The sequence below is a fragment of the Elephas maximus genome, chromosome 1 (genome assembly GCF_024166365.1).
Source record: "Elephas maximus indicus isolate mEleMax1 chromosome 1, mEleMax1 primary haplotype, whole genome shotgun sequence".
Classification (NCBI taxonomy): domain Eukaryota; kingdom Metazoa; phylum Chordata; class Mammalia; order Proboscidea; family Elephantidae; genus Elephas; species Elephas maximus.
Window position 1 is genome coordinate 171544338 of NC_064819.1, and position 144179 is coordinate 171688516.

The following is a 144179-nucleotide window of genomic DNA, read 5'->3' on the forward strand; positions in this document are numbered from 1 at the left end:
TCACCATGTGTGAAACTAAACTGTATCTGGGATTTATGTCAAAATAATGTGGGAAGTTGGTGGGTGGTGGTGAAATAAGTGGGGTGGAGGGGTGGGACAGGAAAACCAAGATGGGCCATGTGTTCACAATTGTTGAAGCTGGAAGAAAGGTAAGCCCAGGAGCTCAGTATGGTATCCTCTCTATTTTTGCATATGTTTGAAATAATAATACAAAACAAAATTTGTAAAAATATACTGTGTGAATAGTCAAGTTAACACACCATTCCCCTGGCCTTACTGGTCACCAAACAGACGCTCTTTGATTTTGTGCTTAATTTTGATTGTAAAACTGAACTTTTTATTTAACAAAGAACTTTCGCACTTTCCTAGGAATTTGCTACCGTGTTGGGTAAACACACACATTAGGCATAGGTCCATCAAAGAGAAATTTTTCAGGAACTTCTTGTTACTTGAAAACAAGAAACTTAATCTTTTTTCATTTAACATGAAGTGAAAAAAGCAGGATATAAAACCATGTATAAATCATAAAATCAATTTTACTTAATGATAGCTATTATAGCTATCAGAGTCCTGGTGGTGCAGTCGTTAAGAGCCCAGCTGCTAACCAAAAGGTTTGCAGTTCGAATCCTACCAGCCACTCCTTGGAAACTCTATGGGGCAGCTCTACTCTGCCCTTTAGGGTTGCTGTGTATCAGAATTGACTCTATGGGTTTTTTTATTACAGCTATCAGGAGCCATGTATTGTGCATAGTTATTTCTAATCTTTACAACTCTGCAAATTAGTTGTTTTTAATTCCCATTTTACAGATGAAAAACTAAGACACAAGGAGTTAGAAAACTTGATCAGGGTAGACACTGAATTTGAACTCAGATCATAGCATGCCTCCTGCCTCTTATACTCTTAAGTGCAGAAAGCAAAGGAGATGCAGATCCCTGGAAGACAATGACTAGAGGTTTATAATACCCTACTGTGGGTTGGGATTCCTCTGTCCTGTCCTGGCTATATTGCCCTGTTGCCTGAGTCTGGCCAGGACTGGGCTGATTAACCACCATCTGGCCAAGGAGACAGACTAGCCTGTTCTTTCCTCCAAGCTGATAAACTGTAAATCCCAGCACACTGCTCCATGAATTGATCACTTCTAATTTATACTGTAGAGTCCTTGGGTGGTACAAACGGTTAGTGCTTGGCTGCTAACTAAAATATTGAGGGTTCAAGTCTACCCAGAGGCACTTGGAAGAAAGGCCTGGAGACCTACTTCCAAAAAATCAGCCATTGACAACACTATGCAACAGTTCTACTCTGCACACATGGGATCATCATGAGTCAAAATTGACTTGTTGGCAACTGGTTATTTTGTTTTGTTTAATTTACACTGTAATATTACCATTCTGTCAAAATAAAACTCACACAATTTACCTATGATCGAGTAATGAACCGGAACGAAAGAACTCTTCCCATAAAATACTGTTTAATTAAGGCAGGAATAGGACAGGATCACTTTTCCCTTCCTCCTTCTGGCAGCAGAAGCCACTACAGTCAGCCTGGTAACCCTGATGAAGCACAAAGTGCCAGGGGTGGGACGAGGGGTGTCCAAGGAGCCTAAAGACAGACAATGAAGCCAGAGAAAAGTCTGAAATCTGAGTCCAGATGATAAGAAGAGGTTCTGGACCCTCACCTAAATGGGCTACTGGTGTTGGCCACCCCTGTACAATCTCTTTAGTTAAGTGGGCAGGTTGGCTAGTTTATAACCAGCCACAAAGATGATCCAGGGAGTAAGCCAGGTCTAGAAGGCACAAACTCTTTTGGTCATGGAGCCATGCCTTCTTCCTAGACACCACCACTCTATGAACAACTGTGAGGTGTAAAGCAAACTTCACTTATTTTCCTCCTGGTGAAATATGAAGACACCTGCTACTTGACAGGATGGTTTCTGGTTCTATGAAGTGTGTTGAACAACTCAATAAATGGTATTATATACATAGCTCTATTTTACAGCAAATTCCCCTAGAAATGGCCATGTCATTTCCCCTGGTAACTAATGCTGCCCACCACACACCAATTCCCCTGAGGTAGGTTAACCACTGCGGTGGCACAGCTGTGTACAAGTCCTGTGGCCTCCAACACCTCGACGTCAGCTGGGGTGCTCAGCTCAATCTGTTTTCCAGGCAGTGGGAGATCTGGGTGTTAACAAGTAATGAATGCTACCTATTCTTGGCCCCTTCTTATTTCTCCTCAAATTAAAACCACCGAAAGTACCGCTATCCTGGGCGGGGGGTGGGGCGGGAATCTCACAGCCCTCTACCCTGTAACAAGAGAGGGTAAGAATCAAACTTGGGAAAAAGAAGCACAAGAAAGTGTTTGGGATTCACTTTTTTTAAAAGAACTGGAAACCTAAGAGTTGGTGCATCTCATAGAAATAAACCATCTACTTTGCCATATGCATGTGAAAGCTGGACAATGAAGAAGGAAGACCAAAGAAGAACCGACACCTTTGAATTGTGGTGTCAGCGAAGAATATTGAATATACCAGGGACTGCCAAAAGAACAAACAAATCTGTCTTGGAAGAAGTACAACAAGAATGCTCTTTAAAAGCAAGGATGTGGGACTACATCTCACATACTTTGGATATATTATCAGGAGGGATCAGTCCCTAGAGAAGGACATCATGCCTGGTAAAGCAGACAGTCAGCGAAAAAGAGGAAGACCCTCAACGAGATGGATTGACATGGTAGCTGCAACAATGGGCTCAAGCATAGCGACAATTATGAGGATGGTGCAGGCCCAGGCAGTGTTTCGTTCTGTTGTGCATCGGGTCACTCTGAGTTGGAGCCAACTCGGTGGCATCTAACAACAACAATCTTTGCAAGGCAAGAGCAATCCAGGCCTGAGTTGGGTAGAAGTTAATTCCAAAAACAGATTCTGCTGAAGAGACTGGGCAAGTGTCTCTGTAGGTGGGCAAGAAATGAAACCTCAGGAAAAGGATTAAAGTAATTCATTGCTATTGTCCACCCCGTGCACAATGGAACAAAATGCTGCCCCATCGTATACCATCCCCATGATTGGTTGCAGATCAGACCATTGTGATCCACAGGGTTTTTACTGGCTGATTTTTAGAAGTAGATTGTCAGGCCTTTCTTCCTATTCTATTTCAGTCTGGAAGCTCTGCTGAAAACTGGTCGTCATGATAGCAATACACAAGCCTCCACTGACAGACAGGTGGTGGCTGCACACGCAATGCATTGTCCAATAATCCAAACCACGTCTCCCACATGGAAGGCAAGAGCTCTACCACTCAACCACCACTGCCTCCATAAAATAACTCATTGGTCATTGCTAAATAATATTAAAATAAATAAATAATATAAGCTGCTTTAATTGTCTGCTTACTGACTTTAGTTAGCCAGAGCAGCTGTTTACTCTTTACAGGTTTTCCAGGTAGCTAATTGACTTCTGATTCACTTTCCAATCAGTTGCCACGGAGTCGACTCTGACTCACAGTGATCCCATGTGTATCAGAGTAGAACTGTGCTCCATAGGGTTTTCAACAACCGATTTTTCAGAAGTAGATCACCAGGCCTTTCTTCCGAGGGGCCTCTGGGTGGACTTGAACCACTAACATTTTGGTTAGCAGCTGAGCATGTTAACCGGTTTTATCACCTAGGGTCACTACGAGTCGGAACTGACTCGTTGGCAACGGGTTTTGGTGAAGGATTTCCCAATTCATTTTGGGTCACATGGATTTAACCATCTTACCTCAGATTTGGCTGCAATTCCAAACACTAATCCTGAAATCTACAATGCCTTTAAAAAACCCCAAAACCAAACCCACTGTGGTCAAGTCAATTCCAACTCATAGTGACCCCATACAGTTTCCAACGCTGTGAATCTTTACAGAAGCAGATTGCCACATCTCTCTTCCGCGGAGTGGCTGGTGGTTTCAAACTGCCGATCTTTTGGTTAACAGTCAATCACTTTAACCACTATGCCACCAGGGCTCCCTACAGTACCTTAAAGATAATTAAAATAAGGAAGAAGAAGGCACTTGAAGCTTGGTTAGGAATTGTTAACTAAAGTGTTGCTTGCTCTATTTTTAAGGGTCAGGGCATTTATAAAACAACTTAAAATAACTCAAAGGACTACGCATTGGCTCTTGGTTCAATGCTATACATTAATAATTCAAAATTTAGTAGTCATGAAAAAAATCAGCAGCTATCTACCAATTTAACTCACCTTAAGAAGCACCTAGGCTGGTGCGTACGTGGTTTTGGTTTATGTGGCTTTTTTGTTTTTGTTTTTTTTTTTTTTTGGTCTATTTTTTAGCATAAAGGGAAAATGGTGGGGGAAATACGTATTTTATCAAACCCCAGATGTGAAAAATAGTATAAGACTCTGCTGACCCAGTCACAGCTGGGTTCATTGAAGCCTAATTAAAAAGCCAGTAACACATGATCCTGCCCAGAAATGCTGACGACCACTGGGCAGAAACCATGGCCACTTTGCTTTACAGTATTAATAACAACAATAGGGAGAACATTATCATAAATGCTTTTGAGTGAAGCCCCAAGCTCTATTTCAAGGTTTATGAAAATTTATCATTTTCCAGGCAGTAGTAACCACAGAGAAGCCAGGCTGAATTACAGAAGAAATAAGAAACCAGCAACTGAATACATGGCTTAGATGGCTGGACTCCTCAATCACTGTGGTTCAGCCCTTCATTCATTATTCTGGTAATGCACTAGAAGCTGGGCACACAAAGTTAGATAGATAAGGTCATGATCCATGACCTCAAGGAGGCCAAAGTCTAGCAGTTTAATGTGTTTAAAATCTTGGACTTAGGTCATAGAATGTTTTCTGAATCATAAGACGCTGGTGGAGAAATGAATGATAGATTAACCCCAGACAGAAAGGTAACATAAATGGCTGAATAGAAGAAAACATAGAAAAGAAGTTGTATATAAATTCCTTCACCAAAGTGATATACGAAGATAATTAAGTAAAAAGAGGTAAGGCTGCTATTCAAAAGTAAATGGTACCCCAATATACCTGGTACTGTTCTGGTAGCAATTAAAATAGATGTTATTTCTGCCCTGTAACAATAATAGTACATCTCTCAGTGGCCCAAATGGTTAAGAGTTCAACTACTAGACAAAAGGTTGGTACTTCGAACCCACCCAGAGGTCCCTCTGAAAACAGGCCTGGTGGTCTGCTTCTGAAAGGTCACAGCCTTGAAAACCCAATGAAGCAGTTCTACTGCGCACACATGGGGTCGCCATGAGTCAGAACTGACTCAACAACAACTAACAACAATAACAAACAAGAGTAGCTAAGACTTAGATAGTGCTTACTGTATGCCAGGCAATATTTATTCTACGCACTTGATATTCATTAAACCCATTTAGCTCTCAAACACTCCTATGAATTAATGCCATTACTATTCCCATTTTATACATAAGGAAAGTGAGAGGTTATTCAGCTAGTAAATGGTGGAGACAGAATTTGAACCCAGGCAATTTGGCTTTAGAGACTGTGTTCTCAATTACATTATAACCCTTTTTTTATAAAAAATGATTACAGTAAAGACAAAAGATATCATACATAAACACAGCACTCTAGTTGGTTAATTTCTTTCTCACAAGGGAATGGCTTAACAATTCTGAAACTGCTTTACATTTACACTAGGGTTGAACAAATAATGAAATGGCTGGTGGATGGTGGGAGCTAGGTTTTTCACTGTGGGTGACAGAATTACAGATAAGCAAGAAAGGAAGGCTCAAATGAATCCTGTGGCACTGGGTTAAAGTCAGAGACAGTAAAAACTCATGTTTACAGATAGGTAGATACAGAAACAATTATAGAAATGTGTGTATATGGCCAATATACACACATAGTATTTCCTAGCTCCATCTGCTGAGGGACTAGAATCCATGAGACTCCAATAGCAATAAGCAGACCCAACACCAAGATCTTGATTTTTAAATGTTATTTTCCAATAAAAGGAACCAGGACTCCTTGGAGAAATGGCTGATTCTAGGGCTAAGCCATAGAAATACTAGATGAGCCTGGAGCATCTTGTAGTTCCAGAAAATAAGGAAGTGCTCAAAAAAACAAAACAATGGGAGCATGTCAAAGGGACCCAAGAACTAACCTGAAAGTACTCCCAATGGCCAAAGCCGTAACCATTTAATCAACAAAATAAACAACATGCTGTAAAATTATAACTCAAAGTATAAAATAAACATACTTGAGTCCATACTGGTATAAGGGAAAATTCCAAATAAAGCGTGTAGACTTTCTCCACTCCAGGATGTGGAGCTTCTCCCTTCCCTCATCTCTGTTGGGGATGGGCTAAACTTAGTGACTCACTACCAAAGAATACAGTAGGAAATTGGAAAAATAATACCTTTACCATGTAGAAACCTGGTCAATGATACTTTAACCAAGTGATGTAGGATAACATCGTCAGTGATGTCATGTGGGCTCATGCACCCCTCATATGATGTGATGAGAAGGGCACTTCACTTCTTCGGTTTTCTTTCCAAAAACTAATAACCCGACTCTAATCATGAGAAAAACATCAGTCAAACCCAGAGTGGTGACATTTTACAGGATATCTCAAGACTGCCTAAGTCATGAAAAACAAGGATTAAGTGAGAAGCTGTCACAGACCAAAGGAGACTGGGAAGACAAGACAGCTAAATGCAATGTGACACCCTGAATTGGAACCTGGAACAGAAAGAGGACGTTAATGGACAAACTGGTGAGAGCCAAACAGTCTAGTGTCTGGTTAATAATAATGTACGAATGTCAGTTTCTTTGTTTTGACAAAGGTACCATTGTAGTATAAGATGTTAGCTAACATTCAGGGAAACTGGGTGAACCGTGTACAGGAACTCTCTGTTCTACCTTCACAACTTTTCTGTAAATCTAAAATTATTCCAATAATAAGTTTGTCTAAAAAATTATTATATTCTAAAATAACCTATGCAAAGTAAGTAAAAGAACACTATATGTCCTGTCAATGAAAGCAAGCTAGAAATAAGAGCATAACAATCTTCATGTTAATTTTAGTTTTGTGCTACCCAGAACTACCAATGGGACTCTTAGTCCCTAATTCTTCATAAGGTGCTTCGGGGGGACACTAAACCCATTCAGACTCATTCATTCACAAATGCTTATCGTGTACATACAATGTGACAGGCAACATGCAAGGCACGGGGATACACTTGTAAATAAGACATGGCCACTGCCTCCAAAGAACTTCTAGTCTAGTTGGACAGAGAAAGACAAGTCAACACAAAAGAAAAGACAGCATGATACGTGCTGCCTAAGAGTTAATTTCGAGATGGTAGTAGGACACCCAAGAGGGACATCGGACCAAACTCTTTCCAGAGCACAATGTAGGACAGAAATTAATATCCTGTAGGAGTTTGTGAATGTTCTAATATGTCTTTGGACCATAGCAAGAATATCTGGTCATCATATACACCAAATTTTTGATAGCATAAAGTGCACTTGGGAAATGCAAATCTAAACATGAGCCCTTCAAGGGCTTTCCATTACTCTTAGAATAAAGACAAAACTTACCATGATCTGGCTCTTACTCTCCTCTCTTGCCTCACCTTCCACTGGGATCCTCCTCACTCTGTCCCCTCCACTCACACTGACCTTCTCTCATTCTTTCCTTATCCTGAGTCCTGTCTACTCATCCTGTCCCTCTTTCTACAGGTCGTTCTCTCTGCCCTGGATCACTATTCCTTCTTAACCTGATTACTACTCATGCCTCAGCTCTAAGCTCAACTGTGGCTTTTTCAGGGGAGCCTTCCCTGACCTCCCAATATCAAACTCAGTATAAGCTCTCAAAGCATCTCACACCTCTTCTGCATAGCTGGACGGGTTGCAATTTCATGTTTGTTTATGCGACTATTTGATTAGTGTCCATTTTCCCCACCTGTAAGCACCATGAAAGCAGGGATCATGTCTGTTTTTTGCTCATTTTTGTTATTATATTTTCTGGCACAGTGCTTGGCACCTAAAAGCTCTCAAATGATATTTGTTCAATGAGTGTCAACACAGATATCATCAGAGAAAAAACTGCATCTCTCTACAGCTACCATCTTTGGAGTTCTTCACAGGTAGAATCCAATGGCCCAGTCCTCTTGATAACACATCAAGTTGAAACTCAAGGTTAAAAAAGGGGAACTCAGGAGAGGCAGTCAAAGCAGGCAGGGGGAGGGGGCTTTACTTGCCAGAGACAGAAATGTCTCTGCAGCTGGGCTGGGGGCGGTCGGACAGTGTAGCTACAGCCTCGCGTTGACACCGACTTCTCCAAAAATACCACCTGGGGTTTATGTAATGACATTTCTCACTTATTACCAGCTGCCAAATGTCGAAACTCTCAGAAGCACCTTTTTTAAGACTGAAAAGAAATTTCAAGTCTAGTCTATTAACAAAGAGAAATAGAAAACAAAGACGATGTTCTTACCAGATTTATTTTTATAAGAAAAGCCTCAAACCAAAAAAAAAAAAAAAAAACTAGCCCTGACTGAATTTTGATAAGTATAAGTAAGTGATTATTACATTTCTTCTTTAGGTTCTTTTTCTCCTGAGTTACCTAAATCAAATAAGCTGGGAAAATTACCAAAATACTAGGCTTCTGGATCAAGTTTCCAAAGATGGTAGCTACCTCTGATTCCTCAATTCATATACGTGACAATTTAAAAATACACCTGCAAACTCTTTGACATTCCTTCCAGTTGGTGTCTATAAGCCCTTCTCTGGAATCCTGGCAGCTTGTGACTCACTTGTATCCAGTACAATGCATTGGAAGTGTGCTGTGTAACTTCCAAGGCTTGGTCATAAAAAACGATACAGTTCTGTATTGTCCACAGAAACACTCACATTTGGAGCCCTGAGCAAACAGGTAGGAAATCTGACTCTCCTGAGGGTGCCATGCTGAGAGGAAGCTAAGCCACATGGAGAGGCCATGTGATGGTGCTCCAGTTGGTAGTCCTAGTTTAGTCTTCAAATCCTCCCGCCCAGGTATCAGACATGTGAATGAACAAAATCTCTGATGATTCCAGCATCCCAGCTGTTGAGTTACCCCCAGTCTTTGAGTCTTCTCAGTTGAATCTCCAGATGTAGAGGGTGGGGGAGCAAGATGGTGCTGAAACAAGTCATCTGTCCTGTGCCCTTTATGAATTCCTGACCCAAAAGCATACTAAAAGTTATTGCTTTATAGCAATGTGTTTATGGTGGTTTTTGTTATGCAGCAATAGTAACCAGAAGAACATAGTAAAATGGGAGTTAATCAGCCTGAGACCGGAAGAAGTAGATGGTACCCGGCTACAACTGATGACTGCCATGACAGGGAGCACAAAACAGAATCCCTGAAGTAGCAGGAGAGCAGTGGGATGCAGACCCCAAAATCTAGTAAAAAGACCAGGCTTAATGGTCTGACTGAGACTAGAGGGACCCCGGACATCACGATCCCCAGATCTTCTGTCAGCCCAAGATAGGAACCATTCTGGAAGTCAACTCTTCAGACAGGGACTGGACTGGACTATAAGACAGCAAATGATGCTGCTGAGGAATGGACTTCTTGGATCAAGTAGGCACATGAGGCTTTGTGGGCAGCTCCTGTCTGGAGGGGAGATGTGAAGGCCGAAGGGGACAGAAGCTGGCTGAATGGACGCAGAAACACAGGGCGGAGAGAAGGAATGTGCTGTCTCATTAAGGGGAGAGCAACTAGGAGTATATAAAAAATAAAAAAAAAAAAACAGTGTCATAGTGACCCTATAGGACAGGGTAGAACTGCCCCGTAGAGTTTCTAAGGAGTACCTGGTGGATTCAAACTGCCAACCCTTTGGTTAGCAGCCGTAGCACTTATCCACTACACCACCAGGGTTTCCTTAGCAAGGTGTATATAAGGTTTTATATGAGAGACTGACTTGATTTGTAAACTTTCACTTAAAACACAATTTCAGAAAAAAAGAGAATTAATTCTTAGGTGTGAAAGCAGATGCCCAAAGATCCATCTCAACAGAGGTCAGGTTTTACCTCCAACAAGCCCCTCAATCGTAAACAAACAAATAGGAGCTGGCCTCAAGTTTTCAGGAGAGGAGTGGGTTCCAAGCAGCTTTACCTACTCAGAAAGAGAAAAGAATTATGTGTGGAGGAGGAGATGCTCAATAAATATTTGATAAATTAATAAAGAAATAACCCAAAGAGCTATAAAATGTTTAGACAAGAATGCATTTTCTGTGATCTTGCCTGAAGGAGATGGAAAAGAATCATTTCCTGTGACCCAATGGCAACTTTTTCCCCCTGTTCAAAAAATTCAGGTATCTCTAGGGTATGTCATCGTGTTTTTATTCCATCATATTTCATGGTATTTATCAACAAGAAAATCAAATGCAAAATATACTTACATATGCAACTGACACAAAACTGGGCTAGATAACAAGCACATTCAATGGCAGAAAGACTCAAAATTATTTTGATAGCCTAGAGTAATGAAGCAAGATAAAAATGTGTGGCTGCAGTTACCTTATCCCAGAGGGCACTGAAGAGAGTGTCAAGTCTTCTTTTGGGGGGAGATTTTGGGCTAATCCAGAGGATAATAGGAAGATTTGGAACACTTAAGAGTCTTTGGATAGGGCAAACAGCCAAGTGCTTGACTACTAGCAGAAAGGTTCTTGGTTCAAATCCACCCAGAGGCACCTCAGAATACAGGCCCAGCAATCTACTTTCGAAAGGTCACAGCCTTGAACACCCTATGCAGCAGTTCTACTCTGCACACATGGGGTCATCATGAGTTGGAATCGACTCAACAACAAATAACAACAACAAAGGAACACTTTAAAATAGGGAAGTAGAGGTAGTCCCCAACTTACAATGCGTTTGAGTTACAATGATCCACATTTACGACCTTCCATTTTTTTTTACACCTTATCATTAGTAATACGTACTACATACACTGTTGCAGCACATAATTTACTTATGTTATCATTCTCATGCCAACCCTTAACGACAAATAAAGATTTGATTTTTAGAGACACTGATGATAAAAGGAAATAACAATGAAAACTAAAAAAAATTAAAAATAAGATATTTGACTTAGAACCGACTTATGGAATCATCAGAATGGAACCCTGGGTCCCCTTATGCTGGGTTCTGTAGAGAAACAAAAACAGTAAAGCTTATAAATATCTGTATAAAGAGATTTATATCAAGGAAATGGCTCACGTAGTTGTAGAGGCTGGAGCGTCCAAAATCCATAGGTCAGGCTGGAGGGGTCTCCTGGTTCACGTAGCTGCAGGGGCTAGCGAACCCAAGATCGGCAGGTCAGATGGATGAATCCCATGATCGCCAGACAAGACAGCAAGTAAGCTGCTAGGTCGAGTCTAAGAACCAGAGGTCAGACAAACAGGTGCTAGTTGCAGGATCCAGAGCAAGCAAAAACCCAACAGCCTTGCCAGAATGTCCACTTATATTCAATGCCGGCCGCATGCCCAAGGAAATTCCCTTTCAACTGATTGACTCCTTAAAGCAGATCCCATCATGGAGGTGATCACATTATATCAAATCTCATCACAGAAGTGATCACGTCATCATACGACTGCCAAACAACATAATAACTGCCAAGCCACTGAGAATCGTGGCCCAGCCAAGCTGACACACACTCTTAATTATCACAAACACCATGATAAGTCAGGGAGTACCCACATGATAATGAAACATAGTGTTTTATTTATTTGAGATCTCTTTAAGTAATGATAGATTCAAAGGAGAACAAATAGAAGGAAGAAAGGCCTCTGAGGAAATGTTTGCAGTCCCACAACAATGGAAGTATAGGGACCTGGGCTGGGCTAGCCACAGTGGGAGGAGAAGGGGGCAGAGATGATTGGTATGTGCAGAAGGACTTGGGCAACAAATACACTGGTTATGAAGATATGGATGGAGGAAGAGTAGCAGAAGACTCAGAGGCCTTGAGTGACAGATTTGTAGGTTTGATGGGAACAGAAAAAGTGGGAGAGGTAGGGTGTTTGGAGAGGTGGAAAATGAGCTCAGTAGGAAATCTATAGACTTTGAGGTAGTGCTTGCAAGACATTTAGGTAAAAAAAGAGCCCATGGATAACTGGAGACCTTGAATTCAGGTTTAGAGAAGAAGGTTGACCTACAGAAGTGGATTTGGGAATCAGCACCCTGAAGGTGATATCTCAAGCCAGGAATGAATTTCCATCATTTTGCCATAATAGATTCTATGTTAGATCTGAGGCCTTCATGGCATGTTATTGTTCAAAATAAAAATTCTATAACAATATACTGCATCTTTTTCATGTACTTGGCTGCATTAACAGGCCTAGCAGCACACCACAGCCACTTTATGGATAATTTAATAATTAAGAAACAAAATAAGAATTGCAAGAGTATCTACATTCATTTTGGTTTCCAGTATATTTTCTAATTATTCCTCCTACTCACTTCAACTGACAGGATTGGCCACAGACATTATAAAACCGTTATTAATGCTTTTAAAGAATAGCTGGGTGGGCCACCATCCCTACTGCTCTCCACTTGATTAATCTGTAAGAACACCAAGAGCTTTTGTGGAGCCAAAAAGAAAGAACTAAAGAATGTGCAGCTGGAGGCATCAGCTGTGCACATCTAATTCTAGCCAAAATAACTCCCCAGAGTGTCCAGCTGTTGAGAGAGAAAGAAAGAAAAAAAAGAAGAAGAAGAAGACAGTAATTCAGTCGGGGAAGTCAACAGTGGCTACAGAGCACTTCTGGGTACCAGAAGAGGCGCTGCTGCCACCACAACATTTGGGTAACTTGCAATTGCAAAGTGCACATCTGTCTGTGACCATCTGTCTGAAAGTCTGCTGGGTGTCAGAGGACACTGAAGTACAGTGAGCTGAGAATGACTGAGATAAGATAAGGAAGAGAGGGAAATACGTAGGGAATTTCATTGATTTCACTTAGGAAGAGACAGTGAGTTGAAAGCAAGCATGGGATGGGGTCTCCTGAAGTAAATTATGACTTGGCAAGTGCCATTTTATCTGTATAAGAAAATAATTACAGGAAAGCAATGTTTCCTGAAAAGTGTCTCTCTGTAAACGAGCCTGTTTGGAATAGTGACAAGGGTTTCCGGCAGATGAAGCGTAGCACTATGTGACTTCCCTGGAGATGAGTTGGTTTCATCTCAATCAGGTACGGAACTGAGACTGTTACAATCATGCACTTCCAGAAAGCATTGAAACCTTCTTTCCTTGCCTTCCATGACATCTCCCTGTGCTGATTTTCCTCCTACCTCTCCTGGCCATCCTTCAGTGGCTTTCATAGGTTTATCTCTTCCTTTGCCTGTTTCTTAATACTAGAGTTCCTCTGAGCTCTAAGTCCTCCTTTCTCCCAGCTCAAACACTCTCCCTAGGTGATCTCATTTGTTTCTCTGGCTTCTGTTTCATCCATGTGTTGATGACTCTCAAATATTTACTCTCACTCAGACCTCTTGTCTGAGCTCAGACCTGGATAGCAATTGCATGCTGAGTATTCCTTCTTGGACATTTTACAAACTCATCTTGTCCAAAATTAAACTCATGGCTTTCTTCTAAAGACTTCTGCCTACTCTAATGTTTTCTGTCTCAGTGAATGGCACTTCCATTCATATGTTGCCCAAGCTATAAACCTGGGTCCTCTTTGAATGCCCTTTCCCTTGGTTCACACATTCAACCACTCATCAGCATCCCAAATTCATCCAATGTTTTCCAACCCTATTTCCATTATCCTAGGTCAAGGGACCACCATCTTTCATTTCATTACCACAACAAATTTCTACGTCATCTTCATTTCATTATCACAACAGCCTTCCAACTTGTCTTCCTGTCTGCGATCTTGACTCTCTGCCCTACTTCATGCCCAATTCTGTCTGAATCACTCATTCTAAAACAAACCAAATCATCTCACTTCCTCTGACTAAAATTATTCAGTGGATTACTATTGCTCTTAGGATAAGGTTCAAATTCATTAATATGATTTGCATAATTTGGCCTATCTCACCTTTTTACCTCTCCTCTTCCCCTCCATTTAAGCTCTACAGTTCAGTCATACTGAGTTTTTTCTAGTTCTTTTAACCTACCAAGTTCTCCTACAACTATAGGCTTTTGTATATGCTGCCTATCGCTCTCTTTTCCTTTTCTTTGCCAGATAACTCCTATCCATCCTTCATGTCCCAGCTTAGACAGACTTCCTCTGACAAGCCTTCTTTGACCAGTTATCTAGTGCTGCTATAACAGAAATACCACAAGCGGTTAGCTTTAACAAACAGAAATTTATTCTCTCACAGTCTAGAAGGCTATAAGTCTGAATTCAGGGCACCAGCTCTCTCTGTTGGCTTTCTCTCTCTGTTGGCTCTGGGGGAAGATCCCTGTGATCAATTTTCCCCTGGTCTAGGAGCTTCTCAGCATATGGACCCCAGGTCCAAAGAATGCCCTCTGTTCCCGTCTCTTCTTTCTTGGTGGCATGAAGTCCCACCCCTCTCTGCTCATTTCTCTGTTTTATATCTCAAAAGTGATTGACTCAAGATACAACATAATTCTTTAGATTGAGCCCTACCTCATTAACATCATAGAGGTTAGGATTTACTACACATAGGATAAATATATCAGCTCACAAAATAGAGGACAACCACAAAAATACTGAGACTCATGGCCTAGCCAAGGTGACAAACATTTTGGGGGAACACAATTCAATCCATACACTGACCAACCCAGTCTGGGTGGGTTGCCCCTGCTGTGAGCTCCCCCAAATATCCTGTATTTCCCTCATCATAGCACACTCTACTATTAGTGCTTATTTACATGTCTTTATCTACCACTGGAAACCCTGGTGGTGTAGTGGTTAAGTGCTATGGCTGCTAACCAAAAGGTCAGCAGTTTAAATCCACCAGGTGCTCCTTGGAAACTCTTTGGGGGCAGTTCTACCCCGTCCTATACAGTTGCTATGAGTCGGTATCGACTCAATGACAATGGATTTGGTTTTTTGTTTGTTTTTATCTGCCACTAGGCCTTAAGCTTCAGGATGACAGAAAGTATGCTCTTTTTATGGGTGATCGTATCCCCAGAACCCAGTCCAGTGTTGTTATATGTTGAATGATTAAAGGAATTTATGAATATATGATTTGCATACTCTCAGATCAGCAGAAGAACTCTACCAGGTCTATGTCAAACAACGTCCCTTCTGAAAAAGTGAAGGTTTCCCAAAGCTCCTCAGTCTAGGATGTACCTGGTAGCTGCAGTTCCTCCAGAGATATTCATTTTCTGAGGCAGGTCAATAGGAGCCTACCAGGGGATTCTCAGCTGCAGGCCACTACAAAGTATCTACTCCAAGCACAAAGTAAGCTCCTCTTCACTTCTAGCAAGGGGCATCAAGAATTAATGAGTCTTTTGTTCGTATCAAATGCCTCAAAGAATATAAAACAGAAAAGTCTAGATAGACTAAAAAGTCTTCCTAGAGTAGATTGTATTGGACTAATTCCTTATATCAGTGGTTTCAAAACTTTGTGCATCAGAATCACCCAGAAGACTTATTGAAGCACAGATTTTTGGGCCCCATCCTCAGAGTCTCTGATCAGTAGGTCTGTGGTGGTGCCCAAGATTTTGTATTTCTAACCGGTTTTCAGGTGATACTGATACTCCTGGTCCAAGGACCACAACTTTGAGAACCACGGCGCTAAACATTTGAGTCACCCCTCTTAGTCATATAAAGATAAAATAAGTAGGCCCTCAACACCCTGGAGGGGTGGTGTCACTCCTTCCTAAACATCAGAAGAGGAAGATCTAATGGCTGGACAGGAAGTAGTGAAACTTGCCTAAAGATTAAAGAACCCCCTGAGAAACAAGAAATCAGAAATCCAGCCCCTTCTGTTTTGAGGCTGAAGGCTACTAGAACCACTCTGATGGCTTGTTGTTGTTGTTGGGTGCCATCAAGTTGATTCTGACTCATAGCAGCCCCATGTGACAGAGTGCAACCCCATGGGGTTTTCTAGGCTATAATCTTTACAGAAGCAGATTTCCAAATCTTTCTGCTGTAGAGTTCCAGCCACCAACCTTTTGGTTAGCAGCCGAGTACTTAACCTGTAGCACCACCAGAGAAGTCAAACTAACGTAACTCTGCAAGAAAAAGGTATCAGGAGCCTTGTGATGAAAATGCCTACCCAGTACTCATTCTTCTTCTGGGAACAGCTACTCATTCTCCCTTGGGGAACTACCTCTCTCTAGTTCTCAGTCCTTATGAATCAGGTAAGACTGACTTCATCCCTGGGCATGGGGAGAGCCCAATACTCAGATCTAGCCAATAAACGTGAGCCTTACTCAGCCTGCAGTGATTGGTTCAGAGCTGGCATATGACCCAAGTTGGTCTGATGAAAGTCAGCTCTGGACTACCATTGAATCTGTTGGGACAGGAGCCCTCTCTTTCGTGTGGGGTTGTCAAACTAATAGAGCGGGGCTTCTGATGGCCATTGACCACCAGAGAAAGAGCATGCCAGAGAATGACACCAACACAGAGGAAAATCCAGTGAAGAGATGAGAAAGATATATTCCTGATAATATCATCTGGATCCAGCAGGATCTGGAATTAGAATACCCCTGAATTTGAGCTGTGTTTCAGTCACTTGCAACTGAGAGTCTTGACTAACGTAAAAGGGAATTCTACTAGCAAATTCATGCGTTGTTCTGGTCTAGGACAGTTAAGTAACAAATAGCTCTAATTTTTTCCCTCAAGATGGGCAGACCTGTCAGGTCTACTGCTCTGCCAGCCCCTCTGTAATTCTAGTGAATAAAATTTTCACTAATGCATCACTTATTTAATGTAGCACTTAGAACCTTGCCTCACCACTGTTAACTTGTCTTCTTTCCTTCTTGGGTGAGCTCCATAAATATGAAAACTACGGCTCTTATGCATGCGAAAGCTGGACGATGAATAAGGAAGACCAAAGAATTGACGCCTTTGAATTGCGGTGTTGGTGAAGAATATTGAATATACCATGGACTGCCTAAATGAGGGTACAAATCCATCTTGAAAGAAGTACAGCCAGAATGCTCCTTAGAAGCAAGGATGGCAAGATTACGTGTCGCATACTTTGGACATGTTATCAGGGGGAATCAATCCCTGGATAAGGACATCATGCTTGGTAAAGTGGAGGATCAGTGAAAAAGAAGAAGACCCTCAATGAGATAGACTGACACAGTGGCTGCAACAGTGGGCTCAAGCATAACAATGATTGTGAGGATGGCACATGACCAGGTAGTGTGTCGTTCTGTTGTATGCAGGATCGCTAGGAATTGGAACCAACTCAGCGGCACCTAACAACAACAACATGGCTCTTAACAGTTTTCTTGGTTGCCATGCAAAGCAGCTGGCTCACAGTAAGTGTTCAATAAGTGACTGCAAACAACCTTTAAAAGAAAAATGACAAAATTGAACCCCGTTGCGCTGCATCCAAATAGAACGGAAGGAAAAAAGGGGTGGAGAACAAAGCACACTGGAAGAATTATTAAACTAAAACACACTGTTGTTTTTGTTCCAATCACTAGAAAAGGACATCGTGTTTAGTAAAGTAAAAGGTCAGTGAAAACAAGGCAAACTCTTAATGAGATGGATTGGCACAACAGCTACCACAATGAACTCAAACATACTAAAGATCATGAATATAGCGCAAGACTAAAGCAGGTAGCAGCCCTAAAAGGTGAGCTTGTGAAGTCAGAGTGAAGTCAGAAAACCTTCACCCATCTCTAGAAAACTTCTAAGTAAATTCCAACAGCTCCTAGAAGATTCACCATCTTTCTTTTCTTTGAAAAAGCCATTATGGGGGAAGGGGTGCCAGAGAATGACAATGGAGATGGTGACTCCCACATAAGTCAGCTTCCTCTTCCCCAAATCAGTTTCCAGAAACTCTGCCACATCATGCAATGAGAACCCTCTGGCTTCTAACTCAAAGGAAAGTCTCAGAGGTCTTGGGCAAAGACAACAGCAGCCCTCCTTTGGTGGCTTTCAATGATAAATAGCTTCCTGCCAGATCACCCACAAAACCTGAAAACCAGAACTCATGAAAAAGACTTAACTACATGGGAAACAGTACGTAGGAAGGATTTGTAAGCGGCATGCGGCGCTGGGTTCGTCACTCACATCTTCATAGTTAAATGTGCCTGTTGCCTTCTGAGGAGCCGAAAGAATTGCTGGGTATGGCTGTGGTCATGGACTCTCCAGCCAACAACCAGACCTGTGGATTCGGTCCATCTTTCTGGCATCAAGAGACCTGCCTTGGAAGAAAAACAGAAACAGCACAGATGGAACTGTACTTTCAAATCCTGGTAGATGTCATGAGATTAGCAGCTTTCCTCTGAGTCTGCCTCAAAGACTTCCTTTACAATTGTTCGTAAGCTAGCTCAAGGGATAGGCAGCAAAGTTCGCTAAAACAAAAACATAACCTCAAACATCCAAAACAGCTGGTGGAAACTGTGACTGTGTTAGAGGAGCTGACTTATCTAGCTGAGTCAAAACAAGTGTGAGTGCTTCAAACAGGCACGAGATCAGAAACAAAATGAGGTGTTTACTGAGTGCTGTCCCTCTTGATTTTTTTTTCTCCTTCACTGGACATGAAATCTTGGCTTCATCCTGACAAGAAAAAAATCCTTTATGATATAAAAATGGATACTTGGAAAATAAGGATTTTTTTCCTAATTATAAAAGTAATATATGTTCTTTAGAGAAAATTTAGAAAAATGCAGAAAAACACAAATAATAAAACAAAAATCGTCTGTAATCCCACCACCACTGTTTCCATTCTGTTCATTTTCTTTTTACTGTGATTTTAGACACAAACACACATTTTTAAATATATATACATATGCACACACACATATCTTTATTAAACTTGATTCATTTTAAGCTTGATTTTTTACCTAACATGTTGTCATTTCCCACGTCATTTAAATATTCTTCTACAACATTTTAGATGTCGGCATAATATTATATTATATGATCACCACACACTATTTAGCCAATGCCTATTTTAAACATTTAGGATGTTTCCAATTTTACAAACTATGCTGTGAGGAGCATGGTCATGGACAAACTTTTACACACGTACGTAGTTCAGAAATTTAGGGCAATGCAATTCAGGAAATAAAATGGATAGCAACTGACGTTGAAGGAGTCTAGCCCCTTTTTCCCTGCGAGTCTCTGACAATTGCCTCCTACTGCATATTTTCAGACCCACTGAGCAGCTACTGTTAGACCTTCAAGGCTTTCCTGGCTTATGTAGGGCTTCAAATCAGTTATTCCCAGTTTAGACATGGCCAAGGAAGCGAAACCAGAACAAACCCAAGTTAATAAAAATTGGTGAACAAAAAGAATTACAGGCCAAAATCCTGCTAGAAATTTAATCTCCCTCTCAGGAAACAAGGGCAGCATACACACTGCATAGCAACCAAGTCTCTGCCCCTCAAATTTTGAGCAGAGATGGAAACAGCAGTGCCCTGCTCACAAATGGAGGTTGACTGTGCTGCGTTGAACATGTGTTGCTCTCTAAGTCCCACCAATAATTCAGTCTTATGCATCAGATTCCTCAAAGGGTTCACTATGCCTCTTTCGAGTCTCTCTTTCCAGGGCCTTGACCCATTATTTTTCCCATTCCAGTTACCCTTCTGGGACACCCAAATTGCAAAAATTCAAGTCTGCTCCAGTTTTACTTTGTCAGTCATGACTGAACCAGCTTGAAACCCTGAGTCTATGGAAGCCTTGCTTTCAGTCAGGTTAATGGGTTCTTCAGCTTGTAATGCAGAAACATTAAAATAAATGTTTTTTAAATGCATGGCAAAAAATAAATGCAAGATAAATTAAAAATGAATATTAAAAAGATTACTAAACATTATGCTCTTTTGAGAACCTTCTGTGTGGGATCAGGTTGACAACAGCAAATCAAAAGATTAGAGATGAGCCTCAGGAGACAGTGAGTTTGTGTTGATGGGGGAGGAGCGGCTCGGAGAAGGAGGGTGAGAATGGTTGCACAACTAAAAGAATGTAGTCAATGTCATCAGACTGTACATGTAGAAAATGTTGAGTTGGTGTATATTTTGTGGTGTATATTCTCAACAACAACAAAATTAATGGAATTTGGAGAAAAAAAGATTATCGATACTGTTAGGAAAACAAAAATACAGAAGTGAAGAGTAATTACATCAAAAGAGGTATCAGACTGATTATACTCAGCAACCCAAAACTTTATCTTCCAGAAAATTCTCACATTTAGATAATTTGTAGCAGATTTTATAACAGAAAATTAGCTAAAAATTTTCCATTTTTGCATATTTTCAAATTAAAAAATTAAAATGAAACATTTCTGAGGAGAACACTCTGAAATGGCATTATTATCTCTCAATCTAGATTTATCGCCCCTATTGAAGAAAAAAATTGCTTCTGCCTTGGCACTAGCCATCCAGTTGCTCGTTATTGGGAATGAATCACTCCCCAAAATCATTCCAGAATTTGTATGAAGAGAGATGTTAACCTCCTGCCAAAAGCACAGTAAATGCCGGTAAATTTCAGGAAAATCATTATCACGAAATCCTGCAATGGTTTCAAAGAGTATCTCTTAGTAGTCAGTTGCACTCTATGACCTGTCAAAAAAGTGTAAGCAACATTCTTGCACACACACAGACCAAACCAGTTTCCCTTAAAAGTCTCATTCTCTTCATCACCACAGAGTGGAATTAAAAACAGTCGAACTCCACTAATCGACAGCTGCTTGCAATTAGATGAAGCATTTAGAGCCGTTCTCTTAACTACCTTCCCAACTGCCTAACTATTCAGCATGAGCAATACACCGTGACAATTTGCCAGAATGTTTAACGTATCTCCATCTCTAGTGGTTTCTATACCTTCCTTTTCTTCAGTCTTCCCACACACTGTCTGACTCTTCCAGTTCCTCTTGTTAAATTAGGGGTATACAGAGAAGAGATTAGTTGAAACCAAGTCTAGCTGCTTTTTGCTAAGATGGAAAATTCTACCCAGGCAACTATTAGAGGGTAGAGTAGGTCTTGATATTTTCAAAAAGGATGCCTTTTTTTTTTTTTTAGATAAACAATTAATTAGAAATTTCACTGTAATTTTTCTCCCTTAGAGTGATGAGAAAAAGCAAAAGCTACTGGGATGTTGAATAAACTCTTTCCGATACTCATAACTTACATTATTTGAGAACAGGGAGAAAATGCACAGAGGAAAACTTTATCCAATTTTTTCCTTTACAAATAAGGAAACTGGGCACCAAGAGTGTACATGCTCTCCCCAAAGTCACACAAAAAGTGGCAGAGCATGAACTAAATCCAATGCTCCTGATTCTCAGTCCAAATTGCTTTCTGCAACTCCAGCTTGCTTCTCTAAGGAGAAAATCTTCCCATTTGTAGAAGGAGGCAGAGTCCGGGATGGCTACACCGGTTGCCATACTCAAGTGATAGAACTGCAGTCCTCCCATGCTTCTCCCTCTTATCAAGAAACTCCCATAGGACGGTTTTCTTGGTTCAAATGTTTAGGGTCATGGTTTTGGGAGTCTATCCAGTCAATCGGCCTAATACGTCTTTAGAGTCTCTGTTCTACCTTCTGATGGCACAGTGGTTAAAGGTCTAGGCTGCTAGCCAAAAGGTCAGCAGTTCAAATTCACCAAACACTCCTTGGAAACTCTATGGGGCAGTTCTACTCTGTCCTATAGGGTCACTGTGAGTCAGGGTTTACTCAATGGCAACGGGTCTGGTTTTTTGGTTTGTTTCCACCTCCTAGTTCAGTGAGTAGCGCCTGGGATCTTAAAAGCTTGCCAGTGGCCACCCAAGACACAATAATTGGTCTCAATTCTCCAGGAGCAACAGTAGAAGGACATCCAGGAATCAGAGAAGGAAGTGGATTGCAGGTCTAATTAAATCCATGAACTACCGTCTCCTTTGCCACAAGACAAGAAGAAATGGATGGTACCCGGCTTCCATTACTGAACATTTTGATCAAGGGCCCAATAGGTGAATCCTGATCAAAATGTGGAAAAACATGGAGCATAACTTCAAATTCCCACGGAAACCAGACTTACTGGATCATTGAGACTGGGTAAACACCTGAACCTATTGCCTGGAAAAACTTCTAAACCTTAAACCAAAATTATCCTGTGAAATCATTTTGAAACTAAACAACCATTTATCTCAATTAATAAAAAATATTAGTCTTGAGTATTTTGTTCTTTTAAAGAAACATCTATGTGAGATCAAATTGACAACAGTAACCCTAAAGCACAGATGAGAACTTTAAGGGAAAAAGAGTCTTAAGTTAATGATGATAAAACAATATGGATAGAGATGGTGAGAATTATGACATGGTGTGAAGTATATAACCTTTGCCACTGAACTGCACATGTAAAAACTGTTGAACAGGTGTATGTTTTGTTGCATAAATTTTCGCCAAAAATAAAAAGGGCTAGAAAAATAAACACCTATATTATTTAAGGGGCACTGAGTTTCTGGTGTTGTTGTTAGGTGCCATCGAGTTGCTTCTGACTCATGGAGACCCTATCTACAACAGAACAAAACACTGCCTGGTCCTGCGCCATTCTCAAAATCGTTGCTATGTTTGAGCCTATTGTTGTAGCCACTGTGTCAATACATCTCACTGAGGGTCTTCCTAGTTTTCCCTGACTCTCTACTTCACCAAGCATGATGTCCTCCTCCAGGAACTAGTCCTTCCCAATAACATGTCCAAAGTAAGTGAGATAAAGTCTCTCCATCCTCCCTTCTAAGGAGCTTTCTGGTTGTACTTTTAATCATTCTTTGGCACTCTGCTGTACATTCAATATTCTTCACCATCACCATAATTCAAAGGCATGGATACTCTTTTCATTTTCTTATTCATTGTCCAGCTTTCTCCTGTATGAGAGGTGATTGGGTCAGGCATACGTTAGTCCTCAGAGTGACGTCTTTGCTTTTTAACACTTTAAAGAGGCCTTTTGCAGCAGATTTGCCAAATGCAATATGTCATTTGATTTCTCCACTACTGCTTCCATAGACATTGATTGCAGATCCAAGTAAAATGAAATCTGACAACTTCAATGTTTTTTCCATTTATCGTGATGTTGCTTATTGGTCTAGTTGTGAAATTTTTGTTTTCTCTGTGTTAAGGTGTCATCCATACTGAAGCCTGTAGTCTTTGATTTTCATCAGGAAGTTCTTCAAGTCCTCTTCACTTTCAGCAAGGAAGGTTGTGTCATCTGCGTATTGCAGGTTGTTAATGAGACTTCTTCCAATCCTGCTGCCACATTCTTCTTCCTAGGGTCCAGCTTCTCGGATTATTTGCTCAGCATAAGTATGGTGAAAGGATACAACCCTGAAGCACGCGCTTCCTGATTTTAAACCGAGCATTATCCCCTTGTTCTGTTCAAATGACTGCCTCTTGCCTTTGTACAGGTTCCACATGAGCACAATTAGGGGCTCTGGAATTCCCATTTTTCACAATGTTATCCATAATTTGTTACGATCTGCACACTGAAATGCCTCGGCATAGTCAATAAAGCACAGGTAAACGTCTTTCTGGTATTCTCTGCTTTCAGCCAGGATCTATCTGATACCAACAATGAAATTCCTCATTCCACATCCTCTCCTGAATCTGGCTTGAATTTCTGGCAATTCCCTGTTGATGTACTGTTGCAGCTGTTTTTTAATTATCTTTAGCAAAAATTTTACTTGCTTGTGATACTGATACTGTTATATAACTTCCACATTCCATTGGATCACCTTTCTTTGGAATAGGCACAAATATGGATCTCTTCCAGTTTGCTGGCCAGGTAGCTATCTTCCAAATTTCTTGGCATGGACAAGTGAACGCTTCCAGTGTTGCATCTGTTTGTTCTCAATTGGTATTCCATCAATTCCTGCAGCCTTGTTTTTCACCAATGCCTTCAATGCAGCTTGGACCTCTTCCTTCAATACTAGCAGTTCTTGATCATATGCTACCTCCTGAAATGGTTGAGTATCAACCAATTCTTTTTGGTACAGTGACTCTCTGTGTTCTTTCAATCTTCTTTTGATGCTTCCTGTGTCATTCGATATTTTGCTTATAGAATCCTTCACTACTGTAACTTGAGGCTTGAATTATTTCTTCAGTTCTTTCATCTTGAGAAATGCCGAAAGCATTCTTCCCTTTTGCTTTTCTATCTTCAGGTCTTTGCGCATGTCATTATGATACTTTACTTTGTTTTCTCTAGGAGACCCTGGTGGTGTAGTGGTTAAGAGCTATGGCTGCTAACCAAAAGGTCAGCAGTTCAAATCCACCAGGCGCTCCTTGGAACCTACGAGGCAATTCTACTCTGTCCTATAGGGTTGCTATGAGTCGGAATCGACTCGACGGCAACCGGATTTTTTGGTTTTGTCTTCTCTAACCACCCTTTGAAATCTTTTGTACAGATCTTTTACTTCATCATTTCCTGGGTTCACTTTAGCTACTCAACGATCAAGGGCAAGTGTCAGCATCTCTTCTGGGATCCATTTTGGCCTTTTCCTTCTTTCTTGTCTTTATAACGACCTTTTGCTTTCTTCATGAATGATGTCCTTGATGTCATCCCACAACTCTTCCGGTCTTCGGTCATTAGTGTTCAATGGGTCAAATCTATTCTTGAGATGGTCTCTAAATTTAGGTGGGATATACTCAAGTTTGTACTTCAGCTCTTGTAGACTTGTTTTAATTTTCTTCAGCTTCAACTTGAACTTGCATTTGCTGATCTGTTCAATTTGAACTTTAATGAACAATTGAACTGTCCCACAGTTGGCCTTGGACTTATTCTACTGATGATACTGGGCTTCTTCAAAGTCTCTTTCTACAGATGTAGTCGGTTTGATTCCTGTGTATTCCATCTGATAAAGTCCATGTGTACAGTCACCATTTATGTTGTTGAAAAAGGTATTTCCAAGGAATAGGTCATTGGTCTTGCAAAAGTCTGTCATGTGATCTCCAGTGTCATTTCTATCGCCAAGGCCATATTTTTCAACTACCGATCCTTCTTCTTTGCTTCCAGCTTTCGAATTCCAATCACCAGGAATTATCAATGCATCTTGAGTGCATGTTTGATCAATTTCAAACTGCAGAAGTTGGTAAAAATCTTCAATTTCTTCATTTTTGGCACTAGTGGTTAGTGGGTAAACCTGAATAACAGTCATATTAACTGGTCTTCCTTGTAGGCAAAAGAATATTATCCTATCACTGACAGAAATATACTTCAGAATAGATCTTGAAATGTTCTTTTTGAAGATGAATGTGATGCCATTCCTCTTCAATTTGTCATTCCCAGTGGAATAGACCATATGATTGTCTAATTCAAAATGGCCAATACCAGCCCATTTCAGCTCATTAATGACTAAGAGATTGATCTTTAGGCATTCTATTTCATTTTTGACAACTTCCAATCTTCCTATATTTGTACTTCATACATTCCACATTTGCAGCCATTTCTTCTCATTTTGAGTCATGCCACATCAGCAAATGAAGGTCCTAAAAGCTTTACTCCAACCTGTCATTAAGATCAACTGTACCTTGTGGCGTTTGGGGTCTTAAATGCTAACAAGCAGCCATCTAAGATGCATCAATTGGTCTCAACCCACCTGGATCAAAGGAGAATGAAGAACACCAAGGTCACATGATAACTATGAGCCCAAGAGACAGAAAGGGCCACATGAACCAGAGACTTACATCATCCTGAGACCAGAAGAACTAGATGGTGCCCGGCCACAACCAATGACTGCCCTGACAGGGAGCACAACTGAGAACTCCTGAGGGAGCAGGAGATCAGTGGGATGCAGACCCCAAATTCTCATAAAAAGACCAGACTTAATGGTCTGACTGAGACTAGAGGAATCCCGGTGGTCATGGTCCCCAAACCTTCTGTTGGCCCAGGACAGGAACCATTCCCGAAGACAACTCATCAGACATGGAAGGGACTGGACAATGGGTAGGAGAGAGATGATGATGAATAGTGGCTACTAGTATCAGGTGGACACTTGAGACTGTGTTGGCATCTCCTGTCTGGAGGGGAGATAGGAGGGTAGAAAGGATTAGAAACTGGCAAAATTGTCATGAAAGGAGAGACTGGAAAGGCTGACTCATTAGGGGGAGAGTAAGTGGGAGTAAGGAGTAAGGTGTATATAAGCTTATATGTGACAGACTGACTTGATTTGTAAACGTTCACTTAAAGCTCAATAAAAATTATCATTAAAAAAAAAAAAGATCAACTGTACCTTGAAGAGGTAGCCCTTCCCCAGTCATATTTTCAGTTCCTTCCAACCTGAGGGGCTCATCTTCTGACACTATATCAGACAATGTTCTGCTGCTATTCATAAGGTTTTCACTGGCCAATTTTTTTCATAAGTAGATCGATAGGTCCTCTTCCTAGTCTGTATTAGTCTGGAAGCTCTGCTGAAACCTGTCTACCACGGGTGACCCTGCTGGAATTTGAAATACCGGTGGCATGGCTTCCAGTATCACAGCAACACACAAGCCACCACAGTAGGACAAACTGACAGACAAGTGGTGGGAATTTCCATTAAGGGTGATGAAAAAAATTGAAAATGGATAATGCTAATGGTAGCACAACATGATAAACATAATTGATGTTACTGAATTGTACAGGTAAAAATGACTGAAATGAAAAATATTTTCTCATATATATTTTGCATGATAAAAAATAAATTAAATTAAAAGAAATATCCAGATCTCTAGCCAGTAATCTGTTTTAGGACCTAAAGTGCAGGGGGAAAAGACATGATATGGCTTTCTCCTTTTGCAATCATTTTTCTCACTACCTCACCTAAAAAAGCCCTCTACACACACTTAAGCACATCCAAATTTTATTCTCCATCCCACCCTCCTTGGTGTTTATCCCCATCTTCCACTCATTTGGCCTATTTTGTTGTAGAGGGGACAGGGGGAGAATAAAATGGATATTGTAGGAAGGAAATAGAATGAGAGGCAGAAAGGGGGAAATAATTTTTTTCCAAATTTTTAGTCTGTAGATTTAAGTACTGAGAAAGTTTATTTATCAAAAAAAAAAAAAAAACAGAGGAAATGAAAGGAGTTTTTGTTATAATGATGACAATAAACTATAGTTACATACTGTCTTAGTCATGTAGTGCTGCTGTAACAGAAACGTCACGAGTGGATGGCTTTAACAAAGAGAAGTTTATTCTTTCACAGTCTAGTAGGCTACAAGTCCAAATTCAGGGCATCAGCTCCAGGGTAAGTCTTTCTACTCTCTGTCAGCTCTGGAGGAAGTTCCTTCTCATCAATTTTCCCCAGTCGAGAAACATCTTAGCATAGGAACCCTGGGTTCAAAGGATAAGCTGTGCTCCCAGTGCTTCTATCTTAGTGGTATGAGGTCCCCCTTTCTCTCTGCTCACTTCTCTCTTTTATATCTCAAAAGAGATTGGCTGAAGACACAATCCAATCTTGTAGATTGAGTCCTCTCTCATTAACATACCTGCCGCCTATCCCACCTCATTAACATCACAGAGGTAGGATTTACAACACACAATACTGGGAATCATGGCCTAGCCGAATTGTTAGACATATTTTCGGAGGACACAATTCAATCCATTACACGTACCAAAATCCAAAGTGATCCATCGTCAGAATTATTTTTAATGCCCTACCTGCTGACCGCTGAGTTAGGGCTTCTTCGATGTTGTTGATAGCCAAGATTTTGTTTTTACTCACTGATTAGAGTAATTCACTTTTTCAATATTGAGGTTAAGATTTTGAGTTATTCCTTTGTTTTGCCCCTTAAAAAATTATTTTACACCCTAAGAGAGTACACTCTAGTGACATTCACTTTGGGTGGTAAGTTTGCCTTTCTTTCATAAAGAGGTAAAGTAAGTCAGAACCACGAAAGTACTGACCTTTGTGCAGGTTCATTTTAGAAGAGCACATAAGGAAGATGATTCCCTTAAAACTATACTTGCTTATGCACCCTTGGAAAGTCTTCATGCATACCAGGATATTCCAATTAGAATAGTAAAGCCTCTGTACAACCTAGCCCCTACCTACTTTCTAATCTCATTTCAAGCTCCTCTATTCCCCCAATGCTTCCAGTTCCCCTGGGCCATTGAGTGTGCTTTTCCTACTACCTAAACATCAGTTCCTTGGAGACATCTTCCCTGACCATCCAACAAAAAATAGGTTTCCCAGTTATTCCCTCTCATAGTACTCTGTACTTCTTCTTTGTAACATTTATCACAGTTTGCCATCATATATTTATTTGCGTTTATTTATGTAATCCACCAGACCACTGCCTGGTGTGGTCCCTAGCCAGCATCTTTGGCATTATCTGGGAACTTATTAGAAATGCAAATTCTCAGGCCCCACCCCAGACCTACTGAATCACAAACTCAGAGAGTGAGGTCCAGCAATCTTAATTTTAGTAAGTCTTCTAGGTGAGTCTGATGCTACTTAAGTTTCAGAGCTAATGTACTAGATCATAATTTCCATGAGAGTAGAGACTATGTCAGTTTTCTTCATCACTGTATACCAGGACTGTACATGGTGGCTGACATATAAAGATGCTCCATAATTATATATTGTTGTTGAAAAAAACTAAAATAAGCTACAATCTTGCCCCACAGCAATAAATACATTCACGTAGTGACCCATTATATATATATATATATATATATATATATATATATATATATATATATGCCTAATATAGGCTACATATATTGTGTAGAGGAAACCCTGGTGGCGTAGTGGGTAAGTGCTACAGCTGCTAATCAAAAGGTTAGCAGTTCAAATCCACCAGGTGCTCCTTGGAAACTCTATGGGGCAGTTCTACTCTGTCACATAGGGTTGCTATGAGTCGGAATCGACTTGACGGCAACGGGTTTCTTTTTTTTTTATATTGTGTAGAATATAATTTATATATTTATATTATATATATTAATATATATAAAACAAGCTTTTCAAAGTAATACCCTTATTATATCCTATACATTCAAAACATTCTCCACCCTATTCTATTTGCTCTACTTCATATTTTCAGTGCGATAAGAGAACCACTAATTTATTTCACACTCCACTAATGGGTCTTATGTGCAACTTGAAAATTCCTAGTCACTGAGGCTGTTCTAAAGAAATTCAGGCCTGTGCCCTGTTATTCTTGTCATCTGGAATACCCTTCACCCTTACCCCCTCATGCCCAAATCCTTCTGATTCTTTCATCCTCTCAGAGTGGACTTTTCTGGTATGGAGGTATTTTTCTCTCTTCTGAATTCTCACCACATTTTCTCAGGTTATGACTTTTCTTCCTTTCTTCTTTTAATATAGTGTTTATGGGGTATCACTTCTCCTAGAGTCCCTCAAAGCAGAATCCATATCTGACCCATCTTAGTTTTTTTTTTTTTTTTAACATTTAGCGTATAACTTCAAATAATGTTTCCTAAATAAATTTGAGTTTCAAGGAGAGAGCTGTTAATTTCATTTAAGGTTCTGTGGAGAAATATTTTAAAAGGAAGTAGGATTCCAATCAGCGACTTAGAGAGGGAGGTTATGTGAGGAAAGGGGAACCATATGGGCAAAGTGCCCAAGACAGAAAAGTTCAGGGCACATTCGGGCAATGTGATGTTTGTGGTAGGGGAAAAGAGGGGTGTGGCAGAGCGCCTTAAATGACCTGGTTTTTTATTCTGCAAGGAAAGGGGAACCATCAGTGGTCTGTAGGAAAAATGATGTGGTTGGTCTTCTGTTTCTTTTTTTTTTTTTTAAAGGTAACTTTGGTGGGAAGATGTAAGACATGCAAGAGTGTGGTGGCTATGAACATGGCTGCTCAGACCTCTGGCTGAGGGCAGCATGTTGACTGATCACCCCAGCTGCCACTCCCATGGATCCACCACCACTTTTGTGCCAAGGACACACTTCCCAGCAGCTCCCAACCAATGACTGGCCATATGGAGATACTAGTACTAATCCATTCCTTCGGGACACAGGACTCTAACAACTTTTGCTCAAGGACTCCCCAGCGACCTGGCCAAAACTTGGTTAGAACTGCGCTGCAGTCTGGGACTTCCAGTGCAATCTTCTTTCTTTCTTCCAATCAGACCTTCTTCTGGTGTGAAGTTTCTCCCAACCACCCCTGCCTCCTCAACTGTATCTTCACAGGCATTTCCCCTGTAAATCCTTTGCATTTCTAATCTTGTCTGGCCTATGCTTCTCTGGGGACCTGAACCAATCCAGTTGGGCAGATAACATCAGAAAGCAGGTAAGAAGCCAAAGTGGTAAGATGAGCATACCTGATTACAATACAAATATGCCCGGAAATATACATTTGTGTTTATTAATGTATACATACAGATTTCGGGTACATAACAGGTATTTACTGAAATGATCAAAACTTAAAGAAGGAAGAGCTCACCAGGAAGCCACGGGGTAGGAAGGAATGCAGACATTTTATAAAAATGTGTTTATTCACAGGCATAAATCCAACTGAGATTAGAAAGCACCAGACAATCTACCACAAAACGTGAGATGCCAAGCTGACCAGAACACTCTCACCATATCACATGGTGCCAGAGACACTCCAGCCACAAAATACAAGCAGATGTCAACACTTTCACCTTCCACTTTCTAAATTTTGCTGATCGGGCCAAGTTTCATTTCACTTATTGGGCCACTTTCCATGTTGGGGAGAAGGGTTGAGGAAGGGCGGAAGAAAGTGTTAGGATCCAAGTTTCATATCTGCTAAAGTAAACTGATGTTGCCTGCTGCTGGGTTTCAAGAGAAAAGCTTCCTTAAATCAGCCTAGAGTTGCTCCGAAGGGCATGGAGACAGGATCGATAAATATTTTCTGTAAAGGGCCAAATAGTAAGCTTTTTAAGCTTTGTAGGTCATACAGTCTCTGTTGCTACTACTCAACTTTGCTGTTGTACCACAAAAGCAGCCATAGACAACATGAAACCAAATGTGTTTGTCTCTGTTATAATAAAACTTTATTTAGAAAAACAGTCAGTGGGCCAGATTTAGCCCATGAACCATACTTTGCCCACCCCTGCCACAGAGCCTTGAGGATTCTCACGAAAATACCCTCTTCTTTTTTAGATGTGTATACTCTACCTGGAAACCCTGGTGGCATAGTGGTTAAGTGCTACGCCTGCTAACCAAAGGGTCAGCAGTTTGAATCCGCCAGGTACTCCTTGGAAGCTCTATGGGGCAGTTCTACTCTGTCCTATAGGGTCACTAGGAGTCGGAATCGACTCAACGGCACTGGGTTTTGGGTTTGTTTATACTCCACCTGCTTTCTAATTTTTACCTACTTAATACAAAAAGTGCACCATAGTACCCAACTACCATTACTGAATGTCTTGATCAAAGACTCTACAGAAGAATCCTAATCAAAAGAGGTGAAAATGTGGGATAGAATTTCAAATTCTTGTAGAATCCAGACTTTCTAGAGCCACTGAGGCTGGATGAGCCTTCAAAACTATTGCCCTGAGATAAGCTTTAAATCTTAAACCAAAAACAGCCCCTGAACTCTTCTTTAAACTAATAGTTTAGCTTAATTAGTAAAGAATCTCTGCCTTGAGCATTGTGCTCTTTTAGAGAACTATCTATAGGAATCAAATGGCCAACAGCAAGTTGAAAGGTTAGAAACCTTAGGGGGCAGTGAGTTTATGATAATGGGGGAGGAACAATTTGGAAAAGAAGGGTGAGAATTATTAAACAACTTGAAGAATATAATCAATATCACTCAATTTGTACATGTAGAAATTGAATCAGTATATGTTCTGTTGTATACACTTTCAACAACAAAAAAATAAAAAAAACATGTTTAAAACATCAAGTTGAAAATGATCAGTTACATTAAATACTATTTTTAATAGGGGAAAAGCCCATGAAACAACCTTTGGGCTGGAAAAAGAAAACGAAAATGATCAGCAGAATTCAGCCTAAAATTATCTTCATCTACTAAACAACTGATTCTTAAAGTGTGGTCCCTGGACCAGCAGCATCAGCATACCAGTGAACTTGACAGATACAAATGCAAATTTTCTGGCCCTACCCTAAACATAAGTCAATCAGAACATGTAGGAGTGGGACCCAGTCACTGGTGGTTTAACAAGCCCTCCAGGTGATTCTGATGCACAATCAAGCTTGAGAACCACTGAGCTAGGCTATGTCTGAAGCAGACAGTGCCTCAAATTCTCCATCAGAAAGTAGGACTATTGAAGACTTGTTATTTTCCCCTACACTAAGATCACAAAGAGATTGCCAAGACTAGGCTGATACCCACCCAAGGTGTTCCAACTAGCTTACACCTACTGGAGCTAAAATACATGGTTTTTTTTGTTTGTTTCTTTGAATACGGATCATCTGCATTAGAAGAGGTTATCTAGTTCTAAATCAAACATATAGTCATAAAAATTTTCTTTAATCTGTAAGATGATCAATAGAGCCCTTAGGGCTGTAGATGGGGGTCAGATACCAGCTGGGCCACTGCCAAGGTTTGTGTATCTCTGGTGTGCAGAATTAGGCAACATCCAAACCTCACCCAAGTATCTATGTGCATCCCTAATTCATATGGGGACCAAGAATAACCGTGGGAGAAAATTGCAAGCTCATGACTGGGAATCAGATATTGGAGACACATCTGAGAGACTTGGTGAGGGAGGGAGGATTGCAAATAAACAAGAATAAGAGGGGAACAGAAGTCAGATTTCAAGTCCTTTCCACCCCCAACACACAAATCAAAATAAAATTAACTTTGCTGCTGTGTGCCATCTAGTCGATTCTGACTCACAGTGACCTCATGTGACAGAATAGAACTGCCCCATAGAGTTTTCTTAACTGTGATTTTTATGGAAGCAGATTGCCAGGTTTTCCTCTCACGAAACTGCTGGGTGGGTGAGTTTGAACTGCCAACTTTCAGTTAGCAGCTGAATGCTTAACCATTGCACCACCTGGGCTTCTTAAAGGGAAAGTAATCTGACAAACCAGACATGACCGGCCAGAATGGACTTCAGAGCCTGAGCATCTGAAGAGAGTCATGGTTCTGGTTACAGCATAGCAGCTGGTACATGGGCCATTTCCTCCACCCCCATTCCCCAGCTCTGCTACATGCCCATGAGCAACCCATGGACACAGGGGCTGGACCCTCCAGGTTTGCACATGGATAGAGTAGGCTTGCTGTGTTCTATAAGGTTCTGTGGACCCAAGCAGTTTTCAAGAGGTGTGAAATTCTTCCCACTTTGCAGGAGACTACAGAACTAGTGTGAGGATTGACAGCTCTGAAGCCAGATCAAATTGGCAGCGCAGTAAATGCCAGTTGTTGTGCAGTCAGGAGCATCACAAGAGCTTTTATGAGACACCCTCGCAGACTTCCTCAACACTTGGGGAAGTCTATGTAAAGTCCTGAAGATCCCAAGTGAGTCAGCTGAAACTTGGAGGTAGCAAGATTCTAGAAAGTATGTTAAGTGTTGGCATAATTTTGTACAGTAAGATAGTGAGGTAGGGGTTGCCCAGTTGCTTCACCTCTCATTAATTCCAGCCACTTCAACAGAGATTGGTTCTATTAGACTCCAATCAACCTCACACAAGTGCAACCTGAAGGGCCTCTCCTCAGGTAAACCTCTTGCTTCCTACCCCAGGGTTTCTCTTTTGAGACTGGGGAGAGGGGTAATCAAGGCTAGTGGAATGAAGTTTTGACCATCAGGGGTTAGGAACTGATGAGCAAATGCTTCCATCATCACCACTACCAAATGGACCATTCTGAAGCCCATTTCATTTGTGTCTCAGCAGGCCTAGTAGATCAAGTAACCAGTCGCCCACAGTGGTGGTTGACTCAACATTGCACACTAGTTTTGGCTCTCTTTCCCCTGCTTTGAAACTCTGTCAATCATTTGTGTCTCCAAACCATGCTCCCCCAGGAATAGTTGTATTTAAACTTTTGTTTCAGGCTCTGCTTTCTGAGGAACTCAGGCTAAGACAGAAGTGTTTCAGTTTCACAGGACTTAGAAGCAATGGTACGTCTGTGTCAGTATAGGAATTGTACATCTCTCATGGCAAACAAATGGTATTACTTCCTATTTTATCGGACTTACATATAGTGTGATAATTCTATTACATGCTGTCTTATTTATCTAGTGCTGCTTTAACAGAAATACCTCAAGTGAATGGTTTTAACAAAGAGAAGTTTATTCTCTCACCATCTAAAAGGATAGAAGTCCAAATTCAAGGTGCCACCTCCAGGGCTAGGCTTTCTCTCTCTGTCGGCTCTGGGTAGGGGAAGGTCCTTGTCATCAATCCTCCCCTGGTCTAGGAGCTTCTCAGTAATCCTCTCCTGGTTCTTCATTCTTGGTGCTAGGAGGTCCCCCTGTCTCTCTGCTTGTGTCTCTCTTTTATATCTTAGAAGAGACTGCCTTAAAACACAACGTAATCTTGTAGATTAATTCCAGCCTCATTAACATAATTGCCTCTCCTCCTGCCTCATTGACATCATAGAGATAGGATTTACAACACATAGGAAAATTGCATCAGACGACAAAATGGACAATCACACAATACTGGGAATCACGGCCTAGCCAAGGTAACACATATTTTGGGGGGACACAATTCAATCCATGACACACGCCTCAAGCAAAGACATAATTCATGACCACTTCCCTAGATTCCTAATCTTGTATTTCCAAAGTATGAAGAACTTTAGCTCTTTTTTAAAAATAAATATAATCACATGCAAACACTCTAAGAGTTCATTCACCAATACTCTAGTGATCTGAAACAGCAGTATCTAACAAGTTGTGAAGCAGGCTCAAGAGAGATGGCAAGCAGAACACAAACAGAAGGAAAGCACTAATGGCAGTCTTTTCATTTTGAGAAAGACAGAGAGCAACTAAAGACCTACTTTCTACAGCTGTAATGATAAGATGAATCATCATTTTCTAAAACCTGAAAAAAATACCTTAGTTTGTATTTAATTCTCCAGACTTTTCTACCTCTCTCCCCACCACCCCATCTTTCCACCGAGGACTTTTGTTTCTCTGAACTGGTAGTTTTTGCTTTATTTTGTTTTCTGTTTCAAGCTTTATTACCAAACTCTGAGGATCATATAGACATAACAATTGCAGACAGTATTCAAGGAGAATTTTTTTTTTAATCTTTTTGTTTTTGTTGAGAATACACACAGTAAAACATACATCAACTCAACATTTCTACGTGTACAATTCAGTGACACTGATTACATTCTTCAAGTTGTACAACCATTCTCGCCCTCCTTTTCTGTGTTGTTGCTCCTCCATTAAAATAAACTCACTGACCCCAAATTTCCTATCTAATCTTTCGAGTTGATGTTGTAGCTTTGATCCCATATTTGATAGTTCTTAAAAGAGTATAATGCTGAAGGCAGGCATTTTTTATTAGTTAAGCTAAACTATTGTTTGGTTTTAAGAAGACTTCAGGGGATATTTTTGGTTTAAGGTTTAAAGATAACCTCAGGGCAATAGTTTGGGGGGGCTCATCCAGCCTCTGTGGCTCCAGAAAGTCTGAAGTTCATGAAAATTTGAAATTCTGTTCTGCATTTCTCCCCTTTTGATCAGGATTCTTCCATATTCTTTATCAAAATGTTCAGTTAATGGTACCCAGGCACCATCCAGCTCTTCTGGTTTCATGGTAAAGGAGGCAGTTGTTTATGAGACAATTAACCACACATTCCATATCCCCTCAAGGAGACAATTTTTATTAAGGGGGAGAAAATATAGTAACTGCAGTTAAGAATTTCAAAATAATGATTAACTAAAACACTTTAATTCTTGATATTAAAACAAATTCTTGGTGTATGGGAGATTGAGGATAGGGAGAGATCCCCATTTTAGACACTTTTTAAACAGAAAAGGATGTTGGCATGCATCTATTTTCCTACCTATGGTAGCCATTTTAATTTTTTGGACAAGAAAGCAAAATTTACTTTCCCTCTTTGTCTTACATGGACCACCTCACAGACCTCAAACATACCCTTAATGACGCTGAGCATCGTCTATCACAGGCCTTTAACCATCTTCTACCTCTGTCTCAAGGAGCCCTGGTGGCATAATGGTTAAGGGCTCAGCTGCTAACCAAAAGGTCGGCAGTTCAAACCCGCTCAGCAGCTCCACAGGGGAAAAGATCTGGTGATCTGCTCCCGTAAAGATTTCAGCCTAGGAAACCCTACAGGGCAGTTCTACTTTGTCATATAGGGTCACTATGTGTCAGAATAAACTCAATGGCACACTACAACACCTCTGCGTAAGACTTCCCAAGTGGGAATCACATTTAATTCTAGAAAATGAAGCTGCCTGTCCAATGACAAGGCTTTCTGAACTATTAAAAATTTTCCTCTGGTGTTTGTCATCATGTAGCTCTAGGAGGCTCTGTCCCTATATACAACAGAATGAAACACTGCCTGGTCCTGCACCATCTTCACAATGGTTTTATGCTTGAGCCCATTGTTACAGCCACTGTGTCAATCCATCTTGTTGAGGGTATTCCTCTTTTTCACTGACCCTCTACTTTACCAAGCATGATGTCCTTCTCCAGGGACTGATTCCTCTTGATAATATGTTGAAGTATGTAAGATGCAGTCTTGCCACCCTTGCTTCTAAGGAGGTCCTGGTTGTACTTCTTCTAAGACAGATTTGTTCGTTCTTTTGGCAGCCAATAGTATATTCAATATTCTTCACCAACACCACAATAAAGGCATCAATTCTTCTTCAGTCTTTCTTACTCATCATTCAACTTTCACATGAATATAAGATGACTGAAAACACCATGGCTTGGGTTAGGTGCACCTTAGTCTTCAAGATGACGTCTCTGCTTTTCAACACTTTAAAGAGGCCTTTTGCAGCAGATCTGCCTGATGCAATACGTTGTTTGATTTCTTGACTGCTGCTTCCATGGCTGTTGATTGTGGATTGAAATAAAATGAAATCCTTGGCAACATCAATCTATTCTCCATTTATCTGCTGTTGCTTATTGGTCCATTTGTGAGAATTTTTGTTTTCTTTGTGTTAAGGTGTAGTCCATACTGAAGGCTGAGGTCTTTGATCTTCATGAGTAAAGGCTTCAAGTCCTCTTCACTTTCAGCAAGCAAGGTTGTATCATTGCATAATGCAAGTTGTTAATGAGTCTTCCTCCCATTCTGATGCCCTGTTCTTCTTTAGAGTCCAGCTTCTCAGGTTATTTGCTCAACATACAGAGTGAATAGGTATGGTGAAAGGATACAACCCTGACACACACCTTTCTTGACTTTAAACCACGCAGTATTCCCTTGATGTGTTCGAATGACTGCCTCTTTGTCAAGTACAGGTTGCTCACAAGCACAATAAATTATTCTGGAATTTCCATTCTTCACAATGTTATCCATAACTTGTTATGATCCACACAGTTGAATACCTTTGCATAGTCAATAAAACACAAGTTAACATCAACCTGATATTCTCTGCTTTCAGCCAGGATCTACCTAACATCAGCAATGATATCCCTGGTTCCATGTCCTCTTCTGAATCCAGCTTGAATTTTTGGCAGTTCCTTGTCAACGTACTACTATAAAAACTATAAAAAACTATAGCCGCTTCTAAATGATCTTCAGCAAAATTTTACTTACGTGTGATATTAATGATATTGTTTGATAATTTCCATATTCAGTTGGGTCATCTTTCTTTGGAATAGGTATAAATATGAATCTTTTCCAGTTGGTTGGCCAGGTAGCTGTCTTCCAAATTTCTTGGCATAGATAAAGGAGTACTTCCAGCGCTGCATCAGTTTGTTTAAACATCTCAATTAGTATTCCATCAATTCCTGGAACCTTGTTTTTTGCCAATGCCTTCAGTGCAGCTTGGACTTCTTCCTTCACTACCACTGGTTCCTGATCATATGCTACCTTCTGAAATGGTTGAATGTTGACCAATTCTTTTTGGTATAGTGAGTCTGTATATTCCTTTCATCTTCTTTGGATGCTTCTTGTGTCATTTAATATTTTCCCCGTAGAATCCTTCAATATTGCAACTTGAGGCTTGAATTTTTTCTTCAGTTCTTGAGGCTTGAGAAATGCCAAGTGTATTCTTCCCTTTTAGTTTTCTATCTCTGGGTCTTTGCCTTGTCATTATAATACTTTACTGTCTTCTCAAGCTGCCCTTTGAAATCTTCTGTTCAGCTCAGCTTCTGTATAGTGCTTGACAAACCACAGTAGCTTGGTGAGCTGATGCAGCTTTCTATTTGTTTTTCATGAGAGACCTTACACATGAATGCCACATGCTAGGATGGTAGACCAGAAAGACAGTAAGAGCCTACAACACTGATAATGTAGACCCATCATGTCAGCCTTGGGCTTCTATCTTCCGTCATGCTTTTACCTGAGAAAACAAATTATTTTGTGTTTAAACCACTACATTTGTTTTTGTTTTGTTAACTGCAGCTGAACCTAACCCTACCTGGCACAGTGTACCATTGGCCATATAGCCAGATGGTATCATCCATGATTCAAAAGAATCCCAATGCTTTTGATGTCTGCAACCAACTTTGAAATGTGTCCAAAAAATAAGATGGATTGATAAATGGATACAGGAATTAGCTGAGTGGATAGATAAGTTATAAAGAAAATATTGATTGTAGCATATAGATGGTGGGTATATGGACATTCATTGTACAATTCCTTCAACTTTTCAAAATAAAATGCTGAAAAATTCTATTGGCAAGCCATCAGTACAATTTATTACACTTTTGAAAAATATTCCTAGTAATGAGGAATTTTGTAGCTTTCTTTCTCTCACTGAAAGGGTTACTTTTCTTCCTGTTCTATAAACACTATTGTGGGCCTAGAGTCTTAAAAAATAGAACTGGAAGTACTGCCAATGAGACAAACTGGGTGCAAATAAAAATTTTAAAGACCATATAAACAGAAATCCATCTGGAAAGATGTTTTCTTCATTAGCACAGTAAAAGCTAGAATAGAATTTCCTGATATAGATGTACTTTTTGACTCTCTGCAAATCCCACTGGGCACAAGAGAGAGGTGTCTCACTCTTTAATTTAAAATTAGCCTTCACCCCTAAAATGAGGCTAGAAATAGTAGAATCTCAAATAAACTGAACTCAGCATTGGACATTTTCTTTCCCTGTTAAGGTCCTTTCTCCCTCCTTATGGATACAGGGATGCTTCTAAAGGAGATAAAACCTTTATCAACTTGAAGCATTTCTGTTGAGAGAGTAACAATTGTGGTGTTGGATCTTTTCCCATAGGTCTTTATTCTAAGCAAAAAATTGGACCACTGAACAATTACTGGCAGGAATACTAAAGTTTGCAGAAGCTTTGGCTGCAAGGTATTTTTGTAAGCACACTACACTAATTTTTTTACAGTCACATGTAAAAAAAAAAAATTTTCCATAGCCGCATTTACAAAAATGCCTCATGAGGGGAAGGCCCAGTTGGCAAACAAATGTAGAAGGTGTGCACTATTTGCGTAGAAATACGGTAACAGTGGGAACTAACATGCCTTCAGAAAATAATGCAAATTTAATTCTAGAGAATTTAGCTCTGAACTCACGCAGCAGTATTTATTATATTTATTGACGGGATTTGGGAGCAGACACTAATTGAAGAACATGGATTCACTTTATAATCCTGTACAGTCACTTGCTTATGACTTGCTGGAAAGTTCTGCTTCGAAACATTTTCCAAATTTGATCTCATCTCAGAAAGAATGTTCTTGCAAATCCAGGGAGAAATAGCCTCGGTTCTGTTTGACTTATTCAAGGATAAAAAAAAAAAAAGAATGAAAAAGAATACAATTTAGATAGATACGCACATACATATGTAATTTATATAATTTGTATTTTATATGTTTACATATATTTAAACCAGGTGGCCCAAGGTTTAAGCAATCAGCTACTAACACAGAGGTTGGTGGTTTGAATCCACCCATTGGCATGTTTGAAGAAAGCCCTGGTGATCTACTTCCAAAAGATCACAGCTATTGAAAATCCTATGGAATGCACATGCAGCCACCATGACTTGGAATTGACTCAGCTGCAAGTGGTGTTTTATACATATAAATATGTGTACAAGTATATTTGTATGTATATTTTTAAAATATTGTCTGCTTGTTTATTTGATTTTGGTAGGCAACTGCTTACTGTATACAGTGCTCTATAGCATAGTCTTCTGGCAGAGGAGCAAAAGATGGAGAAGACCAGACATTACAGACATTATCATTATTGGGCAAAGCGTTAAGCATTTTGCATTATCACCTCACCCCTCATCCTCACAAAACCCTATAAGACAGGGATTGTTATTATTCCCAATTTATAGATGAAGAAATATAAAAAGCCCATTGCCATCAAGTAGATGCTGACTCATAGTGACCCTATAGGACAGAGCAGAATTGCCCCACAGTGTTTCTGAGGCTGTAATCTTTTATAGAAGCAGACTGACACATCTTTCTCCCGTGGGGTGGCTGGTGGGTTCAAACTGCCAACCTTTCAGTTAGCAGCTGAGCACGTTAACAGTTCACACTAGTGTAATAGTACCAAATAAAAACATGAAGAAAGCTGCACAGATGGATAGGAGAGAGAGAAAGGCAGAGAGGCAAACTAAATCTACTGTCAGAGTAGTCTGAACTTAGGTGATGAGCGCCTTTTCTAGAGCTGTGGCCACAGAAAAATCAAGTAAGGACCAGAAAAAAGACTCAGTAGACTTCATCTCCTCAGTGCCTTGCATTTTCCTGGCACAACAATTCACAACAGTTTTTTTTTTTACTAAAAAAAAAAAAGTGACAGGCTAGGTAGCTGATAGAATGGCACTAAGTATACCCAAAGGATGAGGAAAGGAGAGGCATCAATCACAAGTTGGAGAAACTTAGCATCTGGCCAAGTTGGTGGGACCTCCACTTGGATTTGTCCTGCGGGCTATCAGCAATATGAAGGTATGGTCCAGGACAGAACTGGGACTGGTGTGGGCTAATGGCAGACAAGTTAGTGAGGTCACCAAGAAAGAAAGGCTGAGGACAGAGAGAAGAGCTTTAGATGCACTAGGAAAGGGAACCGGCAAAGGGGACTGAGAAGAAAAAGTCAAAAAAGGAGAAGAAGAACTAAGAAAATGCAGTTCCATGACTTCGGTGGAGAAAGTTTCAAGGAGTTGTTTGTGGTATAATGAGAACAAATCAGGCGTGAGAGTCAAGGAAGTTGGACCTGAGCCCGGGGCCTGCCACCAGCCAGGCTTGTGACCTGGGGCAAGTGTCTGAACTTCTTTAGGCCTCTGTTTCATCATCTGTGAGTGATCTCTGAGGTCTACCCCACCTCTCAGGATCTCTGAGATTCTGTGAGGTATGAAGACTTCAGAGATCAAGAAGGAAAAGAAAAGGGCCATGGTAACTAATCTCAAAGTAAAAATGCCATGCTTAAGGGCAGAAACCAGCAGTCAAGGACTGAGAAGAAAAGGGTAAGTAGGAAGTTCTAAACAGCAGGAGAATCGATGGAAGGTTTTGTTTTGATGATAGGAGAGACTAGGGCTTGTTGAAGCCAAGGAGAGTAGAGATTAAAGATGTAAATTTGAGACAAGATCTTAGAGGTGATGCCTAAAAATGGGGTCTGAAGTATAAGCAGATAAAATGAGAAACATTCTTTATCTGAGGTGTTAAGGAGAGGGGTGTCAGAAAATTCAGAGAACTCTGCTACATAAATACTGTGAAGGAAAAGTGAAAGAATATAGTTCATCTAGAACTGAGTCTCCTTCCAAAAGCCTCAGAACCTTCTTTAAAAGGAGGCAAATCTTTTTATAAATTATGCCTTGCGGTATTACTAATTACCCCAAAACTTAGTAGTATAAAATAACAAATATTTACTGTCTCACACATTTGATGAGGTTCAGGAGCCTGAAAACAGCTTAGCCCAGTGATTCTGGTGCAGGATCTCTCATGAAGTTGCCGTCAAGATGTCAGCCTGAGCTGCAGTCATCTAAAGGTTTGACTGGAGCTGGAGGATCTGCTTCTAAGATGGCTCACTCATCTGATTGTTGGCTGGAGGCCTCAGTTCCTTGCCACACGTACCTTTCCTCATGACATGGCAGCAGGCTTCCCCCCAGATTGAGTGATCCAAGACAGCAACCAAAACGGATGCCGTAATGTCCTTATGACGTAGTCTCAGAAGTGACACTCCGTCATTTCCACTATATTCTACTTGCTAGAAAGGAGTTACTATGTCTATCACGCTCTCAAGAGGAGGGGAATTAGGCTTCACCTTTTTAAGGGAAGTATATAATTTGTGGACATATTTGAACCCACCACAGACTTCAAGGACAGCGTGGATTAGAAGGATGATTGACAGTTTAGAAAAAATAGTAGCTGTAGAATATCGACAGTGGGAGGTATCCTAGAGGTCACTGACAGTAAATTAAAAAATTCCCGAAGAGATTATACTAATGCTTTAACAAAAAATTAATCTTTCATAAAGAGTGAAAATGATGATGTGGATTTATGCCAGTCAGATCAGAAGTTTGGAAACCCTGGTGGTGTAGTGGTTAAGAGCTACTGCTGCTAACCAAAAGGCCAGCAGCTGGAATCCCCCAGATGCTCCTTGGACATCCTATGGGGCAGCTCTACTCTGTCCTATAAGGTCGCTATCAGTCAGAATTGAATTGATGGCAGTGGGTTTGGTTTTGGTTTGGATTAGAAGTTTACAAAAGGGAGAAGATTCATGTTATCAGAGTACAAGTTTAAAAAGAACCCATTAAAGATTATAAAAGGTAGAAGGCTAACACCACATCCAGACTCATCAGATACACCTGACCTCTATAGAGTCAAAGAGGAAAGGCTGATGCACACAGGAGAGCTGGTATACGGCCATGCTCACTCTAGGTGCCACTGAACTCCCATACTAACTTGAGCCCATACTAATCAAACACCCAGTTGGGAAGGAAGCTGCTGTGTTATTTACTAAGTGCTCTCAGCTCCACTGAATTAATTACCCCCTGAAAGCAATTTAGAGCCAAAACCATGTTGTTGTTGCTGTTGTTCTTGTTTTCATTTTAGCACCCTTGGTGTTAGGACAATATCGGGGTGGAGGAGGACTTTAAGGCTTACATAAGTATCTACTGGATGGGAAGATGGATGGATAAAACTAGTTCAAATGGAGAAGCTAGTATGTGTTCTTTCCCTTTAAGCACTTTGAACGTTTATACTCTAATGAGATAGGAAGATACGGAATTCATTTCTTCCTAACCTTGAAAATACTGGTAGTTTGCACAGGATCCTATAGCATACAACGAGATATCCACATGAGCATTGTGAAATAGGAAACAACTAGCAAATTTATTAACGAGGATGCTAATTGGTTAACTAATTAACAACATTGTTAGGTAGTTTTTAGATATATTTTACAAGTAAATTATTTGTTCAGCTTTATTTTCTTTGGCCTGTCACTACTATTTAATAATAAATGTGTACAAGTATGCTTGAACTTAACACATTTTCAAAAAGGAGAAACCCAGACTCGACAACTTTCTTAACCTAATTATTTATAGTCAAGGCCTAACTTTAGCTAAAATCTATGCTGCTCAAAAAATAAATAGACAAGAAAGCCAGTTATGAAATTAGCTAAATTCTTTCCAATTACAGATGGCCCAGATGTGCCTTATAAAAACATAATAAAACTATATCATCATAACCATATATTTAATGATGTGGAGTATCTGTTGTAAATAAATTGGATATTATACTGAAAATAAATAGCACATGAGTGTACTTATTTGGATAAAAGAAAATGGAAGTAACTGGTGGATAGCTACTTACACAGAAAGCTGTCCAGATCCATTTTCAACATGGCTATAACTTTTCTTCACATTTTAGTATATAATGTTGAACAACCTTAAAATTGGGTAAGATTAAAAACAAATGGGATATCTGTTGCTTATTTTAGTATTAACTTTATTGTAATCTTATTCTAATTTAATATTATACTCATGTTTGATATTTATTATACACATGGAAACTTATACTGTATCACATAACGAAATATGAAATGTATTTAAAACAGGAACTATATAGGAAGATATAAATATCCACATGTCAGATGCTCTTAAGAAAGAAATGTATATTCCGCTCTTGTTTTTTATAGAGAAAGGTTTAAAATGATTTTCTACATTTACACAAGTTAACTTCAGTTATTTTTAAATGAAAATGAAATGTTTCATTCTTGATAATGGAAAGGGTAAAGGGTAAAATTTTCAAGAAACAAATAAAAATCATCTTCTAGATACTTCTACGGTGATTCCTCAAGTCATCAAAGTGGCTTTGTTGGTTGTTAGGTGCTGTCGAGTCCATTTTCAACTCTGAGGGACCCATGTGACAGAGTAGAATAGCCCCCTAGGGTTTTCTTGGCTGTAATCTTTACAGAAGCAGATCCCCAGGTCTTCCTCCTGCTGAGCCGCCGGATGGGCTTGGACCCAAAAACCTTTTGGTTAGCAGCCAAGTGCTTAACCATTGCGCCACCAGGGCTCCTTATCAAAGCAGCAAATGGTAAAAATAAAAAAGAAAGAAAGGAAAGGAGGGAGACAAGGAGGAACAATGTAACATGCTCACCTATGAATAAGAGTGAGCTGACATCTATGACTGTCTCCGTAAGCGGTTAAGGATTTAACTGGACTTCTCTTGTGGAAACCCTGGTGGTGTAGTGGTTAAAAGCCACGGCTGCTAACCAAAAGGCTGGCAGTTCGAATCCACCAGGTACTCCTTGGAAACTCTATGGAGCAGTTCTACTCTGTCTTATAAGGTCACTATGAGTTGGAATCGACTTGATGGCAATGGGTTTGGTTTCTGGCTTTTGGTTCTCTTGTAAATAGCAGAGATCCAAACAAAAAACGATATAGCGTGTCCCATGCCCAATTGCGGAATGTCGTTACTGTATGCCATTGAGTCGATTCCAACTCCTAGCAACCCCGTGTGACAGAGTAGAACTGCCTCATAGGGTTTCCTGGGCTGTAATCTTCATGGGAGCAGATCACCAGGTCTTTCTTCCACAGAACTACTGGGTGGGTTTGAAGTGCTGACCTTTCAGTTAGCAGCCTAATGCTTAACAATTATGTTACCAGGGCTCCTCAACTGCAGAATAAATGACTCTGAAGCCATTCCCAAGGCCTAGAATGTTATGAATGATCAGAGTCTTCAAGTTCTACTTCTACATGGGAAATGGCACACATCCACAGTCGTATGCTGGAGTCAGCTCCTACCAGCTCTTAAGAGCCTATTGTATACATCTTTCCAACTCCATGCTCAGTGATGTCATGTTCTTGTTGTTAGGTCCCTTCGAGTCCGCTCCGACTCACAGTGGTCTTATGCATAACAGAACAAAATGTTGCCCGGTCCTGTACCATTCTCACAATCATTGCTGTTTGAGCCCATTGTTGGAGCCACTATATCAGTTCATCTCATTGAGGGTCTCCCTCTCAAGGACTCGAAGCATTCACTGATGAAGATCAAAGGCTACAGCCTTCAGTATAGATTACAACTTAACATAAAGAAAATGAAAATCCTCACAACTGGACCAATAAGCAACAAAATGATACAAAAACAAAATAACCAAACCCATTGCCATCGAGTCAATTCAGACTCACAGTAACCCTATAAGACAGAATAGAACTACCCCCCAGGGTTTCTAAGGAACAGCTGGTAGATTCGAACTGCCAACCTTTTGGTTAGCAGCCAAACTCTTAACCACTGCACTACCAGGGCTCCAACATCATGATAAACAAACAAAAAAAAAATATTGAAGTTGTCAAGGATTTCCATTTTACTTGGACCCACAATCAATGCCCATGGAAGCACCAGTCAAGAAATCAAATCACACATTGCATTGGAAAAATCTGCTGCAAAAGACCTCTTTCAAGTGTTGAAAAGCAAAGATGTCACCTCGAGGACTAAGGTGCATCTGACCCAAGCGATGGTATTTTCAATCGCCTCATATGCATATGAAAGCTGGACAATGAATAAGGAAGACAAAAGGAGAGTTGATGTCTTTGAATTATCGTATTGGTGAAGAATATTGAATATACCAGGGACTGCCAGAAGAACAAACAAATCTGTCTTGGAAGAAGTATAACCAGAATGCTCCTTAGAAGCAAGGATGGTGAGACTTTAATTCATGTACGTTGGACATGTTATCAGGAGTGGCCAGTCCCCAGAGAAGGACACCATTCTTAGTAGAGGGTGAGGGAAAAAGCAGAAGACCCTCAACGAAAATGACTGACACAGTGTCTACAACAATGGGCTCAAACACAGCAACAATTGTGAGGATGGCACAGGACCAGGCAGTGTTTCTTTCTGTTGTACACAGGGTCGCTATGAGTCAGACCCAACTTGATGGCACCTAACAATGACAACAACTCTTTTTCACTGACCCTGTACCAAGCATGATGCCTTTCTCCAGTGACTGGTTCCTCTGATCAAGTGTCCAGCGAAAGCAAGATGAAGTCTCACCATTCTTACTTCTAAGGAGCATCTGGTTGTACTTCCTCCAAGACAGAATCGTTCATTCTTCCGACATACGGTATATCCGATATTCTTCACCAACACCACAATTTAAATGCATCAGTTCTTCATGTTGGAGGCTTAAAATTGATCATAACCAGTTGCTGTGGAGTTGACTCCAGCTCAGGGCAATCCCATGTGTGTCAAAGTAGAACTGTGCTCCGTGAGGTTTTCAGTGGCTGATTTTTCAGAAGTAGACCACCACCAGACCACCAGGTCTTTCTTCTAGGGTGCCTCTGATTGGTTTCCAAATACCAGCCAACCTTTCAGTTAGCAGCAGAGCACAGAAACCATTTGTACCACTCAGGGACTCTGCACTATATTAGTATTCCCATTTTATAGAGGATGATACTGAGGCTTACAGGTTACATTCCTGGTCCAAGCTCACACAGGTAGTAACAAGCTGGGATTCAAATGCAGGCAGTCTGCTTCTAGAAGCCTGGCTTCTAAAAACTGCACTGGAATCCAAGCAGGGGTCAAGAGAGTTTGGGGATTAGAATATCTGATGTTTGAGAATACAGTTTTAAAGAAGAAGAAATAAATTTAAGTTCTCATGTAAAATATTCCCTCTTCCCTTTTAAATCTTCAAGGTTATCCACCTGGAGATGGGAGTTGGATGGAGTATTGTTCTATATATTACTTTTATTATGCTCTGGACGGAACGTCTTCTTGGCCTCTTGCTTTGCTCCCCGCCCCCCGCAATCTGCAGGGTTCTCAAGTTCATGCACTTCCAGACGCCTGTATTGTCTTAGCTTGATAAAGGCTTTGTAGTGCTCAAGGCCATAAAGCATTCATTCCTGTAAAAAACCTGTAGTTCCTTATAATTGACAAAGACAAAAACAATGATTTCAAGGATTTTTTTTTTTTAACCTACAGCTTCACTCTCTTTTGTGATATTTCAGGTATGCAACAATTAATAGCAGAAGTTCCCCTAGGATGTTCTAATAATAAACGTCTTCCCACGGATGTAGAAGGAAATGGTCCATTTCACATGAGCGTACTTGGTAAAACTCAAATTTCAAATTGAGCTGAGAATGAACTCAATTATTTCATCTAGGCCTTTCCCGGCCTTTATAACACTGGTATATCAAACTAGAACCTCAAGTAATGGCCATCAGCCACTACATTTAGTGGCCAATTTTTGGTTTAAGATTATAAATTAATTGGAACTAGCAACCTTAGACTTTTGGGTTTCTAGGAACATTACTACATCTATTCCCATTCATTATATTTTAACTCTCTAAGAGGCTGAGTGTCCTGTTTTATTTCTCCCCGACCCATTGTGGATGAGTCAATTCCAACTCATTGTGACCCTCCAGGACAGAGTAGAACTGCCTCATAGGATTTCTAAGACTATAATCTTCATGGAAGCAGGCTTCCCTATCTTTTCTCCTGAGGAGGAGCTGGTGGGTTCGAACCACTGACTGACTTTTGGGTTAGCAGCCAAGCACTGTACCACCAGATCTCTTATTTTCATCTCAATTTCCCCAAAAGGTTGAACTATTATTAGTGTTTGAGCTACAGTCAATATACTGTCGTTTTCATATCAACCTATTGATACTTAGAGCAGAAAAATCAAAATAACACATCTGTTTCTGATACATAAGGCCCTTGACATTTCAAAAACTGTAGTTACGCCCACTCCAAAATGTACTGACTGAAGCCTTTTTTAAATTATTTTGTTTTGTTTTCAAAAAGAAAACAAGTTGGGGAGGGTGGGAAATCCATTAAAATTCATTGTCATTGAGTTGATTCCAGCTCATAGTGACAATATTAAACAGAGCAGAATTGCCCCATAGGGTTTCCAAGGTTGTAATCTTTACAGACACAGACTGCCACACTTTTCTCCCATGGGGCCGCTGGTGTGTTCGAACTACCGACCTTTCAGCTGACAGTCAAGCTCTTAACCACTGTGCCACCAGGTTCCTTATTAAAAAAGCTTAGACTATAAAGTCAGACCACCTGATGGAGCCTTAGGGTCTAATCCTTAGAAACACCTATCTGGTCATCTTAATTCTACCTTTGTGAGTCTCGGTGCCTGCCTCTGTGTTTTTTGTTTTGTTTTTGTTTTTAATTATTGTTTTTACTCTTTAGAACATTTATTGTTGTGGTCTTCTTTTTATATATTCTCCAGGGTGAATTTCCCAGTTGGGTTTCCCTTCCTATATTTAGCTTTCCCATGGCTTTGGACGATGTCCATGTGGGCAGGTATACTTGGAAAGAACAAGGAAACGGTAATGTATTCACCACAAACCAGCAATGTCAAATGACCTTTATTTCATAACATGTCTCCTTGAGTACTATTTCTTGCTTAAAAAAGAAACAGAGAGAGAGAGAGAGAGATTCTACTAACACATGAAACAATTTATCACTGTCCTATCCGATTCCTCATCCCCTCCAATCCCAACCACTACAAAATGCATATTACAAAAGTTGGCCAAAATGGAGCTCAGTGTGCACACAAGTTGAAAACAGTGTCTTTATCTATGTATTGTCCATGTTTAACTAGTTGGCTAGCAATTTAAAAGCGATTCTACCACTAACTAGTTTAGGTAACCTTACAGAAAGAAGTCAGTTAGTATCAATGCCTCAGGCTCCTCATCAATAAAATGAGTTATATCACCCAAGCTACTTATTTCACAGACTTTTGTGAGAGAAAAAAAAAAGAGACAGAGAGAGAGGAAGGTAATATATGTTTTAGAAAAAGAACAAGCTGTTTTCAACTTACAAATGGGCTCTATTCCAAAAGTTCACTGACAAGTCAATTGCTGGGAACTTGGAACACATTTTCCCAAAGAAACAATATGACAAAGGGTGGTTTGGTTTGTAGGCACCCCCAAGAGAGCCTGTATAACCCATATGCAGGTGAACTGCAAAGCTAATGGTATCCTAGAATACAATCAATGCACATGTGTTGTCTATGGGAAAGCGCAGCCACGGTCAGTAGGTGGTTACCAGGAGTCCCCCTTCACAGGGCCAATAGGCACCGCTAGCACACAGATATCTGTAGCAGAAGTGTTGCTGTACCGCCTACTCACTTCAACTCTCCAAGAAAATGCGTGAAGGGCAGAAGAGGGGGGTCTATGGGCCAATGGGTGAGAACTTCTTGCAAGTAGTGAGAAGGAGGAACTCAGCAGCCTCAGGTGGGGGCAGAAAAAGAAAGAATTGGAATAAAAGCATTCAGAATGGGAGAGGTACAGGGAGAGGGGTATTGTAACTGCTTGCTCAGGTGATCCAATTAAGGTTAGAGGGCAGTAGCTTCTGGGGTGCAGAGCTGCCAGTGTGCAAAGTACTTTAAATCACGTTAATGGCCAAGTTTGTAAACAACCAGCCAGCCTTGGTGTCATTGATTGAATTATGTTCCCCAGAAAATGCGTGTATGAACTGGGCTGGGCCATGATTCCAGGTATTGAGTGATTTTCCTATATGTTGTAAATCCGGCCTCTATGATGTTAATGAGGGAGGATGGGTGGCAGTTGTATTAGTGAGGCAGGACTCAACCTACAAGGCTAGATTGTGTCTTGAGGCAATCTCTGGAGACAGAAAAGAGAGAAGCGAGCAGAGAGACAGGGGACCTCGTACCACCAAGAAACCAGTGCCAGAAGCAGAGCGCTTCCTTTGGACCCAGGGACCCTGCGTGCACAAGCTCCTAGTCTGGGGGAAGATTGATGAGAAGGCTAACAGAGAGAGAAAGCCTTCCCCTGGAGCTGACGCCCTAACTTCTCTTTGTTAAAGCCATCCACTTGTGGTATCTCTGTTACAGCAGCACGAGATAACTAAGACACTTGGGTTGTTTTTTTCTTCCTAATTTAACATCTACCTTGCATGCTCAGAGTCGGTGAGCCCACAGTGAGGGTATGAGGTAGTTAACAAGATGAAGGATGGCTCCTTATGGCATGGCAGGACAAGAATCTGCTTAGGAATGTCCAGGGCATAATATAACCCACACTGGAATCCATCAGATCCTATTAGAATGAATGGATACAAGAAACAACGCTGCAGACAGATAAGGAAGTCAGACATCAGAAAAAAGAACAAAGGATATCTATTTTAACTGAGAGACAATTGTGTCAGTTTTAAAGGAAGCTAAACGACAGCACTGGGTTAAACATTCATCAGTAGGAGAAATACCATGCAGTTTTTTTTTTTAAATGAAGAGGCTCTTTTTTTTTTTTTATAGGTGTTTACAGGTGCTGATGGAAACCCTGGTGGTACAGTGGTTAAGTGCTACAGCTGCTAACCAAAAGGGCAGTTCGAATCCACCAGGTGCTCTTTGGAAGCTCTATGGGGCAGTTCTACTCTGTCCTACAAGGCCACTATGACTCAGAATCAACTCCATGGCAATGGGTTTGGTTTGGTTTGGTTTATAGGTGTTGATATGACAAAAATACATATATTCAAGATGTATTCTTAAGTAATACTGTCAAAGACTGAAAGTAAGTGTTGTTTTTAAACGCTGACATAAAATAATAACCAGTTACTACCAACTCAGTTGTGATTCATGGTGACTCCACGTGTATCAGAGTAGAACTGTCCTCCATAGGGTTTTCGAAGGCTGATTTTTTAGAAGTAGATCACCAGGCCTTTCTTCTGAGATGCCTCTGTGTGGACTCAAGCCTCCAACCTTTCAGTTAGAAGCCAAGCACATTAACCATTTGCACCACTCAGGGTCCTATGTTAATATTCTTGTTCTTGTTGTTAGGTGTCGTCGAGTCAGTTCCGACTCATAGCGAACCTAAGCACAACAGAATGAAACACTGCCCGGTCCTGTGCCATCCTTACAATTGTTGTTATGCTTGAGCCCATTGTTGTGGCCGCTGTGTCAATCCACCTCATTGAGGGTCCTCCTCTTTTCCATTGACCCTGTACTTTGCCAAGCATGATATCCTTCTCCAGAGGCAGGTCCCTCCTGACAACATGTCTAAAGTATGTAAGATGCAGTCTCGCCATCCTTGCCTCTAAGGAGCATTCTGGTTGTACTTCTTCCATGACAGATTTGTTCGTTCTTCTGACAGTCCATGGTATATTCAATATTCTTCGCCAACACCACAACTCAAAGGCATCAATTCTACTTTGGTCTTCCTTATTCATTATCCAACTTGCACAAGTATATGATGTGATTGAAAATACGATGGCTTGGGTCAGGCACACCTTAGTCTTCAAGGTGACATCTTTGCTCTTCAACACTTTAAAGAGGTCCTTTGCAGCAGATTTACCCAATACAATGCGTCTTTTGATTTCTTGACTGCTGCTTCCAAGGCTGTTGATTGTGGATCCAAATAAAATGAAATCCTGGACAACTTCAATCTTTTCTCCATTTATCATGATGTTGCTCATTGGTCCGGTTGTGAGGATTTTTGTTTTCTTTAGAAGGCTGTGGTCTTTGATCTTCACTAGTAAGTGCTTCAAGTCCTCTTCACTTTCAGCAAGCAAGGCTGTGTCATCTGCATAATGCAGGTTATTACTGAGTCTTCCTCCAATCCTTGATGCCCCGTTCTTCTTCATATAGTCCAGCTTCTCGGATTATTTGCTCAGCATACAGATTAAATAGGTATGGTGAAAGAATACAACCCTGCCTTGCACCTTTCCTGACTTTAAACCAATCAGTATCCCCTTGTTCTGTCCGAACAACTGCCTCTTTATCTATGTAAAGGTTCTTCATGAGCACAATTAAGTGTTTTGGAATTCCCATTCTTCGCAATGTTATCCATAATTTGTTATGATCTACAGAGTCCAATGCCTTTGCATAGTCAATAAAACACAGGTAAACATCCTTCTGGTATTCTCTGCTTTCAGCCAGGATCCATCTGACGTCAGCAATGATATCCCTGGTTCCACATCCTCTTCTGAAACCAGCCTGAATTTCTGGCAGTTCCCTGTCGATATACTGCTGCAGCCGTTTTTGGATGATCTTCAGCAAAATTTTGCTTGTGTGTGATATTAATGATATTGTTCTATAATTACCACATTTGGTTGGATCACCTTTCTTGGGAATAGGCATAAATATGGATCTTCCAGTCAGTTGGCCAGGAAGCTGTCTTCCATATTTCTTGGCACAGACGAGTGAGCACCTCCAGCGATGCATCCGTTTGTTGAAACATCTCAACTGATATTCCATCAATTCCTGGAGCCTTGTTTTTCGCCAATGCCTTCAGAGCAGCTTGGACTTCTTCCTTCAGTACCGTCAGTTCCTGATCATATGCTACCTCTTGAAATGGTTGAACATTGACTAATTCTTTTTGGTATGATGAATCTATGTATTCCTTCCATCTTCTTTTGATGCTTCCTGCGTCATTTAATATTTTCCCCATAGAATCCTTCACTATTGCAACTCGAGGCTTGAATTTTTTCTTCAGTTCTTTCAGCTTGAGAAACGCTGAGTGTGTTCTTCCCTTTTGGTTTTCCATTTCCAGCTCTTTGCACGTGTCATTATAATACTTTACTTTGTCTTCTCGAGCCGCCCTTTGAAATCTTCTGTTCTTTTCTTTTACTTCATCAATTCTTCCTTTTGCTTTAGCTGCTCGACATTCGAGAGCAAGTTTCAGAGTCTCCTCTGACATCCATTTTGGTCTTTTCTTTCTTTCCTGACTTTTCAATGACCTCTTGCTTTCTTCACGTATGATGTCCTTGGTGTCATTCCACAACTCATCTGGTCTTCGGTCACCAGTGTTCAATGCGTCAAATCTATTCTTCAGATAGTCTCTAAATTCAGCTGGGATATACTCAAGTTCATATTTTGGCTCTCGTGGACTTGTTCTGATTTTCTTCAGTTTCAGCTTGAACTTGCATATGAACAACTGATGGTCTGTTCCACAGTTGGCCCCTGGCCTTGTTCTGACTGATGATATTGAGCTTTCCATCGTCTCTTTCCACAGACGTAGTCAATTTGATTTCTGTGTGTTCCATCTGGCGAGGTCCATGTATATAGTCGTCATTTATGTTGGTGAAAGAAGGTATTTGCAATGAAGAAGTCGTTGGTCTTGCAAAATTCTATCATTCTATCTCCGGCATTGTTTCTATCACTAAGGCCATATTTTCCAACTACTGATCCTTCTTCGTTTCCAACTTTCACATTAAAATCGCCAGTAATTATCAATGCATCTTGACTGCACGTTCGATCAATTTCAGACTGCAGCAGCTGATAAAAATCTTCTATTTCTTCATCTTTAGCCCCAGTGGTTGGTGTGTAAATTTGAATAACAGTCATATTAACTGGCCTTCCTTGTAGGCATATGGATATTATCCTATCACCGACAGCATTGTACTTTAGGATAGATCTTGAAATGTTCTTTTTGACGATGAATGCAACACCATTCCTCTTCAAGTTGTCATTCCCAGCGTAGTAGACTATATGATTGTCCCATTCAAAATGGCCAATACCAGTCCATTTCAGTTCACTAATGCCTAGGATATCGATGTTTAGGCATTCCATTTCATTTTTGATGATTTCTAATTTTCCTAGATTCATACTTGGTACATTCCAGGTTCTGATTATTAATGGATGTTTGTAGCTGTTTCTTCTCATTTTGAGTCATGCCACATCAGCAAATGAAGGTCCCGGAAGCTTTACTCCAACCACGTCATTAAGGTCGACTCTACCTTGAGGAGGCAACTCTTCCCCAGTCATCTTTTGAGTGCCTTCCAACCTGGGGGGCTCATCTTCCAGCACTATATCAGACATTGTTCCGTTGCTATTCATAAGGTTTTCACCGGCTAATACTTTTCAGAAGTAGACTGCCGGGTCCTTCTTCCTATGCTGTCTTAGTCTGGAAGCTCAGCTGAAACCTGTCCTCCATGGGTGACCCTGCTGGTATCTGAATACTGGTGGCATAGCTTCCAGCATCAGAGGAAGACGCAAGCCCCCACAGTACAACAAACTGACAGGCCTACGTTAATATATGTACTCGATATATAACAAATTTCTAAAAGGATATCAGCTGTGGTTACCTTTGAGGAATGGGAATATAAATTGATGGTGAAAGGGAGAGAGACAAACTTTACTGTTTTATCTTTCTATACTATTGAAATTTCCATCATAAGCAAGAATGACTTTTGTAACTTAAAAAACTAACAAACTCTTTTCACACAAAGCACTCATATTAAATTAAAGGAGTACAGTGCTACCTTTAGAAGTGATAAGCATACTTAATCATTTATTGATTTAAAAAAATTTTTTAAATCATTTATTGATAGATATAATTTGCTGTGAAATCAGACTAGCCAGCAGGTTTTGTAGGTTCTGTTGAAATAATAGACTATTTCTGAAAGAGGAAATTCTGTAACACAATATCACAGTGAGTGTTCATTTGTATACCATTAACATATGTAAATTATTAGTCATCCTTGATGGAATTATTTCTACCTCCTAATTGTCCTGACTCTTGATCATTGCTACATCTATACATTAGGAACCTGAAAAACACCTCGAAACTGAAGTATCAGTATGCTGATAAATCCTAAAGTGCTTCATTTACCCTTCCCAGATCATTTTTCCCGTTTTCCCTTTCTAGTTTACATGCCACCAAAGAGTCCATTAAGAGGGAAATGCTATTGGCTCTACAAAGAGTGCCACATACAACACACACTACATGTGTTCAGGTACATGAAGGGGAAGAACAAGCCAGAGGAAGAGCTAGGGCAAGTTGGGTGACCGTGGGATGTTGTTGTTGTTGTTAGGTGCTGTAGAGTAGGTTCCAACTCATAGCAACCCTACGTACAACAGAACGAAACACTGCCCAGTCCTGCGCCATTCTCACAATTGTTGGTATGTTTTTTTGTGTCATGGATTGAATTTATTCCCCAAAAATATTTGTCAACTTGGCTAGGTCATGATTCCCTCGTATGACTGTCTACCGTTTTTCATCTGATGTGATTTCCCCATGTGTTGTAAATCCTATCACTATGATGTAATAAAATGGATTAGCAGCAGTTATATTGATGAGATCTACAAGATTAGATACTATCTTCATTCAATCTCTTCTGAGATATAAAAGAGAGAAGTGAGCAGAGAGAGATGGGGACCTCATACCACCAAGAAAGCAGCACTGAGAGCAGAGTGCATCCTTTGGACCTACGGTTCCTGCACTGAGATGCTCCCAGACCAAGAGAAGGCTGATGACAAGGACCTTCCTCCAGAGCCAACAGAGGGAGAAAGCCTTCCCCTGTAGCTGACGTCCTGAATTTGGACTTGTAGCCTACTAGATGGTAAAAGAACAAATTTCTCTTTGTTAAAGCCATCCACTTGTGGTATTTCTGTTTCAGCAGCACTAGATGACTAAAACAGTATGCTTTGATTGACACTGCATCAATCCATCTCATTGAGGGTCTGCCTCTGTTTCGTTGATCCTCTACTTTACCAAGCATGATGTCCTTCTCCAGGGACTGATCCCTCCTGATAGTATGTCCAAAGTATGTGAGACGTAGTCTCGCCATTCTTGCTTCTAAGGAGCATTCTGGTTGTACCTCTTCCAAGACAAGTTTGTTCATTCTTTTGGTGGTCCACCATATATTCAATATTCTTTGTCAACACCACAATTCAAGGCATCAATTCTTCTTCAGTCTTCCTTATTCATCATCCAGCTTTCACATGTATATGAGGCAATTAAAAGCACCATGGCTTGGGTCAGGCACACCTTAGTCTTCAAGGTGACATCTTGCTTTTCAAAACTTTAAAGAGGGCTTTTGCAGCAGATTTGCCTAATGCAATGCATCTTCTGACTTCTTGACTGCTGCTTCCATGGGTGTTGATTGTGGATCTAATTAAAATGGCATCCTTGACAATCTTTTCTCTATTTATCATGATGTTGCTTATTGGTCCATTTGTGAGGATTTTTGTTTTCTTTATGTTGAGGTGTAATCCATACTGAAGACTGTGGTCTTTGATCTTCATCAGTAAGTGCTTCAAGTCCTCTTCACTTTCAGTGAGCTAGGTTGTGTCATCTGCATGATGCAGGTTATTAATGAGTCTTCCTCCAGTCATGATGCCCCATCCTTCTTCACAGAGTCCAGCTTCTCAGATTATCTGTTTAGAGTACAGGTTGAATAGGTATGGTGAAAGGATACAACGATGACATACACCTTTCCTGACTTTAAACCACACAATATCCCTTTGTTCTGTCAGAACAACTGCCTCTTGATCTATGTACAGGTTCCTCATGAACACAATTAAGTGTTCTGGAATTCCCAGTCTTTGCCATGTTATCCATAATTTGGTATGTTCCACACAGTCGAATGCCTTTGTATAGTCAATAAAACACAGGTAAACATCTTTACCTGTGGGATGAGCAGGAGATAAAAGGGGAGCCAGGACCTGGTGGCATGGTGGTAAAGAGTTCTGCTAACCAAAACATCAGCAGTTCATATCCACTTGGAAACCCTGTGGGGCAGTTCTACTTTGCCCTGTAGAGTCTCTGTGAGTCAGAATCAACTTGACGACAACAGGTTTGATTTTTTTTGTTTTGGGTTTTTTTTTTTTTTTAAGGTATTTTGAGACACCCAAATCAATCAAGGTGACAAGGGTGAGGGCTCAGAGAGGCATGTCCAGGTGAGATTACAGTTAAGAGAGCTGAATCTTAAACACGTATATTGAGAAAGTCTCCAGAAAGATTACCACAGCAGAAGGGAAATTGTCTGTGTAGAGTTAGAAAACTAATAACAACAATAATAATATCTAACCATCTGAGTGTTTACTAAGCACTTAAACATATATTAACTCACTAATCTAATCCCTGGTGAGGAGCCCTGGTGGCACATTGGTTAAATCACTCGGCTGCTAGCCAAAAGATCACTGTTTCAAACCCACAAGCCGCTCCGTGGAAGAAAGACGTGGCAGTCTGATTCCATAAAGATTACCGAAACCAAACGCATTGCTCTAAAGATTATAGCCTTGGAAACCCTATAGAGCACAGTTCTACTCTGACACACATGGGGTCACCATAAATTTAACTCAATTCTATGGTAAAAAAAAATTTTTTTTAATTCATCACATTTATGGATGAGAAAACTAGGGCAAACATCAGAGTATATCCTGGTGTTTCTAGTACTGCAGAGAAGAGAAAAACACTAGATTGTTGAGCACATACTTTTTGGCTCATTGAAAAGGTCCATCTGCTGTTGGGCAGGGATGGTCCATGGGATTTACGGCAGCCAACATGACATGTCCCAGAGACCATTCATCTTCCTTTGCTTTGATTTCATTTTTTTTCACAGAAATTATCTTAGTAATTCTGCTTCCCTGGGCCCCTGATGCATGGGCAGAGTACCTTGGGCACCAGAAAAGAATGTTCACCAACCTTACTTGATAAATTAACATTCTGCCTTATACATCAGTCTCTTATGAGTTTGATTAAGTGAAGTAGGCCCCAGAAAACCTTCAGAGATGAAACTATTTCAAAACTTAAAAACTGAGGAACTGACTCACGGATGTGATCATAGTGCCAAGGTGGCCTTTTCTCAGAAGGCATTGTCTAGGATGTCATTATCTCTGTTTGATCTATAGCAGTGAAACATTAAGACTAATTTGCCACATTTGGTATTGGTTCAGTTCTATTCACTCCTTTTGAAACAAGTTGTGCTCTGCCCAAACCTGTTCTTTCTCTCATCTTTACAAAAACAATCCTGCTTCTTTGCAGACACATGTCTATTCACTACCAATGATGAAAAAGTGACCCCTGGTCCCAGAATAGGAGACAAATCATAAAGGGCTGGGTTCAACAGAGGCAAACAAGCACCCAAAGGAAGTTGATAGTAATTTAAGGGACAGCGAATGGAGGAGCATATCCTGCAAACTTTTGTTTTGAATGTCTAAAACCTAGACTTATAAACCAGGTTTTAAGAGCTTATTTATACTGAAGATACATTCAACAAGTATGCAGAGAATATTTACCATGCCCCAAACTATGCCAAGATCTGTGAACACAAAGGCAAATTAGATCTCAAAGCCTCACATTCTACAGACCTCAAGAAGCTCACATCCTACAGTTTATTTCTAATCTTTGCCCCACAAGACTAGGAACATAGTCATATATAATCCATAAGCTCTTCTTGCTGAGTTGACTTAATTTTAGTGATTTCAGTTCAGTGAAATAACCAAAAAAAGTTCACAGACATTCTCAACCTCCTCATTGTCTAATGCATTCTTCCTAAGCATTTTTTTTTTTCCCACCAAGCTCTAATTAAAAACAGTTTAGTAAGGGAATAAAAATCAAAGAAAAAAGAAGACATTAACTTTAATCTTAAGAATTTACAAATATTCCATAGACCTGTGTTCCGCCACATAAATGTCTCTTGCCTTAGTCTTTTACATATGAAAACTAGATATGCAGCTACCAGCTAATAGAAAGCCCAAAGCAAGTCAGATAAGCGCTGGTGAATGCTTTCCATCTCACTACCTTTCCCTCCTATTTCCATTGGCACAACCCTGGAAATTATTTTTTCTAAGGCTACTGTTCTATTAACTTTATGAATTTTCTAGTAGGAGCCAGACATCCTTTGCCCCATTAATAATGCTAATGCCTATCAAGGTAAGGATTCCCTGGCTCCTTAACATGCTCAGCTGCTAACTGAAAGGTTGGAGGCTTGACTCTACCCAGAAATGCCTGGTGAAGGCCTGGTGATCTACTTTGGAAAAATCAGCCAGTGAAAACCTACAGAGCACAGTTCTACTCTGACACACATCCAGATGCCATGAGTCGGAATCAACTTGTCAGTACTGGCTTTATAATGTTAAGAGTATACATTTTGGAGTCAGAAGATCTCAACTCAAGTCCCAGTTCCACCAATTTCTAGCTCTGTGAGTTTCTCACCTCAGTTTCCTCATTTGTGAAAGAGATATGATCATAATGATACCTACCTTGACTACCCTCATGTGAATACCATAAGGATTGTTTTTTATGTAAACTATTTATATCTGAAGATAAAGTTGTTAACAGTCTTAATAAAAAAATAATAATAACAGATAAATCACAGGCAGCATTCCACATTCCTGTTCAGCAACAAGGCAAAGTACGGGATGTCCTCTGGTTTAACAGGAGCTAATGTTTTTTTAATGTTTATAGGAGTGGTTGCTACATACGCCCCTAGTTCTTCGCTGTGTTCTGGTCCTGAAAAGTCTTTGTTAGAAAGAAATATGTATGCTATGGCTGCCAGGGTATAAATTATGTATTATGACTATGCTGGCATAAAGATAAATATAATTCATGTGGGCTTCAGTACAATATATTTGTATTATTTTGTGTGTGTGTATGATTTTAAAAGAAATGAAAACATTTTTATGGGCCAGAATAGCATTGTGGGTTCTAGGCCCTGTGCCTGCTGTGCCTAGTGGACAAGTCAGTCCTGCTCAGTGATGTAGACATCTATCTTTAGACCCCTGCTACCTCTCCGGCCACATTCCCCACTGTTCTGCCCTCCATTCATGCCATTCCAGCCTGCCCTTTAACACACCTGGCATAGTCCCATCCCAGAGCCTAAGCCCTGGCATTGGAATGCTCTTCCTCAAATCTCTGCAAGTCATTCAGCTCTCAGCACAAATGTCACCTCCTCAGAGAGGGCTTCCTTGACCTCCCAAACCATCCCAGTCATTCTCCATCCCATTACCAAGTTGCATTTTCTTTGTGGCACTTAAAACAATCTGAAAAGGTCTCATTTCTTTATTGTTGGCCTCTTGTGCAGGGGTTTAAGTTACATGAGGGCAGGGTTCTGATCTGCCTTATTCACTGCCATCTCCCCAGCGCCTGCTCCACGGTAGACTCTTAATAAACATTTGGGGGAAAAGTGAAGGAATAAATAGGCTGCAGATATTTCTCAGTTCACTCTACCTTTAGGCTCCTTGTCACGTGCGATGATAAACAGGGAAACAAAATAAAGTGCTCCTGCCATTTTGTTCATTTATCTTTATAAACAGCAGGTCTCCACCAGAGTAGAACAGGCCTTCCTTGAGAAGTGAGTGTCCTGCACTGTAGGGAGGTGAGGGAGGAGAAGAAAGTAAGCAGCTCTGCACATATAGCCAAACCAGGCTCAAACTGTTGTTATTGTTGTTGGCTGCTCTCAAGTTGGCCCTCAGCTTGTGGCAACCTCATGCACAATGGAAGAAAACAATGTCCAGTCCTGCACCATCCCCAGGATAGGCTGCAGATCAGACTGTTGTGTTCCATAGGTTTTCATTGGCTGGTTTTCAGAAATAGATAGCCAAGCCTTTCTTCCTAGTTCATCTCAATCTGGAGGATCTTCAATTCTCATGCCTGAGCTTTCTGGGTTCCTTTAACAAAGCTCACTCAGCAACTATCTGCTAAATGCCTGCTACGGGGAAGCCACCATCTAAGAATTCACTGGTTTTTACCTTCAAAGAATACAATGAAAAGGCAACCAAATCAAAAGTTAAAGATTGGAAAGCACCCTGAAAGGACATATACTCCACCCCCTTCCTTCAAGCGGGACCTGGGACATTGTTGAGACTCAGAGAAGAGTGGTTTTAGAGACTGTGGGGGACGTTTGTCGTTTGCCAACATCCACTTCTTTCTTTTGGTCATAGCACTTCAATTTCCTTTTGAGGGATCCTTTTTCTTCTATCCTCCCTTATATGTAGTTTTGGTGAAACTCTCGCTCAAGGTCACCAGCCCTCCACACTGAAAGAAGGGGAGGCATGTGATGGAAACAGAGCCAATCAGACTTTCTCTAGTGACTTGAATCTTAACAGAGTGACACAGAGTGGGGGAAAAAAACTTGAAGCATCCATTCCTTCCATTAGTGTCACCCTCACAAAACCAGAGCTTATTTCCTGATTCCAGAAATATCTTAGTACCTCTCTTTTCTGAGCCTGGCTTTTCAACTTTCCCTAAATTTTGTGAACTCTTATTAATCCCCTTTCTGTTTAAGGAAGCCAGAGTCATTTCTGCAGCTTGCTGGTGAAGCAGTCTGACTAATATTGTGGGAAGGGCACTGGACTGGATTCACTGGACTGGGTCTCTAAATGAAGGTAAGCCAAATGGCTGATTCCTTTGTACCTCAGCTTCCTCAGATTTCAAGTAGAGATAATGCCTATCAATAAACGTCCAAGTTATTGGGAGGCTACAGTAAACTAGTGTGTGTCTAAGTTAGTTCTCCCAGGAAGCGAAGCTGGAGTTAAGAGTGCAAATGGCTTATTTGGGGATGATATCTGTGCAACATAAAAGGAGGAAGAAGCGGAATCAGATAGAGGAACCTCAAGACCATCATACAGGCAACCCTGCAAAATCCAAAGCCCATGTAAGGCTGAAATCTGTCAGAGAAGAAAAACTCAAATATTTTCCACTGAAACATGTGATGGAAAAGTTGTAAGACTACACCCTGTCAAAGGCAGAAAGCTTCTGAGAGCTGGAAAAACAAAGCAGTTCTGTCGAGTTCCAGCTCTCACAGTTTCCACTGTACTTGTAATCTTTTGAAAGCTTATAACTTGATGATGAGAGGAACGTACACAGGCATAAATGCCGAGGAATCTCCTGAGAAAAAGGGACACAGACTCCAACACTTTCCCTTTTGAGGTTCAATATTATTAGTATTTGTCTGGTGGATTGTTATGGTCTCAATTGGCCCCCAAAGCGGAACTCACCATGAGGAAGGCGAAGTGTAGACTGGACACTCAGGCTCACCACTAGATCTAGAGGTGTTTGAGAACAGGGTTGTTCTAGCAGGACTTATAGAAGCCCCTCCTAAGCCAGCCACCCTAGTTCACAGTCCTACTTTCCAAAGCCTTTACTCAATAAACAGTTTTAGTCACTCAATAACTGAGTTTTTGTTTTGTTTTTTTAATTTTAATATTTTCAGCACTGGCTCCCTTCTAGTTCTGTCCTCAGATACAGGCATAGATCACTGGTTGACATGAAAGGAAGAGACACACACACACATACACAGACAAAAAAAAACAAACATTTTAACCTAAGTGAAGAACATTTTCAAAGGTTAAAATTACTTTAAACCATATTTAAGGTTAATTTGCACATGAGCTGCCAGAAAGATTATTGCACTAGTCTCTAAAAAAAGCAACAGTCCAGGCCAAGGAGATTGGAAAGCAATACAAAGGATTTCCCCTGCCCCATCTAAACGAGGCATCAAGAGTAAAACCACTCACAGATAAGAGAGCACACTTCTTCAAATACAACTTAGGGAATAACAAAATGAGGGAGAAGGGTTTGAAGGAGGGGATTCTCTTGCTTTCCCAAAGTGCCCTAGCACTGACATCAGGAAGATTAACATTTGATGCTAAGTGACCTTAGAATCCACTTGTTATCTTGGAAACAATAGGTTAACAGTTTTCAAAATAACTGACCAATATAAACAAACAGTTGCTTTGACTAATCTGGGACCTACTGCTGCCATCAAGTCACCTCCAGGACATTTTCAAAAAGGCTTTTTTATCTCCTGACAGCATGAAAAGCCATGCCTGAAAATTGACTGGTGTGTAAAAAGGAGCCACTATTCACACAAATAGCGTTCATCACGTTGCTCTCCCTGTATTCCCAGCTGCCCTACAGCTGAAATGTGAGGCTTCTTAAACCCAGGGATAGCTGAAAGAATTTCATTATCCTACCTATGCATTCAATGAAGGCGTCTTTCCTAGTACATTTTCTTAAGGTTTTCACCCATAGACTACTATAATCACTAAAATAATTCCACTATCTTGCCTATGCATTCAATGAAGGCTTCTTTACTAGTACATTTTCTTAAGGTTTTCATTTACAGACTACTGCAATCACTAAAATAAAGCACTCAATTTCTAATCACTAAAAAGTACTTAGAAAACCTCAAATAAACAGGGTTTTTAATCCTCTACATTTCTGCCCCTACCCTCAGCAACAGACATGTGTGGGTGTATTAATACAATCCATCTTTTATTCGAAATGCTGTTCTGAGTTTGTTTCTGTTCCCACCCACCCCCCACCACCAGTACTGGTATATGAACAAAATTTGAATCACATACAAAAAACTGAACCAATAGGCTGAGATGCTCAGAGTTTTTTATTCATCTATGATGAATATTCAAATCTGTAAAATTTTGAGTTTTCATGAATTTACCCTACAGAAGAAAATTTCTCCATAACCACAAACAAGTTTCATAATCACTCCAAGGAAATGACAAGTTCTTCTTGGGAATAATGCCTTTTGCTTTCTGAAATTTTAGGTGAGATATTTCATTTGTTTTCCACCAAACCACAAAAAATGGATGATATCATTCCTATACCACAGGAACTGATCCTATAAGCTCCACCAAGAGAAGTATGTTCTCATTTCCAACACAGATTATCAAATCATGTGTAATGGTAGTGAGAAAAGGGAGAGCGAGGGTGAAAGCCATATTACCATCATGGAGTATGCAGAAACATATGTAATCATGCATTTCTCCCTTCCAGTATTTTCTTCTTAAAATTGTTAAGGGAATATTTGGGGCTTTTTTTTTCCTTTTTACCACTTCCCCTCAGTGGGGAGCTGCTAACTAGTCATCCAGATTGGTCCTAAGAGCAATCTGCTTACTGAAAATAAGGTCTCACCTCCTAAACTGGTCTTGCTAGCATGAAACAAGGATTGAGACCACAGAGATATTGTGGAAAACTATCCCACACTATCCCTTGTGTGGTAAAGTATCTACTTAAAAGTTCTTTTGATACCTCTTCTGAGAAACTGGAGACCCAAAATGTTGAGCTGATTTTCTTAAGATCACACAGCTAATTAGAGGCGCATTTGAAACTGGAACCCATAACCTCTGACATCTATCCCAACAACAATAATCGGAATCGATAAGAAATTTATATGTATAAAGTTGAATTTAACCTAGATCCAGATATTGAAGTTATCTGTCATGGACTTTAACATAAAAAACAAAAAACCAAACCAGCTGCCACTGAATCAATTCTGACTCACAGAAACACTATAGGACAGAGAAGAGCTGCCCCACACAGTTTCCAAAGCTGCAAATCTTTATAGAAACAGACTGCCACATCTTTCTCCTGTGGAGAGGTTAGTGAGTTTGAACTTGCAACCTTTCAGTTAGCAGCTGAGCACTTACCCACTGTACCATGAGGGCTCCTTTGAGTTTAACATAAATGTAGTTAATATGTTCAAAAAAACAATTTTCAAAAGATAAATCTAATCTATTTTTTGAAATAATTAAATGGAAATTCTAAGAATAGAAAATAAAATAACTAAAATTAGGAAGTCAATAGACGGCTTTAATAGCTGATTAGGCCCAGGTAAAGAGAGGATTAGTGAATTGGAAGATAGGTCACTAGAAAATATTGAGACTGAAGCACAAAGAAGAAAAAAAAAAATAGAAAAGGCAGGGAAGTAAAGAAAGGAGTTTAAGATATATGGAACATTGTTAAAACATCTAACATACATGTAAATGAATTTTCAGAATGTAAAGTATTCTTAGAAATAGATAATGGGGCAACAGTAAAAATCAGAAGATTTAATAGCCAAGAATGATCCAAAATGCATTAAGCAATAGATTCAAGAAGTACTAGAAGTTCTAAGCAGAATAAATATGAAGAAAACAAAACATAGGTGCATCATAGTAAAACAGCTGAAAATTAAGATAGAGTTATCAAAAACTCAGCCAGCCAACAAGACACATTACCCTCAAAGGAGAAACTGTAAGATTAATGACTAACTTCCCAACACAAAGGAAGACATTCAAAAGGCAATGGAATGACATCTTTATAAAGCAAAAAATAATTACTAACCTAGAATTCTATACCCAGTGAAAAATCCTTAAAAAATAAAGATGAAATAAATGCATTTTTAGCCAAAACCAGAGAGAATACATCACCCATAGGTCTGCAATAATGAAAATACTAAAAAGAATTCTTAGAACAGGAGGAACATGACACCAAAGGGGAGAAAGAAATGAAGGGATAAACAAAAAGCAACAGATTTACACAAGTAAATCTAAATTAAATTATTCTGTCTTCAACAATAATAATAATGTCTTCTTCTTGTTGTTATTGTCAGGTGCCTTCAAGACAGTTCTGCGCAGATCCACTCTGTGTGCAATAGAATGAAACACTGCCCGGTCTTGCATCATCTTCACAACCATTGCTATGTTTGAGCCGACTATTGAAGCCATTGTGCCAGTTCATCTCATTGAGGGTCTTCCTCTTCTTCACTGACCCTCCACCTTACCCAGCATGATGCACTTCTCCAGGTACTGGTCCCAGTGATAACACGTCCAAAGCATCTGACATGAAATCTTGCCATCCTCGCTTCCAAGGAGCACTCTGACTGTGCTTCCTCGAAGACAGTCTTGTGCATTCTTCTGGCAGTCCATGGTATATTCAATATTCTTTGCCCACACATAATTCAAATCCATCAATTCTTCTTTGGACTTCCTTATTCACTACCCAGATTCCACACGCATATGAAGCAATTGAAAATATCATGGCTTGGACCACCAGACTGAGTCCAGCACAACTAGATGGTGCCCAGCTATCACCACCCACTGCTCTGACAGGGATCACAATAGAGGGTCCTGGACAGAGCTGGAGAAAAATGTAGAATAAAGTTCTAACTCACAAAAAAAAAAAAAAAAAAAAGACCAGACTTACTGGTCTGACATAGGCTGGAGAAACCCCGAGAATATGGCCCCCATATGCCCTTTTACCTCAGTAAGGAAGTCACTGCTGAGGTTAACCCCTCAGCCAAAGATTAGACAGGCCCATAAAACAAAAGCAGACTAAAGTGGCACACTAGCCCAGGGGCAAAGACTAGAAGGCAGGTGGAGACAGGAAAGCTGGTAATAGGGAACCCAAGGTCGAGAAGGAGAGAGTGTTAACATAACATGGAGTTGGCTACCAATGTCAGACACAGCATGTGTACTAATTGTTTAATGAGAAGCTATTTCATTCTGTGAACCCTCATCTAAAGTACAATTTTAAAAAATACTATAAAACTGCAGTAATAAAGAAAGTTTAATAAAAAAGAGCTATACAAGAATGCTAATTGCATAATGGAGTACAACACAGCAATGAAAAAAAACAGCAGGGATGAAAATGCCAAAAACAAAATCATTGTTTGATTCTGTTATAGGAAGTTCATGTAAAATTGGCCTGTGGTGATAGAGATCACAACGGTAAATAGTTCAGTGGTGGAAGTAGGGTTTGTATGACTGGGACGGGCCATTTCAGAATGTTGTGGAGTGATGGATATAGTCTATATCTAGATCTGGATGGTATAATAAAAAAAAAAAAAAAAAGGATGGTATACATATGCAAAATTCCTACATCTGTACTCAAGATTTGTGTACTTTACTGTTACTATGGATTGAATTTTGTCCCTCCCCCTGCAACTCCAAAATTTGTTTTGGAATCTTAAACCCCTATACCTGTGGATATAATGTTATGTAATCATCTTCCACAATGCAATCTAATGTGATGTAATCGATCATAACAGCAATCAGTCACGCAGTGTAGGATGGATCCTAAACATAATCACTTCGAGTTATAAAAAAAAAAAAAAACAGTGGACAGAAAGACAGGCATGCATGAGGGAAGACAGATGCCATGTGAGAATTTTCTACAAGGCAAAGAATCAAGGAATTCCCAGAACTATCTATGGAGGAGGAATCGACATGCCAAGACCCTAATCTGGACTCTTAGCCTCCAAAATTGTGAGAAAATAAATTTATGTTTTTAAAGCCAAAAAGAAAATATCATCATTTGCGTCAGGGACACCTTAGTCCTCAAAGTGATATCTTTGCTTTTCAACACATTAAACTGGCCTTTTACAGCAGATTTGCCCAAAAGAATATGTCGTTGATTTCTTGACTGCTCTTTCCGTGGACATTGATTGTGTATTCAAATAAAATGAAATCCTTGACAACTTTAATCATTTCTCCATTTATCATGATGTTACTTATTGGTCCAGTTGTGAGGATTTTTGTTTTCTTTATGTTGAGGCATAATCCATACTAAAGGGTGTAGTCTTTGATCATCATCAGTACGTGTTTCAAGTGCTCTTAGTTTTCAGCTAGCAAGGTTGTGTAATCTGCATATCACAGGCTGTTAATAAGTCTTCCTCTAAACTTGATACCACCTTCTTCTTCATATAGTCCAGCTTCTCAGATTATTTGCTCAGCATACAGATTGAATAAGTATGGTGAAAGAATACAACTCTGACGCACACCTTTCCTGATTTTCAACCACATGGAATCCCCTTGTTCTGTTTGAACAACTGCCTTTTGGTCTATGTACAGGTTCCTCATGAGCACAATTAAGTGTTCTGGAATTCCCATTGTTCCCAGTGTTATTCATAATTTGTTATGATCCACACAGTTGAATGTCTTTTAGTAGTCGATAAAGCGCAGGTAAACATCTTTCAGGTATTCCATGCTTTCAGCCAAGATCCATCTGCATCAGCAATGATATCCCTCATTCCATGCCCTCTTCTGAATCTGGCTTGAATTTTGGGCAGTTTCTTGTCAATGTACTGCTTCAATTGTTTTTAAATTATCTTCAGCAAAATTTTCTTCCATGTGATATTAACGATATTGTTCAATAATTTCCACATTCTGTTGAATCACCTTTCTTTGGAATGGGCACAGATATGGATATCTTCCAGTCAGTTGGCCAAGTAGCTGTCTTCCAAATTTCTTGGCATAGACAAGTGAGCACATGCAGCACTGTATGTTGAAACATCTCAGTTAGTATTCCTTCCATTTCCAGAGCCTTGTTTTTCACCAATGCTTTCAGTGCATCTTGGACTTCTTCCTTCGATACCATCAGCTCTTGATCAGATGTTGCCTCCTGAAATGGTTGAACATCAGCCAATTCTTCTTGGTACAGTGACTCTGTATATTCCTTCCATCTTCTTTTGCCCATAGAATCCTTCAATATTGCAACCCGAGGCTTGAATTTTTTCTTTAGTTCTTTCAGCATGAGAAATGGCAAGTGTGCTATTCCCTTTTGGTTTTCTAACTCCAGGTCTTTGCACATGTCATTATAATACTTTATTTTGTCTTCTTCAGCCACCCCTTCAAATATTCTGTTCAGCTCTTTTACTTCATCATTTCTTGTGTTCACTTTAGCTACTCTAAGTTCAAGACCAAGTTTCAGAGTCTTTTCTCACATCCATTTTGGCCTTTTCTTTCTTTCCTGTCTTCTTAATTACCTTTTACTTTCTTGATGTATGATGTCCTTGATGTCATTCCACAACTCATCTGCTCTTCATCTACTAGAGTTCAATACATCAAATCTGTTCTTCAGGTGATCTCCAAATTCAGGTGGGATATACTCAAGGTTGTATTTTGGCTCTCACCGGCTTGTATTAATTTTCTTCAGCTTCAACTTGAACTTGCATAGGAGAAATTGATGGTCTGTTCCACAGTTGACCTCTGGCCTTGTTCTGACTGATGATATTGAGATTTTCCATTATCTCTTTCCACCGATGTAGTTGATTTGATTCTGGTGAGGTTCACGTACATAGTCATTATTTACGTTGTTGAAAAAAGGTATTTGCAATGAATAAGTCATCGGTCTTGCAAAATTCTGTCATTCAATCGCTGGTGTCATTTCACTAAGATCATATTTTCTAACTACCAATCCCTTTTTTTTTCCAACTTTCACATTCCAATCACCAGTAATTATCAGCACGTCTTGATTGCATGCTTGATCAATTTCAGACTGCAGAAGTTGGTAAAAATCTTCAATTTCCTCATCTTTGGCATTAGTGGTTGGTGCATAAATTTGAATAATAGTCATACTAGTTGGTCTTCCTTGTAGGCATATGAATATTATCCTATCACTGACAGCGTTATACTTCAGGATAGATCTTGAAATGTTCTTTTTGATGATGAACACAATGCCATTCCTCTTCAATTTGTCATTCTGGGCACTGTAGACCATATGATTGTCTGATTCAGAGTGGTCAATACCAGTCCATTTCAGCTCACGAATGCCTAGGATATCCATCTTTAAGTATTCTATTTCATTTTTGACAATTTCCAAATTTCCTAGATTCATACATTGTACTTTCCATGATCTGATTATTAATGGATATTTACAGCTGTGTCTTCTTGTTTTGAGTTGTGCCACATCAGCTAATGAAGATCCATCCACATTATTAAGTTCAACTCTACTTTGAGAAGGCAGCTGTTCCCCACTCATATTTTGTGCCTTCTAACCTGAGGGGTCATCTTCCGGCACTATATCATACAATGTTCCACTGCTATTCATAAGGTGTTCACTAGTCAATTTTTTCATAAGTAGATCGGCAGGTCCTTCTCCCTAATCTGTCTTAGTCTGGTAGCTCCACTGAAACCTGGTCATCGTGGGTGACCATGCTGGTATTTGAAATACCAGTGGCATAGCTTCCAGCATCACAGCAACATGCAAGCCACCACGGTATGACAAACTGGCAGGTATGTTAATAATATCCTGCAGGGTTTAAACATAGGTAAAATTTAAAATATATGAAAACAATAGCATAATATTTGGGAGGGATGAATTAAAGTTTGGTAAATTCTTTGTGGGTCCTGGTGGTGCAGTGGTTAAGAACTTGGCTGCTAACCAAAAGGTCAACAGTTCAAATCCATCAGCTACTCCTTGGAAACACTATGGGCAGTTATACTCTGTCCTGTAGGGTCACTATGAGTCAGAATAGATTCAATGGCAATTGGTTTGGTTTTTTATTTTCTTTTTTTGGAAGTTCTTTGCATTGTCTTAGAAGTGGAAAAACTATTTATTTGTTTATTTATTTATTATGTTATAATAATTTATAGATGTATTTGTGAACTCTGGAGTAACCACTAAAAGAGTATATAATTGACAAGCTAATATTGAGGGGAAATAGAATAATAAAAATAAATAGTACAAAAGAAGCAAAGAAAAGAGAGATGAGAAAATAAATAGGGGCAACAAATAAAAAAACATAATAAGTTGGCAAACTGAAGCCTAAATATACCAGTAATTACAATAACTAGTAATTACCTTAAATAAAAACAAATTAAATACTGCTATTAAAGGACAAAGTTGGTTAGACAAGATTTTAAAAATTAATTATATGCTGCTTACAAGAAATACACCTTAAATATAAGGATAAGGCAAATTTTAAAATAAAGGGAAAAGAAAAGATATACTATGAAAATGCCAACCAATACAGAAAGCTGGTATGACTACAATAGTATCAAGGAAAGTAGCTTTTAAGACAAATACCATTTCTAGAAATAAGAAGAATATGATAAAAGAGTCAATCCCAAGAAGATACAATTCCAAATTTGTATGCCCCCTTAAAGTGCTAAAAAGCAAAGATGTCACCTTGAGGATTAAGGTGCACCTGACCCAAGCCATGGTATTTTCAATTGCCTCATATGCATGTGAAAGCTGGATAAGTGAATAAGGAAGATCAAAGAAGAACTGGCGCCTTCAAATTATGGTGTTGGCAAAGAACATCAAATATAGCGTGGACTGCCAGAAGAATGAACAAATTTGTTTCGGAACAAGTACAGCCAGGATGCTCCTTAGAAGCGAGGATGGCAAGACTTGGTCTCACGTTCTTCACACATGTTATCAGGAAGGATCAGTCCCTGGAAAAGGACATCATGCTTACTAAAGTAGAGGGTCAGAGAAAAAGAGGAAGGCCCTCAACGAGATGGATTGCCACAGCGGCTCCAAGGATGGCCTCAAGCATAGTAACGAGTGTGAGGGTGGAACAGGGCCAGGCAGTATTTCATTCTGTTGTACACAGGGTTGCTATGAGTTGGAACCAATTCAATGGCACCTAATAACAACAACAATAATAAAGGCACAAAATGTAAAAAAAAAAAAAAAGACATAACTAAAAGGAAAAATAGGTAAATCATAATCATAAAGGGAGGCTTTAACAAAACTTAGTAAGTAAATGTACAAGTAGACAAAAAAGACAGTCAGTAGACATATGGATTTGAATATCATGATTAAGAAACCTGTCCTAAGATACATTTACAGAACATTGCACCCTACTACCACAAAGGTCTAATCAACTTGAAATTCTTAATGAATTAACTTTCTAGAGAAAAACAACTTACTAAGACTGGCACAAGACGAAGTAGAAAACCAAGCAATCCTTTTACTAAAGGAGTTGAACCTGTAATCTACAATCTTCTGCCTTCATATACTCTTCCAAGCATTTAAGGAGGAAATGGTAATTCTTTCATAAAATCTCCCAAAGAATAGGAAGGGAGAGAATACTTTCCAACCAATTTTCTGAGGATAGCATAACCTTGGTACAAAATGTGACAACACATTTCAAGGGGGAAAAAAAAAACCACAGTCAAATCTCCCATAAACATAAAGGCAAAGGGCCTAAACAAAACACTACCGAACTGAATCCGGCAGTAGATTAAGGAACAATGAAGTGAGATGTATTCCAGGAATGTAAGGCTGTTTTAAATACTCAAAAATCAATGTAATTCACCAAATTAGTAAAACAAAGGAAAAAAAAATATTATCTCAATAGATGAAATTCAATACCCATGCAAATTTTTTAAAAAATAAAATAAAAACCCAGAACATTAGGAATAAAAAGGAATGTCCTTTACCTGATAAAAACATTATCTATAAAAATTCTACAGCAAATTTCCACTAATGGTGAAATGTTAAAAAATTTCCCCCTGAAACTGGTAATGAGACTTCTACTTAACACTGTACTGGAGGTCCTAGAAATACAATTGATTTTTGTAAATTGAGGTTGTATGTTGCAACCTTGCTGAACTTGTTTATTAGCTCTGATAGTTTTTGTGCATTGCTTAGGGTCCTTAGGGTTTGTCACCTGCAAATAGATACAGTTTTACTTCCTCCTTTAAAATACAGATGCCTTTTATTTCTTTTTCTTGCTTAATTGCCCTGGCTAGAACCTCCAGTGCAAAGTTTAAATAGAAGTGGTGAAAGAAGACATCCTTGTCTTGCTCCTGATCTTAGGAGGAAAGCTTTCAGTCTGTCACCATTAACTATAATGTTCACTATAGGTTTTTTGTAGACACCTTTCATCAGTTTGAGGAAGTTTTCTTCTATACCTAGTTTGTTGAATGTTTCTATTGTGAAAGGGTGCTGAATTTTGTCAAATGCTTTTTCTGTATCTACTGAGATAATCGTGTGGTTTTCATCTTTAATTCTAGTAATATGGTATATTACTTAATTGAGTTGGTAATCAAAAACTTCCCATAAAGAAAAGCCCAGAACCAGGTGGTTTCACTGGTTAATTCTACTAAATGTTTAAAGAAGAATTAATACCAATCCTTCACAAATTCTCCCCAAAAATAGAAGAGGAAGGAACACTTTTCAAATCATTCCATCAGGCCAGCATTACCTGATACTAAAATTAGACAATGACAACACAAGAAAAGAAAAATCACTTGTGAACATAGATGCAAAAATCCTCAACAAAACACTAGCAAAAAAATCTAGCAACATATAAAAATGATTATACACCATGACCAAATGGGGCTTATCCAAGAAAGCAAAGTTGGTTCAACATGTGAAAATCAATCAGTTTACCTACGGACAAAAGATTTCTTCCAATCAAATTTATCTCATGGGTCATGAAATAATTGCTGGCAGCAGGCTGTGAATCCCAGCAAAACTGAAAACAAGAACAATTTTTTCCACTGACTCTCTGTCATGGCCTTTGGCAAAACTAGTAACTGAGTTCTGAAAATATCATTTTGCTTAAAATAAATGTCCTAGTGCTGAGGATCTGCTTGTTTTATAAATTTTGTGGGTGTTGACTATTGCTGTGATATTCTTATATGTCTTAGTTCTTTGGACTCCAAAAGTGGGGGGACACCCCTCTGATTTGGAGCTACAGCCATTCCTGGAAACCACCTTCCAGCCAAGCAACAGACAGGCCTATATTAATAACAAACTAAAAGAACATGCTCAGTGGAACAGTTATACAAGACCAAAAGGGCAACATTTGCCCAAGAGTAAAGAAGAGAAGGCAGAAAAGGGTAGAAAAGTCACACAAAAGGAAATGGGGAACCCAGGGTGGAAATGGAGAGATTATTGACACAACATGGGCATTGCAGCCAATGTCATGGAACACTTTGGGTACAATTGTTAAATGGGAAACTAATTTGCTCTGTAAACTTGCACCTAACACAACAAAATATTTTAAAAAGGGGATAAGGGGGTATATGAGAGCCTTGGTGGTGTATTAAAACAAGCTCTGAGGCCATGAGGGTTTTGTTTTCTGAAGGAGAGAAACACTTGGGTTGAGGCTAAGCAGAATAAGAAACTAGGGAAGATAAATTTTAGATTTGATTCCTTTGTTCTTTAACCCAGTGAAACTCTGATTTATAAGATAATTTAGTCTTTGGACTTGAACTTCTTCCTTATGGGTTGATATTAACAGTGATTTCTATTCAAACTTGGGCCATCTCTATGTTAGTAACACTTTATTATTGAAATATTCTTGTGCAGGCATTTAATCTTATCGGAGAACCTCTATATTGGATAGAAGTACCTTGACATAATTTGGGACAAGAAATAGAATAAAGGATGTATCAGTTTCTTAGGGATGTTGAAACAAATTACCACAAAGTGGGTGGTGCTAAACAATAAATAAATAAATATTTATTCTCTCACAGTTCTGGAGACTACAAGTGTGAATTCAGGGTGTCAGCCGGGCCATCCTGCCTCTGAAGGCTGTAGAGGAAAATCTTTCCTTGCCCCTTTAGCTTCTGGTAAGGAGCCTTGGTGGCACAGTTGTTAAGCACTCAGCTGCTAACCCAAAGGTTGGGGGTTTGAACCTATCAGCCATTCCATGGGAGAAAGATGTGGCAATTGCTTCCATAAAGATTTAAACAAACCCGTCGATTTACAGCCTTGGAAACCCTATGGAGCAGCTCTACTCTGTCCTATATGGTCGCTATGAATCAAAATTGACTTGATGGTAATGGGGTTTGGGTTTTAGCTTCTGGTAGCCTCAGACATTCTTTAGATTGTGGCAGCATAACTCCAATCTCTGCCTCATCTTCATATGGCCATCTTCCCTCTATGCCTTTATCATTACACCTACTCCTCACTTAACAACTATCTCATTATCTGCCATTTTGCATTTATGACTGTAGTAAAAAACCTACTATCTGACTATTTTGCACACTAATGACATATGTCTGGCAGTCTCAAATGCCAATGTGCAAGGCAAGTGTAACGCTGGCTGTTATGGTTAAGTTTATGTGTCAATTTGGCTGGGCCACGATTCTCAGTGGTTTGGCAGTTATGTAATATGTAATTTGGCAGTTACGTAATGATGTAGTCATCCCCCATTTTGTGGTCTGATGTGGTCATCCTCCATTTTTGCATAATGCCAATTTTCACACAACAATCTGGCCTTTGGAACCTAACCATGTCGCTTAGTGAGGAGTGAGTTATTAACTACAAAATCTACAATTCTTACAAAGTGAATATTCTTTTGAGTCCAGAAGATACATCACCTCTTCTTAAAAGGAGAATGGGAAATGTTTCTCTCTCTGAGAATCTTCATTGTCTCATTTAGAAAGCCTTAGAGGCAATCCCCTACAGGTTTTGATTATTTTCCATGATAGTACACTAAAACCTGAGAAAGCCAGGACCCATGTAAAGGTGGAAACCTGTCAGAGAAGGAAAACTCAAATATTTCCAATTAAACAAGTGATAGAAAAGTGGACGATTGCACCCTGTCAAAGGCAGAAAACTTGTGAGACCTAGAAAAACAAGGCAGTCCTATCGAGTTCCAGCTCTCACAGGTTTCACTGTAAATAAAAAGGAATACTAGGTCACGGAGTTAGGGATTTTTTAAATCTTAAGCAGAAGTCAAAAGTTACAATGCCATTAAACTCCAGGAATTTGTAGAACAGTGCTTCTCAAAAATGAGGTGCTTAGACAAGCAGGGTCAGCATCACCTGGGATTTCGTAAAAAATGCAAATTGTGGAGCCCAACCCTAACCTAAAACCAAACCTGTTGCAGTCAGGTCTATTCTGACTCACAGCAACCTTGTAGGACAGAGTAGAACTGTCCCATGGGATTTCCAAGGATCTGCTGGTGGATTCAAACTGCCAACCTTTTGGTTGGAGACACTCTACATTCAATATTATCATCACATTCTGCTGTTTTGCCCAAAACACTATAACAGTTTGATCACTTGTCACCAACTCTACCTCTACCACCTTGTTCTAAGCACCATCGTCTCTCACAAGGACTATTTTAAATGCTTCCTAACTAGGCTCCATGTTTTCATCTTGCCCATCTCTTCAGTCTATTCTCTACACAGAAGGCAGAGTGATCCTGTTAAAATGGAAATCAGATCATGTCACTTCTTTGTTCCAAAGGCTCCCACTTCAACATGGCCCATAAGGCCTCTATACAACCTGTTCCATCACTGCCAGTTACTGTTGCCCTCCTTCCTTGCTGCTCCTGAACATGCCAAGCACGTTCCCTTCTCAGGGTCTTTGTTATTTCCCTTAGCCTGCATTCCTCCAAAAGCAAGGTCTGAGACAAAGCTTGCCTGGAGTTGTTTGTGTTGAACATGATTTCAGAAAGCAAGAGGGATAGAAGGAATGACACAGAAAATGAAGGAAAGCAGATATGAAAATACATAATTGACTTGATCAGCCTTTGTGGAGACAGGTACTTGATCCCATGGGACCATCCTCATGAAGATCCTATGAGATTAATCAACTGTCCACCAGGAGGAAAAAAGTGGAAAGAATTTATCTACAGGCCCCAGTTTCTATAGGTCAGGGTGGCCTCATAGGCATGAACTCCCCGGTATTTCTGAGTCGTGCACGCATAAGTGTTGAGTGGGTCACACTGACACGTTGTAGCAATAGAGAAGTCCCAGGTCAGGAATCAAAAGTATGTAAATGTATGTGACGCAGGACCCAATGGAAGTGCTGGTAAAGCCTGAGGACTGGTTGCTGCAGCAATGGCTGGAATAAGTGGTGGGAAGAGAGGAAAGTGGTGCACAAGAGATGTCCAAATACAAACTTGCTCTTTCATAGGCCTGGAACACTCTGTCCCCAGATATCCAAATAGTACTCTCCCTTCTGGGTCAAATGTCACCTAATTAGAGAGGCCCTCCCCAAGCACCCGATTTAAGATTTTTTTTTGCGGTACAAAAGCCCTTTGTACCATCTAACATATGTACAGGTTTGCCTGTTTATTTATCAGTCTTCCCCCAGCTAGGATGTAAGTGCCATGAGGACAGGAACTTTGAAACAATGTATGATTATATATATTTTTATATATGTGTATGTGTATATATATATAATGCATACAGTTCTTTAGAACAAGATCCTCCATAATTAAAATTATAAATTATGGCTTCTAGCTGATTTTTTATCTGAATTCAATAAATATTTTAATATCAAAAGAAATGGACAAAAGCAAAATGATAAAAAGGTTCCTAACAAATAGCCTAGAAGATTGTGAACTATTTTGAAGTTTGTGAAAAAAACATGGGCATCTGGTCGGCTGATAATACTTTGCTGAATCCTGTTTAATATCAGCTTTAACTCTATAAAAGCCAAATATTAATCAGACAGTGGGAGAAAAAAAACTATCATTATGCATAATTTCCTAACCCAACTGAAGGATTCTGTCACTGGAACAAACAGGAGTAAAGGAGAAAAAAATCTCTTTCACTAAAACACCCAGGTCTTCTGTACTCACAACTCTATATATCTGAAATCATTTAGACATGGCATTTAAGAGGCAAGGAGAGACATTCAAATCATTTCTTTTAAAGAAATAAGAATTGGTAGAATTAATAGTCTACATACAGATAAGATACGGATTCAAAAAAAGACAAACAGCATGAAGTTTTAACGCAATGATTTACAATGAAGACAATCCGTGTAATCATTCCCATCGTTGATCCCCAGTGAACAGCTGAACCCTAAGCAGGTACTATCAAGTTCACTGAATCAGGCTCAGTGCTGCTTATAGTGCCTTAGAAGGAACATGGAGATCATCTCTCAACATTTAGAGAAGATCTCATTTAAGTCAACCTCTCTGGATGACAATCTTATTTTCAAGTCCTCTAGGAAAAAAGGAAATTCAGATGCCCATTTAGTAGCCTGTAACAGTTTGAATCCACCCAGCAGCTCTGTGGGAGACAGCCTTGACAATCTGCTCGCGTTAAAGATCACAGCCTAGAATTATGCTGAGTGAAATTAGTCAGCTGCAAAAGGACAAATATTGTGTGAGACCACTATTATAAGAACTGAAGAAAAGTTTAAGCACAGAAGAAAATATTCTCTGATGGTTACGAGTGTAGGGAGGGAGAGAGAGGGGTATTCACTAATTAGATAGCAGACAAAAACTATTTTACGTGAAGGGAAAGACAACAAACAATACAGGGAGGTCAGCACGACTGGACTAAACCAAAAGCTAAAAAGTGTCCTGAATGCAGCCAAATGCTTCAAAGGCCAGAGTAGCAGGGATGGAGGTCTGGGGACCACGGTTTCAGGGGACATCCAGGTCAACTGGCAAAGCAAAATGTATTAAAAAGACGTTCTGCATCCCACTTTGGTTAGTGGTGTCTGGGGTCTTAAATGCTAGCAAGCGGCCATCTAAGATGCGTCAATTGGTCTCAACCCACCTGGAGCAAAGGTGAATGAAGAACACCAAAGACACAAGGTAAATATGAGCTCAAAAGACATAAAGGGCCACATATATCAGAGACTCCATCAGCCTGAGACCAGAGGAACTACATGGTGCCCAGCTACCACCAATGACTGCCCTGACAGGGAACACAACAGAGAATCCCTGATGGAGCAGGAGAACAGTGGAATCCAGTCCTCAAATTCTTGTAAAAAGACCAAACTTAATAGTCTGACTGAGATTAGAGGGACCCTGGAGATCATGTCCCCAGACCCTCTGTTAGCCCAAGACTGGAATCATTCCCAAAGCCAACTCTTCAGACAGGGATTGGACTGGACTGTAAGACAGAAAATGATACTGGTAAGGAGTGAGCTTCTTGGCTCAAGTAGACACATGAGACTATGTGGGCAGCTCCTGTCTGGAGGCGAGATGAGAAGGCAGAGGGGGACAGGAGCTGGTTGAATGGTCATGGGGAATACAGGATGGAGAGAAGGAGCGTGCTGTCTCATTAGGGGGAGAGCAGCTAGGAGTACATCGCAGGGTGTGTATTGTTCTTGTATGAGAGACTGACTTGATTTGTAAACCTTCACTTAAAGCACAATTAAAAAAGAAAAAAAGATTACAGCCCAGAAAACCCTATGGGGCAGTTCTACTGTGTCACCTGGGGTCATTATGAGTCAGAATCGATTCCACGACACCTAACAAGAACAAAAACAACATCCTACCTGGGGAGTCCCTGGGCAGTGTAAATGATTAAAAGGCTCAGCTGTTAACCAAGAGATTGGAGGTTCAGCCAGAGTGCTTCACAAGAAAGGCCTGGTGATCTACTTCCAAAAGCCCTATGGAGAACAGTTCTACTCTGACAAATGTGGGGTAACTCTGAGTTGAAATCAACTGGACAGCAACTGTTTTATCCTTACTGAAAGATAATTTTATTCTGTATCTAATTCCATCCTGCCAAAATATATGTCCATCATATACAGACTTAGAGCTATCAAACTCCCTGTGTAACAACAGTCTGTAGATTTGACCCCATTCCTCCATTGCCGTCACGTGAATTCCGATTCATAGCGACCCTGTAGGACAGAGCAGAACTGCCCCATAGGGTTTCCGAAGCAGACTGCTATATCTTTCCTCTGCAGGGTGCCTGGTGGGTTTGGTGGGTTCGAACCGCCCACCTCTAGGTTGGCATCAGAGCGTTTAACCACTGTGCCACCAGGGCTATTTAATATTTGATTGGCTTTTTTTTAAAGCACCTTACAGTTCCCATGTTTTATCCTACATAATACTGATTTCTTTTATCCTTCCTTGCGAGTTTAATTTCCTTGCAGTTGTGTCTCTGGCTCAGTTTCTGCTGTGTCCTTTGGCCTAAGGACTCAAAGTTCTAACCAAAATGAACTTCTGTAATGGGTTAGCTCAATAATTTGTGTCTTGTGTTTCTAAACCCAGGATGGTCTGGTTCCTCGCCACTACTCAAAGTGTGCAAACAAACATGGATTCTCAGCCCCACCACAACTGCTGAATCAGAATGTGCCTTTGAACAAGGTCCCAGGTGATTCATCGCATTTCAAAGCCTGAGCAGCACTGCTCTGTACGAGGAGAAACTAAAGAGCGCAGCCACCACTCCCGATATCTTCCAAGTGTCTGGCGTTTTGGTCTCTGAGCTAGTGTGCTGTTAATTTTTTTTATAATCATGTTTCTAGCATAATTGCAGCACTCTATTTTCAAAAACCAATAAATATAGGTCTTTTTTTAGAGGTGTCAAAAGATAATAGTCTCTATTTTAATCCCTTAAAGACAGTTTTTTCTTCAAGGTGCTTTTACTATTAAATCACACAAATGAAGCTTAATACCTGTCACTTTGCATTGATACTGGTTATTGTCTGCCTCTCAGCCTTTAAATTCTGCCTGGAGGGCAGAAACTAGGTTTTTAAAAACAATAATATCTCTCTTTGCAACTCCAACTCTGCATACATTGAGATTTTTTTTTTAAGCAGTTGTTAATGATTGTAAATGGCAGACAGTCCCTTAGATCTTTTGTCCTCACTATTAACCCCTGGGCACAAAAAGTTGGAGAGTCAAACTGCACTTTTCAATTTTATTGGGGAAAAACAAAACAAAAATTCTAGCTAAAATCCATATAAATAAAATCTGTCATTTCCAGTTACCCTAACAATCCTTTTACCCTATCACAGTAAGAAATTTTAGCCTGATTAAATTTAAGACCAGGCTGTCACTACCCAGGACTTCTATAGTCTTCAAACTCTTAACAGATTAAATCCAAAACGACTTTTTTCCCCTAATAGCATACTTTTAAGAGTCATGCTTTTTGTAAATTTTAGATACCTTTAGATACAACTTCTTAAAAATAATCAGTGGTACTAAACGTGCTAGTTCTTTTAGAGGGCTCGAATATAATCAAGATAGATTTATTTAATTTTTCAAAAGGCAGTTTCCTTCTTTTTGGTTTCTCTTCCTACTAGATTATGTTTTTCTGAGGAATGTGTCTATATACCATGGCAATGCCCTTTTCTTGTTGTCTCTCAGCAGCTTTTCATCCTGAAAAGGGGTGAACGTTTTCCTTTGCCTTCCCTCTATTGATCTGTTTTGTGGGTACAACAGAGAAACTGTAAAATGTCTCCTTCCTCCTGATATCTTAGGTTCTGTAGGCTTCCCTAGGAAAGGCTGAATACAACATAGCTTTTCAAAGTATTTTTCTGATCTCATGGCCAACAAGCGTTCACAGTTTATTTGCATTTTTTGTAATCTACCAAACTATCCTACTTTTTCTGACTACCTACCTTGTTCAATGCTTTGCTAAAGTATATAAATTTACTTCTCTCCCTCTTCACATTTTTCTGTTCCTAACTATATACATATTTTGGAAACCCTGGTGGCGTAGTGGTTAAGAGCTACAGTCTCCCTCTTCACATTTTTCTGTTCCTAACTATATATATTTTGGAAACCCTGGTGGCGTACTGGTTAAGAGCTACAGTCTCCCTCTTCACATTTTTCTGTTCCTAACTATATATATATATTGGAAACCCTGGTGGCGTAGTGGTTAAGAGCTACAGCTGCTAACCAAAAGGTCGGCAGTTCGAACCCACCAGGAGCTCTTTGGAAACCCTATGGGGCAGTTCTACTCTTTCCCATAGGGTCGCTATGAGTCGGAATCAACTCGACAGCAATGGGCTTTAACTACATATATATTATATATATATCCACCACCCATCTGTCAGTTTGTCATACTCTGGTGGCTTGTATGTTGCTATGGTACTAGAAGCTATGCCATCAGTATTTCAAATACCAGCAGGATCACCCATAGTGAACATGTTTCAGCAGAACTGCCAGACTAAGACAGACTAGGAAGAAACGCCTGGCAATCTATTTTCAAAAATTAGCCAGTGAAAATCTTATGGATCACAACAGAATACTGCCTGATACAGATACGTCATCAGGTAAGACCAATCACTAGAAAAGGATATCAGGCTTGGTAAAGTAGAGGGCCAATGGAAACAAGGGAAACCCTCAATGAGATGGATTGACACAACAGCCACAACAATGGACTCAAACATACCAACAATGATGAAAATGCCGTGGAACTGGGCAAAGTGTCATTCTGTCATACGTAAGGTCACCATGACTCAGAAACAACTTGATTGCAACTAACAACATATATACATAATATATAATATAACATAACATATGCTCTACCTAGCACACACCATAAATAGGGCACTGCTGAATTTAGTATCACACCATCTCCTCCCAGGCACGTTCTTTTTGCTGATAAAACGAATGAACTACTCCTTCACTGAATTAGAAAATATCTCCTTATGTAGGCGATTTCAAACACCCTTGGGTTATGGTAGTCCATTGCATTGTACCTTCAGTTGCTGTTGGTCGATTCCAACTCACAGTGACCCTACAGGGCAGAGTGGAGCTGCTCCATAGTGTTTCCAAGGAGTGGCTGGTGGGTCAAACTGCCGACCTTTCGGTTAGCAGCCAAGCTTTTAACCAATGCGCCACCAGGGCTCCCATTGTACATTAGGCCACAGAAATCAAAGCGCTGGTGGGCCTAGATCCACAAAGCTTTTCAATCCTGGCTACTCCTCCCTATTCTTAAGCTACTGCCCTAGCTTGGGCCATGGGACTTACGTGCACCACTACATGAGATTCCATGCTGTCTTACGTTGTACTCTATTTCCTGGCAAATACGAAACACACTTATTTGCTCCATATAAGCCACTTGAGGGAATATTATACTTTTTCTCTATTCCCGAGCACTCGGCAAAATATCTGGCGCTTACCACCACACTGAGCCCCTTCCATGATTCTGAGCACCTAACACAACCTTGAACACTTAAACATTTCTTTGTTGATTGATCCATTGATTGGCTTTTACTCTGTCATCAGTAGATAAAGTCTGTATCAATACAGATAATGCAAAATTGAGAGCTGAGGTAATTACTTAGCTGATTAAAGCAAAAACAAGCCATTCTCCTCTCTTTTGCCCCTCCTACTTTCATTTTTCTCCCACAGCAAAACCTGCAAAATCTGTTCTGATGCTTCCAACGTGAATCCACATGTAGTCACTAGGTACCTAGCCCTTCATAGGAGTATTCTGTTTAAAGTAGCCAAAGACAGCACAGACGTTTGTAAGACATACAACCAAGTTTTCTCAATATGAGCCAGGATATCAACTTATTGTGTATATAATATTGTCCCAAAACATAATAAATCATGCTGTTAAGTTATTCGCTCATTTTCAAATTTGACCTCTTTCTTTTTTGCAGGACACAAAGTGAAGAAGAAAGCATCTTAATTTTTATAGATTGGAGACAAATTGGAGCCCTGGTGGTACCGTGGTTAGGAGCACTGCCGCTAATCAAAAGGTGGGCAGTTCGAATGCACCAGCTGCTCCACAGAAACCCTACGGGGCAGTTCTACTCGTCCTATAGGGTCGCTGAGTCAGAATTGACTTGATGGCAATGGGTTTTGGTTTCTTGGTTTGGAGACTAATAGGCTTTCTAATAAACATTAACATTTGTTTTGTTTTTAATTAAAATTCTTTTCACTGTGTAAAACAGTGTGCAGCCGTATTAGGTTTCAATAAAAAATCTTTCACAATTGTTGAACGTGTATATGCACATGGATTTGGAAATAGAACAGCATATAGTGTTATATCTATTTATAATAACCTTATTTCAAAAGAGTATTAAAGGTGATATACAGAAATGTAAAACACACCCACATACTTACACACACTCACACACATAATGACACCTACTATGGTACAGTCTAGGCACCATCGAGATTCAATTTTACAGGAAAATTCAAACATTGGTTCCATTTGATAACGTCTGTTTTATTTAATTGCAAAAGGCAGCATTTTAAAAATATTTTTATTATTTTAATTATAAGTTAAATTGGATTTAATTTCCTTTGCTAATTAGATTTAAGTGAATCCAACTGCATACTTTGATTTCAGGGATATAAGTAACAATACACTACATCATTAGTCATCTTCAAAGACTGGGATGTCTTCACACCTTTCTCTCAGTTGCCCCTTTCCAGGGCCAAAGAAAGGATACTATAAATGTCATGTTGTAAATGGTAAATCACATTTTTATGGACTTGGAAGTTAATTTTCCTTAGAAGCATTTTTATGGACTTGGAAACTAAAAGAATAAAAGCAGCTAGGTTTGTAAGATCAAAACCTTTCCTTCCAGGGAACAGCATTTGTTTTTCTCCTGGCACATTCACCATTGATATCAGTTTCCTCTTGAGAGTTTTTCACTGCTAAGAGGTACAAGCTGAAAACAATATGCTTAGTGAAGGCAGTTGTTCTCCCAGGCTCTCAAGTGGAAGTCAGTGTTTTCTGATAAGTATGGAAAAGATAAAAATAAAAACCAATATTGGAAAGCCCTCCAGATTGCCATCACTCTTTCTTGCTTGCTGATGAAACCCTGATTTTGTGCAGGTGTCTACGCTGTTCCTAAGGCCAGGAGAAAGGGAGGCTCCAGCTCCAAGAAGGCAACCTTCTTAGTAATGAATGGTGAGATAGGAAGGGGCACCAACCCAGGTCTGGTCAGTAAGATCCCATTTCTGCCCCTGCTTATTGTTGTCTCTCCAAGAAAGTGTGAAACTATGGTAGCCATCTTACTACAAAAGGGGAGCTAGGCCAGCTTGCTGAAGATAGTTGAACAGAATCACAGAACCTGGCTTTCTGGTGACACTATCAAAAAAAAAAAACAAAAAAACACTGCTGTCGAGTCTATTCCGACTCACAGCGACCCTATAGGACAGAGTAGAACTGCCTCATAGAGTTTCCAAGGAGCGCCTGGCGGATTCAAACTGCCGACCTCTTGGTTAGCTTGGTGACACTATAGACTCGTTGAAATAACCATCCCTGGAACTGCCCTCTTCCTGAAATTTCTGTAATATGAAATAATGAATTACTAATCTTATAAATTGGTCAAATTAGAGGTTTTGGTTATTTGCAACTCTACTATACACCCTTTTTTTTCATACTGTGAAGATGTGGGGAAATTTTGGAATGTAGAGGGAACTTCTTGATATTTCACTATATAAGTAGCAGGAGAAAGATGAATACAGGGTCTGGGCATGGATAATTCATTCACGTACTAACTGTCTCGTTTAACATCAGTGTTCACTCGTTCATTCCATAGTCTGCTTTTGTTGTTGTTGTTAGCCGCCGTCCTGTCAGCCCCCAGCTCATGGTGACCTCAAGCACAACAAAACAAAAAACTGCCCGGTCCTGCACCATCTTCATGACGGGTTGCAGATCAGACCCTTGTGATCCATAGAGTTTTCATTGGCTGATTTTTGGAAGCAGATCACCAGGACTTTCTTACTAGTCTGTCTTAATCTGGAAACTCTGCTGAAATCTCTTCAGCATCTCACAAGCTTCCACTGACAAATGGATGGTAGCTGCACATGACGTGCATTGGCCAGGAATTGAACCTGGGCCTCCCGCACGGGAGGCAAGAATTTTACCACTGAACCACCAATGCCTTATACAGTCTGCTTTAGAAATACCTAAAGAACCTGCCAATTAGCTGGGCGTTAAAGATATGGAGATTAACATAATACTACCCTCACCCTTAAAAAGCTTATTGACCAATGAGTGGGACAGATGTGCCAACCAAAAAATTTACTTCAATATGATTGAGGTATACATACCACATACCACAGAAGCCCTAAATGCCACCTAAATTAACTGAGGTAAGGCATCAGTAGTTAGGCTGAGTTAAAGAAAATGGACAGTTTAAAAGGGATTCCAAAAGGAGGCGGTAACCCTTGGAGTTGGTCGTGAAGAAAGAGCAGGACTTAGCCAGGCAAATGAGCAGGGAAGTATGCACAAGGGCATAGAAATATGAGAAAGCACATCTGGGGAAGTAAAAGTTGGCCAGTATGACAGGAACAAAGGTGCTTTTAAGGGAAAGGTGGACAATGACACTATCTGGAGAAACAAACACGGGTCAGACAAAAAAGATCTTTTTCCTGATAAGAAGCAAGAGTTACTGAAAGATTATAAGTGACAAAGAACATTATCTGATTTGCTTTTTAGGAAAAGCACTCCAGCAGTAGAACAGTGATGAATTGGAAGAGGGGGATAGTCAGGAGACAGAGGGGCAGGACTCAGAAGCTATTGCAGAAACCCAGCCACAAATGAGAAGGATCTGAGCAAAGACTGTGGCAATGGGACCAGAAAGCAGAGAGAGAGAACATGAGGAAGATCAAAAGGAATTGTTGATTGATGGCAGCATGGGTAGAGGAAGGGGCAAGAGGTAACCTAAGCCACCTCCTAGGGGACTACACTGGAGAGATGCCAGTGCCATGAGCGGAGACGTGACATACCTGGAGAGAAGTGTGACACAGCACAGCAGGAGACAGAGGCCTCCATGAGGAGACCTGCCGTGTGTCCCGATTGCAAATAGCTCATCCCTTCTCCACACTGCAAACTTAAAACCAAGTGAGCCAAATTCACCTTGGAAAATACGACTGGTGTAGCTGTGAATAAATAACTCAATGGATTCATATTCCTAACGCCTCCCAATCCTCAAAGTACTAGAAAATCACAGAAGTAGATAAAAATACATTTCTTTCTTTTATGATGGATGGATAAACACCATGTAATGCAAGGGAGATAGAATAATAAGTTGAACCCTTTTCTATACCTTGGCGAATAAGTTAACTCCAAAATTCAAGAGACATAATTGTAGCTAATGAAACAATTAGTTTTCTTTATTTGTTTGTTTTTTTCATGTTGTTGTTGTTAGGTGCCCTCAAGTTGGTTCCAACTCATACCTACCCATGCACAACAGAATGAAACACTGCCCAATCCTGCGCCATACTCACAACCGTTGTTATGCTTGAGCCCGCTGTTGCAGCTACTGTGTCAATCTATCTCATTAGGGTTTTCCTCTTTTCCATTGGCCCTGTACTTTACCAAGCATGATGTTCTTCTCCAGGGACTGATCCCTCCTGATAACATGTCCAAAATATGTGAGATGAAGTCTTGTCGTCTTCACTTCTAATGCACAATCTGGCTGTACTTCTTCCAAGACAGATTTGTTTGGTCATTTTTTGCCAGTCCATGGTATATTCAATATTCTTTGCCAACACAATTCAAAGGCATCAATTCTTCTTAGGTCTTCCTTATTCATTGTCCAGCATTCACATGCATATGAGACGATCAAAAACACCATGGCTTGAGTCAGGCGCATCTTAGTCCTTAAAGTGACATCTTTGCTTTTTAACACTTAAAAGAGATCTTTTGCAGGAAATTTGCCCACTGCAATGCTTCACGGGAAATAGGAAATACATACATATTTTTTAAGGTACTCTCTGATTGTATCTTAAAGACACAGATGTTGTCTATATACAAACGTACTTGAAACTTTCAACAACATTCCAGATGAAAGAGAAATGGCCTTGTAGAGAAAGGATGAATACCCCAAAAGGCAGCTCCTCAGTCTGAGGCAGTTGCCTGGGAGAGCACACTCCTCCCGCTCTCCCTTAGCCCTAAATGAGAGTCAGTAGTGACTGCACCAATATCTCCCTCCAAGACAGTCAGGTTATACAACAAATAGCTGAGTTGATTTTTCTCTTAACATCTATCTTAGAAAAACTGTACTGGACATGTAGGAGTTAGACGGTAAGAGATGTCTACTACTCACTCCAAAAATCATGAAGAGCCTACTGTGGGCAAAGCACCTACTAAGATGTATAGTTCCTGCCCTCAAAGAGCTTACAACAGTATTATTATCACTCCAAAGATGAACAGAGGGACCTATATCAGCAGCAGACACTACAAGGCATTTTTCACAGGGGAGTATTAAGTGAGTTCGGTCTTAAGACTGAGTAAGATTTATAACATGAAAAAAGAGAAAGGGAAAAGAAAATTTCAAGTTAAAGAACAGAATGAGCAGAGAAATGGAATCTGACAGAACATGGTCAATGCAGAGCATAGCTCAAATGTTAGGATGACTTCTCTTTGATGACCTTCCTCAGCCGCAACACCACCCAGAGAGAACTGATCCCCCTCTCCAACTTTCCCATTGGAGGTTGCAGATGCCTCCATGGCACCTATCACATGCATCATAGTTATTTCCTTACAAATGTCTCTCCCCACCTAGTAAGCTAACCCCTAAAAATGTGGGGAGTGTGATAGTCATGGTAATATTCACAGCAGGTAGTACCAAACCTGGTGCATAATTGGAATTCAACAGCATTTTGTTGAATGAATGTGTTGTGCCTGTATCTATGAATAAAGGCTACCCTAGTTAGCCAGAGCCAGGGTGAGAGGGGGTAATAAGGTAGGGGATGAAACAAGAAATGGGAGCTTGGAGCCAGATTACGGAAAATCAAACCCCATCATTAAAGAGTCTACATGTTATGGGAAAGGTGGAACGTTTTCATCATGGGAGATAAATTGAAGAGCAATTGGTGGTGGACAACTAGATAGAAACCTATTACAGTGGATAAGAGGCCATGGTGATACCAGAATAGGAGAGACAATGCAAGGTACAGGGGACCTGGCAGCTCTTAGAATTTAGTGCCTACTGGGCACCAGGCAAAGTGCGGAGCATTTTATGTGTGTTATTTCATTTAATCTTCACAATGCTCTGAAGTATCATTATTCTCAAACTGCAGTTGATGACACTGAGGTCAGTGAGGACCCCTAGAAATCCCTAAGTCTAGGATTCTTTCCCATTTCCAACTGACCCTGAGAGCAAAGCATTATTTTGAGCAAACAAGTTCAAGGAACTCCAGATGGAAGAAAATTTTATAGCTGTCAATTCTGACTCAGAAGAAGCACACTCTTCCAACACAAGTGAGGGCAGTCCCACCTGGTCAGAGTCTCCCTGGCTTGTGTCCACTGGCACACTATTCCTCCCGGAAGAAGCCTAGTGGAAGCTGCACACCGTGGCTTGGCTGCTGCTTCTATTCCATCTTCACCTGGCAACCAGAATCCCTACCCGCTCCTGCTTTTTCTTCTCCAGGTTCCCAGCTCACTCTTTGTTCTCCTTTGACACTGCCTGTCTATGCCCCTAAGCATGGCCACTCTCTGCTCCTACTCAACATTCCCTGCCCAGTAGTCTTTAAACTGGGGTAGACGAGTCCCTGGAGGTGTATAAAGACTTTCCAAGGAATCTGTGAGCAACTGTCTCCAGATCCTCAGCTTCCATATGTACATTTTCTTGATACTGATCTGTGGCATCTTCCTTCGCAACTGACCTATTCCCACTTTACAAAAGAAAGACAGGCCTCTCACCCGTATGGAGTTTTATGGCGGTGCATTCTACGCATCCTCCAGGCCAAAAAACAGGCACAAGTGAAATACGATATTGATGAAGGTGTTCAGAAAGTCATTGACTCCAGTGCTAGTCTGGTGATTTCCAGCTCTTCGTGGCTTTCAACAAAAATGGAGGAGGATTGTTGTCAACTAGATTATTAAAAAATAATTTTATGATAGATTATCTTGGGATCTGGGGCATTTAACTAGGAAGGAGTTCAAAGAATAGAGTTCCTTTGTTCTAACACTGCCTTTCAGTCTCATCTACTTATTTATGTGAACAAGATCTCTCAGCACTTACATCAATAAAGACAAAACATAGGAGTGGAATTGATCGACCTTTTCTTATTCTAGTAGCAAGTAATATTCATTCGGGGATACATGAATTAAATTTATAAGCCAACCCCATTTACAATAAAAGTTACTTTTAGGATCAGTAATTTATCAGAAGTTGTAATACGGTAACCATTGCCCAAATGTGCCCTAATAGTAATTGTTAATGATAACTCAGTTTAGAAGAGGAAAAAAAAGAAATGGCCGTACCAGAAAGAAAAAAAGAAAAACTTTATACACACACATATACATAGCTTACATATTTATTATATATTTAATTACAATTTATAATTTAATGTAATTGTGTATGTTGTTGTTTTGTGCCTTCGAGTCGATTCCAACTCATAGAGACCTGATAGAACAGAGTAGGACCGCACTATAGGGTTCTAAAGGAGCCCTGGTAGCACAGTGGTTAACTCTCAGCTGCTAACCAAAAGGTCGGCAGTTGGAATCCACCAGCAGCTCCATGGAAAAAAGATAAGGCAATCTGCTCCCATAAAGATTACAGCCTTGGAAACTATGGCACAGTTCTACCATGTCCTATAAGGTCACTATGAGTTGGACAACCACAATGAGTTTCAATCTTTATGGGAGCAGGTCGCCAGGTCTTTTCTCCTGCGGAGGACCAATGGGACTGGGCTCAAACCACTGACCTTTCAGTTAGCAGAGAGCATAACCATTGTACCACCAGGGCTCCAAGTGTAATTGTGTATAAATATATATCATGTGTTGCCAAGAAATATGATTGAAAAAAAAAAAACAGAGCCACTGCTATGGAGTCAATTCTGGCTCATAGAGACCCTACAGGGCAGAGTAGAATTGCCCCATGGGATTTCCAAGGAGTGGCTGGTGGGTTTGAACTGCTGATCTTTTGGTTAGTAGCCAAGCTCTTAACCACTGCGCCACCAGGGATTCAAGTGTAAAAACACATTACATTAGGCTAAAGGGAAACCCTGGTGGCATAGTGGTCAAGAGCTATGGCTCCAAACCAAAAGGTTGTTAGTTCAAATCCACCAGGTGCTCCTTGGAAACTCTATGGGGCAGTTCTACTCTGTCCTGTAGGGTCGCTATGAGTCGGAATCTACTGGACGGCAACAGCTTTTTTTAGGCTAAAGTTCTGTGGAGGAAGGGGAATGGAAATACAAGTTCAAGGAATAAGAGAAACAATGTACTATTCCCACTATTAAAGAAAAGCTTGTTCTCATATATTTAAAAATGGATGGTAGACATCAGGCCACTGTGAAATTTAGATTCCACTGAATACATTTAAGAGACTATTGTAACAGTTCTGTTTTAAAATATAAATATTTACAATCCATAAAATCATATCTTCTCAATGATTTAAACTATGACAACAAATTCCAGATGGCAAGTCTAAAATTTACAGAGTTTTTATTTTGACTTATTCTCTTTAGGGTGTACAAGAGCAGAAATTTTTTTTAAAAAACGATTGTTCTGGCCTAAATTTCTACATAAAATTTTCTAGTCTTAGACAACCATTCAAGCTATATTTAGAGGGATAACTATTTGCACTTTGAAGGCATGGACATGCTCATATTCATTTTTTTTCATTTGACTAGCACAGAACTTCACACATAGTTGAGCGCTGTACTTTAAACCAATCTGAACTTGATCGGTTTGGAATTGACAGGCGTGGCTGGCAAGATGAAGGAAGTTGAGTGATAGGCTATGGAAGAAGTTTTGTCTTGTGGGCCGTGGCTTTTGGAAATATTTACAATGACAGGATTTTTTCTTTTTTTCAGGCAAATGGCATAAGGAAAACTGTTTCAGAAGGATGGATCTGATGGTGGTGGGCAGGACGGTCTAGAAAGAGGACATGATGCAAGAGGCAGAGAACCTGAGTAACAGACAACAAATAACAAAACAAGCAAAAGAAAAGGAAACAAGAAGGATCACAGATTTCACTTTGTAGTGCACAGTGATATTTTCCTGAAGCCAGCCTCTTAAAGCAGTATGCTGTCAGGAGGCAAAATCGTGAGTAAGAATTCATTGTGGCTTATTGTTCTGGTCAAAAAACCAGAACAAGCATAGAAAAATAATAAAGATCCCATTGCCTGGAATGAAAACATGTGGCAGTGAAATGCAGAAGAGAGAAGGGACACCTATATCCTTTTTGTGAGCAAACAAACCCCCAGGAATAAAAATGATGACTATCTTTATTCTAGCATTTCAGGGAGTGAGGAAATAGGAACTGAAGTAAAACAAACATAGTTAGAGAGATGGGAAGGCCATGACGCAGTTTTACAGAACAGTATTATTATTGTAAAGAAAATAATTTGTAAATACCCTCAGTTCTAAAAAGGCACGGATTTACTTAATTTTAATGTGAATGAGCTTGTTGGTAACATTAAGAAATATCTTCATGAATCTGAATCCCTGGCACACACTCATACCAAGTGTTCATCATTCTAAATGTGTTGCCTTTTAGTTCTTTTCCTTATTTATAGCCTTGGAAACCCCATGGGGCACTTCTACTCTGTCTTCTAGAATCTCTATGAGTCAGAATCGACTCAACAGCAATGGGTTTGGTTTCTCGGAATTCTTTCCTTCACTTGCACAGAGTAAAAAAAAATCTGCTGAAAGCATTCTTTTTGAAGAACACAAATCAATTTCCAGAGTTTTGCTTTCATTCTTTGTACAAGTATTTTTACTAGGTATGTATTAAACACAAGTGCTCACAACCCTGGTGGCGCAGTGGTTAAGTATTGGGATGTTCACCGAAAGGTTGGCAAGTGGAATCCACCAGGCGCTCCTTGGAAACCCTATGGTGCAGTTCTACTCTGTCCTATAGGGTCGCTATGAGTTGGGATCAACCCAACAGCAATGAGATTTTTTGAGGGGGCTCACAACCTTAGTGTGCTATGCATAAAGCAATGATAAATGAAATATTCCAGGTGCAGGAAATTTTAATCTTATAGAAGTGACACGTATACAAAGAACTATAATCGAAATAGTAAGTGACACAAGAGATAGCTACACACCCCTAAGAGTTGAGAAAAAAAGAAAAGTGACTTCTGGCCGAGGTGACCAGGGAAAGCATGTAAAAGGAAACTATCAGTTTTCTTGAACCTAAAAATGTCCCCTCACTTGGATTTTACAAAGAGATTTTACCTGACAACAAGTTCTTTGCTTTCCACACTGTGTGCCTGCTAGTTGACTGAAGAAAGAAATCCTAACTTATCTCCTTCGGGACATCCCTAAGATAAACACAACAGCGCACAAAAAAATATCCACACACAATTTCTAGACATGTTTGCAAATTAATGACAATCAATAGAAGCAAAATAGTGACTTGTGGGACAAATTCCCCTTTCATTCCCTATGCTTTCCTTTATTCACACAAGGGAACTGTTTTCATTCAGCCTAGCACCACACCTGAAAAAAATAAATAATATAACAAAGCAAACTGACACTCTTGACTGTAATGATCTAATACTTAATATCAGTGATGATAATACAGTTTTTGGCATTAACTCCTGGCTCCTCTGTATAAACTAGGAGCCTTTCTGATGAAGGGAGGGGAAATACTCCATCCCTTCCCTACTTCCAAATATGTGCCTGCCTCTGCTCCCGTCTATTCTTCACCTTTCTGCAAAGAATAGGATACAACATATCCTCTGATGAATTACTTTACACAAGAGTTAGAAAACACATGTGAAGAGACAGTCGGCCAGTGGCCCCTCCAGCTCCCGATGATCTTCTCCTTCACCTTCTCTGACTCCTGGGGTGGGTGCATGGTAAGCTCTGTGACAAAGGGTACCAGCTCTTCCTGCAGATCCTTCTCATCAGAGTTGGAGGCTTGGAGGTGATGAGGGTGGGTCCACCCTCGTGAGTTCCACCTTATCCTTGCACACTCCAGCTTGGCCTTGTTCTTCCCCATTTCACGTCCATCATTCCCTTCCAAGTGCCTGGCCTGCTGACTTCAGGCTCCAGCACCAGACATACATAAACTGTTTCATGCACAAACTGTTGCAACCAAATCCTTACAGTAAAGCCCTTATACTATAACATAACTAATGGTCCAGCTTCTCTTAATCCAACCTTTCCTTGTACACCGGAAGCATATTTTAAGAATCAGGAAAATGAACCCTACATTGCTCTCTACTCCAGCCACCTCACTCCCACCTTCTTCCTTTAGAGACTTAGATGGAGAGCCACCGCCTTAAGCCGAGGAAAGTAAGTTGTTCTTAACAGTATAAGATTGCCTTCTACCTTCTCTGTTAACCTTCCTTCCTCCCTTTTGAGGACACTGTCTACTCCTTGTTCAAAAGTTTAAAGGCTCAGTGGAGCATTAAATCCCTTTTTGCCAAAGCCCCACAAAGAAGGTAACTGCCTTATTTTTGAATTAAAAGGAATTCACTTTCTTGATGTTAAATATGTAACATATGTCATTTGAAAACAATAAGTCAGCGTAACACTTCTCCAGGGGCTCTCCCTTTATTAGGATTTCATCAATAATGAAACGGAGGAGGCTTGAGAAAAGGGGTGGAATTTTTTATTTAGTTTTTAAAGCTGAAGGGTGTAGCTGAAACGGGCTACTGCCATGAGTAAAAATTTGACACATTTGCTTATCCAAGGAGAACTGGGGATATAGCAGACTCTCCTACATTCTAAGATGCTATTACATGGCCAGGTTAAATGAAACTTTTCTCTGGATGCCAACAGCCAGAGCCCATTAACATCGACACAGACAGTGGTGAAGAGAGTATGTGATTATGACAGCTCAGTCTTATAAATAAGGGAATCATACTCCTCTTCAAAACTATGAGGAGCTGAAAGCTGGGTACTTGAAGAGAACGAAAGCACAACAATAAGATAGGCTAAAACATATCAACTCTCTCACTTTTTTTTTCTAGTCAGGTTACTTCATCCTGCCAAGACTAACACTTTCCCCTCAATTTTAGGATTGACAAGGATTTGGGGTGGGGGTGGGGGGCAGAACTATTCATCCTTCATTGCCCTTCCTCTTAAAAAGAGGGAGGGAGGGAAGGACAGAGAGAGAAAGTCTCTGAATAAGTTGAATGTTTTGCTCCTATGCAGCTAGTTATCAAATTATCAAATTGGGGTTACAAAACAGACACGTGAAACAATTTTAAAAAAAAATTGTACAAGTTAGGACAAGATATTTTTGGCAAACTAAGTAGTAGAACAGATAGGTATTCAGAGTTATTATTGTACGTAAGACCCAACCTGCTATCTGCGTTCCTAACATGGTTCCCCACATGTCACAATAAAGAATATATTGTTACGTGTCTATATGAGTCTACTTTTGGGGTCATAGTGAGGGATGAGTGTAAGTATGGTAGTACCTGAATTCATCTCTCATTAAAGACTCAAACCTCAAGTGAAAAAGAGACTCTAGGTAACTTAAAGTAACTCTTCGTTTCTATTAGAATGCCTTCAGCAGTGAGTATTGAAGACCCAACTCAAGATGACCTAAACTCTAAGGGAATTTATTTTCTTACACAATAAATGTCCAGAGGAACAACAGTTTCAGAATTGATTAATTCAGTGGCTAAGCAACATGGTTAAGGACCCAGGGTCTTTCCAGGGCCTGATTAAAGCATGTGAGGGCTCTATCCACTGGTAATCTGTCGTTTCTCCCTCCTCTGCTTACTCACACATTTGAATGGGATATGTGAGTTTTATATATATGTGTATATATATATATATATATACATACATACATACATGCACCTACTCCTCACTTATCAAATATGTTGTTATCTGACATTTTGCATTTACAACAATTGTAAAAAATCTTTCTGACTATTTCAAGCATTAGCAGTGTATATCTGGCAGTCATGAACACCAAGGTACAAGGCAAGAGTAACAATGGCTGTGGTGCTTATGGTTATGTGTCAACTTGGCTGAGCCATGATTCTCAGTGGTTTGGCAGTTATGTAATGATGTAGTCATCCTCCATTTTTGTATAATGCCAATTTTCACATAACAGCCTGGTCTTTGGAACCTAACTATGTCAATACGCAAGGAGTGGGTGTATGTGTATGCATATGTGTGTGTCTGTGTACATGTGTGTGTGTTTGCTATCCATGATGTAATTTCTTTGTAAATACAACTGTAATATTGGCAATTGAATGCAAAAGCATATGCCATTTTAGCAGAATGAGATGAATTGGATTATAAAAATTATATTGGATGTGAGGTATTCAGACAACCAGTGCCCCTGTTTTCTTGATGTCCTAAGCACATGCTTACTTTTTGTGATGGTTAAGATTGTGTGCCAACTTGGCTGGGCCATGATTCTCAGTGGTTTGGCATGATGGGATCTGCTATGAGTAGCCAATCAGTTGAAAGGGGGTTTCCTTGGGCGTGTGGCCTACATCGAATATAAGTGGACATTCTGGCAAGGCTTGCGGCTTCTGCTAACTCTGGATCCTACAGCTGGTGCCTGTTTGTCTGACCTTCAGTTCTTGGGACTTGAGCTAGCAGCCCACCTGTAGTCTTGCCTGGCAGTGTTGGGATCTGTCGATCTTCACAGCCTGTGAGCAACAACCCTGCTCTCTGACCTGCCAATCTTGGGTTCATCAGCCTTGTGGCTATGTGAATCAGGAGAAGCCACCAGCCTGATCCACAGACTTGTGACATTCTGGTTTCTACAATCACTGAGCTATTTCCTTGATATAAATCTCTCTACATATGCATATACAATTATAGGCTTTACTGGTCTTGCTTCTCTAGAGAATCCAGCTTAAGACACCTTGCTTATTAGGTAATCTGTCTCTGGTCTTTCCATCTTCCCACTCCATCATCAGGGTGTCAGCCAAATCTCCTCATAAGCACAAAACAGTCACAGCATCACAACCTCAAACACCAATGTCCAGAGGTTTGTATCTCGTTTTAAGAGCTAAGAAGCCTTCTTCAGAAACTCTTTTCCACTCTTTATTGAGAACTAGGATCATAGGCCAATCCTAAACCATTGACTAGTAAGAAAATGGGTCCTCCATGATTGACTTAGACAAGCCAGGGTTTATCTAAGTCCCATGAGCAGACATGGGAGCAAAGTCAAGGCTCTGGGTGAGCTACTGATCATGCATGCTATGCTGGTGCTAAGCCAGTGTTGGGTTCTACTTCAATATGAGCATAAAATACTTGCTATCAGGTTCAAAATTATCAGTTTCCATTTTTTCTTCTTTAATACTTTGCCCATTGGGAAGTCTAGTGAAAATACTGCTAGCAAGAACTAACATTATCCGAAACATTTATGCTGGTAGTCAGACCTTGTTCTAAATGCGAATGTGACACCTTTTTCCAGGTACCATGCTCCCTAAATATCCTCAAATAGCTAAAGACCACATAATTTTCTTGTCGAGAAAATAATGCAAGAACAAGTTCCAAAATACTGGATTTTATAAGACAGTCACCTTGTTTTTGTCTACCCAGAGGTTTTCTTTCTATTGTAAAACATAAACCCCTATCACCTAGTGTTCCCAGGAGGTTCTTGTAGGCCTGCCAACCTACGGCAGGGGTAGACAATTACGGTTTCAGCAATTAAGGCACTTCAGTCCCCTGATATAATATTAGACCAATGGCTAGATCTTTAATGTTAACCCAGGCATGGGCCCAAAAAAAAAAAAAAAAAAAATTTCCTCCCTGATATTTACTAGATGAAACCCAAGAGAATAAGTATCACTCTTCTTTTTTTGGATCCTGTCATGCCTAGATCATAGAAATAGCAGGAGAAAATGAGGCCAACAACACACAAAAGGAAGTAGAGACTAGTAGCCATGAGAAAAAGAGAGAGGTGGACCCAGCTGACCTAAAGCTGTGAATGAGCCAGAAATGGGATTCTTTCTTTATATTTCATGCAGAATAGGCCTAATCTATAAGGTTTCTCTTTTCCCTTACTAGGTAAGGGTGTTTGCCCCTCTTCCATGTTAAACCAAAAAAACCAAACCCGTTGCTGTTGAGTCAATTCCGACTCATAGCAACCCTATAGGACAGAGTAGAACTCCCCCGTAGGGTTTCCAAGGAGTGCCTGGTGGATCTGAACTGCCGACTTTTTGGTTAGCAGCCAAACTCCTAACCACTATGCCATCAGGGTTTCCCCTCTTCCATGTTAGAGGAATATAAACTTCTCCAATTTTCAGATGTTGCCCAGAAACTAAAAATCTACTGGCTAGACTCTTGCATTACCTTTTCTTTGATAATCTTGTCTAAAACCTGCAAGATCATAAATTCAGATACGCCATATAAAAAGGTAGTCTTTGCATGGCAATGATATGTAGAAGTGATTAGATGTCACCTTAATACGTGAGACAAGTTCAGATCAATGCCTTTGGTATGCTTCTTAAGATTTTGTCTTTTAGATAACTTCTAAAAGCCAGGTATGACCACTTGAAAGATTCTGTGGGTTTTTTTCTTTTCCTTTCTCTCTTTTTTTATTTTTTTGGTTTGGTGCTTTTGTTTGGCCAACTCCAGCTGAATAATTATATTTTGTTTATATGTAGATTTGCTTACATATAAATTTTATCTAATCTATCCTCTCTCAACTCTAGGATAACCTAGTCTAAGGATGCTAGATACTGTACTCTATGGATTGAATTGTGCCCACCAAAAATAGGTGTTGAAATCCTGGTCCTTGTACCTGTGGATGCGATCCTGTTTGGAAATAAGGTTTTTCTTTGTTATGTTAAGAAGGTCATACCAGTGTGATGTGGTTCCTAAACCTGATTACTTCCGTGTTATAAAAAGAGAAGAATAGACACAGAGACACAAGGGGGAAGACAGATGCCATGTGAGGATCATCTACAAACCAAGGAATGCCAAGGGTCCAAGGAAAGTCCACTGCCTCGATCCTGATTTGGACTTTTAACCTCTGGAACTGTGAAAAAATGGATTTCTGTTCTTTAAAGGCACGCACTTGTGGTATTTCTGTTACAGCACCACTAGGTAACCAAGACACTACAGACAGCTGAATTGGCAAAGCTTTCTCTATTTAAAAAAAAAAAGGAAGAAAGAAAAAGTGACCATAAATTTCCATCAGAGGTTTCAAAAAAGTACCCCCTTACTGCTGCAAGGACTAGGCTGATCTAGTGAGGTCACTACCCTGACTCAAAAGTCTTCATGCTTACTGAATTACATCAAAACTCTTCTGGTAGTATCCAATAAGCAGGGTAATAACGGGACTTACATCTGAGTGAGTTGTTGCAAGGATTCAATGAGATAATACCTACAGTGCTGAACACAGTGTCTGAAAGCAGTAGACACACAAACTACCTTTGTAGGTACTCCCTAAACCCCTTGCAATCCCCAAGAGGGTATATTTTCAATAAACATTTGTTGAATAAATTTATTGAATAACATAATGAGAAAGGTAACTTATTTAGTTGCTGTGAAGAAACAGAAATTCTCCCTCAGTAATCTAACTTCCCAAGGATTTTTAGACAGTGTTAAGCCCCAACATAAAATCTGAAAAGCAAATAACTCAATATTTAAAAATTAACAGGTAGAGTTAATAAATGGAAGGGCCATTTATTCAGATGACTCAAAGATGAATCTGAGATGTAATCATGTTTTATTTGCTCAGGCTCATTCACCCAGAATCAAAGCACTCACCATATATCTCATTAAGCGCTTACAACACTCCCTTGAGGCAGATAGATGGCAAAGGTGATGGAGAGAGAGCCTGAGGCCCAGGACGATGAAGGGACTTGTCAGGGGCCACATCAAGTGAGTGAGTAATGGAGCCAGAGATGGAACTAAATTCTAGTCTTTAACTTCAGGGCACTGTATTTATTGTACCATGAGGTTGTTAAATATCTCAAGTATATTTAACTCCGAAATCCATGTTAAAATAATCCCTTTAAAAAAAAATTAGTCAAGAGTATATGATTTAATAACTAAAACAGGGAAACACAAATCAGTTGGGTTTTTTGTTGTTGGTGGTGGTTTTGTTGTTTTTAATGGTTCCATTTAACGGTTGCATTTTTCAGTGAGCAACATGTCTAGGGAAAACAGAAGCAAATATTGGTTCAAAAACAAAGTTGTCCAGAACACAAATCTCTACATTTTAGGGCAGTTAATGTGATCTCTAATTCCAAAATCGAACTGCAGAGTTGAGCCTATTTCTTCATTGACTGTCACATGATTCTACCTGAAGTGATGGGTAAACAGACTCTTCAAATGACTCACCAAAGAGTAGGGGTTACCCGAATTTTCAGATAATTTAATCTCTAAATTTTCCCATAAATCCGCATAATGAGCAATTGAAAATAAAATATATAACGACAAAATGGCCAAAAGCTCCATGAATACAGTGACACTTAGCGATGAATTTGTATTTATTATGTCCTATAACATTTTAAAAACTGTAGCGCAGGGAGAGGCGTCGTGGGTAGACTGATTCCCGAACTGACGCTGGCGGCCGCAAAGCAGGGACTTCGAACCCCCGCACAGCGCAATTGGTGGGGGAGATTGGATACTACATTTGCTCAATCTAAGCAGGGATTAGAAAAACCGGCTCACAGACGGAACCACCCCAACTCCAAATCGTTTTCTGATTTTTTTTTTTCTTCTAACTCTAAAAAAAATGATCAGAACGAGGAGACGCCAACGCCTCAGCCGCACTCCCGCGCTGCGGCCCCTGCGCCCCTGTGCCCGGCCAGCGCTCTCGGGGCGCCAGTGCCCATACCTTCCAGCCGAGGAGCGGGCCGGCCCGGGAGCATCGCGCCCAGGTTACCCCGGGTGCTTGCTTTCCCACCTTACGCAAACCCGCGTGCCTGGGCGCACGCCGCGCGCCTGCGGCCAGCTGCAGTCGGTTCTCGGTTCCCAGCGTCTTAGTTCCCAGTTTCTAGTTTCCTTATCGACGTAATTTCTCCCTCGGGGTCTTCCACGGGGATCTGGACCGTCCGGATCCCCGGGCTGGGAAAACCCGCGCCGAGGTCGGTCCACAGGGCCTTTGGTGGCTCGCTTTCGCCCCACTGGCCGCTGCTGATTTCTACCCAGAAAATGCGAGTTGTTTGGGCACCAGCAGAGACTTTGCGGGGAGGGCGTTTGAGAAGAGGCTTCCCTGTTGCTTAACCTCCTAGGCAGACGGATGGTCGCATGCCAGGTGACTTAAAGGGGGCAGCTCAGCTATAGGGATGCTTCGATCGCGGCCTCTCACGTCCTCTCAACCTTGAGACCTTTCGGCGGCCCAGGCCTTCTGCCCCTGCTGCTGTGATTGGTGGTTTTTATTTACTTATTTTTTTAACTTTCTTTCAAAAGAACGTTGGAACCCAGGCTCTTAACCCAGACTGTCTGGATTCTACCCTTCTCTCCCCAATTTACCAGTTGCTATGTGGCCCTGGCCATTTTACCTAACCTCGCTGGTGTTCAGTTTCTCTATTTGTAAAATGGGATTATAATTAACACCTACCTCAGAGGACTATTGTGAGAATATTATGAAACAATGCATTTAAAAAGGGTTCCCACACAGGGAATTGTTCAATTAAAATCAGGGACTGCGTGGTGGAATTAAATAAGCTCAGTATGAGAATTCATTCATCCAAAATAATACACTGACAGAGCCCCTGGTGTGCCTGGCCCTAGCCTAGGAACTAGGAAAGCAGAGGACAAAATAGACAAAGCTCGCTGTCCTCCTGGAGCGTTCCTGAGTGGGTGTAAGAGAGTTACACAATAAACATACAGCGGTCAGGTGGTGAGACAGGAGTAGGCAATGTGGAGTAGTTGAGATTTTAAATAGGGTGGACAAAGCTCTGAAGGAGGTGAGGGAAACAGCCAAGAACATCTCTGGGAAAAGCTGGTCAGGGCAGAGGGAACAGCACTTTCCAATTTCCCTTACTGAGCCCCATCACCCTCATTCCTCCCACCTCCCCCCAACACCTATCACCGCGAGAGTCTGCCCTAGGGAGATCTGTTTAAGGGAACAGATAGCTGACGGGAAACCCATTCCCAGCACCACTCCATCTTCTGGTGTTCTAAGTCACGTTCCTCTTCCTCATTCCACCTCACACACCTTGGAGCCCCATTCTTTGGGTCTTCAAAAGAATTTCCCTGACAGAGTCATAAAGGGGGATAACTCACATTCTTTCAGGGAATCTAACTTCCCCTTCCTCCTTTCCATGGAAAATGACGAGCAGGGTAGGTGATGATGCTGACACAAACCAAGCAAAAAGTGGTTTTCAGACCTTCTGAAAGAATTTTGCCCTCAGCTCTCAACAATAATAGTAACCACACACTTCCAAGGCACTATACAAAGTAGTATCCATTAGCAAAGAAGCAATTTGAGCTGGATGCCAAATTCTTAATTACATTGTACAGGTACAAATAGGAGAGAAATTACTGCTTTTTAGATAGGTAGGTAAGGTATTTAAATAACTAGGTAACTTGCAAGATACACACAGTTACAAGTCTAGACAGCATATTCACTGTCAGTATTTCAGAGCAGTAAAAACCACTACCACTTGTGCTTTTCTTACGTTCTTAGTGTTTTATGTGTGTTTACTTAATACTCACTGATGAGTATTAAATACAAGTGAGTAGCTTTAGAGAACAGGCATTTATTTTTTTACAGTTCTCGAGGTTAAAAGTCCAAATCAAGGTATGAGCGGTGTCAATTCCTTCTGCAAACCTCTCTTAGTTTCTGCCAGTGGTGCTTGGCAATCCTCAGTGTTCTGTGTTTCTTGGTGTCTGTCTCCCCACTCTGTGTGTTTTTGTGTCTATTCTGCTATTTTCATAACTCAGAAGTGATTAGATTTAGGACCCACCCTACTAGAGTTATGATCTAATTAACATAACAAAGAAATCCCTATTTTCAAACAGAATTATATATACAAGTATGTTGTCGAGTTGATGCTGACTCTTAGCAACCCTAAAGGACACAGCAGAACTGCCCCACAGGATTTTCTAGCCTGTAATCTTTACAGGAGCAGATCTCCAGGTCTTTTCTCCCTTGGAGCTTCTGGTGAGCCCCACTTGCTGACCTTTCAGTTAGCAGCCAAGCACTTTAACCGTTGCATCACCAGGGATCCTTATACACAAGTATAGGGAATAGAATTTCAATACATATTTTGGGGGAACACAATTCAATCTGTAATAGGTAGGGTCCTTCATCATTTTTCATATGAAAAAACTGAGGCTTAAGGTGGTTAAATAACTTGTCCAAGGTCATACTGCTAATAAGTAGTGGAGTCACTTTGTTTGAATTTATTCATTAAAAAATATGTGCCTTTTATGTGCTGGGGGAGCCCTGATGGCACAGTGGTTAAGAGCTCAGGCTGCTAACCAAAAGGTCAGCAGTTCAAATCCACCAGCCGCTCCTTGGAAACCCTATGGGCCAGTTCTACTCTGTCCTATGGGGTAGCTATCAGTTGGAATTGATTCAATGGCAACAGCTTTGGTTTTTGGGTATATACGTCAGAGGCTATTTTAGACACTGGAGATAAAGCAGGTTAAAAAAAAAAAAAAGTCCCGGCCCTAATTTATATTACTGACATTCTTCTGAAGGGACAGAAGCATTAAAGAGGGGCTGGGGGGTAAATTTAGTGTTCTAGAAGGTAAGTACCATGAAGAAAAATAAAACAGGGAAAGGGGAAAAAGGGATGAGACTGCTAAGTCAAATACCTAAGTGCTCAGGGAAAGCTTCTCTGAGAAGGTGACATTTGAGCAAAGAGTTGAAGCAAGCTATGCTTAATCTGGGGGGAAAGTACTCGGGAAGACAGAAGAGCGAGTGCAAAACTCTGAGGGAGGACTAACAGGAAGGTGAGTGTAGCTGAAGGGAGTGGGCTTGGGCAAGAAGACGAGAAGGAGTCAGAGGTGAAGTGCTGCTCAGGGATTGTAGACTATGAAGGACGCAGGCTTTTACGCTGAGCGAGGTGGAGAGTCAGTGGGGTTCTCAGCTCCCTAGTGTATCAGGATCACCTTGGCTGCTGTGCTGAGAATGCACTATTAAAGGGGCACGGTATAAATACAGGGACCAATTAGGTGGCTGTCATGATAACCTAGGTGAGAGATGATGATGCTGTAGGCCCAAGTGGTCATAGCAGCAGAGGTCATGAGAAATGATCAGCCTCTAAATTATACATGGAAAACAGAGGCACAGAATTTGTCAATAGGCTTGATTTAGAGTATAAAAGAGAAGAGTCAAAGATGGCTCCAAGGTTTTTGGCCTGAGCAGCTTCTGAAAAAATGGGTGTTGATACTAACCAAAAGGGGAACACTGTGGATAGAGCAGGTTTTGGGCCAAGACTTCAAACAAGTTAAATTTGAGGGTCTTTCAGACATTCGAGAGGCAATAGCTATCAAGTAGGCAACTGAATAAACAAAACTGGAGGCTTTAGAGAAGCCCAGGCTGAAGATGTAAGTAAATTTGAGGATTGTCTGGCTGTAGGTGTTTGTGACTACAAGAGATCAGTAAGGGGTGAGTGTAGATTTGAGTGAATCAGTCAGAGAACTACATGTGCTCTGACCTTTCCTGCTTCACCAGGCCTGAAGAGTGAGGGAAAAGAGCCCAGACCTGGCATTCAGATTAATAGTTGCTTCCACTGTTAAGCCTCTATCCACTCTCTTGGACAGAGTGAATTCTCTTCACCAGAGGCAGCTAAACTCAAACCTGTTGCCATCAAGTGGATTCCGACTTATAGCAACCCTACAAGACAGAGTAGAACTGCCCAATAGGGTTTCCGAAGAGGAGCTGGTGGATTTGAACTTCCAAACTTTTGGTTAGCAACTGAGCTCTTAACCACTGCACCACCAGGGTTTCCGATACCACCTTACTGGGTAGTAATCTGGGTTCAGTGAGATAAACCAAACCTGTTGCTGTTGAGTTGAATCTGCCTCATAGCGATCCTATAGGACAGAGCAGAACTGCCCCACTGAGCTTCCAAGGAGCACCTGGTGAATTCCAATGCTGGCCTTTTGGTTAGCATGGTAGCTCTTAACCACTACTCCAAAGGTGCCGGTAAAACCAGCCCTTTTGTGCCTTCCTGCTGCTTACGGCTTTCCTCACATTTAGTTTTTTTACCTTCACGAAGGAGGCCTGGTGTCTCCGTGGTTAAGGGCTGGGCTGCTAACCAAAAGGTTGGAGGCTGAACTCACCCAGAGGTTCTGCAGGAGAAAGACCTGGCAATCTGCTTTTGTAAAGATCACACCCTAAACCCCCCTATGAGGCAGTTCTACTGTGTCACATGGGGTCCCTATGAATCAAAATGGACTCCTGGGCACCTAACAACAACCTCCACACATTGTACTATCCTTCACTTATGCCTCACATCCCCAGCGCCATGCTGGTACAAAATAAGTGTTCAAAGAAAGGATGAATTAAGCCAAAGACCAGGAATGGGATTCCAATACAGAACTGAGCTGAGAACTCATCTCGCCTTTAAGGGAGGAATCCCGCGCACCCCAGCCACTTGGAGAGCAGCTGTACTGTTTCTTCGCCTCTAAGCTGGAAAGAGCGCCCAGTCCTCCGACTCGCGCCTCCCTCTCCTCTCCCACCCCGCCTTACTCCCATACTCCTTCTCCTAAATGCAACCCTGGAGCAAGGCCAGGCGGGGAGGCGCCCAGCCCTTACCCGCCGCCTCGGCCCAGGGCTGTTCCTCTTCGCCGGGAGCAGAGTTGTACCGGCCACGGTTTCTCCCGGACAAGCTCAGAGAGGCTCCGGGATGTCGCTCTGTGACCATGCTATTGCCTGGACGCAGACAAGACAGCACGCAGCAGCCACAGGGGACTCGGGTGTGGGGACGAAGAGGGGCCACCTGCCTGACTCTGTACGTGCGGGTCTCTCCCGCACACCCACCACTGCTGCCCTGCTGGGGTGAACGCACCCAGGAAAGGCACCGTTCTTGTATTATTTTTCTCAAGGAAGGATTCCTTTTTCCCTTGAATTTCTGAGGGAAGTGAGAACGCAAATTTCCTATAGACAGGTCATCAGAGGAAGATTGTATACAGTCCACTTTGATCTGGAGAGGGTTGTTCGGGCAGAAACAGCCCATGTGCCCCGCGGGACACAAATCATACTTTTGCTTGCCGGGGGACTGACGTAGCTGCGCCTGGGCAGCCAGGGACCTGGGTATATCCTGGCAAGAACACAAGCATTTGGACCAAATTTCCCATGCCTGTGAGTGAAATCTTTCAGGGCAGTTGCTGGGAATCCCATAGATTATTGTGGATATTCATTAAATTGAATTTACAAGGCATCTTTTCAATACATTCCAGCAGTTCTGGCCTAGCAAGAGCCCTACCCCTGGCAACAATGGAGGAATTACTAACTTGGATCATGCTATGGGCACTGAGTTTTTGTTTTTTAATTGTTGTAAATACATGTATTGCAACATTTGCCGGTTCGACACTTTTCAGGTGTACAATACAGTGGTATCAATTACATTAATCATGTTAGTCACCAAATTTTCCATCATCATATATAGAAACTCACTGCTTCCTAAACAGCAACTCTCCTTTCCCCCTCCCTCCCTGGGCAGTGGTTCTTTACCTTTTTGGGGTCATCAATCTATTCAAGCTATGGACCCTCACCATGAAACCTACAACATTTCAGGATGCATGACTGATATTGCAGGAATACTCTCCCCCATAAACACACACACACCTTCTCTACCAGACTGGGAGCCCTGGATAAGAGCACATCCCTCCCCTTTTACAGAAACTATGAACAGCTCTGTGATCTCTGTAGGCAAAAAAACTAAACAAAAGCATGGAGTTCATTTCATAGGGCTTGTTGGGATGGTTGTTTTTTCTTCTCAGTAACAAGTGGACAATAGTTAATCAAGTGATGGAGTGAGTCTGGTGGATATGAAAGGACACAGACCTCCTGGGAAAGGAAAGACGCATTTAGAATGGAATCATTCCCTTGGGTTGTCCAAGCCTCTCCAAACCACTGACAAAAATGTAATTAGGGCAGACGTGTTTTGGAAGGAAGTTAGCAAATGGGGAAGGCTTCCTTAAATGTAATGGTGACAGTTCTATAACTTTGTTATTACATTAACCAAGAAATTTCTATACATCAAAAATCACTGTTGGCCTCAGAGAAGCAGCACGTGTACTGTTGTGTGTTTTGTTTTTGGGTGGGGCAAGAATGTTGCTCAGAGGACAATGGCCCCCAACCATCTAATGGTGGAGGATAACATATCTGTCTTACTTTATTTCACCAGATGGAGAAAATGCAACACTTGAAAAAAAAGTCCTGTTTTTTTTGTTCTTAACATAAAAAAGAACTTTATGACTATTTTTTTCTGCATATTTCTCCTCCTCTGGGGCACTTTTTAAAGCCTCAAAGCATGTATTTGCCAAGAATCTTTGGATTCTCACAATATTCCTATCTCTTTCTATAACCAGGACCTGCTGGACTTGCTCCACTAGGAAAACTTGTGTTTTACAAGCCGGAGACATTAACTGCAATAGCTAAACTTCCCCCTACCCCAAGGAAATTTTTAAACTTAAAACACTTAGTATTTATGGGCCATTGATTTTTCTTTATTAACCATGTCTTTTCTTTGACGCTTGTCCAGAGGGATTCTCTTCACCCATGGCTGAATCAGAGAAGCCAAAAGGCAAGGTCTTCATCATCTCTAATCTCCATCTCTCACCTCCCTCCAAAGCAGTTTACAATAAAGAGAACTCACTCCCACATCCTGATCCCTGCTCCTCTTTGATCTTCCCCATCATTTTCTTATTAAAAACAACTGCTCTGTTGCCACCACCACCAGTTTCAAGTTGTCTGAGTAACTATTTTCATCCTTAAATTTTTAATTTTGAAAATCAAGTCATGTATTAGAGCCATTATGGCAAATACAATATTCCCACTTGAAAAACAGGAGAAATCTGTAGAGAACAACCTATTAATTTTCTACCATCTAGAAAGCACTAAAATGCTACTTTCTGAATATGGGTCTCCTGGTTTTCCAGCCTGACTTCTTCCTGTCTCAGTTACACCAACTTTCATGGTTTCCTCGGCAATTTCTTCCACTTCACAGTAATTAAAAGTGAGCAAACATTAAATTTCATTCCCATCAACATAATTACAAAATTTGCATTCTGTAACAACTTATCAAACTCCAGACAATGATGCAATATGCCACCAAATTCCAGTGGAACAAAATAATTTGAATAAACCCTCAGATTTCATAATTTGGGAATTTATTAACTATTTAAAACAGACATATTGCATTACATCTTTGCAAATGAATGGGTCAAATAATTTATCAACAAAAAAATTAAAAATAAAGGTTAAAAAGTTCATGCATTAGAATTTATACATAAAGAAGATAATCAAGTTTGGAAGAGGGCATTAACATTAACCAAAGTTGCAAAAAAAGAAAAGATAAAGCAAAGCTATAACAAGATTCTTCAGATTTTTATATAATGTCTAGTATCTTATACAAATTTAAAGGGATTCTTTCCTTGACAGCAGACATATACCTCCACTTTCTGAATTTTAGTGTCCCTTGGGCCAATGGTACATTCTACCTAGAATTATCTTCTTCCAGGAAATCCACTGTTACCCTATGGCTTTCTCCAAGCTGGGTTAGAAACTCCTGCTACAGTTTCCTCAATGGCACCTGAACTTCCCCCATCAGAGTAATTGATGCACGTTACATATTGCCTTTGATTATAAAATTGTGAGTTTTTTCTGATAAAGTGTAAACTACAAGAGAAGGGACTACATCTATTTTGTTCCAAGTGCCTGGCACATCATAGGCACTTGTTAAATATCTGATGAATTAATAAACAGGCAGTAGAATTTTTAAGTGTTTTGTTTTTGCTTTTGTTTTAAGTCCAGAGAAGCAAAGTACAAGAAGCAAAAAGCAGAGGCAAATTCCCTCCAACTCTTCCATTCAATCTAGTAAGGAAGCATCATGAGTGAAGACTACAGTGTAGCAACTGGTCTCTATCAGATACTTACCAATTGTGTGACTTCGAATAATTTACTTAACCTCTCTGAACTTCGTTTCTTCTCCTGTAAAATAGAGACAATAAAGCCCATCTTGTAGGGTTGTTTTAAGAATTAAAAATAAACCTATAAAATACAAGACATATGCAGGCCCTCTATAAGTGAGCATTATTATCATGCATGCATTGAACATCTGAGTCTCTTGTATGGGCACTGGGGACACAAAGATAAATTAACCAAAACCCTTTCTCAAGATCTCAAAGTCTCATAAGGAATATGGCAAATGTAGTGACAGAGATCTTCGCAGGGAATTACTGGAGCACCAACTGAGCTGGAAGGAGAGCTACAATTCAAATAGTGGGGAACACATGACTAAAGACACAGAGGTTTGAACGCTAGGGCTTGTAGAGGAAAGTGTAACCATAAATGGTAGGCTTCCCCATTATAATGTAAAGTCAAAGTAGACCAAATCGTACCAACTGCCATCCAGTCAATTCTGACTCATGGCAACCCCATGTGTGTTAGAGTAGAGCTGTGTTGGATAGGGTTTTCAATGGTTGATTTTTTGGAAGTGGGTGGACTCAAACCTCCACCCTTTTGGATAGCAACCTAACAAGTTTACTCTCTGTACCACCCATGGATGCTGTAATGCAAAGTAAACGCCCAAATTATTACAATGGCTAGGGAAAGCCATCCAAAGGCACACTTGTTTCTTCTCCAGCCTCATTTCCTGCTATCCCCTGCTTTCTCCCCTTTAGTTCTACAGGGCCTCCTCGATGTGCTAAGCACAGCCCTACCTCAGGGCTTTACACTGGCTGTTCCCTCTGTCTAGATGGTCTTCCTTTTTATCCACATAGCTCACTGTCTCTCCTCCTTTCATATCTTTGCTCAAATGTCACCATTTCAATAAAGTCAAACTTGACCAGTGTATTTAAAATTACACTCCCTCTGGATCTTATAAAATGTGCTTATTTATTATGTTTATTGTTTACACACTCACATATGCCAATAAGCTCCAGGAGGACAAAGATCTTTGTTCTGTTCATGGATGTATCCCAAGTGCCTACGACAATGGCTGCCATATAGTAGAGTAGAATGAGCGAATGAAGTGTGGCTGGAATGTGAAGTTAGGGCAGGAAGTGGAGGGAGGTGAAGCTAGAGAGATGGGAGAAGCTTTGAATGCTGTGGCAGAGTTTAGATTTTTATCTGGTAAGTAATGGGAAGCCATTAAAGGTGAGTGGCATGTTCAGATCTGCTTCTTGGATAAGTCACTCAGAGAAAGGACTTGAAGAGAGTAATAATGGCACAGTATAGGGGCTGCTGCAGCAAGTGAGCTAGTGAGCAAGACAATGAAGACCTAACCTAGAGCAGTGGGAATAAGCAAGGGGAGGAGGGGACATATCTGGGGGAAAATTAGGAGGAATTGATCACTGTCTTAAAGTGGAGAGAGAGAGAAAGGGAAGACTCACAGATGACTCCCAGGCTTGCACTATGGGTAACTGGGAGGTTGAAGCGAGTGAGGTCTAGAATGTGGATGGGGAGGAGGAGGTCAGGGGAAGTGATGAGTTCAACTCCAGCATCATTTGTAGAAGAGGAAATCTGGAGTTCAGCGAAGAGGTTTAAACCAGAGATATTCTTTCTACCTAGTGATTAGTATGCTGATTTCAAAGGGAAAACAAACTTTCATTTCAAAAATCCAAATTTACTTCCGAAAGTAATGGTTAAAGCATAGCTATGTTTTTATTATGAAAAGATTTTATATATCTGCACTATGTTTTTCCCCCAGATAGCAAACAGTGATTTTTTTCATTATTTAACCCTTTCGTGACCCAACTATTTTTTCCTTTTAATTTTTTGTTGATGTTATGTGTTTTCATAATGGAGGGCATGCTGAATCATTGAGTGTGTCAGAATTTTTGGTAGGTGATATGACTTTGTTTTATGCTTCATTCCACAAATCATACCCTCAGAGTCTAGAGGTACATATGTGTACCCCTTGTAAATACAAATTCTACCCCCAGAGTCCAGAGGTACATATGTGTACCAAATAAAAAGTTTCAAAATTCATGTTTTTCCTACAAAAATTCAATGATTCAGTGCCACCTCATACAATAACCTGTAAAAACAGTAATTCGCAGCACACGCCTGTTTTTTTCCATTTCAAACCATTATACAAGGCCCTGCCTGCCTGTCACACACAGTGTCAGTGGGACAAGAGCTTCCCAATGAACCCCAGAGGTACAAAAAGTTAAGTGGTAGCTATATATACCACGGTTCCAGACTTCACTTTTTGGTAGGAGATTTTCAGTTAACTGCCCAGGGAAAACAATATTCTCTTCTCCCAAAAAGCTACCATATTTGGTTGTGAAATATCCACTGGTATAAAGAACATGCCTTCTCATTTTGTAAAAGTATAAGGTGACCGTTAAAGAAATTCAAAGGCAGTATTATATATTCAGAGCAAATTTGAGGATATACTTTCAAAATGAGATGTAATTAGAGGAAATTACTATCACAACATTCTATTGAAGCAAATTGCTTTATGAGCTTTCTCCTTTCCCTAATAAATACAACCCATGGAAAAAGGGAAAACATTATATTGACATTTAAACTAACGAGTAGAAGGAAGTATAAAATTGTTTCCCTTCAATAATAATAACAATAATTTATTGAGCACTTACTCGGTACTAGGCATGGTACTAGCCAATTGTCCACTTACTCTTCCAAATAGGTGTTATTTCCATTACACAGATGATTTAAAAAAAAAAAAAAAACAGGACTTAGGCAGTTAAGCAACTTGCTAAAGGTCACTTTAGTATCAAGCTACAGATACATCTTTTTAGAGAAAACAATTTTTTGTTCTTCTTTCCAAGATCCAACTGTTTGTAGCAACTTGCCTTGACCTGTTACACACGGGCTTCGTAAGGGCTGTATATGAGAGGGTCTGACTGGTTCGCTCGCAGATTGCCGCTATACCTCAGAACCTAGCAGATTAAAAAAACTCAAAAATGTGTAATGTGTATATTAACTCTGTCATATAGAGAAAAGAATAACTGAACGGGCTAAGCCCATGTTAGTATTCGTTCGTGATCTGAGAACTCTTTCCACAAGCGTTAGTAATAACTATTTTCTGTATTCTGATTTTATTTCTAAACCTGAACTTATTATATAAATACGCTAAGGAAAAATGTTTTTAACTCAACAGACAGTAATTAGCTGTGGTAATAGATAACAAACGACAATAAAAGGTAAACGCCCAAGCACACACATTGGATTGTTACCTGGGCCTGGGTTTCACTGCCTTGGGGGTCCTCCGCGCAGAGCTAGCGCACAGCACTCCCTGCCTGCGATTTTGCTGTATTAGTGTCAGTCAAGTTACCCACGGGTTAGAGCTGGAAACTATCGTAGGTTTGTTTTGTAAACCAGAGCTGTTTCCTAGGTTGGATAACTAGCTAGCTTTGGTGGCCCTTTACTTACGCTAACCCAAGAAACTACTTGAAGGACGTTCCTCCTCAAAAAGCAAGGCGCGGAGATTGAAGCGCCAACTGCCTTCTACTTTTGATTCCAATCCTGGCGGCTCTTGTAACTTCGCAAAAGTTTTTGTGGAACTGCAAACTAAGTTTTACGCTTGTAACGCTGAAAACACCCATTTCCCAGCCCCTGCCCTTCCCGGAGGAGAACAGACCCGGGATCAGCCCACCCCTACTCGGTCTCCCCAGCTCCTCGTCCCTCACTGTATAAATTCGTGGGACATCTTACTTCTTTAGCATGCCTCCCTTTTTACTGGCCACCTCAAAATCCTTTTCAACTCCCTCCCTTTTACGTGCAGGTTTAAAACACGGTCCAGAAAGTGAAAGTGGGGGCGAGGCAAGGCTGCTGCCGGGCCGGGCACGCCGGGGTGGGGGCGGGACGCGAGGACGCCGCGCGCCGGCCTCGTGACGCGCCGCCACCCAATCCGGCCGGCGCCGCGCCACACCTCGCACCGCGACCAGGACCTGGGAAGCTCTTCTTGGTCAATAAAAGTTGTTTTTTAGGCTGTTACTGCCCAAACACAACGTAAAGAGGGCTTTGCACCTTCCCCCACCCCCACCTTGGGTCCTGGCCGCAGACACCGAGAGTCAGGCATCCCTAACCCGGGAGCTCCTGGGCACTGTGCCCTAGCATTTCCATCAGCCGCTGGGCGGGAAAGAGCTTTTCCTTTGAGGTATATGTCGCCAGGGGGCCCAGGAAGGATAGGAGCCTCTCGTTTGTTTGCTGTTTGTTTGCTGGGGAGGAAGATGGGTGCTGTGCGTCTCCCTCCTCCAACGTAGGTGGTTAGAAGGAGTCCGAAGCCTTTGGGCCCCAAGATGCAACCTGGGGCGGCTCGCCGCTACCTTTCCCAGGTTGCCAGATAGGACCAATGATTGGAAGTGAGATCCAGAAACGCAGCAGATAGATGCAGACGCCAGCCCTTCTTTTTGAAGACCACTTAAAATATTTCAGTTGACTCTGGATCGCTTCTCCACTGGAGTCTTTAGCTATGTTTAAGCTTTTAGCAATTTAAAAGAAGTGAAATCATAACTTAGGTAAGGTTTTTCTCTTTCAAAGGCGTCAGGGAGCCTTAACTGTGGCACCTCGGTCTTCGCCCCAGTAACCACTACAAAACAAAAGCTAACTTTCCCAAACTCGGTAACAATAGGAGAACTGGTTTAAGCCACCTCTCTGAGGGCAACCCCCTCCCCCAAAGCCTTCCTTCACACTCCAACCTGCCCCTAGGTATGTCTGTGTAATCAGAGACAGATTGTAACCGCATTGCAGTTGCTCCCTGGGATAGCTTAGTTTACATACACTTAAATTGCTAGTTTTCTAAAATTATCTGGGACAGCAGGGAAGATGCCACTTGGAAGATAGCTGTGTTTCCTGCTCGACGTCTTCTGGAGCGGGCTGAGCTGCGCAGGTGTGCGGGTTATAACTGCGGTGCGGGAGGTTTGCTGTTTTAGGAAATAGATTTTCAAATAGATGACTACAGTTGATTTATATATATATGTACACACACACACACATATAGGCTAGAAGTTCAGTGATATGAATCCCATCCAGTATTAGGGGTAGTAGAAGAGTGGTGATGTGGAAATTTGTTCTTCTCAAGTCTGTAAACACTGACAGTATTGATAGATTATCTCCCCTCTGGTGAAAGAGTATAATTATTCAGTATTTTAAAACGGAGTAAACGGGGAAGTTAGGGTTGATCAATGCGGTGTGTTTGAAGAATGGAATCCCGTGTCACCGACTTGTAACGGTAAATGAAATGCAGAATCAGAAACCATATTTTTCTAATGTTTTTAACCTTTATGTTTCTTCCGTATATATAAAACGTGAAGGCGAGCAAGGATGTCTGTTAGTTGAACAAGGGCAGGGGCATTTACTACTCGTCGGTCACGTAAAAGCTGCGCTCAAAGTTTTAAGTGCTGGGACAGTGGCGAGGGGGAGGCGATGAGCGGGGAGCAGCTCTGAAGATGGGGTTCTCAGGGTCTTGTTCTGGGCGCCCTTAGAAGTTGATCACCCACTGAAGACGCCATGAGAGGCGAGGGCTCGAGGTAAGACGCCGCTAAGGGGGACGCCGCTAAGGAGGTCGGGCTCTGGACCATCTCTCCGCCCAGAGTGATTGTTGAAAAAGCAAATTCCACAATGAATTCTACTGAGCTCAGTGTGGATTAAACTAGCGGCTCTCGATTGGACTACATTAGACTGAGTTGCGTAATTAAAAAAAAAAAAAATTGCAGGCGACGTTTCCGTTTCGAGAGGAGCCGGGATATGTGACCCAGCGTAAATGCGGATATAGCTTCTCTATTACGCATCTTTTTCTGTGAGCTCAAGCCCTTTTCTTTAAAGTCTCTCCCAAAAATGGGGGAGGGGGGTGAGAATTGCCAAAATGTTGTGTTCATTTGGACGAGATGAAAAGAAAAGGATAAGCGTCCTGATATCAGGTCCGAAGGACTCTCAAAATAGGTTTAGAGTAAGTCGTTTTGTAGCAACTTGCGCAGGGCTCCGGAAGAACCGAGTTGTGAGGCAAAACTTTAAAGAGAAATCCTTGCCTGAATCCCTTTACCGTCCCAACCATCAATCCTGCCCATCGCTTCCTAAGGGTAGTGGTCTTGGAACACATTTCACGGCACGGGTGGCTGGGTTTATAAACTGTAAGATAACTTGTCAGCGCGCCAGGCTGCAGCTGCGTTAGGGAGGCGCTCCCCGCCGCCGACCCCCGCGTGGGGCAGGACCGGCTGGGGGCGCGTCCCAGAGACTCTGGGGTCGCGCCGTCCACCCCGGCCGGATGGCAAGTGGCAAGTCACAGGACTTCGCAGCATTCCGACTTGCTGATGGCTTGATTTTTGGGCCAGGAGAGAGGAGAGCCCCTTGCTGAGAGGAGTGGAGCGCGCATTTTCTCCCGCCATGCACGCACTCCGCATAACTCCACAGCAGCCGCGCACTTCTCTTTTCATTGTTTTGAAAGAAATGAGTCACCCTCAGATCCTTTGGAAAGAGAATCTGAGCGCCTCGCCCAGCCTCATCTTTCTCCCCCACCACACCCCGCCCCCTTTTAGGCCCTCATTTCGAGGCTAGTGTATGGATTAGACTTGGACGGAAGAGGGTCTGGACAGGTGCCAGCTTAGGCACCTACCCCGGCGTTGTCACTTTCCATTTGGGGTCACTGAACCTCCCAGTGCCTCTCCCCTTGATAACGGGGCTGGCATTTTAACTCACCCGTCTCAGCACGTCACTCTCGGCCGGGGGATATTCCCGTAGGGTTTTCTTTACTTCTCCTAACGGAGCCTTCAAGGGAACTATTTTTTACAGTTTTAAATATTTTGACATATATGGAAACGGATAACAAAATTTCAAAACGGAAGAGGGGAACAAAAGGAAAAGATCTGACTTGGAGGTTTTTTTGTTTTGTTTTTTTTGCTTAGCAGTCATTGCTGAGACCACTCAGCAGGACAAAGAAAGAGGTTTAGAATTGATTTGAGTAAAACAATTTTTATTTTACTTTAATGTAGTGGGAGAGACAAAATAAGTGGGAAGACAAGAAAATGCAGAGTACATGATACAGACGGTTTGAGAAACTCTGCTCCCATTGAAAGCCTCCTTCTCCAAGGCAGAAATTTGTAGAGAAAAATTATTTGGTTATTTACACAGTATTACATCTTCCTTTGAATTACCGCCCTCCCCATCAGTCAAACAGACTTCGTTCTAATTAGGAAGTTAAAAGCACATTCTAACAGATGTAGTCGCCTACATATTACAAGCTCTGATCCAAAATAATATAATAATTTTAGTGGTTATCTTTAGTTTCAAAACCAAAACCAAACTCACTGCCAGTCGAATCCATTCGAACTTATAGCGACCTTTAAGACAGAGTAGAACGGCCCCATAGGGTTTCCAAGGCTGTAAATCTTTAGGGAAGCAGACTGAGCAGCTGTGGGTTCAAACCCCTGACCTTTAGGTTAGCAGCCCAGCGCTTTAACCACTGCACCACCGGGGATCCTTCTGTTTAGTTTATAAGTCCTAAAATTAAAAATATGTTTGTAAACACAGGGAAACATATTTATTCCAGTGTCTTGTAATGGCACCATTTCCCCCTCTGGATTTAAAAGTCTTCCTCTCCTCTCTCCAGTACATCTTTCTTTAAACTTGATTTTTCACAATTTCTTTCTGATCAGAAAACATGGTAGGAAATTCTACTTACAAATATTCACTGATTTTAGAAATCAGCACGATAGAGTAAAAAAACTAAAAAAAAAAGAGTAAAAAAAAAAAAAAGAGTAGGATCCTTAAAATACAACATAGTCCTGACCAGATCACACAGCTCTATTTTTCTCATATCCTAAGACTTACAAGAGTATGCTTAAGCAGCTCTTCATCTAAATATGATTTTTTAACATCTAAAATGCACAAAACTTAATCTGAATGAGTATTTCCAAACTTCTAGCACCCTGAAAGATCAGATTCTCTTTAGAATAATTGTCAGATGAATGTGACAATCACCGATTGTGCTTAAAATTAATTAATGACTGATCATTTTGAAATTAAATATACAATATGAAGACAAATTATGAAGCAGGTTGCCATAATAGGACTAGTTCTTAACTCTTACGGTATCGTATCTTTTAAATTTCCTATGTGGTATACTAAAGATGTGCCACATCCTAAGTATTGGACAGAGGCAGAAAGTTAGCATGTTTTCTGCAGCATTCAGCCCCTCTCACCACAAAACCTTGTGGTGTGAACTGCATTTTAATGTATGCCATCTTCTGCAGTGTTTTTGGTTTTGAACAAACTGCAGCCTCTGTGCTGAAATAAACTATCATCCTTCAGTAGATCTTTATGGCTATTTTAAATAAAAGTTTTTAAAAAGTAAATGCCAAGAGAGAATATTTTTTACAAAGTGAAAGGTCTATATCTTCTTGGGAGTCCGTAACCATTTAAGTGCTTTTCATTTTATCATGATAACATCTCTGAAGGGTAGATAGGGCTGACATTATCATCTTACGGTAGAGGGGGGACTAGAATCTTGTTAATGACACAGATTAACTTGTTTCTGCCAAATAGACTGTCACCTGAATTAGAGTCAGGTCACCATGATTTTGGTTTGCCACACTTAGTAAATAAGAAAACAAATAGTGGCCTTGCAAAAGCTACTGCTTATTTCTCTGCTTCTTTTATGAGTGTATGATTCCTTCACATACCTGCCCAGGACTACAAACTTAACAGGCTGCAGCAGAGTTCTGAGTAGCAAAAGTCTTCTTGATATGGGCAATCTTATTTAAATGACAAATGTGTATTGAGCACCTACTATAAGGGGTGGGGTAAAAAGTAGAAACAAGGTGGTAGTCAGTGTTCACAAAAATGCCTCATAGATAAATGTAAGGCACTGAGATGGATCATGTGACTTCTGCCAAAATTTTTTTTTAATAACATTATTATTAATTTTGTACTAAGTAACTTCCCCTAGTTATAGAAATTTTCTTGAGCTGCTTCACACATCTTGGAAAGCATGGAAGACTAGGCCAGGATAATGATTGAAAAAAAAAAAAGATTTCTTTCAGTGTTTTCCCTCTTTTTGTAATGCTAGGATATTTGCTTAATTAATAGTACAATGTTAGCTCTTTCTAAACAAAATTATTTGTTCTTCTTTAAAGTTTAATGACATTTCTCGATTGTGCTTAGTGATTGAGAGTCTTGTAGTTTGGAAAACAGTCCAGCCCTGTCTCTTTAACTGGTTAGAAGTGATGGTACTGCGTTTATAACTAAAGGTTCTTAAGTATTGGGATCAACCGATTTACAAGTCTCCTTAAAATGGAAGTAAGCTGGAGAGGTTGTCCTTAGAAAGTTTATATTGTCTGTATTTGTAAAAGGGATTTTGAAGTTTTTTGTTACCTACTGGAAATTGTAAAAGCCATTGGTGGCATTACAAACTACTAAAATTACTGGAAAACAAATAAAAGGAGAGATCTTTGGGCATTGTCACGGGCATTTGGAGAACAGCTTCCAGGAGTGTATTTTGAAAAAGAGGACTGTACCTTCTATTTCAGTAATATTTTTTTGTTCAGCAGTTAAATATGTTGGTTTCTTGCCCTTCAAAAACATACCTTGCTTTGAAGGAGATTTTTAAGATTTTAGCCACATTTACGTGTAACTTTTAAAACATTCTGTAAACAAAGTTGCTTATGTAATCTGTGGAAGCTTTGTATAAAGAGCAGAATGTCTTTCAACAGTTGCCTGAGTAAAATATGTGGGGTTTTCCCTAATGAAACTTTAAATATGATTCTGTGAATTCTAATACAATCTGTGAATAATATATGAACAAAAGCATGTGTGTTTAGCATTACCATTGTAGTAAAAAAAATTTTATTTCTTTTGATTGAAATACATTAAACTTTAGTAATGGTACAGATCATTAATTTAAAATATCACTACATGTAACACTTATTCACATCTGACAAATGAGAGTCAATGTTTCATAACTAATTCACTTAGTAAAATGTTACTGTATGCTCAGCCAGATTTAAAAAGGAAACTGGTTGTTAAAAGTTTAGAAATATCCTATTAGAAACTATGTACGCTTTCTTTAAATTATATATATATATATATATAATTGTAATGTGCAAGGCGTTTGAATACATTAATCTGTTAAGTGTTTTTTTTACAAACTTAATTTGTCTCTACTTTTAGCTTTCTAAATTTTTTTTAAATTATAGATTAACATTGCTTCTCACAGCATTTCACCCTTGAAATATCTGTGTATTATATTTAGATTTCATCAAACTGAAAGTTGGTGTCTGAATATTAACCTTTTTCATTTTTAAAAAAAGAATAATTTAAATGTAAGAGAAGAGACATGCTCGAAAAATATCTCTTTAGAATACTCTGTATTTGATAATATTTTCTGAGCCTAGTGCAAATTAATCTGAAAGTTGAAACAGTCTGTTTGATAGGAAGTTTAGACGATAAATAAAACCATGAAGCAAATGGATACACTAAGTGGTTTTCCTTCAGTACCTCCGACAGTTAATTTTATTTTATTTAGATTTCTACGTCTTCTAGGATTGTTGATTTCAAATCTCTTCCTGAATCAGACCCAGGAAAGCCAGTCCACATAAATTAAAATAAAATGACATGAATTCTCAGTTCTAAGTACTTTATTTCTTCTTTTTACATCTTTTCTCTGTCAGTCCAAAAACTGTTAGTTAACTTTCGTTGAGAGGAAACTCTTTTTATCATTTATGGTCTGTCTTGCTCTGCTAGGCTGGTAAACCTCCATCTCCCCTCAATGGGTTATTACATTTAACCTGGCTGTAGTTTTGCATTGGAATTTTAGGAAGATAATACAAATGTGTTTGCAAATTAAGAAAACATATTGTCATCTTTTAGAACAAAATTTGTGTACAAAAGTGACACATAATTGTTTTGTTTGCGGTCAACTAGAGCCAGAGCATCAGCTTCCTGAAAGTTTCTCGTTAGTGGTAAGGTGGAACTCCATGTAGGAACCAGAAAATCTGGTGCCCCAAGTAAGGATGTGCTCTTCCAAGTGCTCTGCATTGGAAGCCCTCCTCCTGGTCTCTCTTCCCAGCTCTGCTCATGAAAGTACTGTCTGTTCCTGAAGGTCCAACGTAGACTTCATGTCCTAGGAAACCTTTTGTTCAGCCAGTGGCAGTACTCCTGTAGACTTAGCATTATGTGTTGGCACTTCTTACTTGTTCGCCTTATACTTACTCAGCCTTCTCGGACTTGAGGATCATTAAGTGATGGGCTTGATGCACCAAAGCGGGCCTTCCTCCATTCCTCTCCCTTAAGTAGTGTGGCACTGGCGTGGGGCCTTAAGTAGAGTGGAAGCAGACAGACCAGTTATTTGCAACAACCTTATGTAACCTCTGGAGTTACTTAACTGCAGTGCCTCAGTTTCTCTGTTAAATATGAGAGTAAATGATATTTGGGGGAAAAAATCCACTAAAATTCAAGAGTTTCAGAGTTTTTTTTTTTTTTTTATCATTTTTAAACCAAACCAATTGCCATCAAGTCAACTTCAACTCCTGGGGATCCCTTGTGTGTCAGAGTAAACTGTACAACAAGGTTTTCTTTTGCTGATTTTTTGGAAGTAGATCACCAGTTCTTTCTTCTGAGGCACGTCTCGGTGGACTTGAATTTCCTACCTTCAGCCAAGCAAGTTAACCATTAGCACCACCCAGGGACTCAACTTTCCTTTAATTTGTATAAATAATTTTCTAGGAAGTATTTCAACTATACAAAAGAACATGAGAATAATATAACTAACACCTGCCACCAGTGTATTTATCTCTATGTGCCTGTCTCCAAGATATATCAAAGATATCATTGCTTCAGATTTTTAAAATACATACCTTTTTGTATGTACATACAATATGTACATACAATCTAAGGAAACTATACTTTTTAATACTTTCAATAGATTGAATGTATTCGTAGTATTATTTTGCTTATTTAAAAATCTAATATAAATAGCATACTATATGCTGGTGTTCTTTTTAATTAAACATTTTTTTGAGACTATTCCATGGTAATTTATGTAGTTATGGTTCACTCCATATCAGTGTGGTAGTATTTCATTAATGGACATACCACCATTAATCTATAATTTTTGCCATTTCAAATGGTGCTGCTGTGAATTTTACCATACATGTCTCCATGCGCACAAGTATAATTGTCTCCAGGGTACTACCTCGGTAACGGAATTGTGGGACCATTGTTGTTGCTGTTGTTAGTTGCCGTCTAGTTAGTTCTGACGCATGGCAGCCTTATGTATAACAGAACGAAAATGTTACCCAGTCCTGTGGCATCTTTGTGATCGTGGGTATATTTGAGTGTGTTGTTGCAGATACTGTGTCAATCCATCTCACTGAGGATTTCCCTCATTTGGTTGGCCCTCTGCTTGCATATTTTCAACTTAGGTAAATACCACTAAATTCCTTTCCAAAGTGGCTGTACTAATTTACCAATTTGCCCTGCCCCTGGCTATATGTGAGAGTTCCTGTGGCAACTACTTTGTCACCAACACTTTTAACAAGGTCATTCTTTCAAGTATTTTCTCACTTCAAATGGGTGAAATGGTTACTCATTATTTTAAATGATGTTTCCCTGACTAGTATTGAGACAATACCTTTTCATTGTTTGTTGACCATTGGGCTTTCAGCTTGGAGTCCTGGTGGCACAGTGGTTAAGCACTCAGCTGCTAACCAAAAGTTTCCGTTGTTCAAACCCCAGCCTCCTGCTCCTCCTGGGAGAAAGATGTGGCAGTCTGCTTCCGTGAAGATTTACAGCCTTGGAAACTCTGTGGGACAGTTCTACTCTGTCCCGTAGGGTCACTGTGAGTCGTTGGCAAAGGGTTTGTTTTTTTGTTTTGTTTTGTTTTGGGCTTTCTACTGCTGTGAATTGCTTCTTTATATCCTTTGTGCTTTTTTTTTAATTTTAGATGGTTTGTTTTTCTTATTTATTTATCTATCACTTTTTCTATTGTGGATTCTAATTCTTTATTCATTATATTTGCTACAGAAATATTTTCCTAATCTGTGGCTTAGTTGTGCATTGTTTATTGTCTTTAAAAATGCAAAAATTTTATTTTGTTTTATTTTTTAATAATTTTTATTGAGCTTTAAGTGAAAGTTTACAAATCAAGTCAGTCTGTCACATATAAGCTTATATATACCTTAGTCCAAAAATTTTATTTTTAAAGTAGTGACTTATATTAGTCTTTTCCTTTAGAGTTTGTGCTTTTGTTTCTTGTTTAAGAAATTCGTTATCCTGAGTCATAGAAATCTTTTCCCATATTTTTTTAAAAAAGTTTCATAAATTTTTGCCTTTCATCTTCCTAAATTTTTTTTGTGTTTGGTATGAAGTAGAAATCTATTTTTTCTCCCAAATGGACATCTAATAGTCCAAGTACTATTTATTATGTAGCCCATCCTTCCCTTACACATTTTAAATGACTTTTTCTCATTTATGAGATTCATACATCTGTGTGCGTGTGTGTGTGTGTGTATCTCTTTTCATTGGTTTATTGTCCATCCTTGCCACCACTGTAGTGGAGTAAATTACTTTTTTAAGTCTTGACATGTGATGGAGAGAGTTCCCCAACCATGTTTTTCAAAATTATCTTGGTTAGTCTTGGCCTTTTGCTCTTCCATATGGATTTTAGGGTTAGTAGATATACTTTTTACAAAATGGAAAACAAAAAAAATTTTTTTTTGGATGTTAATATACACAAGTAACTTTTCATGGAATTTCAAGCTGAAACTATTCATTTAAAGTTTTCCATATTCAACTTTTGGATCTTCATTGAAATACATTATGTGGTTGATACTAAACTGACTTCAAATCTGTTGAATTTGTCCTCAGTTTTGGTGCATGATCAGAGTTGGGAAAGTTAATTTTGTTAAAAAAAAATTAGAGTTTGACTAAGCTGAAAAGAGTGTTTTTGTTTTCTTAAGTAGCATTTGAATTGAGATGTAGAGGTAAGGCCAGGTAATCGCTTTATTTTGTCCTATTGTCATTAAGCACAGAGAGAACAATGGGTGTTATTTGAGCGCTGCCTTTCTAGCCTTTTGGCTCTTAAAATGCCTCCAGGTCATCACAAGGTTCTTAGTGGTGTTTTATTTTTTTTAATTTAATGTTTAACTTCTGAAAGAATTGCTTAGAAACATTCACCTTTTTGATGCTACAATTGCAAGGAAATGGTAAGATAATGGTAACTATTGGTGGCTATAAGGGATTTGATAGCATGTTTATTTTGGGGAGTGATAGAACATAAGGTGATTGTCATAGTTTTATTTATTTAGAAATTTACTTTGAATTCTTTCATCCTTAAAGTATCTAGTATTTGAAATGAATTTTAATGTTCAAAGGTAGGCTTCTAGAACTTTGATTTTTTTTTAATGTATTCTGGTTTGTATAAACTTAGAAAACACTTTGGATTATCCTCGTTGAATATTTGCATCGTAGTTATTTTTATAAATATTTGGAGTTGTTTTTTTTTTTAATTCTATTTAGCCCCTTACATTTGCCCCCTGAAAGAACAAATGATACTTCAGGCATTCAGTTCATTCCATTATATGAATTATTACGGGTTGGGTCTGGATGCTTCTGTGTGTATCCTATAGAGAAGGCAGTCACTGGCTCCCGGGCCTAATTTTCCTTAGCTTCTTATCCATTTTCTGTTCTGAACTTTACTTGGCCAGGCTCCTCAGCTGTGTGTGGCCAAGACAGCATCCAGCAGGATTACATATTATGATGTTTTGGAATTTTTACTTCATTATAATGTAGTGGTATTAGTTCGCAGTTATCTTCTGTTCTTTTTTTTTTTATTTGTAGTTCCAAGTTAGCAAAAAACAAGATAAGCCTAGGCAGATAATTACTTCACGGATACGCACAGGGATATCTGGTTGAAATTTAAGATAGTTGTTCATTAATTCATTCACTCATCCCATGTTTACTGAGTATGCATATTACGAATAAACAGAGTGACCTTATAATTTTTTGTCCGTAACAGGACACTTTTGAGAGTGAAAGAGGGGGCATGAGGAACAATTACACCAGGATAACAGACTAAATCCAGGTCTCCAGGCACTGGCTACTGTGTGTCATGCTTCCTACCATCAGGAAGTTTTTAATAATCTAGTTAAATCTCAAAGGATGGAAAAGGAAGGGAAAGAGTTGATTAGAATGAAGGGGGAGGCTTTTGTATAGGCACTGCACCTATTAATATAAAACAAACACCCAGAGACTGCAGGTTTATTGGGTGCTAAGTGTGCCCTGGCTATAATCTGCTAGTTTCCTTTAATTGACATAGTCTACTTGGTCCTGCTTTGGTGCAAGTTGTGTCTCTACCTAGCTTCCTTATTATCCCTAGACATTTCTAGAAAAAAATTTTGAGCGTCTGTATTTTATTTTGAGCCGGTAACATGCTTCTGTCCCCAGTTGTGGCCACTGTTCTTCTAATTTTATAGTTAGATTAATTAGGTTTTCATTTTCTAGGTAAAGTCAGTTTTTTCCTTGACCCCTTGGGAAGAAGGTCCCTAATAGCGCATGTGCTTTTTATTCCTGTCCAGTCGCTCAAGCCGTGGGTTTTGTACGTGGTTTTTATGGATTATAAAGGATCTGAAAGAAGCACAGACTTGCAGCTCAGATCCAGATCTTAGTAATTTTTGGTCATGAGTTCACACGGTTCTCAAAGCAGAACAGCTTTGTGTGCCTGTATTCCGGCATTGTGTCTTTAATCGCAGTTTGCTGTTTTCTCCACAGGGAGAGTGAGTGGTGAGTTGGAGGGATGACAGATGAAGGGGCTACCTTTCAATGTGGGGGGTGGGCAGCATGGTGGGATGTAGTGGGATGTTTGGGGGAGAGTCATTTGCTTTTGTTTCCCCATACCTAAGAGTACAAAATAGGGGGGTGTATGTTTGCTAATAATCAGATCAAAGGTTCCCAAGGGGCTAAACTACCTGAAAAGGGAAGGGGGCCACGGGCTCTTGGTGGCGCTCTGCAGCCTGACTTCTCCACTCTGTCATGGAAACCATTTTTGATAGGCAACTAGAGAGAAAGCCCATGAGTATGCCCTTCCCAGGTGCTTCTGAGATCGAATGTGTGTACCTGTACGTGGATGTGCTAAATTTGAGCTATTGGAGGGAGGGAAAAAAATGCAATAACATACATGCTAACCTAAAAATTGAAACAAATTGTTCATTGGAGCCCACTGGTTTAGGTCCATTTGTTCAACAATAGTGCACCTACCGACCAATATTGTTTTTAAAAGGCTGATATTTGTGGCAACAAAGGTAAGTGTAACCTGAGTGACTTCTTGACCCTTTGCAAATATTTACAGGTTGAAAGAATATAGTTTGACAAAAGAGCCAAGTGATCTTGTAGTGGTTTACATTCTGGTTTTTCTGCAATTCAGAAGATAACTTATCTGAAAAAAAGGAAAGGTTTTGCTAGTGGGAGTGTAATCCATTACTTTAAATCTCATTCTTTCCTTTAAGGGCTCTTACAATTATAATTTGCTTTTTTGTTTTTAAGTTTTTGAAAACCCAAAGTCTGGATGAATTTTTTGAGGGGGGCTGCTCCTGGTGGTAGTAGTATGACAGATTGTGCTGTTGTGAATGTATCATAGCATTTAAGAATATTAGTCATCAAAAGTCATATCCACTGTTACGGATTGAACTGTGTCCCCCCAAAATATATATTGTAAATCCTAACCCCTATATCTGTGGTTATAATCCCATTTGGGAATGAGTTTTCTTTGCTATGTTATTGAGGCAGTATTATTGTATAGCATGTCTTAAGTCAATCTCTTTTGAGATATAAAAGAAATTAAACAAACGAAGGAGAAAAGCAGAGATGGGGAAGATAGATGCCATGTCACAAAAGATCACTATGGAGCCAAGAAAGAGAAGCTGAACAGACTTCAAGGACCTTCCCCCAGAGCCAAAAGAGAGAGAAAGCCTTCCCCAACAGCTAGCGCCCTGAATTCGGACTTCTAGCCTCCTAACTGTGACAAGATTAATTTCTGTCTGTTAAAACCACCCACTTGTGGTATTTCTGTTATAGCAGCACTAGGTAACTAACACACCCACTTGTATACATTTTGGCATTCTTATTAAAAAAAATATTGTCAGCATGAAACTACCTATTCTTAGAATAGATGTTTAGTTAAAAACGATTCCTTGTGAGTTTATCAAAACAGCCGTTAGAAGTGTTATGCTTTTAAAAAGGGCAACAACCCCCACCCCAAATGAATGTTTTCCTCTTCTGATTTATCATTGTTCTAATGTATTAAGTTTTCGTTCCACAGGACTGATATCTTTAATTCTCAAATCCCTTTGTACAGTTAAAGTACTAGGTGGAATCTTCTTCAGGCTGAAAGATGACACATTGAAGAAGTCTTTGACAGTGTTTAAACACCTCTTATCAAAACTTAATTTCCATGAATGATTGATTTTGGCACTTGATGGAAGGCTGAAGAATGTTCAATTACCCCATTTTCATGTGCTAATGAAGCCGAAAGTGACTTAAGGGGATTTCTTTACACTCTGGCAGCCTGTTTGGATATGCACATGACTTCTTAGGTTTCTCTCCTAGGGTTTGTCTCCTACTAAATAGCTGTCTTATTGAGTAACTGGCTAATCTGTCTGCTTGGCCACAGGCCTTGGCCTTCCTCTGTGGAGAGGACTGTAATTAGTGAAGCTGTCAAACCAAGTGTTTAATTTCAAGAGAACTTATATTTTGCAAATCTTCCAGGAACTTGCAAAATCAATGAAGTTTAGATTTTGTTTTTGTTCACAGGCAGTCCTTGAGTATTTGGTTTTGAATAAAGTCAATATGGAAAATACTTTAAACTAGAATGAAAAAAAAAAAGCAACTTTCAGTTCCAAACTTGAAGAGTAAAAGTTTGAACCCTTAGATTCAATATTTCACACACTGCACTAGAATTTTTATTAAAACATTTAGTTCAAACTTGGCTAGAAATGTAAGTATACAATTTAGGAATTCTCTGCCCCATTTTTTTAGGTGAGTTAAATGAGGGAGAAGAAAAATTGCACTGTAAGAAAATACACACGATTCTCCTGCCTCAAATATAGGCAGTTTATGGATTTAAATCTTGATGATTATGCTGAATGTTCCCTTATATTCCTCTACAATATAGCAAACTTCAGTTTTAGAAGTCTTGGGGTTGAGATTCTTTGGAAGTATATACTTCTGGAATTCCAGAAAGGTTATCTCTCTGGCTTCTAAAGACTCCTGAAGTCTGAAGTAAGTCAGAGACTGGTTTTGTGACCTCGGCTGAGCCACTTCAAGTCTCTTAAGTTCAAAACAAAACAGTCCTCATCCAAACTGCTTATTACTTCCTTCCAGGTTCCACTTCCCTTCTCGTGAAGATGTCTGACTCCCCCAAGCATGGAAAGTGCCATACTCTGGGGAGATCAGATCCTTGTTTAGATTGAGCAAACGTGCGAGGTATAAACACTTAGGCCTCTCTTTATGGGTGTGTTCTAGCAGACTCAGTCAAGATGGACAGGTGTCTGCTTCTTTTTCTTTTTTGTCCTCTGTACGGGCCACTGTATGGATGGCAGGGATGACTTCCCTAGACAGTAATTGAGTAATAGATTAGTGACTTCTGGCATAATAATTACTTTTGTTGGAAGGGGAAAAACATGTCAGGGGAAAGCAGAATTGGCTTTGCTTCCTCAAAGGGCCACTGCCTGGTGAGCTTTGCAATTATGAGAATTTAATAAACTTGCCTTGTGGAGTGAATCCAAATTCTTTTTGGTAAAACTGAAGCTTGAGATTCTCTTAAAACATCATTTAGTTGCTAATAATCCTTTTACAATCCATGTTTGTACCTAGAAAACAGCTTCCATTTCACCTCTGTGCTCCCACTGGTTGGTTATTCCCATTCTAATCCTTACCCAAAAACGAAACGAAATAAAAAAAAAAAAAAGGAAAGCAAATAAGGCCATTACCAGATATCAGTAAAGAACTAAAGTATTCTCAAGGGTTGGTTGGTATACATGATAGAAAAATTACTCCTTTCTTTCCAGTTCTGTGAGCTGAAGGCCATGCCCTAGTGCCAGATACCCTCAGCTCTCCTGCAGAGGCTGCCTGTCCCAGCTTCCTCCTTGGGGCACTGCGTGGGAGTGGGAAAAAAAGAGTATTAAACTAGAAGGCAGGAACACTTCTCATGGCTTCTTTGCTTTGACAGCAGAGCAAAGTCATCTGGTTCCCTGGGCCTGAGTGTATCATGGTAAGCCTAAAAGGCATGGGTGGTTCAGTGGTAGAATTCTCTCCTTCCATGCAGGAGACCTGGGTTTGATTCCTGGCCAATGCATCTCATGGGTAGCCACCACGTGTCTGTTGTTGGAAGCTTGTGTGTTGTTATGATGCCCAACAGGTTTCAATCGAACTAAGACAGATAGCGAAAAAGGTCTGGCAGTCTACTTTTGAAAATCTGCCAATGAAAACCCAATGGATCCCAACAGTCTGATCTACAGGCAATCCATGGGAATGGCACAGAGCTAGGCAGCATTTTGTTCCATTGTATGTGGGGTCATCATCACTCGAGGGTCGCCATGAGTCAGGGGTTGACTCGACAGCCGTTAAAAACGACATAACAACAAGGTTTCTTTTAACTCCCATGTTCAAGGCAGCTTATGCCAGCTGGATATAATTTGGAAAGTATACTAGCAGATAAGACACTGTGATCAAATTAATGCTTATTATTTGCAGTGTCCTCAGTGTATTTCATTGAGGTTTAGTCACAGTTAGATCTGGTCCGTTATCTCTTCTTTCAGAGTGATTTTTCTCTCATTTTTGCAAAGTTTGCTTCATCATCATTTTACATGTTCTTTAGGAGTTAGTTGATCAAAATTTATTTGAGACAAAGAATGTTGTTTTTATTGCAATGCTATTTGAACAGACCATTAATGTATAATTATCAACCAGTGCTCCTTTCAAATTATATGTTTTTATTGGTGGGGGGGGAACCCTGGTGGCATAGTGGTTAAGTGCCACGGCTGCTAACCAAAGGGTCAGCAGTTCGAATCCGCCAGGCGCTCCTTGGAAACTCCATGGGGCAGTTCTACTCTGTCCTATAGGGTCGCTATGAGTCAGAATCAACTCCACGGCACTGGGTTTGGTTTTGGTTTGAATGGCGGGGGTGAGGAGCGCTGGTGGCGCAGTGGTTAAGCACTTGGCTACTAACCAAAAGTTCTGTGGTTCAACCCCACCAGCTGCTCTGTGGGAGAAAGATGTGGAAATCTGCTTCCCTAAAGATTATAGCCAGGGAAACCCTATGGGGCAGTTCTACTCTGTTCTCTACAGGGTAGCTATGAGCTGTAATTGACTCGATGACAACAGATTTAAAAGTGGGGATGGAAATTTGTCACTGTGAGGACTAATGTGTGCCTGACCCAAGCCATGATTATTTCCAATCACATCATATGGATGCAAAAGCTGGACAATGAAAACAGAAGACCGAAGAAGAATTGATACATTTGAATTACGATGTTGGGAAGAATATCGACTATACCATGGACTGCAAGAAGAACAAACAAATAAATCTGTCTTGGTAGTACAGCCAGAATGCTCCTTAAAAATGAGAATGGCGAGACTTTGTCTTACATATTATGGACATGCTATCAGGAGGGGCCAGCCCCTGGAGAAGGACATCATGCTTGGTAAAGTAGAGGGTCAGCAAAAAAGAGGAAGACGCTCAAGGAGATGGATTGACACAGTGGCTGCAACAGTGGGCTCAAACTTAGCAACAATTTTGAGGATGGCACAGGACCAGGCAGTGTATAATTCTGTTGTACATAGCGACAACAACAACAATTCAAAATTAATTTTCTTGGTACTTTCAATCTTTTTAATTTTATTTACATTTTTAAACAAAGTAGTTGTTTAAAAATTACCCACATTACCTGCACTTTACTTCTTTACTACTAAGGTCTTTCCCCTACTGCTAATTTTTACCTGAGGGTTAGCAAATCGAGGCTTGCTTGATTCCTTTTACATCACACTGGTCAACCTCAACTACTGAATTCCTCTCTCCAGCTCCAGGCTTGCCCAGTGCCAATCCATCCTCCACAATAGTGTCAGCTTAAGGGTCCTAATGCGTTAGATGGTGCACCCCACGAGGGCAGGGACCAAGTCTGCCCTTTTCACCATTGCACCCCTTGGCTCATTCCTGAAAAATGTACCGTTCTGATTAAATCTCTTTTTATCTCCGAAACCTCTAATGGCTTTGCATTACACACAAAGTAAATGCCAAACTCCTTAATCTCACGTTCTTTGCAAAGACTTTTAGGAAATGGCCCCAAGGTTTCTCACATTGCTTACACTTTGTGAGAATCCTCTTCAGGGCACACCCGCCTTCCTTTACGTTCTTTGCAAAGACTTTTAGGAAATGGCCCCAAGGTTTCTCACATTGCTTACACTTTGTGAGAATCCTCTTCAGGGCACACCCGCCTTCCTTTTTTGTAGAGCTTGGGGTGCCCTCCCTTAAGGCCTCACTGTAACTGTGGCTGGATCCCCATCCTTTCCAAATCTCACTCACTCATTTGCCCCTAGACTCTCCTTTAATAACGTCAGTGAACCCTTAACTGAATATATACTCAGTGCCAGGTACAGGGGAGAAAACAGGATAAGCCCAGTAATTTCTGTGTTCTAGGATTTTTCCCTCCCTCCCTTGATTGGCAGGAAAGAAGAGGAAGCCCAGTCAGATAGCTTCTAGGTGTGAGAATGGAGCTGGTGATGTTTCCTCTTGCCTCTTCCCTGAAGGGCAGACTGGCTCTTTATGCATCTCTGTTTCTCCAAGGCTAAGCTTGGTACTTTGCTTATAATAGGTGTTTGATTGCTGGCAATCCTCTGTAGTTTTCTTTATCTTTCCCCTCTTGCTTCTGCTGGATTGCAGGTGTGTGGCTAGACATTATCTTTCCTTCCTGAAGGCCCCAGAGACGACCCATAATTCCCTTGTGGCTGTGATCCTCACATTCTGCCCTGGTGTTTTGAACTACTGTACCCATGTCTTCCCCACAGTCATGCTAGCTTCTCCAGTCTTAATCACTATTGTCTCCTCTAGAACACTTACGAGGCTGTTGTGTGCATTGTTTTTGCTTCTCAGCATAAAGGGAATTGTTGTTAGGTGCCCTCAAGTGGATTTTTGACTCATAGTGACCCCATGTGATGGCACAGAACTGCCCCATAGGGTTTTCTTGGTTATAATCTTTACAGATGCGATCGCCAAGTCTTTCGTCCGTGGAGCCACTGCCAATATTTTGTTTAGTAGCGCTTAACCATTGCAACTCCAGGGCTCCTTATAAAGTAAATTAACCTTGACAAAAGACACTTGAAGAAGGAAATTTGACAAGTCCAAATGAATGAACTACATTTGAATTATATATGTGGCAATCAGGTTTTCAAATGCTATTCATATGTTTCAAAGTGGATTTGATTCAGTTCCAATTTATAGTGTAGCAAATATTAACATGAAGTTTTAGGATCACTTTCTCTTTTTTCTGGTCTAGTGACCTGGAGCTATGGGATCACACTTGCTGAGGAAAATTTTTATAAAGTCTATCAGTGTATTTAAAGGAGTCCTGGTGGCACAAGGGTTAAGAGATTGTCTGCTAACTGTAAGATTGAAAGTTTGAACCCACCCAGCAGCTCCCTGGCTCCCCAAGAGAAAAGACCTGGTGATCTGCTTCCGTAAAGATTACAGCCAAGAAAACCCTATGGAGCTGTTCTACTCTGTCACATGGAGTCGCTATGAATTGGAATCCACTTGATGGCAACAAACAACATCAGTTTGGGTGGCTAATAATTGTTCTTTAGGCAAACCATTTCCCCATGGTTATGTTTTGATTTTCCTGCTCATTTCAAAAATTCACACATATTTAGAGCTATAGTAAAAGAGGAAGAGGGTGCAGGAAAATACATCTACAGGTAGAGGAGAGAAATGACTATATCAAGGTGAAGAGTGAAAATAAACTAATGAATTAGGAGTACAAGTAGGAGAGAAAACACTGAAACTAAAGAAGGATCTAACTGAAGGGAACAGAGGCCAGAGAAAGTGGCTGAGAGTCTGGCATGAAGGTGATGTGATTGTCTTCTCCCTCCTGAATGTTGACTCAACTGCCATCGCAGGTCAGAGTCGATAGAAGTCCCAAGGCTCCACTCCAAAAGCTGTAGGATCCCAGGATGTGCCCCATCCCCCTTTCCATGGAGTATGATAAGGCTGGGTTTAGATCCTTCACAAACTAATTGAGCTTGTATAATTAAGCCTCACAGCTTGAGACACCAAGAGTCTGGCAGGGCACTCTCCTACAGGAGAGTAGCTAAAGAAATGAGTCACTCAGATCGCCTTCAAGACAACCTGCTGTGGGGAGCAGAGTTGACTATCAGCTCCAGGGGTTTCCAATCTATTCCTTCCCCCACCCCTACACACACTGCAATAGAAACGCTTTTTCAAGGAAAAGCTTTCTCACAATCTCAATATATAAAATGCCTACAAGAGGTAGCTTAATACTACAAATGAAATGCGTAATAGTATAAATATATGCATTCAAATTTAAAGCATTTATTTATTATGAGGTGGATCCATTCAACTCTTGTTGAATCCCAAATATGAAATTTATGGTTTTGAATGGTAGTTACAGGCTATATCAGCCCGGGCGAAAGTTTACATAGCAAATTAGTTTCTCAGTAAACAGTCAATACATGGATTGTTTTGTGACATTGGTTGCCAACCCTGCAACATGTTAACACTCTCCTCCACTCCAGGTTCCCTGGTTTCATTCGTACAGTTTTCCTGTCCCTTCCTGCCTTCTTGTCTTTGCTTTTTGGGCTGGTGCACCCATTAGTCTCACATACATGATTGAACTATGAAGCACAGCCCTCATTTGTATTATTGTTTGCGCTATAGACCTAAGGAGTGACTTCAGTACTGAGTTAAAAGGATTCTCGGGGGGGCCATCCAAATCTTCAACAAGTGCTAAAACTGGAACTATCTCCAGCATGACAACTTGGACCTATTCTATCCCAACATGCTGTATCAGGGGTTCTTTTGTTTGTTGTTGCACAACTCACTCTTGCCAGAGAGTCTGCATGGGACCATGCCTCTAGCCTCTCTTGGGATCTCATTGAACTCAGCCTGTGGGTTCTGGAGATCCACTCAGATAGCTTTTAAGTATGGACTTGCTCAGGACAACATTAAAAAAGACCAATGTAAAGCAAGTGCCCTTGTAACCAATAATGGATGTATGAAGATTTCATCTGTTGCCACAAACAGCAGAAATGGCCCGCAGAACACAGTTGACAGACCATTGCTCTTCATTGCTCTTGTACATCCAGCACTAAAAATCTCAGTACCAATTGCTGTCAGGTGAATTCTGACTCAAGGCCACCTCATTTGTGTCAGAGTAAAACTGCGCTCCATAGGGTTTTCAATGGTTGATTTCTAGGTAGTAGATTATCAGATCTTTCTTCCCAGACACCGACCTTTCTTTTGGCAGTGGAGCGTGTTAACTGTACCAACTGGGGATTCCATTGATCTCAGTAGAGTATAAATTTTCATCTGTATTGTCCTCTCTCATTTTATCTTTTTCGCTATGACGTATCTGACAAGGGTCTAATATCTAAAAATCTACAAAATATTTCAATATCTCAACAACAAATAGACAAATAATCCACTTAAAAAATACTCAAAGGGGTCAGAGGATATGGACACCTCACCAAAGCAGATATTCAGGGGGCTAACAGACACACAAAGAAATGCTTGCTATTGTTAACCATTACAGAAATGGAAATAAAAACTACACTGAAATACTGTCTCACCCTGACAATACTGGCTGGCACTACCAAAAAAAAAAAAAACAAGAACAGAATATAACAAATGTTGAAGAGTATGATGGTTAAGATTGTGTGTCAACTTCTCTGTGCAGTGATTCTCAGTGGTTTGGCAGTTGTGTAGTTTGGCAGCTATATAAAGACGTAATCACGTCCATGATGAGATCTGATCAAATGTAATTACCTTCACGATGAGATCTGCTATGAGGAGCCAATCAGTTGAAAGGAAGTTTCCTTGGGGGTGTGGCCTGCATTCAATATATGTGGACTTTTCTGGCAAAGCTTGCTGGCTTTTTTTTTTTTGCTTGCTCTGGATACTGCAGCTAGCTCCTGTTCATCTGACCTTCAGTACTTGGGACTTGAACTAGCAGCTTACCCACCAACTGGGATTTCTTGATGTCAACTGCAGTTATCTTAAACCTAAAAAAGCCACTTTGGTCCTTTTTTTGGTAAGACCTGAATTCTCAGTTCCGTCTGTCTTTGGACTGAGAGAATGCTAGGGCTCGTTTTGGTCTTCCTGCCTCTTGGGGTAGATGGGGGATGATGTGTGAGAGAGGAGGAAGCCTTGTAGGTGTGAGGAATAGAGTACCCACACTGTTTGCTCTCCCTGATCAGCAGAGCCCAAGGACACAAGTCCAGGAAATGCCTCACTTCCCCCGCCTTTGCACTCCATACCGGAAAGCAGCTTAATGAATGCGGTGAAAGAAGAATGAGAATTGGAATCAGAGGCCTTAATTTAATCACTTGCACCAAATGATATTCTGATACTCACTGACAGTGACATTGCCAAGGAGGGTGGTTTGGGAGTGGCCCTAGCACATGTCAACATTCAATTTAAATGAAAACAGTGTGGTTGGTGGCCAAAGTCCCCTACTCTCAGTCAGCCTCCTACACAGGATTCCACACCAGAAAACAAAGAGCCCATGGTTATGCTTGCTTTGTAGCTTACAAGTCTCCCTACTTAAGCACACACCCAAGATGTACTCAGGCAAATGGTTTTCTAGAGCGGCTTTGGAAATTTCCATAAATCTGCAGAGCCAAACCTGAGCGAAATGTTCTAGGGAAAAGTTAATTGTTCCTCTGTATGTTTGCAAATACAGATTTTTGTAAGTTTTCAAGTTTATTTCTGTTCGTTTTTTTTTTTTAAGTTTTTTATTTGTTAGATGGCTGAATAATTATGCAGTTAGATTTTTAAAATCTGCCACATCCCCTTTTTTTCTTTTCCCTTACAACTTGTAAGCCACACCAGTTGCTGTCAAGTTGATTCTAACTCGTGGCAACCCCATTTGTATGAGAGTAGAACTGTGCGCCACAGGGTTTTCAGTGGCTGGTTTTGTTTTTTTTTCAGAAGTAGATCACCAGGCCTTTCTTCCCAAGTGCCTCTGGTGGACTTGAACCTCCAACTTTTTGGCTATCAACTGAGCACATTAACCATTTGCCCCACCCAGGGACTCTATGCTTAAGCAATAGATCTTTGATATTTTTAAGACTATGTGTATCCTTCCTACGTCCTTCAAGCACAGAAATATTTTAGACATCTGCCCAAGCTTGGCTTGTCTTTACACTGCATGTAAATTGCCTTTTGACCTTTCCTTAAAGTTCTGTCTTTCATTTGAGGACCGTTAAAAAAAAAAAAAAATGTTTTCAATCACATCATTAGTGCTATCAGGAGTTTCTGAAAAGTCCACATGTACCAGTGAAATGGCCACTGGACTTGGCTGCCAAGTGGTTCTTGGACACCAAGCCCTCAACCAAGCAAACAGCCCACTGTCGAAATGAAGTGAATAACTCAGATTCCCACCTCAGAATAACGTGAAGTTACCTTCAGATCTAATGTCAAAACCACTCTGAATGGTTCGAACAGCAAATATCAAATTTGTCACTTTAACCTGATCTGAACTCTCCAACCATTTCTCATTTCATTTAGGATAGGGATTGGCAAGCTTTTTCAGTAAAGAGCCAAATAGATAGTATTATTTTAGGCTTTGTAGACCATACACTCTTTGTCACAACTACTCAACTCTGCCACTGTAGCATGAAAGTAACCAGAGACAATGAGTAAATAAACGGGCAGGGACACGGAAATTTGAATTTCATTTGGCACGTGTCATGAAATATCAGTATTCTTTTGATTTTTTTTTTCAACCATTTAAAACTGTAAAAATCAGTCTCAGCTCACCAGCCATACAAAAACAGGCAGCTGGCCAGATTTGGCACAAGAGGCCATGTTTGAATCCCTGCTTGTCTGAAGCCCCAACCCTCTCCTCTGTCTCTCCAGAGCCCAACCACACTATCCTCTGCTGTTGCCTCCTTGGGCTCTTCACTTGCAGTTTCTTCTGCATGGAATTCTCTTCCCCTGGTGCTAAGTGATTAAGAGCTACGGCAGCTAATCAAAAAGTCAAATCCACCAGCTACTCCTCGGAAACCCTACGGGCAGTTCTATTCTGTTTTATAAGGTCACTTAACTTGACAGCAATGAGTTTTTTGGTTTGGGTAATTGCCCAAGAAGGAGTCCTGGTGATGCAACAGGTAAGTGCTTGGATGCTAACTCAAAAGTTGGTGGTTCGAACCCACCCATCAGCTTTGTGGGAGAAGGACCTGGCGATCTGCTCCCATAAATATTACAGCCCAGGAAACTGAATGAAGTCACTACAAGTTGAAATTGACTCAAGGGCACCGAACAGCAATTGCCCAGGGGCTGGTCACCTCTATTAGGTTTGGACATCCCACAGATGCCTTCCCTGCTGGCTCTATCTAAAAGAACTTCCTCCTTCCTCATCTCCTTATCCTGTGTTATGTGATTTCGTAGCTCTTGTCCCTGTCTAAACGCATACTATATGTCTCTCTGCTTCTTTGTTGTGTCTCTCCCAGCCAGAAGGCTAACTCCACCAGGACAAAAGATTTGTCTGCCTTGCTCACTGTTGCATCCCCAGCATCTAGAACAGTTCCCGGCACATAAAAAAATAAAGGGGGCACAAAAAAAACTTGAATAAAAACTATTGAATGATTGCAAATGCTGAAGTGGTTTGGATTTTTTTTTTTTTAATTGATGCCAGGTTATTTTAGGTTATCTACCTTTACTGTGCAATTGCTGCCATCGCCACATTTCCAAATTTGGGGTTTAGACTGGGAAGGTAAAAAATGTTTTTAAATAGAACCTTAAAAGACACCAGTTGGTTTTCTGGTGACAGGTGTCTCTCTCCCAAGCACCCCCCCCCCCCTTTTAATAGCCGAAGCTATAAATTATTGTGACCAAAATAGTTTGGGAGGATGAAGTCTTGGGTGTTTGTTTTGTTTGTCTTTTTTTTGAGATGGGGTTGAAAAGAGGAGACACAGGGACATAATACTTTCCTAGAGTTTAAGATACAGTCCCCAGGGATGCTCAGTGAGTTTCCTTAATTTAAGAGAGCAGATCTTTGCCCTTATAGTCTTGAGTAGTGGTCATCTAAAGGCCACCCTCCCCCCTGCCCCAAGTGTTCCCTTTTCTGGGAAGGATAACTCAAAGGTGGGGAGGTTGGGTTTCTTCCTTTCTTTTACAAGGTGGTAATCTCTTAGCTGCCTATGGAAATAAGGCTGCTTTGAAAGAGGAGCTTTACACATTGTAAACTTTTCCCCCACGGCAAGTCAGCCCCAGTAATGCTTCTTGAAGTTAAAATTTCTCTTCTTTCTCTCTTTTTTTTTTCCTTTACTTTTCTTAATGAAGTAGAAAGTGAACTTTCCTGCACTTGTTAAAAAGCATGCTCCTTGGGTAAAGAAAATGCGTCCTGTCCTTTTTCCTCTACAAATGTGCAAAATCACCAGTGTTGAGTATGCATTAAAAATTTTCCAACTCCTGGAGACGGAAAAAAGGCATGGTGCTAAACAATGAATATATATGCCACCTTTTGTGTGAGAAGGAGAAGATAAGAATCTGTTTGTATTTGTTTCAGTTTGCATAAAGAAACCCTGGAAGAATACAGAAGAAACCAATAACAAAGATCTCTGATGGGCAGGTGGGAATGTAAAGGGCCCATGGGGAGGGAATGGTTAGAGAGAGGACCAGGCATGAGATATTGCCCTGTGTATCTTTTTATATCATTCTGACTTTTGAATCATGTAATGTGTTACCTATCCCAAAATGTAAAATATAAGTAAATATTTTCTGAGATTTTAACTTACCTTATTTTGATTTTTGGCACCTATTCTTTTAGTGCTTCTTTAATGCAGGTGTATACTTATGGTGTGTGACTATCTTTCTCTTTCTAGATTGGGAACTTCTTTTGAGACTAAGAGCCATGTCTTATGTGTCTCATGCGTCTTTGTATCCCCAGCATCTGGTAGAGCAATAAGCAGGTTTATAGTTGGTACTTAACAAATGTCTGTCTGTCAAATGTCTGTCTTTCAAACAGTGGTTGAAAATTAGTTTTGAGTTTACTTTATAAAGGACAAAAGAGAATCCAGAGGTATTTGTTCAGCTCTGTCAGCTTTCAAGCAGTGATCTTGTTTATTTGGAATTAGTTTTAAGACACAGCACATTTAGATGATAGGAAGTAGCTGCAGAAATCTAGCCACTTTCCAAATAGAACATGGCAAACAAAAGGCAATATTAATGAATGCAGGCTAATAGGAAACACTCCTGCTCTGTGTGTGTCTGAGTCTGGGTATTGACTCCACTGTGAACTGGCCACAGAGGGTGGGTGACCCTCTTTGTGTACCTCCACCCTACCCTTGCTTGAGGGCACCATATTAAGAATAAAGCAACTAAGTTTAGAAACAGGCAAAGGGAAGCAGTGATGGGTTTGGGATAAGTTCACGCAGTTGCTTGGCCAGGCTGACCCTGGGCAAATGTCTCCTCATCTCCCAGTGATGGATGATGCTGCAGCTTGACCATGCTGAATGAGTCTGGTTCCAAGGCCAGCGGCCAGATTTTGTTTTTTTCCATTTTAGAAAGGGACTCTGAAGGGATATTGATTTAGTGGCATACCCTCACGGTTGACTCTGTCAGTCATCATGATAAGGTGAAAGCAGGGACAGATTAAAGGCTGGACCCACTTTTGGAATGAGAAATAAATCCTGTGGTGGGCTGAGAGGAGCCCTGATGGTGTAGTGGTTAAAAGTGCTTGGTTGCTAACCGAAAGGTCAGTGGTTTGAACCCACCGATCACCCCATGGGAGAAAAATGTGGCAGTCTGCTTCCGTAAAGATTTACAGCCTTGGAAACCCTATGGGCAGTTCTACTCTGTCCTACAAGGCCGCTATGAGTCGGGATCAACCTGGCAATTGGTTTGGTTTGGATGGGCTGAGATAGGGTGTGTGTTAAACTCTCTGTTATTTTGAATGTGTGCCTCTGACTTTTGGAGAAATGATATTGAATATGGTGGAACTATACACCTCTAAAGAGTTGTATGGATTAGTCCATTGTCTGTCTTGGATTTATTGGTGAGGAAATTAACAGGTGAGATTGCTTAGGAGATTTGCATGTAGCCATACTTGTAGGAGGAGAGTTGGGCAGATACCAAGACTTTTTTTTTTATTATTGTGTGTGAGTTTACAGTTCAAGTTAGTTTCTCATACATAAATTTATACATACATTGTTCTGTGACCCCAGTTGCTCTCCGTATAATATAACAGCGCACTCCTCCTTTCCACAATGTATTTCTTGTGTCCATTCAACCAGCTCCTGTCCCTTTTTGCCTTCACATCTCGCCTCCAGACAGCAGCTGCCCATTTAGTCTCACATAGCTACTTGAGCTTAGAAGCACACTCTTCACGAGTATCATTTTATGTCTCATAGTCCAGCCTAATCTTTGTCTAAAGAGTTGGCTTTGGGGATTTGGGGATGGATACCAAGACATTTTTATCTGAACTGCTCAGGCTTTAGGAAACAACTTGGTTTTCCAATGACAGCTATTCCCTCAATAGAATACCGTTTTTTTTTTTTTTTTTTTTAATAACAAAGCTGGAACCAATGGACACTTGACTCTGGAAAAATAAGTTTGCTAGTAATTGGGACTTAAAGTTATCAAAGTAATTTCATTGATTTAATGATTTATAGTGTTTTTAAATATATATATATATTTTTTAGAACAGATTTAGGTTTACAGAAAAATTGAGACAATAGTAGAGAGAGAAAAAAAAAAAATCCATGTGGTCAAGCTGTTTTTGACTCATAGCAACACTGCAGGACAGAGTAGAACTGCCCCATAAGGTTTCCAAGGCCATAATCTTTCCAGCAGCAGACTACCACAGCTTTCTCCTGCAGAGCTGGCTGGCGGGTTCAAATTGCCAACCTTTTGGTTAGCAGCTGAGCACATAACCACTGCACCACCAGGGCTGTAATGGTAGAGAATTCCCATATGACCCACACCCCGTTTCTCCTATTATTAATATCTTGCATTAGTATTACACATTTGTTATAATTAATCAACCAGTATTATACATTATTATCGACTAAAGTACATAATTCAGAGTTCCTTAGTTTTTACCTAATGTCCTTTTTCTGTTCCAGGGTCCCATCCAGGAGACCACATTATATTTAGTCCTTATGTCTCCTTTGGTACCTGTTGGCTGTGATAGTTTTGAGGAGTACTGGTCACATATTTTGTAGGATGTCTTTCAATTTGGGCTTGTCTTATGTTTTTGTAATATTTAGACTGGGTTATGGGTTTTGAGAGGAAGACCACAGAAGTGAAGTCCCATTCTCATCACATCCTATTAAGGGTACCTAAAGTTTGAATCCACCAGGCGCTCCTTAGAAACTCTATGGGGCAGTTCTACTCTGTCCTCTAGGGTCACTATAAGCCGGAATCGACTCGATGGCACTGGGTGGGTCTGGGACTATCAACATGACAGCACTGTTGACATTAAAAACGTTGATCACCTGACTGAGGTAGTGTTAGGTGTCTGCACTAAAGTTCCTCCTCCCCACACGGTTCCATACGGTACTCTCTAGTGTACTCTCAAGAAGGAAGTCACTGTGCAGCCCACATTTAAGGAGTGGGGAGTTTGGCTCCACCTCCTTGAGGGCGAAGTAGTACCTATATGAATTATTTGGTGTTGATGGGGTTTTATATTCTAGGAAAGGCTTAATTTTTTGTATATTGTTTACTCATGTCAATCTACCCAGGTGGCATCATAAAATACACCAATAATAAAAATCTAGGTAAATCACAAATACTGAGTTAGTCTGCAGCTTTTCATTTTTTTCTTTCTCCTACATTTTTTTTCTTTAATTAGAACTGAATATTTGGTTTGCATTTTCATTCATCTGTGGCAGGAAAAAACTAGCTAAAAGTGGATTGGAGTGGTTGGAGAAATAGGCATGAATATTTTACTTATTATTAAGCCCCTAAATAGTAAATGATGTTTTGAAAACCCTCTGGAGTGGTTCTGTTCTGCACATGTGGGGTCGCCATAAGTAAGAATGCACTTGATGGCAACTAATACAACATGTTCATTATTGACTTGCTTCATTTTTTTTCTTTTTAAAAAAATTTTACTTGATTAAAGTTAAGAAGAGAGATAACCAGTATTTAATGAGTACTTTTGGCATGCCAGGAAGTTCGCATTTATATTATCTGATAAAAACTCCAAGAGCTGATGCGGGGTGGGGAGTTGAAGTTTCCCCATTTTACAGAGGAGGAAGCTGAGACTTGGAGAAATTAAGCTGTTTACCTAAAATTGATATGTACTAATCTGGATCCAGACCAGGTCTATAAAATCTCAGAGCCTGAGAGAGGGCTGTTTGTTCTCCATTATGCTTCTTCCTCCCCCAATCTTTTGTTCCTATCCTTCAAGGTGAATGTGATAAAGGGGAAAGGGAAAGGAAAGTTTGCCTTGACTCACAGAACATTCCAAAGCAATTTCTTGGCATTCCACAGAAGACCGCTTTTCTATAGCTTATACAACTTAAAAACTGATTGTTGGCTATTAGGTATTTGAGCAAATCCATTGCTGGCTCTTTGTTAACTGAGTGAGTCCCTTCACACACGAATCTCTGTTTCTAGATGGGTTAAAAAGGAACTTTGAGTAGGTCATCCCTGAGCTCTTTCCCAGCAATCTGAGCTCTTTCCCAGCAATTGTACCACACTCTATCCTGTGTCTTCTATGTCAATCCTTTTCCATTCTTTTCTAGCTTCACAGTCTCTGAAGACTTTTCATTCTGTTGGTGTGGATTTGGGCTCTTATAAAAGGCTAGGTCGCTATGAGTGGGAATCTACTCGATGGCAATGGGTTTGTTTTTTGGTTTTAAAAGGCTAGCATTAATATGTAGAGTAAAATGTAGACCATTCATAACAATAACTCATTATAGTTTTTTTTTTTTTTGGTAATCGAAGAAAAACACAAGTGTGCACACTAAATCAAGTTGGCAAGAATGTGTAACCTGATGCCAAGCGTAAACTGAACAGTCTTCAGGCTTACTGACATCAGATTCTTTGATAATTTTTTTTTTTCTCTTTTTAAGTGCTTACAGTTTCCTATGTTTAGGTAGTTTCCCTTCGCTACCTTCTTTCCTGCTCCCATTCCAATTTCAATAAAAGATGCAGAAAACATGGGGGAAAACAAAGACGGTGTGAGTGCTGGGTTCTTTGGCAATGCAGATGATCCTCACAGTCCCCGTTCTGTTGAAATTTGCCCCAATAACTAGGAGTGGACTTTGGCTGGACTAAGCCAGATAGAGTTGGCTTTTTCTGAGTTTACCTCAGTGCTCTTACTCCTCTACTCCGAGGCAAAAAGGGAGCTTTCTTGAGTGCTATCTCAGAAAAAGGTAACAGATGGTCATGCAATTAATTAAGAGGCAAAAGAAACATTTCCTCCATTAAAACTGGGATGTTTACTTCTTCAGGTGTGCATCAACAACCATGAGACTGTCACTAAATAGATTTATGGTTCTGAGAAAGACATCTTATGCCTCAATATTTCAGTTTCCACGAATCTAAAATGAGGGTTACAGTGCTATCTGCCTCCCCATCCCCAATATTGGTCTAAGGATAAAATAAGGTGAGAGAGTTTTTTAGAAGTAAAGGCACTGCAGAAAGATATAGTATTGCTGTTGAAGGAACAAATTTCTCTGGCAGAGTTGGGAAAATGAAATTCTGTGTAAATCTTCCAGATAATTGAGGTATGCACCCTTAAGCACTGAGGGGGAGCATTGATGGCATCGTGCCTTCCATGAGGGAGACCCAGGTTCGATTCCTGGCCAAAGCACCTCGTGCACAGCCACTGCCCATCTGTTAGTGGAGGCTTTCATATTGCTGTGGTGCTGAACAGGTCTCAATGGAGCTTTCAGACTAAGATGCACTAGGGAGAAAGGCCTTGGCAACAGGAAGCATTCCATTCCATTGTGCATGGGGCCGCCAGGAGTTGGGAATCAATTTGACAGCAGCCAACAACAGCCACCACCCTTAAGCACTAAACAGAATATTGGACATTATTTTACTTTTTCTTAAAAATTCAAGGCCATTGCCACAAATACCTGTTACAGAACTGCTCAGGGTTTTTGCCTTTCGGTAGCTTCAGACTGCTGTGATTCTTGAGTTCTTAATTGTATATTTCATTTTCCCATTCCTGTCTTACTGACAGACTGTCAGATGCCTCCCTCTTGGTGATATTAATGTCATTTCCTTCATCTTTTTTGATTTTCTGCTTTAGCATCTGTTTGGTATCTGGCATTTGGAAATCTTGTAATTGATTCATTAGCATTGTCTTTGATATAAAAATAAATTGACCAGGAGTGGGGCATTGTGATTTGAGTACTTGGCCTTTGTTACCCCTCTGTTGGTATGTTTGCTCTATTATGTGCCCTGGACATTATTTTTCTTTTCTCTCTTTTCCTCTACTACGGTGTATTTTCTATAGCATTTGTATGATGCTGGCACCTTAGTAAGACTACCTGTAGTGCATAACAGTGGTTTACATTTTAGCGATTTGAAGTAAATTCTGATCAGCCCTTACTCCTCTTAAAAGCAAGTGTTCCTTAACTTAAGCCTACAGAGGTCGTTACTTTTTCTTCATTTAACAGGAATTTTGCTAAATTCCTCATCTCATCATCTTTGTCGAGTAGACTGGACTCTAGGCTCTTATGGTAGGAACCACACATCTTGCCTTAAAAAAGCCTGTCCTTTAGAACAGGGCTGGATACCCTTTGCATAGTCAAAATAGGAATTTCATTTACTAACTAATCGATAGATTAGTTACGGATTATAAATTCTAGTATCAGGGCAAGTTGTAAAAAAGTTTCCATCCCTCGTGATACCACATTGTCTCCTGTGCTTCTCAGGCCCTTTTATAAGAGTATGTGATACAGTGACTATTACAGATGTGAATTCTATGAGAAGAAGGCATCTACATGGAAAACAAGTTTTGTAAAGTTCACGAACCAGTAATAACAATACCTTGTATCTATATGATATTTGCTAGTATAAAAGGCACTTTTATTGAAATTATTTATTTTAATCCTTATCCTTTTATTTTTCTATAAAGTATCTTTTAGTCTCACCTATTAAGGAATCTACTGCTGTCCCCATGTTACAAACAAGGAAACGAAGGCTGGTTTAAGTGACTTGCATAGGCCACATTGCCTATGGCAGGTCAAGACTCAAACTGGTGGAATCTGCTGGTATCTGACTCCAACTCATCTCAGCTGAAGCTTCAGTCCATAAGAATAGACTTTTTTACTGATAGAAGATTCAGAAAAATCAATCTGGGACACAAATGTTTGTTTCCTAAGTGTTCCTGAAGCCCGTTTGATCCCTTTTGTGCCTAGTGTGGGTCTCTCGGTGTGAAGGATGCTCTGTGTCGATGAACTCCTGAAATTAAATTCAAGAGTGCGTACCAATGGCTATGGCCATAAAAAACCGAAAACCAAACCCAGTGCCATCCAGTCGTTTCCGACTCATACTGACCCTATAGGACAGAGTAGAACTGCCCCATAGAGTTTCCAGGGAGCGCCTGGCAGATTCGAACTGCCAACCCTTTGGTTAGCAGCTGTAGCTCTTAACCACTATGCCACCAGGGTTTCCGCTGTGGCTGTAGCTTTCTTCAAATATTCAAGGACATTTGGC

The 144179-nt window shown here is 40.3% G+C and overlaps 1 long non-coding RNA gene and 1 other non-coding gene across 4 annotated transcripts; both read right to left on the bottom strand.

The window, feature by feature from the left end:
* Positions 1 to 10676: 10676 nt before the first annotated feature.
* On the bottom strand, positions 10677 to 111893 carry LOC126084046 (uncharacterized). 3 transcript variants are annotated; one of them, XR_007518916.1, is made up of 4 exons: positions 111517 to 111893; positions 110917 to 111219; positions 108248 to 108301; positions 10677 to 11404 (listed from the first exon to the last, which is right to left on the bottom strand). It is a non-coding gene; the product is annotated as an uncharacterized LOC126084046 (long non-coding RNA). The 3 variants fall into 3 exon arrangements; XR_007518915.1 differs by lacking the exon at positions 111517 to 111893 and having other exon boundaries at positions 110917 to 111508; XR_007518918.1 differs by lacking the exons at positions 10677 to 11404; positions 111517 to 111893 and adding an exon at positions 59978 to 60559 and having other exon boundaries at positions 110917 to 111508.
* TRNAG-CCC (transfer RNA glycine (anticodon CCC)) lies at positions 85155 to 85225 on the bottom strand. Its single transcript has one exon. It is a non-coding gene; the product is annotated as a tRNA-Gly (tRNA).
* Positions 111894 to 144179: the final 32286 nt, after the last annotated feature.